The 144,179-nt window shown below is 29.9% G+C and overlaps 4 protein-coding genes, 5 long non-coding RNA genes and 1 pseudogene across 13 annotated transcripts in view; 7 read left to right on the top strand and 3 right to left on the bottom strand.

Moving 5' to 3' along the window:
• The first annotated feature begins 2,905 nt into the window (after window positions 1-2,905).
• On the top strand, window positions 2,906-8,035 carry LOC147810919 (uncharacterized). The gene is made up of 3 exons (XR_015433024.1): window positions 2,906-3,019; window positions 6,974-7,123; window positions 7,915-8,035. It is a non-coding gene; the product is annotated as an uncharacterized LOC147810919 (long non-coding RNA).
• A 27,119-nt stretch (window positions 8,036-35,154) lies between these two features.
• LOC107438022 (splicing factor 3B subunit 2 pseudogene) lies at window positions 35,155-38,532 on the bottom strand (annotated as a pseudogene). The gene has a single exon (XR_015433025.1). The product of XR_015433025.1 is annotated as a splicing factor 3B subunit 2 pseudogene (transcript).
• A 271-nt stretch (window positions 38,533-38,803) lies between these two features.
• Window positions 38,804-45,376, top strand: LOC147810920 (uncharacterized). The gene is made up of 3 exons (XR_015433026.1): window positions 38,804-40,671; window positions 43,569-43,691; window positions 45,191-45,376. It is a non-coding gene; the product is annotated as an uncharacterized LOC147810920 (long non-coding RNA).
• A 7,578-nt stretch (window positions 45,377-52,954) lies between these two features.
• LOC147810921 (uncharacterized) lies at window positions 52,955-56,999 on the bottom strand. Of its 2 annotated transcripts, XR_015433028.1 has the most exons (4): window positions 56,873-56,999; window positions 56,286-56,538; window positions 54,149-54,306; window positions 52,955-53,108 (listed from the first exon to the last, which is right to left on the bottom strand). It is a non-coding gene; the product is annotated as an uncharacterized LOC147810921 (long non-coding RNA). The 2 variants fall into 2 exon arrangements; XR_015433027.1 differs by lacking the exon at window positions 56,873-56,999 and having other exon boundaries at window positions 56,286-56,559.
• A 36-nt stretch (window positions 57,000-57,035) lies between these two features.
• Window positions 57,036-61,005, top strand: LOC107444197 (uncharacterized). Its single transcript, XR_015433407.1, has 4 exons — window positions 57,036-57,074; window positions 57,424-57,617; window positions 58,231-58,272; window positions 60,019-61,005. It is a non-coding gene; the product is annotated as an uncharacterized LOC107444197 (long non-coding RNA).
• Window positions 61,006-67,361: 6,356 nt separating this feature from the next.
• LOC139426510 (uncharacterized) lies at window positions 67,362-76,706 on the bottom strand. Of its 2 annotated transcripts, none has more exons than XR_011637821.2 (3): window positions 76,426-76,706; window positions 72,848-73,010; window positions 67,362-69,423 (listed from the first exon to the last, which is right to left on the bottom strand). It is a non-coding gene; the product is annotated as an uncharacterized LOC139426510 (long non-coding RNA). The 2 variants fall into 2 exon arrangements; XR_015433029.1 differs by lacking the exon at window positions 76,426-76,706 and adding an exon at window positions 75,803-76,214.
• Window positions 76,707-90,374: 13,668 nt separating this feature from the next.
• LOC110282339 (uncharacterized) lies at window positions 90,375-103,704 on the top strand. Of its 2 annotated transcripts, none has more exons than XM_087160992.1 (6): window positions 90,375-90,531; window positions 94,008-94,158; window positions 97,748-98,537; window positions 99,884-100,004; window positions 100,091-100,237; window positions 100,829-103,704. In XM_087160992.1, exons 4-6 carry the CDS (start codon window positions 99,892-99,894, stop codon window positions 101,928-101,930), a joined length of 1,362 nt encoding a protein of 453 aa, XP_087017118.1. In that variant the 5' UTR covers window positions 90,375-90,531; window positions 94,008-94,158; window positions 97,748-98,537; window positions 99,884-99,891; the 3' UTR covers window positions 101,931-103,704. The 2 variants fall into 2 exon arrangements, with proteins under 2 accessions (XP_087017118.1, XP_087017119.1); XM_087160993.1 differs by lacking the exon at window positions 90,375-90,531 and adding an exon at window positions 90,637-92,215.
• Window positions 103,705-119,096: 15,392 nt separating this feature from the next.
• LOC147810922 (uncharacterized) lies at window positions 119,097-120,287 on the top strand. Its single transcript, XM_087162156.1, has one exon. It carries the CDS (start codon window positions 119,097-119,099, stop codon window positions 120,285-120,287), a length of 1,191 nt encoding a protein of 396 aa, XP_087018282.1.
• A 14,951-nt stretch (window positions 120,288-135,238) lies between these two features.
• LOC139425493 (zinc finger BED domain-containing protein 5-like) lies at window positions 135,239-138,135 on the top strand. The gene is made up of 2 exons (XM_087160994.1): window positions 135,239-135,429; window positions 136,178-138,135. The coding sequence occupies exon 2, from the start codon at window positions 136,193-136,195 to the stop codon at window positions 137,975-137,977; it is 1,785 nt and encodes a 594-aa protein (XP_087017120.1). The 5' UTR covers window positions 135,239-135,429; window positions 136,178-136,192; the 3' UTR covers window positions 137,978-138,135.
• A 4,212-nt stretch (window positions 138,136-142,347) lies between these two features.
• Window positions 142,348-144,179, top strand: part of LOC147810923 (uncharacterized) — a 5,190-nt gene continuing 3,358 nt past the window's right edge. Inside the window, exons 1-2 of the mRNA XM_087162157.1 lie at window positions 142,348-143,194; window positions 144,131-144,179. The exon at window positions 144,131-144,179 is cut by the window's right edge and continues 722 nt beyond it. Of these exons, the coding sequence (XP_087018283.1) occupies window positions 142,348-143,194; window positions 144,131-144,179 (896 nt within the window). The remainder of the gene's footprint in view (window positions 143,195-144,130) is intronic.

A 144,179-nucleotide genomic window follows, 5' to 3' on the forward strand; every position in this document is an offset into this window, starting at 1 on the left:
TAATGTCACTTATTTTGAAGGATATACTTATACAAAAATCTTCTATATTACATTTAAAAATGTAAATATTTTCAAATATTTTTTTATAATCATAAACATGGTTAATTTGAAAAACCAAGGGCTGAAGGCACAAAAATCACACAGTGTGTACTCTACTCAATGCCATTATTTCAAAGGAAGTGTGTATACCTTACTTATGTAGAAAATTTCTTTTAATAGGGTGCAGTAGGAATGTATACAGGAGCATGGCATACTGTCGTTTGATTGTTTTTGTTATGATAATCATAAATTAAGCATTTTTTATTAATGCAAAATTGCTTAAATTTTTTCCAATATTCATCTATATAATATAATTTAAATATAATAAAATTTAAATGGGCAAAAAATTAATAAATGTATGTGTATGCATAAGGTAACAACTCTTTATTATTCTAATAAACTTTAAATTATGTTATAAAATAAACAAATATATAAAAAGAGTGAAACCACTGTAACCAGGTTCTAGTTAAAATTAGTTGCAGTTAAAATAAATTGCAAAAGTTCAACATGCTATTTTCAGAAGAAAAAAAAAGAAAGATCATATTTATAAAATTTGTAAATTTTAGTTCTCTCAAATTGCAAAATTTGCCATCACAATACTGCTTTTTGAATAAATAAAATACTCAAAAGTAAAGCTATATTTTTTAATTAAATTATCCGTACTCAAAACTCTAGTAGATGCTTTTGAAGACAAAATGCTTGCAAATTTTAAAATTCTTTTGAGAAATTCCAGTTAGCCCAATTCCAGTGCCATCAACACTTAATACACAAAAAGTGAATTTAACACTTTAATCGCTATATATATATTTTTAAAAAATTATTAATAATAGGTCATTAATTAACAGGATCATCTATTTTATTTGATAATAATAATTTCCAAATAATGCAAGATTGAAATTGATTTTTTGTGTACGTACTAACATTAAATACAATTTTTTAAACTTCCGATTCTTGAGAAAACAAAAAAATATTGAGCTCTTATTCGTTTAGAAAATATAACGATTTTGATAGAAATATTTTAGTAGCGTATAAATATTAGTAAAACTAACTAACAGATAATTTTATTTTGAGACATTTGCCAGAAATTTCAACAGAGTATGTAGATTAAATTATTCTTATGTCTCTAAGTTTTAACAAAAGAAACACGATGTTTTAACACCTTTGCATCTAGATTTCCAACGATTTTTCTTTGGTTAAACTATCAAGTTTATTTCGAATTTAAATGTGAAGAAACAACATAAATGAAAGCTACGTGATATCAATGCAAACATTAAAATTGCTGATGCTAGTCGCTAAATCCTGAATAACTCTCTTTCAAGCGCTTTCGTAAACAACTGAAAAAACAAAATATTCTGATTTTCGATGCTGGAAAAATTATTAATTAGTGACTTTTCTCCCGAACAGTTAAACAAATTAAATACCCAATAAAATGTTTTAAAACTGCTATTGGAATAAAGCTAACAATCTGTATTAATACCTAAAATAAAAAGAATTTGCAATTAATGAGAATATAAATAAGTATTTTATGCTTTTTTTCGCAAATTGTCCTCACTAGCGGTAAATTCACATTTCTCGTAGCCTTGTAGCGCCATCTAATTTCCAGAACCAGAACTACAAAATCAAATGTAACAAAACTTTTATATGCTTCTAAAAATAATTCACAACCTAATTTTCCAAAAATAAACATTTTAGGTTCTGGCTAACAAGATTTTTAAATGTCGTGAAAAATTTTGAGACCCTTAGTACGCTATTTAATCTGTGCAACTGTTCGGCGGTTTTTAACATTACAGGTATACGGCTTTAGGACCACCTTAATAGAGTGATAAATCACGTTTTGAAAGAGTTACTGTCAGAAGACTTCATAAAAATAAAAAAATAACTCATTTTGAAATTATACAAAGTAATTCAAAACTAGAAGAAATAATAACCTGGTTGGTTAACTCTAATTGGAAATACAATCCTAACTAGATACTTCTTAGAGTCTGACGCAGGTACTGCGTCAACAGTCACGCGCAAGGGCTGTTCGAAATGAAATTAAACTATGATTCTATCATTGGAAGAGAAAATATGGACTCATTTTGGATGAAGTTTGGAAATGCTAAGCTTAAATTAAATTATCATTTTCCTGTTTAAGATTTTATCCGAAGTTTCATATTTAAGGCCCTTATGAAAATTTAAGGTATATTTAAGGTTGATTTGAGGTATTTTTGAGGTATTAAGGTTGTTTTGAGGTATATTTGAGGTATATTTAAGGTTGCAGAGAAAACAGAAATAAAAATTATACCTCGTAAAGGTTGTAATTAAGGTGTACGAGGTTGATTTATATATACTTCAGCTTGTTTTGAGGTTGTTTAAAATTCACTTCAAATCATCCAGACTGATAAGGTGATTTTTAAGGTATACCAGGTTTATTTTCTTACATTTGTAACAAAAGAGGTATTTTTGAGGTGTAAAATTTTTTACCTTATTTCAACTAAAAAGAGTGAGATATTTATTGAGGTATATGAAGTCATTTTATTTATACCTAAGCTTATTTTGAGGTTGTTTTAAATTCACTTCAAATCAACCAGACTGATAAGGTGATTTTTAAGGTATATCAAGTTGATTTTCTGATACTTGTAATAAAAGAGGTATTTTTGAGGTATAAAAAAATTGACCTTATTTCAACTAACGAGAGTGAGATATTTATTGAGGTATATGAAGTCCTTTTATTTATACCTAAGCTTATTTTGAGGTTGTTTAAAATTCACTTCATATCAACCAGAATCATGAGGCAGTTTTTAAGGTTCACCAGGTTGTTTTTTTTACACTTGTAACAAAAGAGGTATTTACGAGGTATAAAAAATATAATTTATTTATACCTAAGGTTGTTTTAAGGTTGTTTAAAGTACACTTCATATCAACTAGCTCACTTCCCAGAGTTCCGTGCTAGCCGGCAAATGGCGTGTGTGTTTACAATCGAAAGTTTCTTTAAAATTCGGTAAGTGTGCTTGACATTTATTAATTTAGCTTTGTCACTTTTAATCAAATATGCTTCAATTTTCAAACTTAAATTTCATTATTTTTGTTTTAAAGACGCGTCCTGATCTTACATTATTTAAGTCGGAGGATATTCTTTGAGGCTATTGTTGTAGGCTTAGCAATAAGACAGATCAATCTAAATATTTCTCGTCGCTGTTTAGGGTAACGTTACTGGTGAATCGTTACAGCAGGTTACGCACAGTATATTTTATTGTTTGTAATTTATTCAAATATAACTATTCTTTTTGTTTTGCTTAAATGTATATGTTTTAACGTAGCAGTATGCAAGCTGATTGAGTAAAAGGTTCATAATTTCTCTTATAAATAAATCACTGAAAATTGAAAGTTAACAGTTTTTATGTATTGCAGGTAATAAAACAAATAAATAATACTATTGTAAGGAACGAAATGCATATTTGTTGCCTTCAACAAAAATCTAACATACATATTTAACTAATAAAATAAACATATACAATAAAAATTGCAATCAGGGTAAATACATCACACAAAAATTTTAATATTTCTTCAAAAGTTGCATTTTCATAAAAATATATATTTACAAACATGAAGAAAAAAAACAATCCTGTTTTTCGAAGTAAATATTCATTTTTTTAAATTAATGTTTACTATTAACAGGTGATTCTAAGGTAGGAAACAAGTTTACCATATCAAATCAACAAATTTCATAAAAGAATATATGAGAATTCCTAATAAAATCTGAAATTTTTTTTAATAAAAATATATGTAATATGAGATAAGATTCAAGCTACTTTTAGTGAACTAATTTTTTAACCCCCCTCACAAATTAATAAAGCAAACTTCATAAATTTTCATAATCTGAAAAATATTTTGTTTTTAAACTCCAGAAATGATGAGAAATTGGAAATTCTAACATTATCGCAGAGAAAGAAAAGAATTTTTTTTATTTTTAAATGTGCAGAGTAAATAAAAATATAACGCTAATAAATAAAGAATTTTGAAAATTAAATTCTAATAACATTAAATTATGTAAGGATCACAGAAAACTATAATATCAATGGAAAAAAAATCAGAACCGAATAATTTCGGTAATTATAAGTGATTGATATTAACAGCGATTACATTATACACTGGTTATCATAAATTAAGGAAAATTCACAAAAATCGCGATAACTCAAGAAATTACACATGGAATTTTATGAAACTTACCCACAATATACAACACATAGTAAGGTATTAAACAACATAAAAAGAAATTATCAGACATTAATAGTAGTATAGAAATTAGCACATGTATAAAATAAACAAATTGGAAGTATCGGTTTGCAATAGAAAAAGTACCTTTAATATGAAATATGATTGCCTCTAGAAGCAATACAGCACAAACAGCGATGTGTGATGCTTTCAATTATGCGGTCTATCAGTTCAATAGGAAGTGAGAGCCATTGCTCTTGTAAAGCAGTTGCAAGCGTGGCAAGGGTCTGAGGGGGCGGATTGATGGCAGATACACGCCTCCCTAGAGCATCCCAAACGTGCTCGATAGGATTCAAGTCCGGGGATCGAGCTGGCCACTCCATGCGAGTAATTGTTTCCTGTTGAAGATAATCATCAACAATGCGAGCTCTGTGTGGTCTTGCATTATCGTCCTGTAACAGGAAGCAATCACCAATTGCCCCGGCATATGGGCGCACATAAGCATCAAGGATGTTGTCTCGATAAACCTGAGCATTCACGGTTCCCCTTGGAAAGACATGGAGGTATGTGCGCCCTCCTAAGGATATGCCTCCCCAAACACAGACACTGCCTCTTCCGTATGCATCTCTTTCACGGATGTTTGATGGATGATAACGGGTCCCAGGTTCTCTCCATATCAAATAACGTCTACTGTCACTTTCTAGACTAAACCTGGACTCATCCGTAAAGAGAACAGGCCTCCATTGATCTGACGTCCAGTGGACATGTTGTCGGGCCCACTGCAAACGGTCTCTCCTATGGCGTGATGTGAGCGGCACGCAAATGGCTGGTCGTCTCGCATACAGACCACCTTCGTGGAGCCTTCTGCGCACAGTTGACGTTGACACCAACCTTCCGGTGGCTGCAGCAAGAGAGGATCTAAGATGTGTCGGAGTAGCGGTTCTATTCCTGCGTGCACTTAATGTCAAATATCGGTCATCGGCACTGGTCGTAACAGTTGGCCGTCCTTGACTGAACCTCCTAGATGCCGAATCTGTGGTTTGAAATTGCCTCCAAAGTCTATGAACCACAGATGGACTCACATTTAGCCATCTGGCCACTTCTGATTGACTCTGCCCTGCCTCTAGTCTCCCGATGGCTCTCCATCGTAGTTCTTCAGGCAAATGATGCCTAGAGGTCATTATTACGAATTGGCTATCTCAGATTTTCAATGTCGCAATCACAGTAAAATTTGTGTGCTTTCTCTCAAACTTGGACTTTTATGCTCCAGGCAGATGACGTAAGCCGAGTGCAGCGCCACTAATTTGCATATTGCAATTTTACTCAGCTACTCTTAGTGGACAACATATGCAAATTTTGCACGGTTTGGCTTACTTTTGAAAGAGTTATCGCTATTTTTGTGATTTTTCCTTAATTTATGATAACCAGTGTATATAAGCGGGGATTACTGAACTTACATATACATTGCCTCTAGAGAGAAAAAAGTTATTCTAATTCTAGATTGTTCACCACATTAGCAAAATAAATTTTTCCAGTGTCATCGCACTGGATGGAAATACAAACAGATATATTTGTCACAGGAATTAAGTTAAAGTTGCCAGAATTAGTTACTTGTGTAATATGGCTTAGTTCAACATTAAAATTAAGATTAAGAGAACGCATCTTTTCACCAGAAATCATTTCTTCAATAACACCATAATAATTCCAGCAACAGCATATTGAATTCTGACAAGTACAAGTTACTAAAATTTTTACGAAGAAATTAATGCAGCCTAGTTTAAGTTTACTTGCCCTTTTATACATAAGCTTGGTTTAGTTGAGTATCTTAAAAGTATTTGTATGTGTATCACCTATTAAATAATATTTGAAGTTAGTTAGCAAAAAGGCAACTATAGGTGAAAGAAAACTGGCATCCACTTAAAAAATTCTCATGCAAAATTCAAACTTTTTGTCCGTTTAGTCCACTAAGGCAACGCCCCGCTCTTCCGTGCCACAGGTCCTGGGTTCGATCCTTGGGCCGGGCAAGGTTGACTCAGCCTTTCATCCCTTCAGTGGGTCGATAAATGAGTACCAAGCATGCTTGGGAACTAAACACTGGGGGTTCCGCTTTCGGCTGACCACCTAACCGGAACATCTGCTCCTGCATCCCAGAGCCCAAGGTCAAGAACACTGAAATGGGCACAGTAGACCTTGACCCTCTATGGGCTGTCGCGCCACTGTGTTTAGTTTTATTTTAGTTTTTAGTCCGCTAAGGCAAAATCTTGAATATTATTCTAGATCAACATGATGCAGTTTAATATTTTGGAATGATTTTCAATTTATTTTTAATAAGACTCGTGAAGACTCGTAAAGAGACTAAAAGAACATGAAAACTTTTCGTATAAATAGTGTGCTCTAATAAAATAGTTTTTATCTTTAATCCACAAAGAATATTGTATAAAACAAATTTACTGAGACAGCTATTCCAAAAAAATAATTTTATTATTTCAATTAAATATTAAAATCATTTTGGTGAACCTATACTTAATCTGCCTATATTGTAGTTAAAAAAGTTTAAAAGTATTATTGACTCTGGATTTTTGTTGTCAACATTAGTAACTTATCAAAGTTATATAAATATATATTTCAATTTCCTTCAATTTCTTAAAAAAAAATCTCATCTGAAAATTTCCAAATGAAACTTGCTATGCAACTTTTATATAACTTGATTTTACTCAACTTGAACATGCAACTTTTACAGAGCTGCTCCGTAAATGGCATCCAGAATTTCAAGGTTTGAATAAGGCTGTCAATAATACGTGCTCTGCAGCTAGGAGGAAGTGGAGACTAGTAACTGGAGAGCCTTCCCCTGGGAGTAACTCTAAATATACACCAAAAAGAAAAAAGACAAGTAAATTATTCTCCTTTGATTCAATGAAATCTTTTCACCTAAAAAATTACTGATAAAGTTTGCATGATCTTTGATTTTTGAAAACATTATTTTATAGCATTATCTTAAATTATTCTCTCAGGCAAGTAAACATATAAACTTAATGTTGCTTTTATTTCGATGGGGCATGAAAAACACAAAACATTGATGTTCTACATTCTTTTATTAAAAGATGATTGATTCTTGATCACATTAAATAAAAGGTTGAAAATGACCTTTTGTTTTTAAAAACCTTACGTGATAGACAATTATTTTCGGAATCAGCAGCATTGAGAATTGGTTTTAGTACAATTTCTTTTGCGAAATTGGACTAAAAATTTAAACAAGCAGGCCAGTGTAATTGAATTTATTCAAAATTTGCTGAGAAAAAAATTTAAATATCAGCATAACAATCCATAATTAAAAATGGTCGGTTGAATTATTGGAAAATTAAGAATTTCAATAAGCGTGTTATTTCTACAGCAGTTTTTATATGCATCTTATAGAAAAATTAGCTTTTTTAAGTGATATGTTTAAACAGTCAAAATAAAGAATTGAAATATACTGGGAGGAGAGTTTTGCAGGTCATTATTATTATTCTTATTCATCTGCTGTTACTAAAGAAACCATTTATTTATTCAAAATTGAATAGAAATAATAATAAAAGGTGATTTATGCAACGAAATAAGCTTTAAAATATTATTCTAATCTTTTAAAATTTGTCATTATCAATGTAAATATGACTCTCGCTAATTCAAATTTTTTATTTATAGGTTCCAATGCTCCAAATAACGTAAGCACAGCAAACTTGCAGAAGAAGCAGAGTAATTGTCAAGAATTTTGATTTCTTGAACGAAAAATTAATTTTTTTTTGTTAATAAAAGTTTTTATTTGCAAGCTGGCTAAATTATTTAAATTTGCTGTTATTTCGCTTTTACAAAAAATTAGCGCCTTTAACATCTGTTCTATATAAATGAGTTCCCACATTTTTCTGAAACAAATGTATCCTCTTTTCACGATAGTTTAATTGAAATTATTAAAATTACAGAAACATTTGAAATGTTCTTTTAAGGTTTATGAGTCAGCATACTTAACATTATTCAACTCTACATGTTAATTCAAGATTAATAAATTTTATGAACTATTTAATTGCAAATTAGCACAAGGTTCACAAACTATAAATTAAAGGCGTTAAGTGAAAATTCCTATTCTGAATTGTGTGAGGAAGAATACATTCCAATGGGTTGTATTTCAAAATTAAAGGAAGATATATTCTTTGCATTGCATTTTACTTTTCTTCACACAATACATGGAAATCAGTCGAAAATTCTTTCGAAAGAAAGATTCATCCGTATTCCGCCTATGTGTTTAGAAAATAGTTTCTTAGCATCAGGATTAGCAGTGAAAATTAAGACAGACCGTAAAAAGTTAATAAGTAATTACCACCTAATGTGTAACATTAAAAACTCCATCAGAGTGATAAATACCTCTACAAGTGAAAAGATATATATTTTAGGTTAAAAATTAGCAGTCTAAGGAGAAACATTTTAATTATATTTAATTACCAGCATTAGCATAAAAAAATATAACCTGAAGGGAAAAATGGCATATTTTAGTTTGATTAAAAAAATTTCCTTTACAAGCATAAAAACCTATATTTGAGGTGAAAAATAATACACCTTACGTTAGTAAAAAATCACCTTTCCAACTATCAAAAATTACACCTGAGGTAGATTTGAAATAACCTGAAGAGTAAAATGATATGCCTCAGGTTGAAAAATATATACCTCTACAAGCATAAAATTAGATACCTGAGGTTGAAAAATAATTACCTGAAGTGGAACAAAATACACCTGAGGTTGATTTATAATAACCTGAAGTGTAAAATGACACACTTTAGGTTGTTGAATAAATACTTCCACAAGTGTAAATAAATATACTTCAAGCTGATAAGTAATAACCTAAGGTTGAAAATGAAACACTTTAAAGTAGTAAATATCTACCTCTCCCCAGATGTAAAATTAAGCACCTCAAGTTGAAACATATATACCTCTGGAGGTATATATTAAGGTATATTTGAGGTTGGTTTTGAGGTATTCATTTGCACCCTTTTCAACCTCAACGACGTCTTTAAATAACAACCTCCTTTATACCTTTAAAATATACCTTGTTTATACCTCATTTATACCTCGATTTTTTCATAAGGGGGGGTCATTCTTACTGCATGCGAATATCCTATTGTAACAAGCAAGAAGTTTTTCTTGAAGCAGTTTCTAATAATTGGCGATCGAAATGGGCTGCAGGTGGCGTAGAGCAGAACGCTCTACCTATGGCAACACTTCACATGCTTTCCCCATTAGCCTGTGGAAAGTCATAGAGGAAGGAAGTACGTTAGTTTCTCTCTTGATTTTCATACAGATTAAAATCTTTTAAGTTGGAAAACTATATAGAACTGAAAACTACATTAAACATATTTCTAAAGAAAAGTATCACAGGAATTTTAAAAAATATTTTTATTTAGTAAAAAGGTAAAATATTAAGAACAGAGAAAATATCGTAGAACATTCCTATGCAACTGAAAAGAGGAGGCGTGGGGAGGGAGAAGGGCTAAAAGCATGAAACCGGTCTCTCCCCAGATGGCGTATTCGAGTGTTGCGATCGCCAATTTTCACATGCACGATGAGAAACCAAATGCTAAGGAAATGGGCATTAAGTCGTGCTCAGAATCTGATGATGAGACAAGCAATGGTGTGGCGACCGCCACCTATCGTTAAATACTTTCACTGCGCTGAAACCGTTTACCAGTTGTCGCGTGCAATCATTATCTAGCCATGTCTTTCTGCATATGCGTTGGCATGTCTTCTAGGTTCTAAGCAGTGCTCACGTTACGAAACTTACGGTAATTCCATCACTACTCAGAAAAATCATTGCTTGTTTAAAGCAAGATCTTTGGTTTGAATTTCTGTTGGATTCCTACTTTATTATCAATATTATTATACCTCTGACAATCGTTGCCGCTTGGGTCGCGATGTAGCATCTGCGTCAGCCCCTAGAAACCTTCTAGCAATGGATTTGTGTTTTCGACACCGCGTATTTGATTTCAAACTGTTAAATGTACAGTGTCACGTACTATTATGCATTCACAATATTTCATGAGGCTAAAAACCAGTATGATAATTAGATTACGTATGGTCACATTAGTTTATGTAGAGAGCGAACGAAAATTTAAGTCCTATGATGTTAATTTCCTTTTCTGCATAGTATGCCATATCTCATGAACTATTTAATATCTTTGCACACTATTACTGACGGTCAAATATTGTTTAAATCATGAGGTATACAAATTTGTACATCATTTTTAAAGTACGTTGTTGTTATTCGTAAAATACGAAATTTTGAGTGAAATCGGCTGAATCGTTTTTGAGTGATAAAAAATTGCTTTCCTAAATTTCCTTTCTCTGCTAAAACTAAAAGATGCCAAAATTTCTATCATACAAGTAAGACTCAGGAGGATTTTCACAAAAAACGCAAATTTCGAAAAATTTCTTCAAAAAATTTTAATAAGATAAATGGGGTGAACAAATTTAATGTTTAGTACACGAATTCTTCGCATAGTTTTATATAAAAAAAAAGTGCAGTTAGTTATGATTTTTGCAAATTGAATCAATGAATTCAATAATTTGAGTTCAAAAGTTTATAAAAATTATATTTTAAATACTATTTCCCCGACTGTAAATCTTGTTATGTACAGTTAGAAATGATTTTATTTAATATAGCTAAATTAACACAGTTAAATTATTCCGATTTATTTACTAATGTAGCAAGACTTATTTTAAGAGACATATTTAAAGAATAAAAAAAACTCAATTAGTTAAAAAAAATTTTAAAAAATTCTTAAAAACCTAACAAATACCTGAAGTTACCCCACAAAATCTTAGTAAATGGGTTTTTTCTGGAATACAAATCCATTTTTTTTTCAAACTATGTTTGAAAGCCAAGTGACTTTTTAAATAACATTTTTTTTAATTTTTTTTTTACTTTTCTTATTTCCGTTTTAGACAGTATAACTTTGCATATCAGCCATAGTCCATAGTAGCCCAGTAAAAGCTGTTTTTTCTCTTTTCTTCTTCTTCTTTTTTTTTTTTTTTTAATTTTTTTTTTTTACAAAAAAGTGTTACATTGTTGTTGCTCTGCTACACACATTTGTAGCAATAAAACATGTACAAGCCATATTTTTGCTAATTTTTAAAAACGTAGAATAGCTATAAGCATCAAAGCTACTTGATAGCTATAAGCATCAAAGAAGTTTAATTTTAAAGTAAGACTTCTACTAATATTTTAATATGCGTGAAGTATAGTATTTGTTAACAATTAAGGAATGCAAGAATTATTTTCTGAAATATTGAATTTAAGAAACACCGCAAAAATATTATGAGAATGTTGCTCTAATATTATTATTATTTTTTGATTTAACGTTCTAACTTGCCTTTTTTTAATCTAAAAATTATTTTCAACTTATGAATAACGAAACAATAAACTATGCGTACTTCTTATAAGAAAAAAAATAAAAAATAAAAAATAAAGTGTTTTTCTATCAACTTAATGTCAAAGTATTTACGCATATTTACAATTCTTAATAATTTATCGCATAATTGGTTTTTCTGTTATTTCCAACCTGTGTTAATACAATATAATAATAGTTTCTAATTTTATCGTAATCATTTTCCCCCAATCTTTTTAACATACAAAAAATTTTAGTCTGGAGATTTCCTAAAATATATGTTGAAGCATTACAACTTATACTAAATACTGTAAAATAATTTTTTAATCGTAATATTTATTCTTGAAACTACTATTTTTATTCATTCCAGTTAAACTGTTAAGAATTAAAACTTCCTAAATCATGAACATGATTATATAAAAACGACTAGTTTTTAAACAAGGAAACTTTCATGTGAAACGCGAAAATTTTGTAGAAACAACGTGTAAACTTCCACAATAGTTTGAAACTTATTTGAATTGTAACTCACTGAAATTTTAATCGCTCCCACGAAGATAGCATTTGTACCCTGAAGGACTTCCGTAAATAAAGTTCAAAATATTTCTATGGTCTTTCCTTTTATTTTACTTAATATGATTTTTTATTAGACGTTCGGTGCAGCGTAACCCCTTTCAGCTTTTTCTCATCAAGCTTTAAATTCAGCCAGCTAAAATGTGATCCACAATACTTAAAGTTATGTTTCTTTAATTCTTAAAAAGAATTTATTTATTCTGCTACAATGCAGTTCAAGAATGGCAAGTCTATTGGGGAAAAGTGTCACAATCAGTAGGGGAAAAGATTATGCGTGACACAATTTTCAGAATTATAAAAATGTGAAAAATAATTATATACTCTGATCAGTCGCGTCTAAATACTTTCAAATCAAATAATTTACATTTAATTAGACTAAACATTTCAATTCGAAGAAAAGTATGCAAATCTAAATGAGCTTCGTTATTTATACTCCGTACTTTTAAAATTATATCTTGTAGAATTATCTATGATTTCTTTTTCAAAGCTTAAGAATCTGCTAAAATTATTATTGTTATTTTTTTAAAAATTATTACTTCAATTTTCAAATTAATTATAAGTTCAAAGATCCAATTTTTTTTTTAATAAAATCTACTGTTGCTGATATTTTCAGAGGCATTGGTCAATATATAACCACTCAAATATATTTCTTGAAAAATACAAATTTATGCCCCCTGAAAATGCACATGCTGCCCCTGCATTAATTTTTCTTTTTGCAGTTCCTTCAACTTCAATGCGAGCATATGTAAAATAAATACATAAGTAAATCAATAAAAAAATTAATTATAAATAAAAAAAATTTAAATAAATAAATAATAAAAAGAATTGCAAGGAGCATGTTAGCACCTATTATTTCTTGCGTTGTGAAAAACTTGTGCTTAACCAATTCAATGAGAGCAGTATTCTGCCTTACATTAATATCCTATCTAGATTGATTTAATAAGTTTACAAATTTTTAGTATAGAATGAAGTAAAAATGACAACTTTATGCTTAATTATGTTGACTGAGTTTGAGCGTTCCTAATTGTAGTTTCAACAATTCAATTTTAAGTCATTTCAATAATTCAATTTATTTTTGAAGAAGTTAAATTGGCATTTTATTAATGTATTTTTGAAGTTGGAATTTAAATGTCTACTTGTTACATGAGCTGGAATTTGTTGTTTCTTTTCTTATTTTTGTTCTCATTGCTGTGTTAAAGTAATGCATTCGAGTAAACAAATATAAGTGTAAAGAGTGATTTTCCTAATTTTCCATCAAATAAGAAAATATATGTTTATTCACACGGTTTTAAGTAATATGAAAGTCTCTCGAAAAGGAATTTCCAAAGGGTACAATACATGTGTTCTATTTCTACAAAAAGAGCTGGAATGCAGAAAGCGCGGGAATTTCTCCGAATCATCTTTTCAGGAATTAGGTAGGGTCCATCCATGTCCATCCGGCACCAACCTTTCTTTGCCCCAAAGCATGGGGGAGGGGAGACTTCCCTCTCTTTTCAAAATGAACCGTCAAAGAGAAGGGTCAAGCTGATAAATAATATAAGGACAGTGACCTTTCTGTCATAAATGCAAACAGTAAACACTTTCCCTTACACTGAATATTCTAATTGTTAATGAATAATGCTTCGACACCTTTAAAATTATAAATAAAAATGCCAGTATTTATCAATGTTTCGATTTTTTATTATAATTTATTTTATTATTATTAAAATTCTAGAAGCGCCAAACTTCCCAACTATTTCTACAATTTTTTAAATATCCGAGACCCTTTCAAAGATAATTTTTAAGCGAAACTATTATGTTTTTCTAGTTATCATTATTAGTTATTTTTTATCTAGTTACTTTTTCTATACTGCGCACTAGAATAATTTTAAAAAATACTAGTTAAAAATGAAAAACGTCCTCATCTATATTTTGTAGACTTATATAAGACAGTGAGAGAAATGGCTAATTATAAAGCATAAGAAATAAAAAAAAAACAATTAAAAATTGCAATTATAGGGAGACAACAGGAGGCAAGGCAAGGAAAGGAAAAGGAAACGTTGCTTTAGTTATCTTATTTCCTAAAATATCTTTTTTTTCTTTTACTTATATCTTATCTTATCTTATATATAGTGTTTTATTTATAAGGATATCAAATTTTTTTCACAGTGAAATAAAATATAGACCCTTACGAAGTAATTGAAAAAAAATTTCCACTATATGCAAGGCAATGCACAAAATGAAATTTAGTATTTTTTTCTCTAAATTTGAATTCTCGAATGAAAAGTCTTAAAACTTTCATTTTATTTTGAATAAAAATCATTTTTAATTAAAATAATTCAACATTTCTAAAAAAAAAAGTTGCAAATAATCCCACAGAAATTTATCCCTACAACCAAACTTTAGAGCATGTATAAAGGCATGAATTTCGTGTTCTTAGGAAGCAAAACTTCAAATAATAATGTTTTTACATTCCAATAATCAGGAACTATTTAGTTACTTATTTATTTCATACTTTTTTCATTATTTTGTATTAATTTAGGACAAAATAAATGATTATAATATCGTGCCTTTTAATAGTTTTTGGAAATAAAAAACAACATGAAACACCAGTTGTATTGAATTAAAGTCATTAGATCTAAGCTAAACAGTTAGCCATCGTAGAACTTTTTTTTACTTTACAGAATTAATAATCCATACATTTTTGAACATGAATAAAAAAAAAATGTCAGGCCACATTTTTTGGATTTTATATTTTTAACCAAATATAAATCCGATAAACTGACTTTTTTTTAGTAACTATTAAACTGTTTTTTACACTTAAAAAATACCAAAATATATTTTTGATCGTAATTAAAGCGTTAAAAATATATATACATAAGAGACACCGATGATCCATCTGGATCAAAGGGTTAAGAAACAATTATTTCTTAACCCTTTGATGCAGTTGGAAACAATTATATTAAGGAACAATTATATTGAAAAACAATTATTTCAAAGGGTTAAAACATCTTCCTTACATCGGAAAGGTTCTGGGTTCGAATACCGGACAAGGCAAGGATGTTTTTTTCATTTTCTGTGCTATCTGTCCTTACTGTGGGAGCAACATTGGCTCACCTAATATGGTGCATTGGAGGAAAAAAATAATAAATATCTCAATCAACGCTTCTGTTTTGGATGTTCAACATTTTGTTACTCTACGTTTTGCTCTCAAAAACTATACGACTTAGAAGCGTGAAAGTTTAGCGATTTTTGTAGTGAACGGTAAGGTGTTTTTAGAATGACGCTTAGAATTTAGATCTATGGGTATTTAGAATGACGTAAATTTTGTGTTTCATAATTTTTTACTTATAATTGTGTATAAGAAAGGGGTAGGTTGTCTTGCTAACTGCAACAATATTATTCCAAGAAAAAAAAATTAGATAACAAAAGAAGCTAATAAACAAATCAACTCCATTATACCAAATGATGCAGAATAGTCCAGCACAACAATCAGTTTTTGCGGCTAGTAAATATATTCCCACTTTGATTTTTGGACATTATTAAACTCCTTTTTTATATTAGTCAGACTCAGATTTTAATATCTCAGAATGCTCTCAGCAGAAGAAAAGAAAATGTAATGTTTTTTATTAGTCTTTAACATTGTTAAGATTTTATTCTTTAGCATGCTTTTGTTTCACGAGTATGAGTATGAGTATCTTCCTTTTAATATTCTTTTGTTATGCTGGCATTCCTAAATGAAATTCTTGAATGAATTTAGTATTAAAAAAATTTATTGTTTTATTTCATATTTTTATTTTAATTTATTTAATATTAATCCTTCAATCTTTTTCATTTAATATTTGTTCGCATACTATTGCTAAAAAAACCTGGAAACCTGGAGTGGTAAGATCTTGCTGCAAAGTAATAAATAGCTAAAATTTTAAATTTTCGTGTTCGTCGGGGGTTTTTTGCTATCTATATATTACACTGACTAATAAGATGAAAATAATTATAGTTACATGATGATTATTAAAATAATTTTTAAATTTCGGATAATTTAATAAGACAATTTTAGAAATGTTTACAAAAAATTGGTATGTGATTCTCTAAAGTTGAAAAACAACAAACTATTGAACTATCAAATTAGTTATATCTTCTATTATATTGTTTTTAATCCCTTAAGGATGTAAATCGCGTGATTCTTTCTTCACTACCCACGGTATCAAAATTTTCTCTCTCTAGTAGCCCAAAATCACAAAGGATGGGTTTTTCATACGTTAGACTCTTATTACATATTGTATTCATATGTATACATACTCTTTAGTGCGTATACTCTTGGAGTATTTCGGGCTGCAAAAGTTCTTTCTCATTTTGAATTCGGTTAATAATCAATATTTAGATTAAAAATTAGATTGTCTCATGTGAAAAAATCTCAAAAGTTCCTAGGTATGTGTACGATGTATATTAACAATATTGATTTCTAATGATCCTTGATTCCCTAATATAACACCATTTAATATCTTTCAGTCGAAAGTTATTTAACAAGAGGAATTTTGTATTAGTAAGTGAGTGATCAATAAGAACAAATAAACTAATTACTATAATTTAGGAATATAGGAAATGAATTAATGAATGATTAGAAGGACCGGTAAATTTGCAATACGGCTATAAATCTGTGACGAAATCAATGTATTTCTGAATTGGAGAGGGGTCAGTGGCTCGTACTGGGCAAGGGAGTGAATCTGCGATTGAACTAATCAAAGAATATGCGATCAGTTTAAATTTGAATCAATTTGAAAATAAATAAATAGAAAGACTTAATGCAAATCTTCGAACGAATTTGGGAGGCCGCAAATTTTCTCGAACCTATTTTTATAACTAATTCCGCTAAATGAATTCACTAAGTTTAGTCGCAATGAACTTAGATAATAGTTAAAAACTAACTAGAATGTTCTAATCACATTGCTAGAAAGTTGTAATTTAATCGCTGAGTCAACCGTTAATGAATGTAGTTTTTAAAATAAATTGAAATAACTGGATCATCTATGAAAAATTTCAATTTTAGGTTTAAATTCATTATGGATGAATACATCATAAATATTAATTAAATGCTGATTTCGACTTAAATTTCTAAATCAGAATCTAAATTGTTCTAACTCAAGCATGATAAAAAGAAGTAAATTTAGTGTTTCCCGTAAAGTATATTTAGCTAATTATGAGATCTACTGAAATTTTCTTAATAGTGTCCCTCCGAAATACCTTGTTAGCCAACTCAATGCACGTTGCTGAAATATCTGATTTTGGAATTGTTATATATTAGTCTGAATTTACTTCAAATTTTTTTAAACAATTCTTAGAAAATTCGAAAATATGCCTGAAAATATCATTTATTTATATTTAGTTTTTTAACTTCTGGTTCATTCGTTCAACATTGATTTTCATTGCTTTTAAAACGTACATTTACTTTTTAAAAGGGATCTATACAATAGGTTTTCGAAGCGGATTCTGTGCGAGAGTATTTAAAAGAAACCCCTCTTGACTAGCCAGATGGTATAATCTATTTGTCCACCTGTTGTTGGAAATATGTTGTATTCGTTTCGGAATTCAGAGCAGAAAAATAACACAATTAATGACTAATCACAGAGAAAGGAATTTTTTAAAAAAATCATTTTTTTATTTAATCTGAGAATTTTTGGCTCTCATACAGCATTTGTTCGGTTAGAATAGCACTGTGATTGATCGCATTAAATTTGTTCCTGTATTTTTAAAAAATGTATTTCTAAAGTCCTCAGTTGCCGGCGTGTATTGCAGGAGTCCGCGGTTGCCGGGGTGTATAGTAGAAGTCCGCGGTTGCCGGGGTGTATAGTAGAAATACACAGTTGAATGAATGTATAAGTAGTTTTTGTTCATTGCTCTTCTTATTAGAAATAATTTCGCTGTTCTATATGTTTGCAGTAACACCTTGGTTGCTGATTTACAAAAATCTTAGATTTTAAGAGGTTTACATTCACATATTTAGCTTTCGGAAAAGAAACTAATAGAATATTTAAGAGTTTCCTTGATTTTGATACTTTAAGCATTCCCCTTTCTTCATTCGCTACTTTGCAGTTGAAAACAACTTTAGTTATGGACATGTTATAAGTTTCATCAATAAAAAATTTAACACACTTCTTAACTAAATATTTAAAAAAATGACAAGCATAAACAAATTTTAAAAAAATTAACAAATTAAATAAACAAATTTTAAAAAAAACTATAAATCATGAGAACAAAATATCCGTGATGCGCAAGGAACTCCAGCTTTATAGGAATGGTACTGTCATTGTAGTCTGCATTGCGCACACCGACCGCCTTTACTTCCCAAATAAGTTTATTTTTATTGATCTGAATCTGGATGAGCTTTAATGTGCGACCGAGTTTAGTGCCCTAACATAAGCAAAATAATGAAAAAGTATGGTATTTGAGAATTGAAGGGATGTATCTTAAATTTTAAGAAAATTTAATTTTTAAAAGCTATAAAATAGAGTCTATTTTGCCATATAGTTATTAATTTTCATTCGAGTTGTCATATTTCTAGGACCAAAAAGGTTTTAAAAAAATTCAGCATCTAAACACGAAATATATATTTTTTTTTGCAATAACATTCAAATAAAATGTAAAACACAAAGTATAAGCATCTCCTAACAAAATGATTTAAAATTTAAATGACTTGGAACAGAGTAATTCTGTGAAAATGCATGCTATGCGACTTTTTCTACTGAAGGTCCTCGATTAGCTGTGTAAAGTGTGTATGTTGTGTATGGAAGTCCTCGCTTACCTTGCAAAATTGCCTACTTCGAAAAAATAAAAATATTTCAAATTTGAGCATAAAACTATTATCAACCATGTATTAGAATATATATACCCAAATTTTATCAAAATACACCCATTATACAACGTTTAACGTTATAAATACAACGTTTCTCGTTTGTGATCACACGTTACAACCTTCGCTTGTTCAACCAACTCTGAATAGTAATATAGTAATAATAGTATAATAGTCCAATACCAGAACGGCACTGGTATTGGACTATTATAGTATATAACAGTCCAATACCAGAACTTATGTTTTTCAATAAAGTTTATTGCTGAAAGCTCTTTTAATTATCATGGAAGCAATAATTAACGATGTACTTAAAATAGGCGTAGAGCTGATAGCTGAGGTTCTGAAAGAAGAACTAGAACAGAAAAAAGGTGATTTAAAAGCAAAATAATTTCTTTCGTTTGCTTTCAAAATTTCATTAGTACTCGGAAATATCTGTCAAAGAAATATCTATCAAAATGAGTGTAAAAAGCTTAGCGTTCAAGCTATATAATTTTGAATTTTCATATATTTAAACATTTGTAATTAGTAATATGCTAGTTTTTTTTCGTTCACTTTTAAAATTCAATAATAATTTGCAACTTTTAATATCTCCACAGAGGAAATTAGTTTATAGGGAATAAGTTCATTCGCATAATCTTTGTTATTTATGTCCCAAAGACAAGGATACGTTTGAAAAATTTCAAGATAAAAAATACATATATCACTAGAATTCCATTTAAACCTAGTCATAGTTAGAAGATTAAACCAAGTTCAAATTCAAAAGATAAAAGTTCAGGATGCGTCAGAATCAGCACGTGTATTTTGTTTACTAAATGGTTGCTAGTTAAGGTTGAAAGTATTTGGAAACTACTATATGACACGTTTCAACTAATCTGGTTGCTCCACTAAAGTTAAAAGGTTTTAACTTCAGTTGCTAGTTGAAAGCAACCGGGCAACCTTCATATGACACGTTTCAACTTCACCGAAACCGCTAGTTGCTTTCAACTAGGTTGCCTCGTGTCATATAGCCTTAAGATGAAATTGGCGATCGAAATGGGCTGCAGGTGGCGTAGAGCAGAACTCTTTTCCTATGGCAACACTTCACATGCTTTCCCCATTAGCGTGTGGAAAGTCATAGAGGAAGGAAGTGCGTTAGTTTCTCTCTGAATTTTCATATAGATTAAAATCTTTTAACTTGAAAAACTATATGGAACTGAAAACTACATTAAACATAGTTCTAAAGAAAGGTATCATGGAAATTTTAAGAAATATTTTTATTATATAAAAAGGAAAAATATTAAGAAAAGGGAAAATATCGTAGTACATTCCTATACAACTGAAAAAAGGAGGAGAGGGAAGGGCTAAAGGCATGAAACCGGTCTCTCCCCAGATGGCGTATTCGAGTGTTGCGATCGCGAATAACGACGATGATTTAACAATCAAACTTCACATTTAATAGAAATAAAAGGAAATAACAGCGACATGATTGGTGAGAGCTGCCTTCTCGGACTCTAACCCATGATCAGTCTACCACTGAGGATATTTCACTTCAGCTCAGCATTGTGGTTCGTGCAAGCCATGGAGTCTAGAGTATCTTATGGAGACCCAGCTTAATGTAAAATTTTCCCCACAATGTGATTCGTCAGACTTTAATGTTGTTGTTACTTTAAGTCGCACTAGAGCTGCACAATGGGCTATTTGCGACGGTCTGGGAAACATCCCGGAGGATGATCCGAAGACATGCCATCACAATTTTGATCCTCTGCGGAAGGGATGGCACCCCCGCTTCGGTAGCCCGACGACCTGCGCGCGAAGTCGAGCACTTTATGGTAGCAAAGTTTAACGAGGACCAATACCGCACACCCTCGGTCCCTACGCAGACTGATCCAAGTGGTCACCCACCCGCACACTGACCGTAGCCAGTGATGCTTGACTTCGGTGATCTGCTGGGAACCGTGTCTTAACGATCAGTCCACTGCGAGACCAGACTTTAATGGATAATGGATACAAAACTGCCGCTAGGTGGCATCTCAATTACTTATTTTATGCTTTCAATAGACAGGGACAGTGATGACGTATTTCATGACGTCAAACGACGCGTCCTTCCAATCTCCGTTCCAAACATTCTGTTGAACGATCCATTTAAATGGCATTTCCTATGTTAATTTAAGACGGCAAGATTTTTAGTTGTTTATTGACATAAATAAAATTATTTAGCGCTTTTAAGAGACTTATTCCTAATTTATGTAGTTTTCTTTATACGGGGTATCAGTAGGTTTTACGAGTTAAGTGCATTAAATGCTATAAAAAAAGTTTCAAAATGGTCAAGTTATCTTTAATTTTGATGTATAAAAATTTAAGCGTCAATATTTTTAACTCTTGTTTCATGTTTATAATAATGTCTTATTTTATTTAGAATTTGTTACATATTCTTTATCTACATCTAATTTTTTTTCTTTAGTTATGGATAGGCATGCATTGTTTTTAAAAACGTTTTGTAATTTTTAATCTATAATTAGATTGTATTTATCAATACTAATGTCTGTTTATTTAATTAAGTCTGATGATTACATTTGTAGTAATTGTAAACTTTGTTTGCTTAAGATTTTCTGATTATTGCTGCTAATTCTCATTAGCTTTAGTTTTTAACTACTAAATAGGAATAAATTATGTTACTAACTTATTGTTAAATGTGCACAGAGTTTTAGTTTAAACTGAGATTTATTTTGACTTGAGATTTTTTCTTGTTATATTTGTCAACATCATCATTAAATAGTTTTTAACAATAATTTTATGCATTAATTTTTTGAGAAAATTAAGATACCTTATTATTAGATAATTAATATTAGATTATTCTTAACGTTACTAGTGTAGTGCTATGTTAATGTGTAGTGTTATGATAGTGCAGTGTAGTGTTATGTTAAAAGGGTCAATACTATGCTTAGTTTCCAGAATTTTAATACATAGAATAGCTAAATTATTTTAAAATTTTTTTTAATTTTCATTTTAAAATGCGAGAGGAACAATTTTTGTAGGTGTTATATATGAATTTATCTTAAAATCTCAGATTCCTATTTTATTCGATAAGAAAGTGCAACATGAATTTTTTAGAATTCTTTAAAACATACTTATCCCATACAGAAACTTTTATTTAACATTCATATTTATTAATCTATGTATTCACATAGGTGTTTAAATTTTACTTATATAATAATATTAATTTCGCATGCATTTCAAATAAATATAATTCAAATTTTTAAGAAATTTTTTAATTTAGAAACTTAACTCTTTAATGCATGTATACATATTTAGTTATACAGCTTTTATATTTGGTAAATGTTACTGTTATCACTTTTTAGAGAATAAAATTTGCATTTAACAGTCTAAATCAAAATTTTTTAAATTACCTTCATAGTAATATTTTATTTGTTACAGTGAACGTAATATTCAAGTCATCCAAATTTATTTCATAATTTGGTTGTAAATATGTTTTAAGATCTGTCAACATCTGTGTTAAGATCTTGTTTACATAATATTTTTTTTTTTTACTTCCTATCATTTTAGCTCAAATTTATTGGTAAATTTACTATTTTAAAAACGTGTATCTTAAATGCTTTATAATTTTCACTAACTTATCTGACTTTATTCATGCTCCTCTCCTTACATAACTTTTTAATTTGTTTTTAAATTTTCATTATTATTTACAATTAATAAGTTGTCTCAATATTATAAAAAAAAATTTATTTAATATAATATACATATTTTAAGAAAAATTAAACATAAATTAGAAATAACATTTTTCAAATAATAAGATTCACAAATTTCCGATTTCCAGATTATAACTACAATTTATATGGTAAATATTAAATACTAATTCTCCCAATCATACATACAAAAAGTTTTCATAATCATTTACAATTAATAAGCTACTCCAATTAATATCATAAAAAGAGATTAACGTAATATTAATATATGCAACACTTTTTCTTGCCCTTTCAGTGGTTAAATTCGACTCTATATTAATAAATTCAAAGATTTAGTTGACCCACTTTTAACTACATGAGAAACGCCATATTGTTTGCTCCGTTCGAAACTTTGTTTGGAACGGGGAGAGCTAGTGACGTCGTTGATGACGTAGGACTAACCCTGTCTTAAGGATATTCTCTTCTAGAATTGTTTTTTAAACATCAATGTAAATAAATTTTGTTTTAAATCTTCCAGTTTGATCCACAAGTGCATTCTTTCCTTCTTGTCTATTTAATTTGTTTATCAATTGTTTTAATAAACTTATTACTTAATCGTTAAAGTGATTGGTAATTTCCAAACAATTAGAGATTATAAAAAGTAATTCTAAATGCTTGCAGATTTTTATTAGAACATCTAGTTAACAGATTGAAATTTATGAAACACATTGTTAAAAATAGAATAATTTTACACATTAATTTGAATTGTAAGGAACATTCATTTATTTGGATTTGTATGGCTTTCACTTAATAATAAATGAACTGATCAGACAAACATACTGGGATAGTATTAATTATGGTAATAGGTTTTGGATTCTTCTTATGTTATGGTAAAATTTATTGTTATAGTTTCTAATTGTACTATAGAATCTAATTGTACTATCTCTTAACATTTCATCTATTTTATTAAAAAATATTTGTAAATATCAATATTATGTAATACGATGTAAATATCAATGTATATTGTTTATACACCAAAAAGTTAGGTACATGAGATTATCTGGAAAGAATTTATTGTGCTGAATGTTTAATAATTTATATTTTATTGAGTGAGGTCACTATATTTAATCAACTCAATTGTGATAGAATTCATTGCCCTTTTGAATGTTTGATTGTTTTTATTTTCTAAGCAGAAAAAATCAGTCAGTTCAAATCAGATTATTTTTTATCAAAATCAAAATTAATCAAAAATCAGATTGTTTTTGATAATTTCTATTTTGAAATTTATGTTTTTATCTGCTTTATAATTACATGCAATAATTCAGATGACTCTGATTAATATTTTAAGAAAGTGTTGACATAAGTTTTGATACAAAATTAAAGTGTGATATCACTATTTAGAATAATTTGATCATAATTTTTTTTTAAACAAGTTTTTTTTGTATTACTGAAGTAAATGACATTGATTTTAATTAATTCTGTTTTATTTAAGAAATGAAGATTCTAATTTACGATGATGAATCAGATATAGTGTGTGTTAAAAGAATAATTGTTCAATAATATGTGATAATGTTATTCATTAAAGAATACTACATTGTATGTTTGTTATAAGAACTATATCTTTTTCATCTATTGTGTATTACTTTTAAAGTTTCTGTTGTTCTAGCAGAGATTATTACTGATTATTAAGATTTTTAGTAATTAAAGATAGAGTTGATGTTCTATATAATTTAATGAAATATCTGTGTAACAATATTTACTTTACATTAGCATTCTTTCTTCAAAGTAATATTATTATTAACTCATATCAGATATAATTTTATTTGCTTGAATGACAAAGTATTTGTTTGCCATTGTATGACTTCTTTGCCAGTATTTAGAAATTAAATAATTTTTTAATCACAAATTAATGTTAATTTTTTTTAATGTACCTATCGAAAGAGATTTCATAATGCATATTTTCTGAGTTGTGTAGATATAAATACCTCACTTTATTTCTATTATTTTTTTTAAGGATATTTATTTTCTTAAAACAAAAAAGTGGCAAAAAGCAATTCCTCGTACCAATAGGATGCTTAAGTTCACTGATCGTGTTTGTGCTTTGCATTTTGGTGAAGATTAAATTGAGGCCCATTATCAAGTTTCATTACCTGGTGGGGTAAGTTTCATGTTAGTTTTATTTGGGGTTATGTAATGATATGTCAATCGTTAGGATATAATATGAATGTTTCATGTATTCTGCTTCTGTGATAATAGAAACAATGCGTTATTTCATATTTTTGGGTGTTTATTAATTGAAGTGTTTATTAATTTTAATTTATAGCTAATGGTTTCTAAACATAAAAAAGAAATTGTAATGTAATCTGTTAAAAAAAATTTCTGGCATTTGCCTGGACATTTTACATTTCATGATTATTTTGAACTTCATAAATTTCTTGTTTAACATATTTACTGGTTTTAATTTATATCTACTCTTAAGATGAAGTACAGATTGTAATATGGTGTATAAATTTTTTTCTGGCATAAGTAATTTATTTGTTATTATTATTTTTTGCCTTTTATGTTTCAAGTATTAATCAATTTTTGTTTCCAGCTGGGGGTCTTTACAGGTGATTTCTTTTTCGGCTTTTATCAGGATCTTTTTTTTTCTTATTTTCTTACATGTCATGTTTGACTTATTAATTAATTCTCTAAAGATATATTTTAGAGATTAACTTATATTTCTTAAATTAAATAAATATAATTGTTTATTTTTATAGCCAGTGCTTCCTAAAGGTAAAGAATAAATTGTAATAGGATATATTAACCTGCAGTTTTCTTTGCTTCTTTAGATTTTTCTGACATTGCCCTGGAACTTTAATATTTTCTATTTTTTGCCATTCATAGATTTCATGTTTGAAGTATTAATTATTTTTATAGCTAGTGATCTCTAAAAATGAAGAAATTATAGTGTGGTGAATCAATTTATTCTTTCTTGTGCTAGAATTTATAAATTGTACTTATATAACTGTGAGGTATATATAACCCAAAGCTTGCTCTTTGACTTAGTTTAAAATACCTAATTAAGTTTATTTGAAATTACTTTAAATGTTTTGGATCCTAGAGCGTTTTTTCCTTATGAATAGTGTGTTAAGTATCATCCTTTGAGTCGTCAAAAAATGTATTGCTAAATAATTGACTCCATTGAAGCTGATGTTAGTAAAACTATGCAGCTCTTTGGGGTCAGTCATATTTGGCCAAAAGTTAATGAAGCAGAAGCAAGAGTGTTCTTCCGATGATAATTGCCATGGTATGACTTTTTTTTTCTATTAATTTGTAGTTATCCAGCATATTAGTCCAAATTTAAAGATTGATATTTCTTTTTCTTTTTTTAATGTTAAAAGTATTTAATTGTTTCAGTCATGTTTTCCTAAACTTTTTATGCTTGCCTTTTTTTATACAGAAATTTATTATTATTTTTTTGACAATGTAGTTTATTAACAGTTGTTATAGTTTCTAAAATTAACTATTTGAACAGAGGCAGAGTTTGCTAAAAATTGCATCAAAAAGGACAATAAAAGCATAATTTTTATTTAAAAAGTATTAAGAGAAAAACAGTTTTAATACAGTTCTTTCAAAGTTTAACATTCAATTAAAATCAATAGCTATCCAATTGAATTTGAAAATTAATTTTTATTTTACGTTTGATTAATTTTTGAACTACTAAAATAGCATTTAACTTTGTGAATTTGTTTTAGAAAAATGTAAAAAAAGGCAATAATGTCTGAAAGATAACTTCTCTTTTACCAAAAAACTAAATTAATAAATGTTTGCTTTTGCATGATGTATGTTTAGCCCTGAGAAAATACTACAACATCACTATAAAACAAAGTTTCAAAAATAAAAACCAAGCAATATTTAATAATAATTTTGACTTGTCTGAAATAATAAAAATGAAATTGGCAGATAATTTTATAGGTTCATTTCAAAAAATTTCAATAAACTAATCATCAAAAAATGTATCTTAAAAAATATATTGGCCTGCTTTATCTTACGTAAATTTTTTGAAATCACTGAAAAATCAATTACGTTAAAAAAGAAAAACAACAGATTATCTATTATTTAAATGAAACGGACTATTTCTTTAAAAGTTTTTACAGTACTTAAAATTATTTATCATCTCGTGATGAGGAGAGAGACGGAGACTCTTCTTCCCCACCCCCACCCAGAACTTGTTTTTGACAGAGCTTTTACTCTGGCCGTTAGGCGGAGTTCTGTAGCTAGGTACAAAGTTGTTTGGGAGGGTGAAAAAGAGCTGCTTCCGTTTTTTAAGCGCGAGCTGGATATCCTACCGCTTTAGGATCCATGGTGCAAGCTGGATGCGGAATTCGTATCGACCAGCCATCGCCAGGATTCGAACCCGCTTCACCTCATTGGCTTCCTATTTTAATCATATCTAGGGAACTAATTAATAATCAGTTTTTTTATTATTGCAGTATAATTTAATTAGGTTTTAAAAATGTCTCTTCGAGTGGCACAGTTAGATGCGTAAATTTAAATTAATTATTTTTCATAATAAATATTTAAAAAAAAGGGAGTTTGAAGAGCGAAGACTTGAGAATAAAACAATCTGAGGATATCTACAAACTATTTTTTTATTATTTTTTTTTAAAAATTATTTAGTTGCAATAGTTAATTATCCACCTTTCTTAAAGTTCTTTTTGTTCCAATATTATTATGAGTTTACTTTTAATATTATTCTAAATTAACTTAAAACTAAAAGTGTATTTCTTTTCTTATATAAAAAAAAATCCCTCATCATTACACTAATATGTAACTTTTATGAAAAACATATTGAAAACGGTAGTAACTAAATAATTATGCAATTATTAATCAGCAAATAAGTTATATTAAATATAAATCATTCAAAATATACAATCATTTTGTTAACATGTTAATCATACCGATTAACTTGATTTGAAATGCAATCATACGAACCTGATGAAAAAACTCAACCTAATGAACAGAAAATGTGTGATTCAACAAGAATTAAAAGATAGGTATTTTTATTTGTTGACGAAACTTATAACAATTTAAATAGGAAACTGTTCTTATCACTATATATTAAGTTTTTTCCCCAACATATCTTGAAACTTGAAGTTTCTAAGTTTTACTGAATTTGGGCAGCAAAACAAAATGTAATGCAAACTTAAAAGTAATAAAAACAATATCTAAAAAAGCTAAATAATAAGCTAAGTCTTATAATTTCTGTTTTCTTATATTTATTTTCCTCTTTATCTTATAATTTTTAAACAAGATGTAAGTTTAAATTGTACACCCAAAACAGCGTTACGAATTTTTAAATAGAAAGATTGTTTATTAATTTTGTTTAAATAATTTTCATTTTCCATAACACATCAAAAATGGGACGAGATTCTAAATAAATTAGTAATCCTATTCCCTCATTAATTGTGTAATAATTTTTTCCAAGTTATCTTCAAGTTAATTTGAATTTGCATTGAAGCCTAGCTAGTTATTTAATTGTTTTGTAATTAGTTGCATCTGTCCTATATAAATATTTTCGAATTATTAAGAAAATTATTTTTTAAACCGAAGTTATAAATGTAAGATCTTTGATTATTATTTTTTTTTCTTTTAATACTTTAAGTTATTCCATTCTACTACTTTATTAATACAATGATTTTGATTTTCAAACAGAAAAATTTTGAAAGCAATTCTACTTCAAATTATAATTAATAGAACTGCAGCATTTTTTTAAATTTAAGCAAACAGGTTTATTTATATTTGCTTAAGTTTCGCAAAAATTAATTTATGATACGATTAAATCAGTACAATACTATCTGCAGCTAATGAAACTAGCACACATTAAAAATTTAAATTACTCATTATTTTATTAACATTTGTAAAAAAAAAAGTCTATACCACAGTTAGCCCAGACGAAATGTGAAATGTAATTATAATAATTTTAAAAAAGGTTTTGTAAAGTCAATTTTCTTAAAATAAATGCTCGAAATCCTCTTAATTACTTTGATTTTACAGTATTTAAGAAATCAATGTCTAAAGCATGAAATAATTATTGCTGATTCGCATAATTTTAATATTAGATCATATTAAATTTTCAAATTCTATTATTAAAATTTTTGCAATTTTAAGAAAAAATTTATTGTTATAAAAAATCATCACTTTCAAAAAAAAAATTAAACATTTTTTTTTTATTTAGTATACAATACACTATTTCAACTACTATTGTATGCGTTAAAATATAAATTGTTAGAATATAATTTGTACAGAAAAATAATGTATTAAAGTATGCAGAAAAATGAAAAATAAACTATTTTTGAAATAGTAAATGATGTTCGAGCTCATTTGTTTTATTTATTTATTTTTTTGTATTTATTTTAATGCACAAAAATTAAAATTCTACATATTTTCATACTAAATATCAATGCATTTATTTATTTTTTAACTATAATTAATTCAGACAAAAACATTTTTATGTTATTATTGTAAAATATATTATTGTTATCAAAGCAATATAAACTTCTAGTATTATGTTTCCACTTGAGAATCTCGCAATGTTTATAAGTGAAAGAAAAAAGTTCATTAAAAAGAAAAGAAACATCAGAAATAAAAATTGTGAATGAATTTCCGTAAAATAATATTGCTAATTATTTCGCTTTTGATATGTTGAATATGTTATCAAGCATGTGAAACGGAAAATAAATAAATAAACAGTTCCTTAATTGATACTCCTTTACATCACACTTATTAGTGTTCCAAAGCAGTTAAAAATCCCTAACATCATTTTCAATACACTCTTTTCCCTATTGCTGAAGAACAAAATTATTTTCTTATCTTTAACTACCACACCTGCTCGACCCCACCCTTTTTTCCATTTTGACAGTTTGGATGAAATGACGTTGGGTGAAATGACGGTGGAACCTCTAAAGATGCTTTTCTTATTCATCAGAAAGGAAAGAAATACTCTGGATTTTTCTGCTCTCATTTTGGAACAAAAAAATTCACCAATGACTCGTTTGCTTCAACTAGAATTTTAAAAGATAATTCGCTCTAGAAATGATGTTTTTTCTTTCATTTTTTGAAAGAACACCATAATTTTTAGAGAACATGATAAAATCATTTTATATTCTAATAAAATATGAGGGAGTGGTGATTTTGTTAGGAATTCAGATATTTGGAACTGGATGAAACTAGAGGGGGGGGGGGGGAATGATTCCATTTTAAAAATTAGATTTTTCGGAGACTTAAATCCATGACTTTTTTTAAAAAAATGGTAAAAATCATGACATTTAATGAAAAATTTCGTTTAATACTGAAATTCATGACTTTCAAGGTGCGCGGATACTCTGAATGTGGCAGCATTCTAAAGTCATCACATGGCTGACAAGTGAATTGTTAACATTTGTGCTGAAATTTTTTTCTTGAAAAACACTTATAAAATAAAAGAAGTGTATCTTTCTTTTGTAATATTTTGATAAAATTATGCGTTGAGTACAAAATTTATACATTTAAAACATAGTCTAAGTTTAATAAATAAAATAAAAGTAACTTTTTTTCGTGTCATTTCGTCACATGTTTTAGTATTAATTTTAAATAACAACTGCATTTCAAAATGAAAAAAAATATGTATATTTTGGAATATAAAGCAGATATGGCATAAGAATCAATGAGAGATTATAAAAATTTTTTGCATTTGATTATTAACTTCCAATAATTAGTGCGACGGAATGACAAATCGTCAGCGATAAAATGAGTACTGGAAAAGTTTATTAAAAAATTAAAGAGATTTATTTATTTTTCAATTAACCTAATGGCTAAAACAGCAGTTGAAAGCCAGATACAGGGTTGCCACTCAACAGGAAGAACATGGAAAAATCAGGGAATTTAAAAATCGCCCAAAATAACAGGGAAAATGCAGGGAATTTTGTCTTTTAAAAATGGTGACCAATCAAAGTGTAATCTATGGGATATTTAACCATGATATTTCAGCTATACTAAACTATTTCATTTACTATAGCATTATACAAGTATGTTCAGCTGTTTTTCCAGCAATTATATCGTTAGCCCAACGGTACTTATATAGTTAGCAAACTTATATAGTTAGCCCAACGGTAATTGTTCTCTCTTAATATATTGTGTATAATATGTACAGGGAATAATTTAAATTCCCATACAAATCAATGCTGGCAGTCTTGGTAAAGCCGTAAAAATGTTGTCCACTCACTTCCAAATCACCAATAAAGGTAAAAAAATTAATTCAGTCTTTATGTGAGGAGTATTTAACATCAAACGAAACTAATTTAAGTGAGAAAAGATGAGCTGTTTATTTTGGTTAAAAATTTTCACTGTCAAGATGTTAGTTACAAGCCCCCAGACATAAAAGATTCAGTGATAATACAAACTCTGACAGAGTAACGAAGAGTGCAGATGCAATATATGTTTATGGCACTAAAAGAGGCTTTTCATTCGTTTAAAGAAGCATATAATGATGTAAAGTGTGTCTTATCCTCATTTTTGTTAAATGTATTTTATTAGTATCTCACAACACATGCATCTGGAAATACCACGTAAATGTGAGGTTGTTCTAAAAAGCCAAATAAGTTAAGGACTACACTTTGGTATAAAGATGGTGCTAACATAAAAAAAATTATTTTAGATATTTTCACCTAAGTCAAAATTCCAGAAAATTTCGAGTAAAAAGTTTAAATCAAAAAATTAGAAAAAAATTTAAACAAGGTTTTTTCCTTTTTCTCAATACTTCTTAGTTTACTTAAAATACATTTAAAATTTTACACATCCCTATGATGACCTGGAGAAGTAATTGGAATTTACAAATATGTCTTTCTTTCTTGAGTTTATGATTATAACTATTCACTGATAAAAAATTAATATTAATCTTGACTATAAGCTTATCTGGCTCTCCCTTACAAACAAATAAAATAAACTGTGTTTTTAAGTTCCACCTTTGAAAATTTGATTTCCGGAAACTTTTGCAATCAATGAATTTTTGAAACGTCTGAACCTTCAATCTCCGGATTATAGTTAGCGAAAAATGCATAATTTTTCCGGAGCACAATCAGCCCTGTATTTTTTATGTGTCTTAGAATGGTAGGGGAAGAGAAATGGAATCTGCTTTACCATTAAAACCAATTTGTGTTAAATCATGCTGTTGAGATAGAAAAGACTATCTCCAAACAAAACTAGAGACCTTGAAATTTTCAAAGCAAAATTAGAAAACAATTTTTCATGACTTCAACACAATTTTAATCATAGTTTAAAAAGGTAAATATATACAGGTTCGGATTAAGCGTACGAGGGACACCAGGCCATTCAAATTTTTGGGGCAGTTAGATAAAATTTTTTTCCTCATATATTTTATATTTATTCAATTATAAAAGTATTTATATATCTTTTCACTTAAGAAAGCATATTTAAAATTAAAATAAACAATGAATTAAATTTTACTTTATATTGTTAAATTAAAACTAAAAAAATGACCATATTTTATTAATACGTATTTAAAATTGATTTTTTTTTAAAATCATTGTTCTTCTTAATTTTTTTAAAATTTATTTTTAAGGGGCCCCTAATCATTGGGGGCCCACAGCCATGGCCTAATGAGTAATCCAGCCCTGCATTTATATTTGTCTGTATTGAGAATTTATATCTAAAGGCAGAAAGGGATTGAAAACTAAAATTTTAAATTTTTTAAACTAATAGTTCCTCATTTCATGCATAAAATATTCATGATATTAAAAACCTTTTTTAAAATTTATATTAATTTTATGACAAGCTGTTAAATATGGATTTGTTTTTCAAAATGTTTAAGTAATAAGGCATTAAGAATTACAAAACTATTAATTCTTTAATAAAAAATTGAATTATTTATTAAGATTACACTGATTACAAGAAAATAAATGTGGCTCTAAATAAGAATTGACTGCATAAAATACCAAAATAATGTGAGAGCAGTAATGTCACATTTACTGGAATAAAAATGACAAACAATATTGCTAAAAAAAAAAACTGATATATCAACAAAAAAAACTTCCAAACCAAACTTTCAGTGGAATTTTGAAATTCTATGGAGATTCAGGCCTTCCTTATACAGTGGTTATCATAAGCATGCAACATAAAATTTAGAACACCATAATTTAAACCATATTTAAATAAATTAGAATCAAATCAGTACAGTATAAAGATCTTAAAACATAAATATTTCAACAAAAGGTACAATTATAGAAAGCAGTATATATTTATTTATACACACATACCTTAATTTAATTCAACACTTTATAAAAATGACTGACTTGGGAAATTCATTTTGGGATTAAGTACAAATCCAGCAGATCTTATGAAATATAAATTTCATGATTGTTGCATAATGTACTAAATATTTTACACATAGGGAATTTTTTTAGTCACCAATATAGAAAAACTGCAATATTTTCCAGTTATGATTAACATTAAACATACATGAAATGCTATGTGTTATGTTTACTCATAATTTTGAATATTAATAGGCCTTTAATTCATCAAAGAAAGGTAATATTGTAGGGAAAAGCGAATTAGGAAAAAAAATTATTTTAGAAAAAGAAAAATCTCAAACAAACCATTCCTTATTTAAAGTAAACTGATTTTTAAGACACAAAATTATATGCAAACTTAAACAAAAACTATATGATCTTAATTAATGCCTAATTTTATTCATCAATCAGGTTTTCATGATGCCAACAGAAGAAAATGACAAAGAATAAAATTAAAATTGCTCGCGAAAAATCTTGTACCTTCGATAACATCTTTAAGTTAAGAACCACCAAACTCCATTAAGGACCATTTCGCTGTGGAACAGAGCTTTCACTGCGTAATCAGGGTTGGAGTTTTGGATGTCCTAAACTGGTTTTGGACAGGACACGTGGGTTTTACTGTCTTAAACTGGGTTTTACTGTCCTAAAGTGGGTAAAACTGTCCTAAACTGGGTAATACTCTCCTAAACTGTCTTAAAGTGTCCAAAACCTTGAACTTTGGTAAAAGGTAAAAATTCTATAGGTGTAACCATTGTACACATAATAATTACATGTATCAATAAATATTTAATATTTTTTATACAATTTACAGTAACTTATTAAAAGAAAATAATATAATATAATAGGAAAAGGTTTAAAATTTTTGAAGCTTCACAATTCAGTGAACAACAAAAGTGAATGCCTAATCCTTTAAATATAAATATGCTTTTAGTACTGATAAATAATATTTTTGCATAAGGCAATATTAAAAATGGCAATATTAAAAAATAATAACTTTTCTTAAAAAAAAAACACTAAATTTGCTCAAAAATTAACCTTTTACTTTTCACAATATTTTTTTTAAAAAATTTTATAATTTCTGCATCACAGGATGATAAAAAAGACATCTATTTTTAAAAAAATTGTCTTTAAATATAAATATATTAGTGTAAATTGAAAATACAAAATAACTGAAAAATGTATTAACAGTTTTGAAGGGCATAACATCAGTTTCAGTTACTGACACTGGTGATGTATCACCCCTATGCTGAAAGAATTGAACATGAATGAAATAAAAGTATTCTTGAATAGTACTATAGATAAATAAACCTGTTTATGACGAATCAAGCACTTAGACCCTAATATTTTAACCTGTATGGCAAGGCCAAACTTCAGTTATGTACTATTGAATGAGAGGACCAATTGAACTTGATTACTGATTAATCTTCCTTTGTTTAAATTGAAGAGTCAAACAATATTAATAAAACATTATACTTTTAAAAACAAATATTCTCTAGTATATTTAATTATCAATATGTTATTAGTACTATGTTTATTTTTCCTCTTAAATATTGTTCAGATAAAATTATGACATAATTTGAGTAAAAGGGTTTTGGACAGTTTAAGACAGTTTTGGACAGGACGGTTTAAACCGTGGATTAATCCATTCTGTCCTAAACCTTGCCAACCCTGTGCGTAATACTTAAAATATTAACTAAATACTTACTTAGCTAACAGCACAATGGCCTACTGATAGCATACAGAACACTTGAGGTGCAAAGGATAATTTTAATTTTTATATTTAATTTTTTTAAAAAAAATTTTTTTTTACTAATAGAATCAATTTAAATATAATTATATTATACTTTTTATTTATTTATTACTTCCCACTTTTCAGTATTTTATTCTTTATTCATTTTAATGATCTTTTCTGTTAATATGTTATATTTTTATTTAGAGTAATTTTTTAAAATTTGATGTTAGTTTGTGTTTAAATTACAGCTTTAACTGTTCAATAAAATAATGATGAAAATTCAATAAATATTTGACAGATTACTGTTCATAAAAATAATAAATCAATTAATAAAACTGAAACATTTTAACTATGCTAAGAACTTTATAATCTTTTTTCTATTTTTATTAATTCATTGTAATTTGAATGTCAAATAAGACTAAAATTGTACTTTAAGACTCTCATAGTCACGCAGGTATCTAACCACTAGCATATAAAGTGTGCTTACATTTTTAAGTGAGTTTTTCTCAGAATAAGCTAACTAAGCACTTTATTATTTTAAGGAGTAAACATCTTAAAGGTTTACTAATCATAACAAAGTCAATTTCCCAAGTCCTGTACTCTCTTTGTTAGAATTATGACATGATAATGACATAGCTGCCAACATATGGATAGGAAAAAGTCCAACAAACTTTATAATTGTAATTCAATGCACTAAATGTTTTACAGAGAGAATTTTAGGGATTTTTGCTATAAATAACATAAAACATATTTCTATAAATGAGGTTTGCCTTATTATGTATACTTAGTTAAATATTTTAGCATCTAATAATCTGTACAAAAATGCTATTTTAATAAGGATTTTTTTTAGGAAACTTATGAGAATTTATGGAATTTTCAAAAATTTACAAATATGAGTAAAATTTTAAATGAAACAGCAGACTAGGAGAAACTGACAAAATACATTAGCCTGCTGGAAAATCCATAATAGTTGGAAGCGATGCAGTAATATAACTCATCTTTGAAAATATAACTAATTCTGGGCTAGAGCCTGTAACCCGCTAATGCACGTTGTACAGCTTTAAGCTAAATAAGAAGAAATACAGGGGCCTATCCAGACCGAATTTACTACCGTTTGGCGGTACCTTCACAAATTCAACTATAGGAAAAACATAGAACTTAAAGTTCCAAATCACATGAAAATTCAAAATTTGAATTCTTTGTACTTTTTTGGTGGTTTAGCACTATCAAGTTGTTTCTTGCGCTTACTTTTCTGACGAGCAGCATGTTCAGCCACCATATCGCTCAAACCTTCTTTTTGCAACTGCAACTGGTGTTCTCTCATTGTCTGCGCATACCTTGCAGCCATAGCAGCAGTATCTATTTCCAATTCACTTGGATCTAAAGCTACTTCAATACCTTGAGGCAGAACAGGCGCAATACCAGATGCTTTTAGCTTACTATCCGGAATCGCGGCAGCTATGTCATAAATATGGGTCGATCCCATCATAGTCGCACTAACATACTCTGTCTTTTTCTCTGATAATATGGTATAAAGAGTAGGCATTTCACCACCTGCCAATTCCACTTCTACTTTCCTCTTACGAAGTTCAATTGTATCAGGTCTTTCCATTCCAGCTAGAATCGAGCTAAATCCGCTAGGGGTGATAAGACCCTCAGCTGGAGTGACTAATCCAGTCCCGTCTTCAGCCTTATCATTAGCATCCTCCTTTTCTTCTTCCTCTTCTTCTGAAGACTCTGATTCGAGTTCACCCCACAGAGTGTGATCAATCTTTTCCTCTTGATTGAGAGGCTGGTTGTCTAATATGAGCATACCAAACACATCACCGTAGAGAGGTCGGCCAGTCTCGTCGACAGGAGGCTTACCCCAACCACCTGCATGGTAACCAAAGGAGCAACTGTCTGGGATAGGTGCGTTCAGTCCGGATATTTTCAGGTTAGGGTAAGAAGGAGGGGGTCCATAACGCTGCATAGCAATTAACCAGGGAGGCGGGCATTTGTTTGCATTGGGCCCCGTGGGCATTCCTAAGGCAATCCTTAGATGCACACTTAAATCGCCAGGTTTTTTCTCTTTCAATCTAGTCTCAAATTCTTTTCCCTCGTAGTACAAGTCACCATGAACAGTCATTTTCAGTTTTGTCTGCCATTTATAAAAAGCATCATGAAGTTTTTGATAATCAATGTCAATTTTGCCTAATTTCGGTCGCACACTTTCCCTCACTTTAGCCTTCATAGTTTTTTGTTCTTCTTTTTCCAGCAGGACTTGTCTCATTTCCATTATGCCAGTTCGCTTAATAAAGTCAGGTAATTCAAACGCAGGTTTTTCAAAACCTCGCTTTCCCTGTAAATATTTACGTTTGAAGCACCAATGGCGAGGAACTGGCACAGTATTACGAGATGCTTTCAAATGTAGTAAAAGAACAGGGTCTTTAGCTGTGACGTCGTGCAGTTCAACCAATTCTGGACGATTCACTTTTAGCTTAAGCTCCGCGACAGACATCCGGCTTAACTTTTTAAGTTTTTTTTTAGAAAGCTTTGGCTTTTCTTCTTCAAGTATGCCATCATCAAAGTAAGCTGGTTTCTTTCTTAGATCTATAGAATTAAACATTTCATTAAGTGCATTTTTCCCAGCGTCTGCGACCATTTCTTCGTTTTCTTTTAGTTTGAACTTCTCAAATGTTGTAATAAACTGCTTATATAATGGGTCAGAAGTATCAATTACCTCTTGAACATATTCTATATCGACATCAACACCAGAGTCTCTCCGCGAATGCTTATCTCGAAATTCTAACAATGGATATTCCTGCCTTTTAATTTGGCTCTTCTTTTTTTTTTTCTTGCGTCGTTTGTTCTTAGAATCCTTTTGCTTTTGAAAAGCATCCCTCTCTTCCACATTATCCTCATCGTCCACAGATATCAAATTTAACACAGATGTTTTAGAAACTTGACTTCTCTCTACATTTAGGGATAGAACAATATCAGGATCGATTCCATATTCTTGTGCTCTAACAGTTTTGAGAGCAAGCACTTTTTCTACGGCTGGAGGCAATTTAATTTCAGCTGCATTTTCACTCGTGTCTATTAATTCTGAAATTTCAATGGCTTCAGTTTCAGATTGATTACTAACTGAATTGTCTACGTTACTATGAATTTGATTTTCCAATGAAGCCATCACGTTAATGGTGGGTAAAGGAGATGGCGAAGACGAAACAGAACCATTTGGATGATGAGAATTAGGTGGCATGGCTGTTCCAGGGGGTAAAAGAGGAGGGATATTTGACATTAAAACTGTAGGAGGAGGTGGCAAAACATTCATAGATGGCAGAGAAAATGGCGGTAGAGGTGGCATTTGAAAAATGTGTTGTAAGAATAACAGTCGCTGTTTAACGTATTGTTAACAATGTCGCTAACACTTACTGTTGTTCAAATTAAGCAACGAGATAGGGATTTGAACAAAATAATAAGAGTTGAGTTGTCAATTTACTACTTGCCATTTTGTAATACTCGATTTTTGTAGATATTCGCATAAGAGTAGAAAGAAGTGAAAATCTGTTTTATATGGTGGCAATTATTAAAGGGTTACTATTTTATTTGTCGTGGCGACATTATTTGCTGTTTTAGTCGCCAGTCGGTGCTTTAAGGCGGGTTGACACGATCAAAGTACTTTGATCAAAGTAGGCGCGCGCAATCAAAGTAAGTCATAAAAGTAAATAAAACAAAAATGGGAACCGCGAAATTTTAGGGAAAAGGGAAAATGCGAAGGGGAAAAAAGTCACGCACTGTTGTTGAGAGTATGATATATCAAATGAATAATCTCGGCCTCTGTGTTTTTAAAATTCATTCGAATTTTAAAATTATTTAATGAGGTTTAAAAAATTAAATCATATTTTATTAGACATTGATATAAGTAGTTTAACCAACCCTGTGATTATATTAATGAAAAGAGGAAAATTATTGTTTTTGAAATTAAATCAATATATGAAAAGTTCCCTGTATTTGTAATTGTCTCTCACTTTGATGTGACGTAATTTACTTTGAAGGGTGTTCAACTTTAATTTCTACTTTGATTCAAACAGCGATAATGGGGCACGGGCATTGATTGTAAACAAACAATCAATTGCGGGTGCCTGGGTGGCGAGGTTGTCTTAACTTAACATAGCGAAGTTTAAAAATAAAGTGTTTTTAACTTATATTCTGAATTTATTTAAAATATTACATATATTTTTCAAAGGATAGTGTACTAAACTTTAAATTGTGATGCCGTTTTAATTGAAAATTTCCTTTTAAATGCTGCAATTTGAGGATTTATAGTTGATCACTCTGTTTACATATTTCGTGTGATTTGTAATGTTATGACACAACTTGATGAGAAATAAATGTATAAAATATCTGCATTAAAATGAATAATATTATTTAATATTTAGTGTTTTATTTATGTGTGTATGTATTTATTTATTTTAAAGCTGATATATATATTAAACACAGTTTTGAGTACTTCCTAGTCAATCAATCTTATTAATTCATGTAACTTTTCTTAATAGTATTTTTATTCTGAATGGAACTTCTGACTTTTATTTTTTTTAGAAAACTTGTCTTCTGAACTTTGAATTGGGATGGATAGATTTATGATTCATTTATTCCATTTTTATTTAGTAAATTGTAGGTTCCAGTAGAATCACCATATTTTTAATGTTGTTTACTTCTTACATGTTATTTATATTGTTGTTGCTACTCTAACATACTTACTATGCATGCATCAAAATGATGTACATATATTAAAATTAATATCAATACTTGTATTTTGTTTATGTTTTTTAAATCATTAAAGCAGAGTTTATACAAAAATATTTTTTGTGCATGAGTGTCTCACAAAAGAAAATTTTAAATTAAAAAAAATCTTATTCTGATCCTATTTAAGAGTATTTACATTAGTGTTTAAAGCTTTTCTTAGTTAAATAATGGCTAATTGTATGAGAATAAGTTTTTATTCACATTAAAATGTAAATCAAATACATAAATTATAGAAAGTATATGCAATGTTCTGTCACACATTTAATACTAAAAGTTATTGAATCACATGTATTTATTTAGAAAATTTTATCACAAATATAATACTGAGGAGTGATCTACCTCCTCGACATTTAATAATGAAAGTTATTGAATCACATGTATTTATTTAGCAAATTTTATCGCAAATATAATACTGAGGAGTGACATTTAATACTAAAAGTTATTGAATCACATGTATTTATTTAGCAAATTTTATCGCAAATATAATACTGAGGAGTGATCTACCTTCTCGCCGTGTACACTTCTAACATATTTCTATGGCTAAAAGATCTATTACTTCTGGCATGTGTTCTAACTCTAGGTCAGTTTGACATGGATGATCATCACATTATCCATTGTAATACCATTTGTAAGATTATTGTTTCCAAGTGATACTAAAAAGCAAAGGGAGAAATCTTTTATTTTATTTATTTATTTTTTTGTGTGATCAATCATTTGCATTATAAGTTATTTAAAATTTGTTATTCTTTCTCCTTCTCATTAAGCAAAATAAAAAATTTTGATTAAACTTTTCTTGAAACACGAAGGATATTTCTTAGTAAGTAAAACTAAACAGCATTTGAATTATTTAAGAAGAATATAACTAAGTAGAAGAATATAACTTACCGATAGTCGGTGCAATAGACACTGCCTTATCATTTACCGCTACACCTGCGATCTATTTATCTTTTGTCTACTTATATTTAAATCTAATTTCGTCTCATAAGATTTATACCTTCGCTCATAATGTAAATGGAATGAAAATTATTTTGATTTAGCGAGCCCGAAAACTCAAACCAGCTGAAGATGAAGGGGAATTAATGCACCTTGTTGAACTGAACGAATTCTCTGATCTTGGCAGGTATGTGCTGTTTTTAATATATATATAATAATATATTGCAAGAATTACATTGACTTCCTCATTTTTCTTGTCCAGGCTGCTTAACTATTTAATTATATCACGTTATTCAATTCTCATATTCACAAACAGTGGCGTAATTTTATAGTATGTTTGGAGATGTTAAGCCTTCTGACATGCTTATGTTTATATTTTTCACACCTGCCAAATTGTACGTTTGATGAAAAATATTTTTTAATACTTGAACTAATTAAAAATTTAAGAGCTAAGTGAGCTAACAAATGGATCATATTTGCATATTTTTTAATTATTAATTTGTCATGGTAGATTGAAATGTTTTTTTTTTCGAAATTTTAAATTGAAGATTTAGTATGTCTACTAGATTGATTTAATATGTATACTGAAGATTTAATAAGATATCTAATGTTGCTGCTAGTAAGAAGTTTTTTTCTTAACCGTACAAGTTTGCAGTATATATATATATATTTATAGATATATATGTGTGTGTGTTTATGTGTTTAATTATTATTTAATATTATGCTTACTGTATCTAATTAATATCTAATGTTTAAATTACAAAAAAATAAGAATTGAATCATGAAAATTTTATGTGTCTACATCTTACTTACCGAACCGAGTAGCTCATTAATCAAGTAATTCATAATTTCAGAAGGGGTTTTAACTTACATAAACTGAAGTTTGTTGACTATTAAATTATATCACATTATTCAATTCTGATATTCCCAAAGATCATGTTTACTTTTATTAGTTCTGTGCACTATAACAATTTGTCTGCTTTTCTCGAACTAAAAAAATGTCTGAAAGATGACGAACTTGTTCAACGTTCCTCCCATATGCTCGTGCCAAAGAATAGGATATCTCTCCTGATACTATTCTTTGGGTACATATATGTATTTATTAGGGTACATATAGGGTATCAGCACACCTAGAAAGTCATGGATTTCTATATTGAACAAAATTTGTCATGATCTTTACTATTATTTTTTTAAAAATTGCGGATTTAGGTTACTGAAAAATCTTAACTTTAAAAATGGAATCCCCCTAATTTCATAGCGTTCTGAATATCTGAATTTGTAACAAAATATCCAATCTTAATCGTATTTTATTAAAATATAAAATGTTTCAATTGTGTTCTTTAAAATTATTAAGGAAAGAACATCCTTTCTAGAGCGAATAATCTTTTAAACTTCAGTGATTTCAGAATCTCATTAATTATTTTATTTGTTTAATTTTTTTTTATTTTAATCAATTTAAAATTCTTGTTTAGGCTTTTTATGTTACACTTACTTTTAAGAAGAAAAATAGCCTTAAAAAGCTATATAAAAGTTATTTACTTTTGTATTTTTATTCTGCTGTTTAAATGCTTCAACTCTTTCTTTACTCAATTTTTAAGTTTAATATCAATAAATGAGAAGATTTAGAGCCCCGTGGCAGATTTGCAGAGACACAGCAACATTTTCGCTGAACATTACAAAGTTCTTGCAGAAAGATTTTTCTTTTGAAAAAAAAAATTACCTTTATTTTTTGACAGAAATTTACCAGTTATATTTGAATCATGCATTTGAATAATAACTTTTTGGCATGTTCAATATACGCCAATAGTAACGTAAATTGATGGGGTTTTTTTTTTTCTGTTGTATTTTCGTCAGTTATTGATGTTGATTTGCAAGTGGATTTTAAATATCCCGATAAGCAACCTGAAAAATTCGAATCTTGTATTTGGGTATTTACTTTTTAGGTCAATAATTCTGTCGAATTTTATCAGTTATTGCTATTGATTTCTCCATAGTTTTTAAATCTGATATTTATTATACGATATTTTTATACAACAGCCTAATCAAGAAACGAAACACTCATTTGAGGTGACCAATTCGTGTGAATTTGTTGTCAATCTTTTTTTTTGCCAAGTACTACTGCGGATTTAATAATTTGCAATTTTTTTTACTGTGATGACAAAAGGCGAAGGAAATAATTTCTATATCCCCCTGCCTCCCAACAAAATACGAAAATGTTGCATGTAATGTTATAATAAAAATTATACGCTCAATTTAAAAAAAAGTTATACATAGTTTTTTGTTTTAAACACAGTGCTTTTGTTATTTTAAATTAGTAACATAACTGTTTATTTTTGTGAAAAGTATCTTGCAGAAAGATATTAGTGCTAGAGAGTTTTGTCGCAAATAGCTGGAAAAAATTCTGCTTCAAGGATTCAGAGTATAACAGCTTTGGTTATACCTATCATTTCAATTAATGTTATTATAATGCTTTTTTGAATTTATTGTAGTGTTTTTGTCGGATAAAATAGTAACTTCGGTAAATCGTGACAACTTCTTGGAATTATTGATGGAAAGTCAGGGATTTGAAAATCTAAAGTGTCGCAGATACCATGTACATATCAAAATGAAAAGCAATCCATAGCTGAATATATCCCAACTTTGCAACATATTTTAACTTATGCGATTCTTAAGTCAAATATGACTGCACAGTCAATAAAACACTTATCACATGATAAGTGTTTTAATGGTATGGGTATTTCTCCGCACACTATTTATACATAGAATTCTTGATAATTGGATTCGTTAACATACAATCTGATATTGCAATGTTTAATATATTTATGCACAGGCCATTGCTTTGGAAGCTTCTCATACAAAGTAAAGAACTAATGCAAGAACTCTTTTAGAGAATAAAGTGACTGAAATAAGAAATAATATATTATAAAAATAAAAAATGTAGATAATTCCTTTCTTCAGCAATCCTATGCCCGTTTTACTTGTGTGGTCTTAATTGATGATAAAATATGAGGTACATTTTGTAATGGTTATTAAGACATTATATATATATATATATATATATATATATCTTTTTTTTTCTTTCAGATATGTTATTTTGAAACCATCTGTAAAGGCTATTTATGTTCTTTTACTTCAACACCATCTTGGAATTGGCGATGAGGAAACAGTGTTTTGAAAGCCTCTCAGCTGTTACAAACGCCATCTTAGGTAATTTTATAGACTTAGAATTTTAAAATTTGTAATAAGACTTTACTTTTTCGTGAGTCATTATCTTGCACTAAAATGGATCAGTTATTCCTTAAATTAACTACCCTGGTCCTTCCTGTTTTATTTTGCTTAGTTTGTATTCTGAACTCTAATACTTTTACAGCATTGTATGTTTCAAAGTTCAAAAGTTAGCCGCTCTTAAGGTTTTGTAATGTTTTTCATGGCATCTTTTCTCAACCATGGCATCTTCTTCTAGTTATCAGGGTTTGTTGATTTAAATCAGCTTGATTTATTACATGATTTAAATCAAATGATTTTTTTTTTTAAAAAAAAATCATTGATTTTGAAAGTTAAAAAACAGTGTTTTTAAATTATTGATGCTTTTATTATTTTTTTTTTCTAGTTTTAAAACTTATTTTAAATAAATTTCTACATTAATTAATTTTAGTTATTGAAATTGCTTTCTTTCTTGGTGTATGTTAAATTCCAACACATTTGAAATTGCATTTTTAAAAAAATTTTTGATTCTTGAGATTGATTGATGGCATTAAAGTACACATTTAATGCTGTCTTAATATAGACTTGCATAGCTGTAGAGAGTAATTAATAAACATGAATTTTTTTTTAAAAAAAAATGCAATTAATGTTAATTAAATTCTACCTTTTGATTAAAAGAGCATGGAATTAAAATCTGCATTATATTTTATTAGTGGAAAATGTTTATTTCTAAAGCTATAGTAGAAAGATGGGTTATATTAGAAAGAAATTACCCTAATATGTCAAAAATAGAAGGAAAGAAAAGGGGGCTGATGAATTCAGATGTTTTTTTCCTGATATAGTGTCATTCTTCCCTTTCAAAGTCTATTTGAAGCAGCAGAGTTATTAACTGGTAATTTTTTCTCATAATATGTTTATAGTATCTTTGACATAATCAGATTTTCTATAAAGAGATTTTGTGAAAAAAAATTTCAATGAGTACATAGATTTTTTAAACTTTTTAGCTTAACTTATCTATTTTGATATAAGATTAAAAACTTATTACCACTTAGCAGTACCTTTACAAAATACTTCACTATATCTAAATCAGCACTGTGGTAACCTCATGTTAGATGTGGAATTTGTATTGACTGGCAGGGTTCCAATCCCAGCCGATACTGGGATTGGAACCCAGATCACCTCATTGAAAGGTGACCAAATAATTTTAAAAAAATTATTTGAAGAAAAACTTTTTTCTGTCTATTATATTATAAAACATAATATTTTCCATTTGTTATTAACTTACTCGTAAAGGGCCCCCATATAAAAATAGGCACGGTGCTCCTGGAAACATAAAAACTGCTCTGATTCTCTACAGAAGAATTGTCAACCTAGGGCTGTTAGTAGTACTTGCGTTGTGCTCATGTCTGCTTTAGTTCATGTAATTTTTCAATATAACTATTTGTCTTTTAATTTAAAAGTATTAAAATTAACCACAGTTCATGTCTTATTTTTTTTTTCAGCTGCTACCTTCAGACTGTTTAAAGAAACTAGCTGACTAGAAAAAGCTGAAAAATTTGGTGAAGTTCTTGCCACCGCCAATGACCGGAAAGGCAGGAAGACTAAGTTTGCCTCAACTGACACAGTTTTGTTTTAGAAACAATTGATTGTATTAAAAAATACAATAAATTATAGAAATTAGTATATTATTCTTTACTATTTAATAAAGATTATATTTCATTTACACATTTGACAACTGTTCAAGCCCTATTAGATATTTTGGCAACACTTTAATGGATAAAGGCTATAAGTAAATTAGATCGCAGCTTATTGTACCATGCTTACCCTTTTTTAAGTCAGAAATCTGAGGAAGTGAATCCTGTTATTTTATTATAACTATCAGCGTAAATATTGCTCTTTTTTCTTTTTAATCAGTTTTCTTAAAATCGAACCTGATGCTGTGAAGATAAGGAATTTTGTTTTCCCATACATACTATTTTAATAAAATACAGATTATATAACACTGAAACGTCACAGCAAAAAAGTTTATCGTTTTAAATTAAACATATTGTGATTTTAATCTACATAGCAAAATATAGATGCTGTAAAAATTATTGCACAAATCTCTTAAAATATTAAAATTATTTCACAGTATAAATGGCTGCTTGTACCCTGAAAAAGCGAAGAAATATCTTAACAAAACTATTTACTTTCTAGCTTATTTTCTGGAATAATAGTAAAATATACCTGCCTACCCAAACTTATTAAATATTTATAATTAAAAAATTCTACAAGTTTTGGGAATAACAAATAATTTAATTTTAAACAAGCTAGAACGGTTTTGTTAGGTTTTTCCAGCTTACAAGCAGGCACGAATATTTTTAAAAACTAATTTTTATTTTCTCAAATAACATAATTTTGGCGATTGTCTGCATTCCACAGCATTCATTTTTTAAATATCGTGTTGACGATGTCGGTTGACATAGTACAACGTTTGTAAATGCAGAGAGATGTCGATCGACGTTACCCAACGTTCCTACGATATCGAACAATATTGTTTTGCAATATTGAATATACGTTATAAAAGGGGTCCATTTTTATATAGTACAATATTTCGCTACGATATTGTACAATGTTCAAAGCTAAGTTTTTACGATATCGTTTTTGTGAATTGTGCTACTTGGGTAATAAATAAAGATGTATTGGATTTGTATTATTGATTTGTATTATTGATTTGTATTATTTGACGTATTATTTTTTATTTTAAGAATATTTCTTTTTTTTGGCAAACTGTTAGTAAATATATTTTTAAGTAAATCGATTCTCTAATAATAAATACAATAATGCAAACAAGTTTAAAACGAATACTACATATTAAATTCTTGAAGAAAGATCAAAGATTAAAATATGTAGATATTTATTTTAGACTATGTATGTAACTGTCAAAATGAAAGAAGAATACATTCTCTTTCTGAAAGAACACTGTAAACTCTGGGATAGAGGTCACGACCCCTAAGCGAAGGGAGAACGATTAAAGGATAAACAAAAGCCATTGGTCACTTTCTTATAACTATCGATACAATACGTCACTTCTTAGGGGGAGGGTCCGAGCCTTTGTTCGAGGGCTGGGATTCCCTTCACCGCTCTCTTCGGGAGTTGCGAGCATAGAGTTGAAATAGTAGGTAGAGGAACCAAGTTCGCTTTATTCCTTCTGAAAAGACACGCCACAGATAGCAAGCAAAGAGTTACAGTCACGTGATGGAAAGAGTGCAATACTTGGCGCAGTATCACAAATGTTGGCGCACGAAGTTTTTAAACAGCTTTATTTCGATATTACCGATGCGCAAATAATCGGGGCATTTGAAAGAGAGAAAAAAAATATTTTCGTTAATCACATTTCTTTAATATTATTAAATGGGTTTTTAAAACATGAGGAGTTTTTTTTCTTCTTAACAAAGAATTTTTAATTAAAGTACTGCCTTTATTTAAAAAAATTCAGCAGTTCTCGTCTGTACCCTTAACACTATTCCTTAAAATTTATTCATTATATAAAAATAAAAAACGATATTCTGCATCACTTATATTTATTACTATATTCAGAAAATTTTTTTTTAAGTGTTTTTATTGCAAAGACCTATTTTAAAAAAAAATTAACAATATATATTGTAATAACTATTATTACATTTAACTATTGTTATTTTTAAAAAAATAATAATAACTTCGATACAAAAGTCAGGATTTTTTTTAAATCTACCAGGGCTTAAAATGTGAATTTGAAGATGTTGCCTTTCTTTTTTAATGAAACATAAATTCGTTTAAAAAATAAATTTAATCTTTACGTTTTAGAAGTTTTATCACTGTTAGATAAAACAAATTGTAAAATTAAACAGATTGTCTGAAAAAAGTTCGATGCTTAGAAATAACGTTAATGTTGCAACACTTTTATCATTTTTATTTATGCTCACCAAAAGACTGCTCGAGAGGTAATATCAAATTTCGGGAAAAATAGCTTCGGGGAAAATACAACCCGTTTTTGGTAGAATAGATTAGTTAGAAAACATATTTTTGATTAAATTTAATTACGTTTAGAATTTTATTTATATATTGAATACATTAAATTATTTATACAATAAAGATTATTTACATTATTAATTTAGAATTTTGACTTCTTTTTTTCCTGACACTTAAAATAGATATTTTCAAAAATAAACTGCTGTTGCATTTTAACTTAATACTCAACAATTTGTCTAAATATGAAATAAAATATTTATTCTAATATAAAAGTTTTCAGCTCCGAATAGAGAAAAATATAAGATTAAAAGCATTAAAATAATAAAAGAGTTTAATTAGAAATTTTACTTTGTATTTCATGTACAATCTAATTCCATAAATTACTGGGAAGTTTGAATTGTACACACAAAGAAACTAGTAGAAAAGCTTTCGAAATTTAAACAAAAAATACTTAAATAAAAGAGAAAGCAATTAGAATTTTTACTTTGTACTAAATGTACATTGAAACTAATGACGAACTTATAATTAAAATATCTTACTTTTATTTGTGATAGAAATTGCAATTTATGCAACTTCTTATGAGGTAAATTTATGCAACTATTATAGGTCAATGTATATTTTAATAATTTTTATACAGAAAACCAATAACTTAAAAAGTAACAGTTAAAAATATTTTATTTTACAAATAAAAGAACCATAATCATTTTATGGACATTAAGAAAATTACAATGCCCATCCATAGAAAATGTAAGTGCATTTAAAACTATATCTTTTAGCCAGCTGCAAATTAAATATATACAATCTATATAAAGGTAAAAACAGTTGAAATTTTACAAGAAAGGTTCACGATGTTAAATCTTTGCACCACAGCCAACTGTTAGCCTTGACCGTCTGAGCAGTTTATTACATACCAATGCATAACATGCGCTAATTTACTGCACTAATTTACTCCTTTACAACTTAGCCACTTCTATGTTATGTTTTCTAAATTTGTTGCACTAAATCAAACTAATTCTACGCTTTAATATACTAGTAAAATAAAGTATTTCCAATACAGCAACTATTTTTAAATAAAAAGAAGATAAACAAGTACTTAATGATTATATTAAATATACCTTAATTTATTTTCTAAATAGTACATAATTTGTATTCATTTTATGTATAGTAACAGAATTATATAATTTTATTAAAAATTGACACTAAAACTACTTTACACTATTTTATATTTAAATACTAAAAATATTTCATAGAATTTAATTATTCATCAAACATATAAGAATATACAAATAATTTGGTTTTCAAGCATTCCTATGTAATTTAAAAAACACAACTTCTTATGTACCATATTTTTTATTTAAATATATATATTTAAAGGAAACATTTTAGAACAAGATAAATATTGGGTTTTAGTAATCAAGAGGTAAAGATATACAAAATCTTCAGAATATGCAGAAATGATATCGACATTTAAAGAGAACTAAAACAAAACCGAAAGTTTACTCTACTGTTCCTTGGCGCTTAAGTATCTCGCCAAGGAAGCCAACAAAGCTTTGCAACTATTTCAGCTAAAAATAGAGTATATATTGAAATATACTTAAACATTATAAGTTTAAAGTTTAAGAAACAATAAAAACTTATGTTAAATGCAAAAAAAGTGAGCAAAAACGAGCGAAATTGATTATTAAAGCAAATAAAACATGATTATCAGAGCATGACTGAGTATCGGAAAAATTTTAAAATCAATTTTAAAATAGAAAAAGTGAAAAAAAATGTCGCCCTTTCTTGTAAAAAGTTATCAGACAGTCCCTAGAAATCTTCTCCGTGCAGCAAAATGCTGAGGACTTTTGTATCATTCTTATTTCTGAATTAAAAAGACAGACAGTTAATTGCATCAGACGATCGCAATGCTAAACGAATGGACGGGAATCGAAGCGGTCTCAGTGAACGGCAAGTTTGGGCTACAGTCACGTGACTTTATCTTGTCCACGGGTCGGGGGTTATTCTACTCTCTCTACCCAGTATTTCAACTCTATGGTTGCGAGGTTTGGATTTCGTTTTACTATCGGACGGTGGTATAGAATAGACCATAGCCACCGAGAAATAAGGCCTGCGAGATCATCAAGGTCTTTCAGTGACGTCACATTCTGTGGGGATATGTGATTAGCCGCCAATTTCAAATATTTGTCCTTCATTGAATAGCAGTGTTGTTTGTCCGTCGGATGTGTCCTTTTAAACGATTTAAAATAATCGTGTGTAGTTCCAAGATGTAAAGGGAACTACAAAAATGTGCCTAAAGTATCAGTATTTAAGTTTCCAAAAAATGAGGAAATTTAAAAAAAAAAAAATGGATTAATTCTACCAAACGAGACAGTTATCAAATAACCGTTAATAGTCGAGTAAGTGTTATTTATCTTTCATGTTTTAATATTCGTTTTTGCAGACTTAATAATAAGCTTTTTAATTAAATATTGAAATAAATTGTATTTAAGAATTACATTGCTTTAGGTATTGCTTATTGTTGGCAAACATTAGAATATGAAACTAGCAAAACATTCGTGCTTTTGCAAAACTCTTAGACGTGGAATAAAACAAATTTAAACATCATTTGTCGTGTCTAAATATATATATAAACAAATATAAGATGTCATTAAGAGTTAACATTTATATTATTTAAAAAAACTAGTAAAGAATCTTTAGTTTTATACTTTTAAAAGAAAGAAAAATTAATAACAATGTTGATTGGCATTTGAAGCTTATTTATTCTTAACGATAGCTTACGATCATATGAGTAAAACTTCATAAATATTCATACTTGAAAAAAAAAACTCCGGTAGTACATTAGATTATATTAATAAAAAAAGAATTTGATTCATTATTAGTAGCCATTTTAAGTTTTGTATGTTATTATTTTAATGAATATTAATGAAACTGTTGTTCTTGATTCATATGGTATGAATCTTTCGAATACAGATGAATCGTATTTGTGTTATCTTTTGTTGTCTTTGTGCTGATACCTTAAAAATTTTTTTTTACTATTTTAACAATTAACATTTTATACCAATTAAGGACAGTTCTGTAAACTAATTTTTATTTACTATGTTGAATTCGTTTTAAAACTCGCACATGAAACTGTTTCGTTCTGTATCATTTTCTCCCTCATTTTGTGAAAGGCATGTATATATATATATTTAAAATATGTATAGATATATATAGCCCGAACATTGTAATTTTCCCCACGAAGCTAACCAATCTAAAATTCTGCCGTTACTTGCTAGTGTATATATATTAGAATATAATAGACAACTTTTTAATTAATATTCAAAGTAGTTTGTTCATATTAAAAAATCTTCTCTATTTTCTTAGAATATGTTTTTTTCCCTATAATTATCCAATCAATATTTCCTCCTTGTAATATATTTTTGTACAAATCTGGCAACAAAAAAATATTATTAAATTGTTATGTTATTATTTTCTTTATTATTTTTTGAACTACCATATAATGTAAAACTAAAAAAGAAACACTATTTTTTTTTAAAAAATAAATAAAATTTAAATTTAGATTTTTGCAATTTTAAGGATAAATAAATTTTGAGTTTGCTTCAACTTATATGTACTATTCTCATTTTATTCCCATTTTTATGTTTATTTTATAAGTCTGGAAGAGTATATGTCCTTTTCTTTAAGAAAAAATAAATAAAATATGAATTTAGATTTTTGCAATCTTAAGGATAAATGAATTTTGAGTTTGCTCCAGAGATCTAAGTTATATATATATATATTTATATACTATTCTCATTTTATCCCAAATTTAATGCTTATTTTATAAGTCTGGAAGAGTATATGTAAAATAAAAACTTCATAAATGTGCCAATAAAACTATTATTTCTTTATTTGTCTCTTATTTGTTTTGCCATGATATAACATATTTTTATTTGTCTCGTAACCGTTTCATTATTAAAATGTATTATTTCTTATTTTCAAACCCATACAGCACATTGACTTCGTTATGACATCCTAAAGTTGTCATCTTTAGGATTCTGTGACTTCCAGAGGAAGTCCTATATTTACCGCTAAATGTCCTACGGATGTCATCTGCGTGTTAGAATGTCCCACCTGCAGATATCTTAATGATGTCATAACTAGGACAGTTTCAGGATACCTTTAGAACGCTTTAGGATGGCATTAGGACATAATAAGACCTGTTTAGTAAGGATTGAGGTAACTTGTGGGATGCATGTTGGAAATGGTATGATAGTAATATGAGGGTGTCTTATTTTGGAAATAAATTTCATCTTTGAAATTTTTATTAATTTTAGCAACTTAAATAAGGTTTTTCTTTTAAATTTACTGAATTAGAGGTCAGAAAAATGTTTTCTAAATGAAAAAAAAGGTGATAGTTTTTAATTTGTATACCACTCTATTTTTCCAGAAAAATGGGCTATTCCTCTACTATTTTTTTTAGGAAAATTAGTAAAGGAAAAGGGAGTAAAACAGTTAATAAACAAACGTATCTAAAGAAAAGAATAATGTATCATTTTAATACAAAAATATGCAAGATAATTGGATTTCACATTTCTATTGCTTGGAATAAAAACTTGGCCATTATTAAAAAGTCTAATTGAATGTACCCTTTGAACACCAAGGAAGGTTACCATTCTCCTAATTAGCGTTAGTTTTCTGTAAAGAATATTTCTTATTAAATTAAATTATGAGACTTATTGAATCTTTTATGTACATTGTAATTTATGATTGCTTCATTATTGCTCATATTGTTTAATGTAGTAGATATATTAAATATCTTATAATAAAATAATGAATAATTTTTATTTTAATGTTGCTCTAATACTGAGAACTTCGCATTAATATTTAAATTTCTCGTATGATCAGTTGAAACTAGTTAATTGGCAAAATAATTCTCATTACATTCTTCTGCAAAATTTACTAAAAAACATTTTATATTATAAATAGTTTAAATGAAGTTGTGACTATTTTATCAAAAACTCAAAATAGATGTTTATGGATCACATACTTTATTGTTTAGTTATTGTGTCAATGATGCAATTTAAAAAAACAAATAAAATTAGAAAATTATCTGTTTTTATATACAAACTAAAACAGCTGTTGCCATGTTTTGCTGTAGAATTGTTAGCTGAAGGCATACTTAAATCAGTATCTTGAAAATATTAAAAATAACTTGTTTTAAGGATTTATCTATTTTTTGCAGCATAAATTTAGTGTATGCAAATAAATATGAGAATAGAAAAAAATAAACAATATTAGAATCACATAAGTGAAACTTTTATTTACACTATTATTTCCTTAATTTTTTTACAGAATAAACTCTTCTTTCTTTAGCATGGCACAACCAGCCTCTAATAATGCTTCCAACTTCATTTACTTAAGTGTTTGTGAAAACACTGCAAACAGCTTCTAAAACATAACAAAAAGAAAATATAAACAAACCAGTAGGTATTTTTATGAATAAACATAAAATTATTTCTGAACCTATTTAAAAGGTATCTCAAACTAAATTAGTAGAAGCCCAGATTTCAATTACTCTCAGGGAAAATATTATGGGGTAACCTTGTTAAGCTGCTTTTTCAATTGCCCATCATACGTAACTTAATACTAGTTCACAAAAAATAAAATGATTTGATACATGTTTGATTCATTGTTATAAGAATAATCTAGTAGCAACAACTGTAATAATGATAAAGCTGTTAGTACAATCACATGTAACTATGATCAGAATATTTTAAAGTGCAAGTCAAAAGAAGTGTTGGATAACTGAAATATCGTATGATTTACCATTCTACTATGACTGGAAAAGAAGATGGTGATACTAATAACAATATTATTTCAAACAATGACACACTCATAAATTATTCCAATGTTAGAAATTTATAAACTCATTGAAAATTCATGGAATGCTAAAATTATTGTACTATATTAAAAAGTTTTTAAAAAAAAAGCTGGTTATAGATGCTTAATAAAGCTGGCTATAGATGTTTATTAGACAACTAAATTTAATAATAATAATACCATTTTATTCATAAAAACAAATCGAATGAACTGGGCAACTCACATTTTCAGAAGGAATGATGACCCAAATTTAAAGAAAATCCTATTACACAAACCCCTAACGAACAGGAAAAGAGGGAGACCCAGACTGAGATGGCTGGATTTAGTTGAGACTGATTTCCTTACTCTAAAGGAGAAAAACTGGTGAACAAGTGTCAAAAGTAGAGAGAAGTGGATTCGAATTCAAAGGAAGGCACTGGCCCACCCTGGGCTGTCTAGCCAGATATGATGATGATGAATACCATTTTAATGGGAATAAATACTTTTAAAAATAAGATTCATTTTCTAGAATGGCAACTTTAGCTACACTAATTTTAACTATATACTGTCAAACTACAAATGGAATAATATATATACACATATATATAAAAACAGAGATTAAATATTACCAATAATTGCGCCTGACACTCTGTAACCAAAAAATCTTTTTTTTTTCATTATTGTCCACCCAGCTTTAGAGTTCAACAACATCAGGCATGATGTGACGAATAGCTCGTCTTGTATGTTCTTTAAAATCAATTCCATCAAGACTTTGCAATCTAGCAGACTATGAGAAAGAAAAAAAATTATACAAATAACAATATTTTAAAAAAGCAAATTGACATGTAAATGATGCAATTATTAAAAATTTATTTTAAAGAAAACAGAATTTCATTCTGAAAATAGTTTATCGTAAATCTGCCCTTGTAAAAGAGCGAGCTCTTGGAGAATCAAGAAAAGAAAAAAACTAAAATTTAGCATACAATTTTCTTTTTGTAAAAATACAAATATGTAAATACTAATTAAATGTTTCAACCACAATTATCAGTTAAAAATGTTAACAAAGATTTATTAATTGAGAAAATATGCAGATCAACTACAAGTAAGTTTTATATGCCTTTTAAAGCACTAAATATTTTATCTTAAGAGATCACTGAATATTTTTAACCCCGTCAAAAAAAATATAATATGAAACACAAGATACCTAAAATATATTTATAAAAATAAACTAAGAATTAAAATATAAACACATTTATAAATATAAACACATTTAAAATATAAACACATACATATAAACACATATTTAAACCAGCTTGTATAAAATTAGTTACACGTATAGACATTTTGATAGCGTCCATATGATTCTTTTTTAAATAATAAATATAACTAATATCAATATAATAATTTAATCAATAATTAATTTAATCAATAATTAATTTAATCAATAATAACAATTAATCAATAATTTAAGAACTATTTTTGAAACGATATGAATTACTGAGATAGTGAAAATAATGTAATTATCTTCAGTAGTAAAAATTGATAGCCTGATTAAATTTAATATAATAGTTAGATAACTTTGCAACTTTTTATTAATTTTAAGACAGATTGATTATAAACAATCATATAAGGAGAAAAACTGAATTCATTGCAGCAAATGCTGCAATTTACTCAAACTAGGACGGGAAAAAAAACCTGCAGCCCTTTTGCCTGGTTATTTACTTGGCTAAGTATCTCTAATTTTAAAAATCCCTATGGACGGCGTTTTTTTACACAAGGGAACGCTGCAAGCTCCATACCGCCTATACTTCCAGGTTACTGTTTCCAGTGTATTTTAAAGCCATTTGGCTCACAACGCGATCATTGTGTTTTGAGAACTTGCAAGAGAACATTGTGATTCTTGCAAACGTGGTATTTGATTACTTATTACTTGTGTTTACAATGCTAAAGGTGCTGACACTAACGTAAGATGATGCACAGCTTGCAACAAGAGCAACAAATGGAAAGAGGACAAATCAGGACTGCCAAAAAAGGGAGATATTCAAAATCTAGCAAACATGTCACCTTTATCGCAATACATCTCTAAAGAAATAAAACAAATTTTTACTTCTTACTCACCAGAATTACTTATCGTTATTATCTTATGAAATACAACAGATTTGAGCTAAAAAATTATATAATTTGTTTCTTTTGTTAAAAACAAAATTATCCGTTTGAAAATATAGCCTAGCAGAATAAGCAGTAGCAAGTATTGAGTTTGAGATTGTTATTGTTTACATTTATATTGAAAACACCATTCATAAACAATTTATAGAAAAAATTATGTAGAAATGGTAAAATACAAAGTATGCTAAATAATGAAGATGAATAGCAACATTGAAATAATTTAAATATCATTTCATCTGTAATTAGAAGAAATGATTAATTTAGGGTTACCAAAAAAACATGCCAAATAACAAGTTAAACTTAAAGGAAGAAAACAAAAATAATAGAAAGAATGAGTTATCCGAACAGATAAAAATTTGCCTCACGAAATAATAAAAATAAAGCTTCCTCAATAATTATGAAAAAATTAAATAAACCAAGCATTTAAAAATTTAGTAATGAATGTAAACATTTCAAACATGCATGTAAACATTGCAATTGAGATATTAAAGATAATGACGGAGTTCAAGTACACTTATAAATTAATTATATAAATAGATTATAAAAAAAAGAAAGATAAACAAAAAAGTAACTAATAAAGATATTAGAGCTTATAAATACCTTATTATTTAGATTTCACTAGCAGAATTGCTCTTGTCACTGGATAAAAGAAATAACATTAACGGTAAAGTTGAAGTTAACACGCATGCGCAGAACGATGATCCTACAAGACTCCTAAAACACTCCTTTGAAAAGCCTGTCATATTGCTGTCTATTTGTGACATCCTACGAAATTCTTTCTTCTGACAATCTACGGATATGACTGTTCCAGGAGTGTTCGGAATGTTTTGGGATGTCTTTAGGACGAAATTTGCTGTATGGGAATATATGATTAAATCTAATGTTTAATTACATATTAGAAAATAATAAATTATACACTTAAATAAGGTTTATTCTTTTGATATTAAAAATAGTTATAGGAATCAAGATTTAAAAATTAAAAGTGAAAAATTTCTTATTAAATTATCTATTAAATTATCTAGTCCTACAGGTTCATTTTATTGAGTTATAACTTTAAAAATAACTGAAAAAGCTAAAAATTCACCACTTGAAAAAAAATTTAAGTGCTATTAAATTAGCTGAGGCAAAAATATATTACGTGGCTCAAAAGTTTGAATTATTTATTATAGTTTTCTCTTAATACAAACCTGAATACCGCGTTATCTTATGCTTCGCTAACCCGTCAGAGGATGACGTCACAAATCTACTGAGAGGCCTTCACTCTCGGTGGCTATGAATAGACTCCGGGGAATAGTGACGTCACCGTCCGTGTTCGAAAGCTGCAAGGTTTGGGGTCCAGGAGTGTTCGGAATGTTTTGGGATGTCTTTAGGACGAAATTTGCTGTATGGGTACATACATATGTTTGAAAAATTCTTTTAAATAAAGAATTATCATGAGTTTGCATACTTTTAAAGATATGGGTATAGCCAAAGATACTATAATATAAGATTAATTATATAATACTATATTACAAGTTAATTACTTCACACAGTTATTTTTTCTTGTCATGAATATTATAAGACAATTTTAAAAACTCATGTATTTTCTAAAAATTCATTAATAACTTAATATCATTATTAAATGAAAATTTACTCCTCTTATCACCATTTGTTCGTTGAAATTCAGCGCCATCTGGCAATGATTCAATAAACTTTCTATCCAAAGCCAAAAATCTCGCAGCCAGTTGTAAAGAGATAGGTTTGCAACATTTGGCAACTTTTCGCTGTTTACAACTGGCTGAGGCGTCGAAAAATTTCGCCCTGCGCATGCGCAGTTGCTCAGCCGGTTGTACCCACAGACACAAGTTGCCGTGTACTGTCATGTGGCGCTGTGACAAAGCTTTTCAACCATTTTTGTTTACATTTGAAACTGTGGATCAATAATGCAGTGAAGTAAGTAATTTATCATTTTCTTTAAACTTTTGTCTGTGGTTGCAACTGATAAAATTTTTAAACAGTATTGATTTTTATTACTTATTATAAATGTTACTCGTGTCTTGCAATAATGCAGTATTTAAAGGTTTGAATAATGCTGTAACGTTTTTCTGTTATGTCCCCAAAACGTGAAGTTTTAAATTGCAATATGTAAATTGTTTTTTTAGACAACCTAATTTTGTTGTGCACATCCATGTGCAAATTGTTAAGTTTAAGTTCATATGCTTCAGAAAAGAGAGAAAACTACTAACAGAACGAGAAGTTACTGTAGATATGGCATAGTGTAGGCTACATGAATAATTATATAAAAGTTTAAATTGCTTTTATAAATTTTATTCACGTCATTAATTCTGATATGTATAAGAGTTTCGTATATAAAACACATTATTTCAGCAGGAACTAATCAAAACCAATTATTTTGATTCAGAACTATGTTATTTAAACGGAAGACTGTCTTATTATTTATCTATCAGAATAGAATGTTTATTATAATAAAATATATATATTTAAAAGAGCATTATTAATTAGTATACAATAATAAACATTAAATCCTTTTTTTTTTACCTTTCAGATGCACCCAAGGAGAATTAATGGTTGGATTTAGTCAAAAGAGGTAAATTAAATAAGTTTTTTTCCCCTTTATAATTAAAATAATTATTGCATCACAAAGCTTTCAAGTTATAAAATAAAAGAATTTATTATCAAAAATTTGTCATTAAGATATTTTTTTACTAAGAGTTTTTCATTTAGTTTAAATTAACATGCCTAATAAATTCTTTAAAGTAAAATTTTTGATATATAATACAATATTTGATAATATATTTCTACATTTTCCAACCTTACTAATTTTTGTTATTTTAACATTATCAATATCTTTGGTACCAAATAATATTTATCTCTCAATAATATTGTACTTAATAGTTATCATTGTGTATAATCATAATGTTATCTTTTTGATATATAGTATTATTGATAATGATTTCAATATTGTGGGATGTATGGTTATAATTATAGCCAGGATATTTTATTTAATACACCTAGGTGTGTTATTGTAGCTTATATTGACCCTTGAATGAAAATATGGCATTGTTTTTGTTTCTAGTGAATTTGTTAGTGAACTTGGTTGCATGGCCTTGGCAACGAATAAGTATCTTCAAATATCTGACATTAAAGTATTCAGACCTGATTTTTCCACCCGGCATTACTTGGACAGTTTAATATCTGTTGAATTAAGAAATTTTATCAGTTAAAGTTAAATTTCTAATATTTCTTTAAGTTATGTTACGTTTATAATCTCTAATAAATATAAATCAGTAACTATACATATTGACATAAAAATATATTACGTAGAGATTATTTCAGTAGTTTGACTTTTGTAAAAAAGTTATAATATAAATTAACTAATGATGAAAATGATTCTGCAGTGACGGTGGAAAATAATTTTGTGGTTAATATTATATTTTATAAAAATATTGTTAGTTGCAAAAAGCACTTTAAATTAAATAATAAGCATCATGAAAGCATATGAATGGATAAAATGAATTGATGAAAATATATTAATGAAATGTGCATGCATATTGTAAATATTGTTTGTTCATCATTGAAATAATTTCATTGTCTACTTTCAATTTATTGATTATATTGAATAGACATTTAAGTATACCCCATGAAAAATCCTAAAATTATGAACTTACAATGTCAGGAAACAAGCGATAAAATTTTATAATCCCTTTTCATGCAATCAAATGCAAAAACTATAAAGATAAAAGTATAAGCTATGAATTGATAATTGTTTTTTTAATAAAAGATATTGCAACGAATTAATTTATTCTAAAATACAGATGAACTATCTTGTGCTGTGAATGTTTACTATGTGCTTTTACATTTCAAGAATATATGATTTGACAATGCTTTTAGGAATTTCCTTTATTTATGTGTTTATTTATAATTTAAAACTGGCTTTACATTTTCCAAAGAATCATTTCAGTTATTTTATAATGAACTTTTGTCTTCCATGTAAGACTAAAGTCTAAAATATTCATTTTAGGAATAATTTATTTTATTAATTTCTTTGTATATACATTTAGAATATTTCTGAAAACTCTATTTATCCCTGGGGAAGTTTTTTTCTCCATACTTTTGATTTTATTTATTTTTTATTATAGAAAAAAACTTAGGTTTTAGCAAACCCTGTTTCCCCCTGACAAAAGTTTGCCGTAACTCCAACTTTTTGACTGTAGGTTTATCTAATACATACATAAAAAACTCTTATTTGAAATTCAGTTGCTTTTGTGTTTTCATAATGATAGTATTTTTAAAATGTACTGTAATTTAAGTTTGTGTTTTATTTTTATTTCAGGTTCTTGGAAAAGGTTTTGTAGGATGTGAGATTTCTCAACCCGTAGCGCATGCGTATGCTGAGCAGCACCCTCTGAATGGCGGATGGAACCGAATAAATAGACGGCAGTCGCGAGGCGTGTATGGTTATCTGCTAGTGTTAAACGTTAGCTCAGTTGTTGCTTATGTCTCGGCGAAAGAGCGAGATTTCAACAACTTACGGAGTCGAACGCAACAGTCAACGAACACCCGGAGTTATGGTCTTTGGTGCCATAGCATATCATAGACGATCTCAATTGCTACGAATTATGGGTCTTCTGAACAGCATCTAATACATTAGTGAAGTTCTATAGACCCAAGTTGTTCCCTTCCTTCAAGCCTTGCCAGGCTCTGTATTTCAACAGGGCAATGCCCACCCTCATATTACTAGGACTGTTAAATCCTTTCTTGCATCGCGGCATGTTCAGCTTCCTCCTTGGCCTGCGTATTCCCCGAATATGTCGCCGGTTGAACATGTGTGGGATTTCGTTGGTCGGCGTCTCGCTCGTGATCCTTGACCTGTTGCTTCTACGGGCGAACTTTGGGCATGCATACAAACAATATGAAATGCTCTTCCTCAGACAGACATTCAAATTATCAAGAACTTTTGGACATTTTAAAGTTTTAGTCTTAGATTTAGACATTTAAAAGTATTAGTCTAAGACTTGAATATTTAGTTCAAAATATTTTCAGATTTTAATAAAATAAAAATTTATTACTTAGTTTTTAATAATTTTATATATACTATAATTTTTTTTTTGAGAATCACTTTGCATAATTTTAAATCTGCAACAAGTATTTGAAACAACCTCTCCGCGCATGCGCGAACTGTCACGAGTGCTTTTGCAGAGCAGGTGATGTTTTCATGTTGAAGAGAACGGCAGCTTTCTCTTTTGCGGGAATTTTCTCCAATATCTACCTTTACCTTTTCTATGTTATCTTTGTGTCTAAATAAACTAATGAAAAGACACATGGTCCGTCATTTATTTACCTTTAATTTACGAATAACTTTCATCATTTCGATATCTCTAATATCTTAAACACAACCTGTAATATACTTGATTAAAAAATATATACCTTGGAAATAACAATTGACATTTTTAATGCAAAAGTGATTTAAAATATAAATTTTCACATTTTATACTTGAAATCACTTCTGTTTCTTCTCATTCATGCCTTGAAAATGGGCGACTATTTTTCAGCACTTGAAATGTGTAGACTATTTTTTCCTATTTGTATGTTTTGAAAAGAATGAAGTTTTTAATCCAGTAATACTTTATTGCTTGTTTCTAATGATTATTTAACCCGAATGATATGTATTCGTTTTGGAAAATTATCCGAAAGAGCTCCATTAATTAATGAAAATGTAAAGAATGTGTTTTGATTAATTTAAATAGCCTTAATAAAATTTGTGAAAAGGGGAAAAAATATCAAAATTCTGGAATGTCTATGATTGTAAAAAAAAAAAAAAAGCTATCAGAAACGGAAGTTACTATTCAGTAAGGCAGAATAAAAAAGTTTGTTCATAAACTTAAACAATCATCTTACATTTTATCAGTTTTTTCATCAAGCCCTACTCAGATGGGATACGCCAATTTATTTTTCTTCGTAAAAAATTACTTCAGGACCACTTACGATTGTTACAAATCTCCTCAATGTCCATAAACAGAATTAAGTATTATTATAAAATTAAATATAGTGAAATGTTTGGTGTATAATTGTTAAACTTGTGAACATTTAATATCTAGACTAGATTTCAATATAGTTAAAGCGTGACAATTTGGATAGTTCGGCTAGGAAAATTTAAATACTGCAAAATGGAAGAAAAAAAAAAGGATTATATAAAAAAAATAGCCGAACTGGATAGTTCGGCTAGGAAAATTTAAATATTGCAAAATGGAAGAAAAAAAAAAGATTATATAAAAAAAATAACATACAACCTCTTTTTGTTTATTATTTAATGCCAAAATTTTCTGTGTTCCATGTTATAAATTTTACTTAGAAAAAAATATCACACCATTATGAATTTGTCAATAATAATTAAAATTACAACTAATAAGCAAAGAGTCACTGCTTCAATACATAAAATCAGTAATTTTTTATTTTTCATAATTTTCGAAATTCTGATGACAAGCTATTGGGTTGGCACAATTCGGGATAATTTAGTTTTTGCAATATTTAAATAGAAAGTGATACAACTTTTTTCATATTTGAAGTTCTATTTCATTTGACAAAAAATTTTGGATTAAAATGGCAGATAATCAGGGACCATAAAAAAGGATATGGGGTCACGGAAAAAATCTTATTTGCACAAATAAAACATGTGGCAAGTTATGGATTAAGAAAAATAAAATTCTTGAAAGATAATTTAAAATTGAAACATTCCAGTTCACTATATATTTATTATCACTCAAGAAAAAGCCTGTTTAAAATTATTTAATTGTATTCTTATAATAAAGAGCAGAATGCTAGAAAGTTTTCTTTTCGAAAAACAGGTATTAATTTTGTTATTCATAATAAAAAATCTAAAAAACATCACCTAATTTTTTTACTAAATTTTTATTTCAAAAGCACTAATACAATATTCAATACCCACTGTGGATAATGAAACTATTATTTTATAAAAGAAACCTAATTGCTAAGCAATGTGAATAAACTTTTTCAGAAAATATTCTAAATAATAAAATGCAGTTTAAATAATGATGAAAACTAGAAGATGAAAGCAGAATTTGGAAATACAATTTTAATAAAATTACATAACAAAAAATATATCTTCATAAATAACAGAAAATAAAACCAAAATTATTTAATACTTGAAACAGTATACATTTGGATTTTTAAATGAGGTTTAAATAATGCTAGTGTCGACTACATGCAAATAATAATATAAGAAATAATTATATATTTTGATAACTGCAATTATTATCAATGGGAACTCAGTTCAAAGAACTTCTAGGATCTCAATTTTATGAACAATATATAACTAACTTAAACATTTTGTAATATGCCCAGGTGAAATAACTTAACTATTTTAAGTAAAATTCCATTAACTTAATGAATTGAGAGTAACCTGCATTCCTTTTTCCTTGCCTGGTCTCTCAATCATAGAACTAAACACTTAAATAATGCATATAGACAAAAAAGCTTATCTACATGTAGGGAGATAAAAAAGTAGCAGTAATTAACTTAATCTGCCAAATATAATTTTAAAAAATTCATTATCACTGAAACATTCTTCCCCTTGACTAATAATTTATATATTATATGCCTTTTAGTAAGCAGACTTATAGCCACAGTAGAAATAATATTTAATGGAAATTTTTGAAAAAGTATACAAGATAAAGCAACGAGGCAAACATTTTGCAATATACAGTTAAAATCAATTTAAGTGAATTTGGATGCATCGAAGAAGTATGTCAAAACAAAATCCACCATATTTGTTTTTAAGAAACTTTTGTACCAGATAAAACAATGAGGAAAAAAATTATGGGAATTCCAAGGCAATAATTCAAATTAAAATCATAGAGTGTCAAACGAATAAAATCTGTGGGGAGTGGAGTTACAGACCATGTCAACCGTCATCTATGAAAAGGTACCCCGACATAGAGTCGAGTTAACATGTCTTATATACTAGTGAATTGTAGTTGTAATTTTGTAGTGGTAGATACGCTACAGTACTCCCCCACCAGAATTATAGCTATGATAGAATTCGATGAATGGATGCCACCAGTTGATTCATTGCTGTTTTGTGCAAAGCCGGGAGAGCTGTATTAAGATCACCGTATTTTTTTTTTTTTTTTTGACTGCTGAATGTGAGAGGCGTATTAACTTCACGGTTGTAGTCGCTCCTGTGTTGCCGTTAGCAGTCGAGTGTATGCAAGCCAACGTTGTGTGTGATCGAGATGAGACTGAGTAGCAACTGCGTGAGGAGGTGGATAATGATGCAGTCACAAGTAGCAAGTCAACTGTTCAATGTGGACCATCCAACGAAGTAGGCGTTACTGCCGATGTAGGCGTATCCAGATCAAAGTGGGCGTTTTTGCCAAGGTAGGCGTGTTCACATCACGTCCGAAGGTCACCAATGTGGGGAGAATAGTTACAGACCATGTCAACCTTCATCTATGAAAAGGTACCCCGACATAGAGTCGAGTTAACATGTCTTATATACTAGTGAATTGTAGTGGTAGATACGCTACAAATCTATGATTTGTTTTTAAAATAAAATAAAACTGAATACAATCAAGCACAGGCATTCAAAACAGATAGACAGGTAAAACAAATTCACTTGAACCTGCAATGTATTAGGCGAAAGTCTCATTGGGGGTCAGAATGAAAACCCCACACAAAAAGCTCGTTGCTGGCATCCAGCAATGAGACATCAACTAAATTCAACAGGTGTTAAGTCAGAATTAAATATGTTTTTACTGTTCTTCTAGTTTTTAAATGCTTTCAAAAAATTTGTAGCAATTTCAAATGATCATAACAGAAATAGAGTAGTTTTAAGAACAGTGTTTTCAATGACTTTGACAGTCAAAGAAATTAGTTTAAGTTGACTCTACTATGTGTGGCAATTATTTTAACACTAAATTGTCTAAGACTTCAAAGAATATTATTTATAAAATATAATATTGCACAAAATTTTAATGCATATTGTATGAAAATTATTTTAGACAAAAATGAAAATTATCAAGGGCATTTTCATGAATACAAACTTCTTTTATATACATATATATATATTTTAATTAATTGTTTCAAAAATATATAGGTAACAGAAATTTCAAAATATAAAAAATGAAAATTTCAGTCAAAAGTCCTAAAGTTCAATAAATTACAGTCTATTATTGCTGCTCTTTTATTTAACAAAGAAAAACACGAAAAAGACTTTGATGTCTTAATAATAAGCCGTTGGTCGCAAGAGGTTACTTGGAAAATCAGTTAAAACTCTGCTTGATGATCTGTCACTAGCCTTAGTCAATGTCCTAGTTGCACTGGTGATTTCACTCTATATGACCTGTGATTGTTAGTTTAACAAGTCAGTGACCTCAATTAAGACAACAAAATTCGTGGCTGGATAAAAATCTTTAAAAAAATAATCAGACCCATCAAATAGAAAGCTGTCTGCGAAAATGTAGCTGAAAATTAAAAAAAGAAAGAAAGTGAATATTCATTGAAGGCACAAAAGAAAAATATAAACCAATAAACAATTTTTTTTAAATTTAATAATTTGAATGAATCAGTTATGACATGGCGATAATGATTCTATCACAGAGGTATCTGATTCATGTATAAATATATTCAAACTTAAATTTATTTACAAGAATACCAATATTGCTTTAATTAAGAAATTTTATGTTTCAGAAGATAGGTACTAGTTGTAAGAAAATAATTTAAGATGAATTATGATTTTTAAACAAATTAAATAACAACATTTGATAACATAAAGACTATAACATTTTGGCTGGATAAAAATCTTTAAAAAAATAATCCGACCCATCAAATAGAAAGCTGTCTGCGAAAATGTAGCTGAAAATTAAAAAAAGAAAGAAAGTGAATACTCATTGAAGGCACAAAAGAAAAATATAAACCAATAAACAATTTTTTTTAAATTTAATAATTTGAATGAATCAGTTATGACATGGCGATAATGATTCTATCACAGAGGTATCTGATTCATGTATAAATATATTCAAACTTAAATTTATTTACAAGAATACCAATATTGCTTTAATTAAGAAATTTTATGTTTCAGAAGATAGGTACTAGTTGTAAGAAAATAATTTAAGATGAATTATGATTTTTAAACAAATTAAATAACAACATTTGATAACATAAAGACTATAACATTTTTGACACTAATGAAAATGAAGAATATTTTGTTAGAAATATTTATTTTCAAGAAAAGAATAATATTGTTACTTATCAATCTTTGGAGTCAGAAAAACACTTACCACAATATCTCTATAATGTATCTATTATCTATAATTAAGCACCACAAATAATTTGGTTACTCATTTACTGCACTTGTAATATAAAAGTACCATAATTCATTCAGGCATTAGCATTAAAATGAGATCATGAAATTTGTCCCTGGTATCCCCACACCTCTGTATGCATTTGAAATGGATATATTTAAACCAAGTGTTAGTCTTTTCTTTTTTTCAACAATTATGCTTTGAAACAAATTTAAAATTATCAATTTAATTACATTGTAAAAATGAAAGGTGTTTTAAGATTAAGTTGTACATGTTGTAAGATGCTACATCATTATAAATGTTTCGTTTATTTACTAACTCTCCCTATTTTTTTTTTCTTCAATTAGGATATTAACTAAAAGTTATTAAATAGATTTATTTATTTAAATTATTAAAAGAATCAAAAAAACACTGCCGAAAACTTAAGTCAGTTTAAAAGATTAAGTTTTTGATTTATTTTAAAAGTAATTCTATTAATAAAAAATCAGCTTAAGTAATGAAGGATATATTTAAAAGATAGAAAATAAATATGTGTATGCCAATTGTGGCATCACAATCATAACATTTTGCATTTAATATTATCAAAACTTACATTATATACAATCCAAATATACTCATCATACAAGATAAATTCAATTTAATAAGAAATGCTCAATTAAAAATTTGTATAGTTTATTAATAAATACAAATTTAGTCTGGCATTTTTTAAATACTTTAGTAAACAAAAATTAAATACGTCTGTCAGACATTCAGGGTTGTCTCTGAGACATCTAAAAGAATATCCAGAAACTAAATATAACACATCTAAACGATGTGAGAGAGATATCAATGTTAAACTTAGGATATCCCTTGGATAACTGCGGTAGGTCAAAGATATCTGTCAGATGTCTCTTGGATATGCAGCAGACATCAATATCCAAATATCTGCTAGACATCACACAGATACCACCCCTGTATTTCCGTTGGATATTTCATGGATATTCAGACGTCTTGGGGATCTCTGGTGGATATGGCAATATCCAGTTTGTTTTTTTATCCAAGAGCTATCTCAAAGATTTGTTGTGGATATTTGTGGCTGTGTGGGAACGTACGGAAGCTGAAACAATCTATAGAACGTTTTGTACTCTGACTTATTAGTAAACCAAATAATTTAAAGTGCCTTAAGACTTGTTCTCTACAATGCAGAGTAAAACAATTTTGAATGAAGAAAGTTTCTGTAATTTTTTGGGTACATGTTAGATTTCTTATGGAAATGAGAGTTCGTGCTCAAGTATGCATACAAGATCATTGGTTAGCGCGATTCTTATAACCTAACCCACCACAAATATACCGTTATATAATAAAAGACCAAAAATAAAATAAACATAAGTTTTATTTCTGCTTAAAACAAAAGGACAAATTACAAAGTTACAATTTTTAAAAGACACAAATAATTGCACATTCAACACAAAATACTGAATAGTCTCTCTAAAATAGTCCTCTTTGATGCGCGTCAAGGAATAGAAGATGGAGCTCAGCGAGGAGCAGAAGATGGAGCTCAGCAAGGAGCAGAAGATGGAGCTCAGCGAGGAGCAGAAGATGGAGCTCAGCGAGGAGCAGAAGATGGAGCTCAGCGAGGAGCAGAAGATGGAGCTCAGCGAGGAGCAAAGGAAGAAGCTAGCAAAGATCAGAGGAGCAAGCTCAGCAAGGAGCAAGCTCAGAGAGGAGCAGAAGATGGAGCTCAGCACAGAGCAGAGGAGGAAGCTCAGCTAAGAGCAGAGGAGGAAGAAGGTCAGCTAAGAGCTGAGGAGGAAGCTCAGCTAAGAGCTGAAGAAGAAGCTAAGCAGAGCTGAGCAGAAGAAGAAGCTAAGCAGAAGAAGAAGCTAAGCAGAGCTGAGCAGAAGAAGAAGCTAAGCAGAAGAAGAAGCTAAGCAGAGCTGAGCAGAGCAGAAGGAGACGATCGTCAAAGAGTAAAAAAAAAAGGACGATCGCCAAAGAGCAAGCTCAAAGAGCAGGAGGACAATTTTCAACGAGTAGAAAGACGCACGTCAAAGAGGACGCTCTTAAACCAAAGAAACTGGACGAGCTACTTTTGGCATAGCTAAAATAGAATGAAAATTTGAATTCCCTGACGTGGAATAAAAATTTGAAATGTTGTTACTTAAGCAACATTAATGGCAATAGAATAAATCTTGTAAATGGATATGAAAAAAGAATACAATATAACATAGAATCCATCAAGATTTATATAAAATTTTACTTATGTACACAAACAAAATATGAAAAACTAAAACTACAAAATAGAAATAAAAACATTTTTATTAAAATTTTCAGGAATGTTAACATACTTGAGATCAATAAAAGTTTAAGCATTGAAACAATCTCACACTCTGCAGCTCATAAAAGAATTAAATACATACTAATAAAAGCTACTTATAAGCCAGGGGCAAAAAAAAGCATTTTAAATCTTCCAGCCATAAAGCATTTAGCCATTAAGTCAACTATCAACATTTAGAAGTATGCAAAGTCTAATAACTACTGCCTCAATACGACAAATTCTTTTTTTTTAAGAATCAGACATGCAAAAGCTATTGTGAAACAAAAATCTGAAGTTAGTGCAATAACATAATTTGCAGAAACATGTTTGCCAAATTTTCAATCAAACTACTATACTAACTACAAAATGAACTATAGTTAAAAATTAAAACTAAAAGGAATCATACTCAGTAATTTTACTTTAAGTTTAGACTCTTTTGTTAGATCTTTGTTACTACTTATTGAACTTTTAATTGAAACCATTTCTCACTAAGAGCCAATCTGATGAATTATAATTTTGCCCAAAACTGTAATTTGGTTTCATATTTATTTACTTAAGATTTTAAATAAAAGTGTTTTACTAATTTCAAAAGCACTTAAACATTAAAAATAAGGTAACAATCCTTTAATTTTTTAAAAAAATCCATCTCCATTAAGGATTGAGGCAGCAAAATAAACCAAAGCAGATAGTAAACACTTCTTAATTGTACTGATTGGCAACTTTTCTGCACTATTTAAAAAAGATTTAAGGTATTTTTGAACCACCCTACTGCTTGTAACTATTAATAAAATCTATAACTACTAATAAACAAAAGCTTAACTATCAAATAAATTACTATCATAGAGCAACTTTGAATAACATAAATATTATCAACATTCACCACAACAGTGACTATACATATTTTCATGAAGCATAGAAGACCTAATTCTTGTGTTAAACATCACACTTTGAGAACATCAGAGTTGAAGATGGACGCATTCAAACACCAATTATGAATTTTAAAAAACACAACACTCAAGTTCAGTGGATAGTGAGAGATTCAATGTAAGCTTTGTAGACAACACTGTACATGCTACGACTTTCAGTTTCACATCCTGGAAATATTCTCTCAAAATCGAATCTAAAAAATATCAAGAAAAAGTTCATTTATAAAGAATACAAGAAAAAATTCAAAATTTTTTTAAATTTAATAACTTTAAATATATACAATAAAAAGATAAATAAATGCTTTGGTAGTTGAAGATGCATAATTTCTAAAAACTGCTAAATTAGGTTGCAAACAGCTAAATATTAGAATTAAAACATTGATAGAAGAAACAGTAACTAAGATAGGGGTTTCCAACTTACAAGAGGCCGGGGGCCACAATTAAAAACACCAATCAAATGGCGGGCCGCAACTTTATCAAAATTTTATATAGGATTCTGTCATGTTTGAAGGAACATTAAATATCACTGTCAGATTTTTATCAAGTTGTACAAAACAAAAGTATTGAATTACAAATTAAAATAAGAAGTAGATTTTTAAAAAAGAATTTAATTGCATATTAAAAAATTCTGGCTACAATAACTTTAATTGTGCACCTATTTATTAAACAATTAATGTGCAACAGATATCAAATTGTTAAGATATAAAACAAAAGTATTTAAAACCCATATAGATTTTTTACGAAAATTGTCCTAAAAAAATTACAATATATTTTATTTCGCGGGCCACAAAAAAAAGGGTTCCCGGGCTGCCAGTTGGTAACAACTGAACTAAATTATCCGATTCTACACTTGAACATTATTTTCAGTGTACAATCATCAATAGGACCACGGCCCAAGGTGGGAACATTTCTTCATGCAGTTTTCTTTGCCGTAAGATTTATTTTTCTAAAATATCATGAATTCTCACACTATTAGATTTGCAATCTCACTGATAAATTGTTTGTCGTAATTTCTAAAATAAAACAAGTAACACTTATCTAATCAATGGCAATTTTTCTAGTTATTCGAAGAACAAAAATCAACACATCTCAAACTCAGGACTGACAAGTTGTTATAATTTTCACAAGCATCCAACGGAGATTTTTACAATTACAGTGAAACCTCCTGTTATGGACACTCCTACAAAACGGACGCCTCTCAATACGGACATACTTTTAATTCCCCGGGAATCTTCTATGAATAAACCATTACACACATTCTCCGCAAAGCGGACACTCCCGTAACCGGACGCGGACAGTCATTTTGGTCCTGAAACGTTGTTTTTTATCTCCACAAACCGGACACTACTTTTTCTAAATAAATTACAAGCTAAAAAAATTCAACTTTTCACCATTTTTAAAGCATGTAAATAAAACTTTTTGCCTTATCCATAACTAAAAATATTGTTAAGCTATTTCACCACCGAAAAATCAATCTTTCTCCTGTCACCTTGCCTTATCTTTGTAATGAAAGGAGAGAAAATGGTACTGCACTCCTGAAATAATTCTGACATCGGCATCTTTTGATCTTTTCATCTGGACCACACAGGTTATGAGTCCCCTCAAGTTGAAATGACTTCTCTCAATGCTTCTTCCCCATTGAAAATTTCTTTAATTTTCTTATCAATTTGACATTTATCATTTGTATTGACACAACTGGGGTGAAAGAAAGAGAACAGAAGTATAATCTTTGAGGTGTTTATGTAAATGAAACATTTATTCAGAAACTTGACAGCTCATCAATTGTGAATAATCATCTCCATAGGTCCTCATGACTTACAGGTATGCATTACTTTTTTTTCTGTGAATCATGGGAGGTTTATTTTCCAAGAAGGTATTAACCATGTTCCCTATCAATTGATAAGTAGGTGTAAGGGGATGTGAACCTAATAATTGAAACAGACTGAGGACAGTACGCTCTTATTTGGTATCATATGTCTAACTTGAGTATCTATGCTAATAGGAAAATTATATTTATTTATCTGTAGCTACATCCAGAATTATGTATTTATATCAAACTTCTTTATATATTCTTTTTTTATCTTTCTTATTGTTTAAATAAATATTCTTGTAGATATTTACAGTATCGTTGTAGATATTATTTAATTATTTCTACATCTTTGAGATTATTCTAAAAACAATTTACGGTGTTAAATTTCGTTATTAGGGTACCCTTCCCGTAAACGGACAACTCTCATAAACGGACAAAGTTTTTGGTCCCATGAATGTCCGCTTAACGGAGGTTTCACTGTATTTAGATTAGCAAAAAGAAAACTGACACGTTATAACTTTAATTTTTTTAAAATTTCAAACCAATAAATAGAAAGGAGTCATTGAAAAATTTAAATGCCTAAAAAATTAACTTGGTGTTTTGGAATCAACAGTGGTCAAGGTATGTTTATGGTCTCAAATGGTCATATGGGGTGGTTTTGAAATAAGTGGAACAGAACTAAAGGGCCTGCATTTAAATTTGTAAAACTTGAAAAATACGAAAATTTATCATATTATATATTATATACAGTGAAACATAATACCACTTCTATGAATATTTTTCCGCATTCAATTGAGCAAACAAAATAGGATAATTTTCATTTACCTCTATTAATAATTCAAAAGAGAGAAAATAAACATTATGTCACTTTATTTCCTTCTAACCTTTAATGTCACATTCATTATGCTTATAACAAGCAAACCTGTGAGTGGCGACAAGCCTTACACAAAAAACAATTTTCTGCTATTTTTTAAGAAACCTGCTTGCCACTTCAAAAGAAGGCTCTTTTAAATGATCACATATATTATAACCTTTTTGACAGCTCACAATTGAAATTAACATTCAATTCTATCAATGACCTTAAAAACTGCTACTGCACTTCATTTTACTTTTTAATGCTATTTTATGTGTGGTCTTCCTTATGAAAACAAGCTCAACGTAACAGTGATTCCATCTGTTATTGGGAATTATCCTTAAAATGAATTCAAATTTTATTAATTTATTGTTTACAAATTGGCTTTATCTTTGGCCTCAATTTACCTGTAACTCTAAACAATTCAAAAAATGGCCAGCTTATCACCAAAGATACCTAGTAACTTATTAAACTACTTAGTTTATTATTTTTGTCTGATTTAATATTATTGTTGCATTAAATAACAATGCTGTATATAATGAAAAACTTGGAAAACTGAAAAATGTTAAATCCAGTTGCTTACTAAATCCAAATTAAAATTTCATTAAAACAAAATTAAAATGCAAAAAACAATTGTTTCATTTTATTTTTCAATTACAAAGTGAAACACGTCTGTTTTTGTTCTTTAAGAGTCTTTCGATTTAAACTTTTTTTAACAGATAAAACTTTTATCTTGAACATTTTAAACAGCTGAATAAAAAGCGCACTTTAAAAAATAAAAAAAAATAGATAATTAGATATGCAACTTTGAAATTAATACTTCATCAAACTAGGAAATTATTCCCAGAAATTATTAATCAACTAAAGGTCGGAACATATTCATTCTGGGACAACTTTTCCTGTGAAAAAACTTCCCATCTTTGATTAGAAAGAAAAAAAAGTACTACTTGCATACCTACACCAATATCGATATCTTGCTCATCAATTTCATCACACATCTTATCTCTGTCACTTGAAATAGGTTTCTCAGGGAGGGGCAACTGGGTGACATTTATTTTTCTTCGCCCTAATGAATTAAATGACTCTTGACCAACCTCTTCATACTGTTCATTATTAACCTGAAAATCATGACACTTTGTAAATAAAACATAATTTATTATAAATTCTAAATGATTCATAACAATAATATTTATAATATGGGCAATTCCACCAAAAGAAAACCAAACAGTCGCCATTTCGAACTTCACCAATATTTATACATGACAAATATTTTTCAAAGCTTAAAACAGAATACCTGGAGTGGAAATTTTGATCGCAAATTAACACCAAGAGGTAAAAAATTTAAAAAAGACCATCTTGAATAATGTTTGATTTAATGATTGGATCTTCACCTTCTATGACTCATTCTTGATGGTTCAAGGGGGTGACCTCAAATATGCTAATTAGTTAGTGCAGACAATATTTTAAGTTACGAAATCAGTCGCAAAAACATACTTTCACTGCATAAACATCTTTCTTTTGATGGTTTCTAATTTCTGACCCCCAATATATAGGAGGTAGCGGCAATCTGGGGAATATAGTCCCAAATATTTTGTCAAGAGAGCCCTCCAAAGTAATTTCAATTTCTGCGTATTTCAAGATATCTCGAGAACTTTCAAAGTGAATTTAAAAATCTTTATAGACGTAATTATAAAATTCGTTTAGCAAAAGATAATTCTATGCACACAAAAAACATTTAGTAAATATTTATTATTTTATTCAAGAATTGTCGAAAAGTTTTTGTAAGGTATAAAACTTTTTGCACCATTTTAAAGAATGTAATTTTATATAGCAAAGAGCAAAATTTGAGTAAAATCTGTCAAATAGTTCCAGAGAAATCTAATTTCAAATATCTGACATTTTTGAAATTCAATTCCTCAGGAACTATACAGCAGATTTCGCTCATATTTTGTATTTTGCTAGATAAAATTATTTTCTTCAAAAATATGCTAAATGGTATACTTACAATTCAAAATTTTTTTGACTATTTCTTTACAAAATAATGAAAAGACATTTACTAACATTTAATTTTTGCATGGAATATTGTCTGGATAAACAAATTTTAGAATTGTGTGCAAAAATTTTCCAATTTGCTTTAAAATTTCTCGAAATATGACGAAAAATGCAAAAAATTAAATTAACATTAAGGTGTCCAAACTTCGGATCACTCTTCTGACCTAAGATTTCCCCACATGGCAGCTACCCTTAAAATATTGCATACACAAATTAATATATTTAAAGTCACCCCATCAATTCATTAAGAATGAAAACCAGAACGTGAAGATTGGAGTTGTGGTGGTCCTTTTTTGGGGAAGGGTGACGAACTGTACTAATTCCTAAAATAATTATACCAGCTTACTTAACATTAAGAAATTTTCCTAAATTTTGAAAGTTAGAAAATTTTATATGGCTGCATGATAGGCATCTGGCACTTATAGAGGTTTGTTCAAGTTATTCTTATTAGGCCTACAAAGAGTGAATTAAAACAGAAGATTATTTCATAACATTTATAAAATAGAACAAAAATAAGTTGTTTTTTTAAAAAATGAATTATAACTTTGCCACTGAGTCATGATAACTCAAGAAGGGTATAAAGCTAGAGCACAATATCCTCAAAGGCAGAATGCTCATGAATTAGATTCCCTTTCCAAGGGAGGTTTTTCTTACCAAGTAACACAAATGTTGGTCAGTTACATGAAAAAGTACACGGCAAAGGCCACTTTGTTTTAATTTTTGAACCAAGAATTCCCTAGTCATCTGGGCTGAACTCAAAATTTTATGGCAACATAGTAGTTATAAAGTCAAAATTAGGTCAGCTGTTAAATGTCGCTTAAGAAATAAAATAAATTGGTTTTATTATCTAAATAATAGTGGATAGTTACACACTGTTGGTTTTGAAACTTTTTCCTTTTGTACAATTACAGGTATGAGTTGGCCACTAGTTTTTGGAGCTATAGCCAAAACAAACATCAATATTATCCTTTTTCTTTAAATATGGAAAATAAAGTATATTAACAATTGAATATTAAATTATAAAACTTCATTTTCATAACAAAACTTAAACTATTTCATTAATAATATAAAATGTACAGAATTCTACTCTCAATTTTTTTTTTCTTTTTAAATAAAAAAAAGGTAAAAGGGCAAATTGTTTCTATTAAAATTCAAATTACAACAAAAATTTAATGTAATTTTGATCAGGGGGAAACTTCTGCATTTATACTTGAGGCAAATCAATTACAAAAGGTTTAGCTACAATTGGGCAGTGACCAAGGAGGAACTTTAAAAAAACTTAAAGGGACTCAGCCTTGGGCAAACCATTGCATATTTTTTAAAAATTTTGCAAACACAAGAACTTTTGTTGTCTTAATGAATATAGTTTACACAAACAGTTAGGATATAAAAATATCCATGTGGAAGTGGTAATAAGATAACTGAATTTTGAATCCCAAAACACTACATTTTTGCCCTGGTTCATGCTAAAAGAAATCACCAAGGCAACAAGCTAGTCTGACAAGTTATGCCTTGAATAAATTTTAAAAAAGTATTAACCTTTTATGTTTACTAGGTCCTACTAATATCTACTATTATCTTTGTACCTTCTGTCTTTACTAGCTTTACCTTCGTACCTTTCATTTTTACTTTTACTGCTAACGTTTTAGATTCTATTATTTTAGTGCCCCTGCCCAGTTTTAGTAAGAACTGAGCCATTATTTTAGCATAAGTACATAAACAGAAATCTATTCACCACAAATATGAGCTAATTTCAGTTGACTTAATTACATTTAAAATTCTTACAATTTTAATTCAATGATAATGTTAAACAAGATTCAACAAATTTAAATTAATTCACTAGATGACCAAAACTTACTATGTTTATTTAAAAACTTAACAGCTGCACACGACAATTCAATGCTAAACACAAAAGAATAAAGCTTAAAATGAATGCTAAGCAACATTCACAGTCATTAAATTAAGTCGGATGATAAACGAATAAATAAAATAAGAAGTGAAGAAATGGCTATTTTATATCAAGATTTTGGAACCAGCACATACATAAAATAAAATTTTCTTAAAAGCAATTCTAATTAAAATCCCCCCCGCTATTTTCTGTGAAAGAACACAAAAAAATCGCGAAAATGAAATGGATACCAGGTTGCTAACTTTTACCGAAATATACGCTCACATCAATTCAAAAAATATTGTAGTCAAGGCTTAACATTTCATTAATGAGAAAGACTTTCAATAAGTAATGTTTACTCATGTAAATTGTAACTTGCACTAAAGGATAAACAAAACTCATAAGAGACTGCGCGATGAAAAAATAAATAAAGTCACATATCCTCCTAACTTCGAAATGGAAAAAAAAATAATAATGCAAGAAAAAGTTAATATCTATTGTACACACATGAATTTCGAGAAACATTCTAAAAATAAAGCTTATTAATTTTTTAGAAACAAGTTTAAAAAAAAAAATTATAAGAATTTACTTACTGCAAATCGACGAAGGTTTTAGCGTTTCTAGTAATAAATGTAAATATTATAAATAAGCATAATCTTTCAAATTCTAACACGGTAGCTAAAATGGATTTGATAACGCCCACATCACGTTTGATAAGGCGGATATTGAGGATGTCACGGTGGCTACTTTAGCCTGGGGTTAATGAGGCGTCTAGACACTGCTAGATGATGATGTGGGGGGGGGGGACTGTTGACTGTTGATGATGATGTGGGGGGATCTCTGCTACTCGCTTTTATCCCCCTTGCTGTAAGGTGTATTTTTGTGAGTTGAGTTGTTGATGCTGAAGATGATGACGATGAGGTGATGAGAGTGCACGCTGTTCTTGAAGAAGCGAAACAGGTTTACAGTAGAGATCAAAATTAAATATTTTCCAAAACACTTTTGGAGAGAAGATTAGAAAAAATTAAAATCTAGCATTTGGTGGTTCCAATACTTTTGGAGAAACACGTTCATCAAAACAAAAAAATAAGAAAAACATACTCTTTTTCCCAGGCGCTCAGAGAGGCTTAAACTAAAACTTAAAAATTAGTAACTGCATTTAATTATGGATTTGAAAACTGGAGGCTAGAAACGCTTAGTTGAAATTAAAAAATCCACTAAATTTTTGAGAAGATTATCGTATTGGTCGTAACTAAGAAGACGGTGAAGGGAGAGTGGGAAAATTCTGATTGAGGCGCGCAGTGTTTGTCTCTGATGTTCAAACTTTTTGCATTCAAAGAGGAGGTGGATAGCAGATTCTGGAAGTTGACAATGATCGCACAAAGGGGAGTCTACGAGCCCTATTTTTGCATAAATTTCGTTAAGTTGGATTGTGTTGCTTCGGAGACGCGAGATTAAGATATCGTATTTTCGGTTTGGGAGTTGATTGAGGGAAGTTTTATTAACAGGGTGATCAAAGGGGAAACGCTTGTGGTATTTTGAATTAGTCCGGAGGTTACTGAGTTCGCGGTTTGAGTCTAAAACTGCTGAATATGACAAGTCTTCAGGTGAGATAAAAGAGATGGCTCGAGGGGCATTGGTGGCGTGTTTGGCCAGCTTATCAGCGGTTTCATTGGGGGGGGATGCCAACGTGTGCTGGTGTCCAGGCGATCGTGATTGATTTCACTTTTGCACTTGCTGAAACTATCTTATTTTGTAAGAGGAGGATGCTGTGAGGGGATTTATGGGTGGCTGAGATGAGGGCAGTGATTGCGGACTTACTGTCCGATAAAATAACGTAATCTAGATACTCGGTAGTGAATTTTGTGACTGCTAACCAAATCGCTAAAACTTCTCCGGTGAAAACTGAGTTAATAGGATGGATTTGAGAGATATAAGACATGTTGTTCCTTGAGTTAATAGCCGCAATACCTGTGTTCGTACAGGATTTTGAGGCATCGGTAGCCAGGATGACAAAGTCTTTCCAAAGGGTGTGGAGGGTTTCCTGATAGAGAGGGAGGATTTCATTGGGATTTTTCGTAGTTTGAAAAGGAAGATCGTGTACAAAAAGACAGAGGTTCGGGAGATCTGTGAGGAAAACTGGAATGTGGAAGGGGATGATATTGAATTTACTTATGCCTTTTTGGCTGAAGATGTCCTGAAATTTGAGGAAAAGGTGGGGTTTCTTTTTAAGTCTAGTGAAATGGAATTTATGCAAAAGGCGATTTATTGGGGAGTGAGAGCCAAGGGAACAGTGACGGAGGTAGAATTTTTTAGCTGCTAAAACAAGTCTGTGTGAGATTGAGGTAGTGCCGGCTTCTCTGTGGAGGATATGAATTGGAGTCCATCGTGGGAGGCCCGTTGCTGCGCGGAGGCTAGAGTTGTAGATTGTTTCAATTACTCGGAGATGTGATTTTGGCGCAGAGAAGAGGATTGGGCTGCCATACTCTAAGATACTTCTGATTGCGGCATTTACAATCTGAATGAGGTGGTAGGTTCGAGACCCCCACTGAGTGCTAGAGATGCAGCGGAGTGCATTAATTTTTTTTAAACATTTCTTTTTTAGGTATTGAAAATGACCGAGGAAAGAAATGTTTGCAGTGTAATGGATGCCGAGAATTTTGATGGAATTAACTTGGGGAATTCGTTCGTTAAAAATTGTTAACTGAATCGTAGGTAACAGACGTTTGTTAGAGAAATTAATAGTTGCACTTTTTGAGGGTGAAATAGCCATTTTCCACTCTGTGCACCAAGTTTGAATGGTGATGAGGGCATCTTGAAGTTTAGCAATAACCCTGTCAAAAGTATTTGCAGCATAGTAAATGTAGATGTCATCAGCGAAAACAAGAATTTGAACTCCAGTGGGAAGGTGTTTGTGAATGTCTTTAAGGTAAAACATAAAAAGAAGGGGGGAGAGGACACTGCCCTGTGGAAGGCCCTGGGGTTGCTGGAAATCTTTAGACCGGGTGTTGCGCCAAGAGATGTAGAAGGTTCTATCGGAGAGAAAGTTTTGTAAGAAAAGTGCTGTTTTTCCAGATATGCCGACCGAGAGGAGTTTGGTGAGGAGACCATCAATCCATACGTTGTCGTATGCCGAGACTAGATCGAGTGCAACACAAACGATAAATTTTCTCCGTTCACGTGCTTCTCGTATGTCATGGTAGAGTATTGAGTGAGTTGTATTACAGTCACGAAAGGGGAGGAAGCCAGTGTGGGAGGGGGGGAAGATATTTTGCTGAAGGCAAAAATTAAGGAGTCTTTGTAAAATCAAACGTTCGTAGACCTTGGCGAAAGTCGAAGTGAGAGCAATAGGTCTGTAGCTGAGAATTTCTGATGGGTTTTTTCCTGGTTTTAAGATCGGAACGATTTTTGCTTGGGTCCATGAACATGGAGGTAGGGCTGTATCTTGAACGACATTAAAAAAGTTAAGGAGCTTAGTTGGGTAACGGGAGTGAATAAATTTAATGAGAATAGCCGGAATGCGGTCTGGCCCGGGTGCCGTGTTCTTTGTTCGACGAATAGCTGCTTCCAGTTCGGTAGACGAGAAAGGGGTATCCAAGTGGCTGTAGCCTGTACCCCAGAATGAGAAAGGGATTGGACAGGGGCTTTGAGCATGAAAAAGGTGCTCCCCAAAAAGGTTCGCTTGGGCGAGTGGGCAGGTGATAGCTGTCGCTTGGTGGGTTAAAATCAGGTTTTCGGAGGAAGCAGAGGAATTTCGAGTTGAGATACTTTTTAAGATTTTAAAAATGTTTTTTGAGGAACCTAAATTGGAACAAATTTTGTCCCAATAGATTCTTTTTCTGATTTTAATGTATTGGCGGAGTTGAGCGGAGTAGTGTTTGTATTTAAGCCAAAATGAGGATGAGACTTGTTTTTTAGCCTTATGCAAAAATTTGCGTTTTTGACCTAGCAGAAACGCGCATTTTTTATCCCACCACGGAGTCGTGGGATGCGGGGAAAATTTTGTAAATCGGGTATTATCTTTGACTACGGAATTGCAAGTATCTTCTATGTTCTTTGCGTTGAAGTTGTTATTTGACAGAGCTTGAGTGATTTCATTTTGTGCGTTTTGCAAATGGAGGTACGGGCGTGGTATGTTAGGGTTGTTTAAGGAGAATTTAACTTTGGTAATAATTGGAAAATGGTCACTATCAAAAGGGTCTGGGAAGACAGAGTAAGAAGATTTCTGGTAAAGTTCAGGGGAAACTAGGGTAAGATCTAATAATGACTGTTGATGATGTAGGCCGCCAAAGTGGGTGGGAGTATTTGTATTCAAAATAGTAATATTATTTGTTAGGATCCAGTCGAGAAAGATATCAGCAGTTTGGGAGCAAGAGGCAGAGCCGAGGGCTCGGTGTCTTACGTTAAAATCTCCGACGATGATGAAGGGTTTCTCAATATTGGGAAGGAAATTTTCCAACCATTGTGAGGAGTAATTACCGTCTGGTGAATAGATATTAACTACCGTGATTTGTCTATTATTAACTTGAATTTTTACACCGAGGGTCTCAATTCGGGAAGGGGGGAGATTATGGAAATAAATTCTTTGAAATGGGATATGTTTTGAAATAGCTAAGAGGGTGCCACCACCTCTATGGTTAGGGGGGTCACGATCTTGTCGGAGAGTAATTTTATTTTTAAAGTTAATTTGATCATCGCTTTGAAGGAAGGTTTCCTGAATTGCGATAATATCGGCTTCTGAAAAGATGTTTTGACTCAGCCAGTAGCGTTTATTTCTAAGACTGCGAGCATTCCATTGCACTATATTAAATATCGGAATTGACATAGTTTATAAGAAATAAAAATAAAAGTTGTTGTTTTTTTTAAAGTTTTTCTAAACGCCTGGGAAAGAGTATGTATGTAGTAAGGTAAGAGTTTTTTTTTTTTAAATTAAAGCCTTTTCTTAAGGCACAAGAGATAATTCATCCTCATCGTTGTTCAACGGTATTAGAGGCATTGATAAGGAGTTGTCCATAGGCATAGGCAGATCTTGGACTATAGGGTGATCAGCTGTTAGGAGAGGATTTGTAGTGAATTGCACATAAGTTGGGGGTGAGTTCGATTTCTTCTTCTTTTTTGCCCGTTCTGGAGAGAAGTCGGACGAGTAGGTTGAGATTTTTGTTTCTGTGATTGCACCCTGGGCAGTGGTGCTTCGTTGGATGTTAGTTATCGCGGGGATAAGAATATTATTTATGGAAGCAGTCAAATTCTCAATTTGGGCTGCCAGTATAGAAACTTGTTTTGCGCAGGTATTCTCGACTAGCTGTTGCATGGAACCCGCGAACTTGTTAAGTTCCGATTTTAGCTCTGCTCGGGTAATGTATTCTCCTGGCACAGACTGAGTTATTTCTGCGTATGAGGGCTTTTTCAAATAAGCTATTCTTCTAGCTTCACTCATCGGAACATGATGGGTAGACTTAATTCTCATTAGTTTCTCAAAATTTAAAAATGCAGGACAATCACGCTGAATTGGATTATGGTTGCCGTTACAATTTCTGCAGCACTGGACCCTAGTACACGGGCCCTGATGTTCGGAAGAAAGGCCTCCACAGTTGTGGCATCTGGTTGGGGATTTACAGTATTTATCGGGGTGGCCGAAACTCCAGCAGTTTTTGCATAGGGTAACGCTATCTTGGAAGAGTTTAGTCTCATAGTATTGGTACCAGAGACGTATTTTCTCAGGGACAACAGTACCTAAGATATTGAAAAGGATTGTGGTTGTCGGTTTCCCTTGTTTTAAGAACCGACGAATTTCTAGAGCTTGTGTCTTGTTTTCAAAATTGAACTCCCGACTAATGTCCGAAACCGAAGTTTCAACAGGAAAGTTCCTGAGAATGAATTTGGAGGAAATGCATTCTAGAAGGCATTTAGCTGCTACAGGAATCTCTAGGATTGTTTTTATCTTTAAGATGTATTTTGCAGTTTCTAAGTCGTCACATTGAATAAGGAGCGACCCGCTTTTTTGGAATCTAATACTTTTAATTTTTTTGGTCGGTACAGAAGCATTTAGGTCTGCTTTAAGGCGTACTGGTGAGGTCTGAGGTATAGCACTAGATTTTTCTTTTGCTTCAATATTAAACCAAAAGTCTGCTGAGCCGTTGTTTTTAGCATGAGCCAAAATATCTTCTATGGGCTCCTTGGAGCACCACTGGTAGTCTAGGAGATTGGTCATTTTGACCAGATGGCCCCCAAAAGGTAAAGAGTAAAAGTGGCTTACCTGTTTTTTGGTAATCCTGAAATAAGGAGGGAGATTTTTAACATCTAACTATAAATTCATGGATGTTCGCTTATTATCCAACAAAAAAATGAAATTCAGAAAATAATAAAAATTCGAAATAGAAACTTAAACGTGGCTTTTCTTTAGTCACATTACTCTCGCTAAAACCTAGTTATTAACCAACTGACTTCATGAAAAAGCTTCGGAAAACATCAATCTCCAATTGAAAACTCCAACTCTAACACTACTACGATCAACACAGTCTCAACTGCCGATCGTGTGGGGGGGGATCTCTGCTACTCGCTTTTATCCCCCTTGCTGTAAGGTGTATCTTTTGTGAGTTGAGTTGTTGGTGGTGAAGTTTATGACGATGAGATGGTGAGAGTGCGATATTTGGTCAATTTAAGAATTGGTAACTGGGCGGAGTGAGCTTGACGCTAGCTTTTATCCATCAATCTTCTTATAACCCTATATTGATTGTATAAAGGCGGGTTGACACGATCAAAGTACTTTGATCAAGGGGCCTCCCTGGCCGAGCGGTATCGCCGGTCCAAACGCTCTGTTAAACGTGGAGGTAGCGGGTTCGAATCCCGCCGTAACCCTGGATGTATTCTTTGTGATGTCTTTCTCTGAATTGTTCTATCTGTATTTTCTATTTGACAATGACTTATAAGCCTATATATTGAGCACACAAGTCAGCAAATGTATGTAATTTCAATAAATCAAATCATACTTTGATCAAAGTAGGCGCGCAATCAAAGTAAGTCATAAAAGTAAATAAAACAAAAATGGGAACCGCGAAATTTTAGGGAAAAGGGAAAATGCGAAGGGGAGAAAAGTCACGCACTGTTGTTGAGAGTATGATATATCAAATGAATAATCTCGGCCTCTGTGCTTTTAAAATTCATTCGAATTTTAAAATTATTTAATGAAGTTTAAAAAAATAAAATCATATTTTATTAGACATTTATATAGGTAGTTTAACCAACTCTGTGATTATATTAATGAAAAGAGGAAAATTATTGTTTTGAAATTAAATCAATATATAAAAAGTTCTCTGTATTTGTAATTGTCTCTCACTTTGATGTGACGTAATTTACTTTGATGGGTGTTCAACTTTAATTTCTACTTTGATTCAAACAGCGATAATTGTGCCAATTGTTGGTATCGGTAATTGATTGTTATCTGTGACGTATTTGCTTAAGAGGATTCTAAAAATGATAAGGGTCAATTTCAAAGATGCGTTAAATAGAATTTTTCCAGTTTCGTGGGGTGAGGAAGCTTGATCCTAACTTCACGTTCGCGGTTACAATCAAGTTAATCACAGAAAAAATTCAAAATAATTATTTCTCAAGCCCATTCTCACTGTATGAAAAATAGCAGGTGAATTTGGAGGGTCACATAAAGCGAAATTTTGAATATTGTGCTAGCGATCTCTGAGGAACCATTTCCATTACATTCTGTACAATACTTGTGCTAGTAGTCCCGCTGTGAACTGATCGTAAAGACACAGTTTCCAGTAGAATACCTCAATCAAGCATCACTGGCTGCGGTCATCAAACGAGTGGAGTGACCACTTTGAGCAACCTGCGTAGGGACCCAGGGCGGGCGGTATTGGTTCTCGTTAAACTGTTCTACTGTAAAGTGCTCGACTTCTCGAGCAGATCGTCGGGCTACTAAACAGGGGAGCCATCCCCTCTGCGGAGGATCAAAATTTCGATGGTATGTCTACGGAGCATTCTCAGGAATGTTTCCCAGACCGTCGCCAGTAGCCCATTGTGTGATGTAAATAAAGCACCCAAGTGATGGTAGCTTTCCATATTTCTTTCTTAATTAGTTTCTGATGCGGGCTTCACACTTTGAATGCAAAGGGCACAGGAGTCGAATTATCTTTTGTTGGTATTAGCATGTGTATTTTTCCATCTGTATGTCCTTTCTTTCTCCAATAAATGGTCTACCTAGGTGGCTATTATAGTTCTTTCGCTTTACTTTGAAATATGTCTTAAATAAAATGACAAATACACATTTTTAAATCACTATGTATGCAAAAATTTGAATGTTAAAACCAGTTTGATTGCTTTTGAAGCACTAAAGGAGTTTCCATTAATCTTCTTATACCTTTACTGGATTAATTATTCAAATTAATTGGGTTAAAATAGTTTTAAATATTTAAAAAATCGTTTTTATTTAAAAAAAATTTTTAAAAGTTGGAAAACAAAAATATATATTACATTTTTTCATTGTTTTTGTTTTCCGGCTTTTTAATTTATTCTTTTTAATAAAAATGTTTTTTTTTTTTTTTTTTTTTTACGTAATCAATTTTTTTTTTCATTTAATAGTTTCTTTTTTCATGAATTTTTATTATATTTTTCTCTCTGTATTTTTGATGCAATTTATTAATTCTATGTACTATCAACTTTTGTGTAAAGCTATTATTTTTTCTTAATTTTCTTTATTATTCTTGTAATCTTTTTTGTTTTTTATTGTGTTATATATATATACCACTTGTTACCATCATTAAAGAATGTTAATTTACTGAAACAAATTTTTCAATTTGTATTCCTTATGCAAGCTATTATTTTGTAATAATTATTATCAAACTCCTTATAAAAAAACTTATGCTATATCATGTTCTTTTAAAGCCAAATTTTTTAACAACTGATATTGTAAATAGATATAGGGGTTAAATTTTTTTTTTTTTTTAGAAAAATAAACTATACATAAATAAACCTTAATTTTTCAACCTTAATATATCAAAAGTAAAACCTGGTCCTACTGGTAATCCATTGGACTTGTTGATTTTAAATTATGAATTGAAATAGTTAAAACGAAAAAACTGTTTCAATAAATGTAAATAAATTTGGATTCAGTGATATTTGATGATAAACTTTAGCAACTTGAGAAAAAGCTTCCAGAAAGTTCTAGAAACATTATTTGATATTCAATAACTTTAGGCATTTGCTATTTGATTCCTACATCGTTTATTATTGTTATTTATAGAGTACTAACTTTTACATCAAGAAAAGTATTGATTTCTATAAATTTTGCATGCTGAAGCCTTTTACATCTAATATAGAAAAATATACTATTTATAAAATTTATTATACAACTCCACTGAAATCAAATTTTATTTTTTGCAACATACAAGCAATAGTTCTTAGTTTAAAAAATTTTATTGGTAAAAACATCATTGGATTACAAATCATTTGAAATGGAAAAGAACAATATATTGAATGGAATAATTTTTATAGTAAATTAAACATATTAGTTTAAGGAAATAATGTTAATGGAATACACTGAAACTATGAATGAAGAAATTTATAAGCTCTCACCCATAAACTATTTTGACTAATTTCTAGTACTTAAAAAGAAGAGAATAAGAACAAAAAGATTGAAGAAAACTGTCACAAAGATTTATAAATATTTTATGTAACATGCATATGCATTATGCAGTATCAACATTAAAATTTTACAATATAAAACAAATTAGATGAAGTTTAAATTTAAAGAAAGAATCTTGAACTGTTTAATAATAAAAATATAATTTGAATTTTAATCTACAAAGAATATATAATAGCAAATTTCCTCAGATTTAATGCTTAGAAAATATATTTAAAAACTTTTGTATAACAGTTTTGAATAGGCCATAGTAAAATGTTATTAAAGGAATATCATCAGTTCCAGCCAAATCTATGCAATTGAGCGGGTTATTCGATTAAAAGGATAATGCAATATTCTATCCTAAATTTCTGCGAAATTTTATTTTTAATGGTATTTTATGCAAAGTATAGTGTTTTGATTAAATAAACTTAGTTTTATGATAAATAAACAATTTTGATTAATAGTATCTGTGTTAGTATCATAAAATATAAATGTCATTTAAAGTTATATAAAAATAAATTAATATTAGTGAATAGTATAATATATAGGTACTAAAATATTATTTGATCCCTTCCGAAAAAATCTATAATTGAAGACTATTTTTATACCCTGTGCCGAATTAATTTGCACAAGGAGCTTTGGCGCACATTTCAATGAAAAAGAGCGAAGTAAGCAGCTACCGGCTGCCTCCCCTAAGTTTGTTGTAATACAGTTGTAGTCGTGATAGTCACGTAAAAGGATTGCCTGCGGTCTTCCGCAGCTTGTGTGAACTTACCTCCGTTATGTAAAAAAAAATGTTATTATTATTATAGTTCATCGTAGTTCAATTCGTCGTAATCGTGCACATTTTGGTGCATCGTGCGGGAAGCACGATTCCAAAACCCAACGGTAATCAGCCTTAAGCCAGGGAATATTTGATTTTTCCCCTCTCTCGGGGAAATAAGATTCTGTGCAATGACGTCAGAGTTGATTTGTGCGCGCGCACACTTATGTCTGTGGGTACAACCGGCTGAGCAACTGCGCATGCGCTTGAAATGCTTGGCTAGAATTTAATTTTCACCAAATAATTTCAAAAAGTAACCCTGTTGAAAAAATTGCGCGGAGGTATGCATAGTTTGTTGCTTACAGGTGTAATCAAGTGTAGCTTCTATTGCTATTTTATGCTCTTCATTTTTGATTCAGTAAATAAAGTAAGTTAATTGTTTAAAATAATTTTTTTCTGTTTACAATATAGCATTAATGTATTTTTAAACGTTTACGACATTTTATAATTCTAATTATCTGTGATAAAGTAGTTAAAGATTTCCACGTTACTGAGTTAGGCTTAGTAACATTTGTTTTCCTATTTTATCTTTAATATAATACAGTGTTTTCACTACAACGCGAGAATCTCGCATATTTTTTTCTTTTCTCGCATTAAAAAATGATTACCGCGAGAAATTCGCGTATTCTATAAATCAATTTCAAAATTCGCGAATTTCTCGCATTTTGGAAAAGGTTTCGAACTATGCCATTTAGAATAAAATCCCTTTCACTTTTCTTCCTGGATCTTTCATTATTTTCAACATCTCTCCCGTTATCTAGCTTCCCTATTTACCAGTATTGTTCAGAACCTTTTCGAACAACAGAACTCAACCACGGAACCCCTTTCAGAACACATTCCTCTGCAACCATGTGTTTACCGTAGGTAAGGTTTCTTCATGTAAGACGTTCAAATTTTTTATGTGCTAATGTAAGATAGACAAATACCTTTTAAAGACAAAATCTTCTATGATGATGCACCAAAAATATGCAATGCTTTAAAAAATAGAAGACGTTACAAATTAAAGAAATGATTTTTTTTCAAGAGTTTTTGTGTTTTTTTAGTTTTTAGAAATCTCACTTAACTTTTTGAAATCTCACCCTGTTTTTGAGAAAGGGTGAGAAATTCTCACCCATTTTTTTTCTATGATGAAAACACTGTAATAAGAAATGTCTGTTAATAAAAGAGTATTGTTTTAAAGATTCGATAGTTTATTCTTTTGCATATATAAACAATAATCATTAAAAAATTTCAGAACTGTTCTTCTAATTCTTTTATGTATGTAGAAACTATAATAAAAGGAAATTATATGGTATTTAAAGGTGTCAATTAAAATGTTATTAATTGTAAATGGTGTTACATTGACATTATAATTACTTTTCTTTAAGATTATATAACCGTATATAGATTCTTAAATTATGATGCTTATTAAGATGAATTTATTGAAGTTTTTAGACGTATTGTGTTTATAATCCCTATTGTTTTTCTATGATTAAAAAAATTGACTACTATGATTGAGCTTACGTAGTAATGTGGTAACTGTAGACTTGTATATCACATCGAATTAAATTTAATTAAGTTAATATAATAGAGCACCGTATTAAATCTTTCAAATGTTATCTGATTCATTCATTGTTTTATAATTGGTGTAGTTTTTACTAATTGATTTATTTAGCAACATATTTTCAACTGAATTTACTTGTGCAAAATTCCAGTAAAGTTAAGATTATTTTATAATTATGTATATTTCCCATCAATAATTGATGAAATACCAGAATGTATGTTAGTACTGTAAAATTTCTTAAGCAGAGGTTGTGCAAGCATTACCTTAAACTTTATGCAGTTAAACGATAATCTATGATGCACGATGGCTCAGTGGGGCTTTAGTGAGGGAACTTGTTTATTATTTTGATATCAAGTCTTTCTTTCTATTGCCCCTTCTAAGCCGCATCTTTTGATTTCCACAAGCAACTTTCTTGATGTGGAGTTTTTTGGGAATCTGATAATATGGGTGTATTAGTAAGTATAATGGTGAGTATTTTACCTTATATGTATATGGGTTTTTGTATACATCCTCATAAAAGAGATATATATTGTATTATTAAGTTGTATGTGGATTAACATATACTGCATTATATATGTCTTTTTAGCAGCTAATAGAAATAGTTCATTTAACCTATGGATTTTGGACACCTAGATGTTAAACAATTTTGTATGGTGCGTATTAAGTGTTGCATTATCTTACTAAATCTAAGAGCCAAAGTAGGACAGTTAGTGAGGTATTCTTTGGTGCCCATTGTGTTTTAATTACCATGTCCTATCATGAGCAAAACATTTATGAATGCTAAAGGGGAGAGGTCAGCTTATCCGGTTCACTAGCTTTGAAAATTTACACTAGGGCATTATCAAAAGTGCCTCTCCTTTTGTGGTGGAATAATGACAGTTGGTAAAAATTGTGAAACTTGCATACAAAACGTAAAATAGATGAAATTTGAATGCCTGTATATGAAGATTTAAAAGAAAAATAATGACAATTTCAATGGAATACTTTTATTATTTAATCTTCTAATCACCAATCATTATGTTCGTGCTTATACGTACTGTGTAACTGTTATTGCAAGAGGGTGCATTTTTATCATGCCTAATTTTTTTATTATTTACAGCTTGTACAAGGTTTTCACATGAATTCCCAAATGATAAGTATACTGTGCAGTTTTTACTAGTACACAGGCTTATATACAGTTTTAGTTGGGTAATTTTGTTAATTGATGTTTGTTTTGTGATTTTAATATTTTGTAGTGTGTTAAATGGTTTTTTAAGATAAAATATGCTTCTCTTGGCGTTACTTATTTGATAAATATTTATTACTTCAGTAAGTATAAGGCATAATAGCAGTATAGACTAAAGTACAATATGGCAAGATATCTTATATTTTAAGAAAGGATATACCTATTATTTTTGAAATTTTCTAATCATTCTGAAGTAACATCAAAAGTAACCATTTAAATTTTTATTTTATTTTTAATTACATTATTTTATAATTGTTAGTTATTAAAAATTGGTAATCCATTGTATATTTTAGATAAACTTGTAAGAAAAATAAATCATTTTATTGTACTCAGAATGCAAAGGGTTATTAAGTGGCTGAATTTCCATGAAACATTATTTATTGGCAATAGTTTTTAAATTGTACTTAACTGTTCAAAACCACATAATTAACAACTAAAATGTATAATTTCAGTTAAGTGTCATTATATGCTTGTCTATATTTGTTTCTTCAATTCTAAGAATCTTTTTAAATCTTCTGTGTTACAAATACATATTTTAAGGCAAATTATACTGCGCCTAATCACGTGAGAAATAATAATTAAAGCAGTAAGATTGTCATAATCATATTGAAATTATATTATTTAATCACATTAATTGCAATATTTAATCATGTAAAATTAATTTACATATAATGACACACAACTATAATTTTACCTATTTGTATGAAGTTGGCTTTAAATGTATACAATGTCTTAATGAGAAAAATATGTACTATCACTTAAATAATAGATTTTGTTAATATATAGCTATTTATCTAACTATTCACATGAATTTGGAATGCATATATATGCATACACATGTTAGAAAAATTCGTGGAAATAAAAAATTATCATGTGTTTGCATACTTTTAAAGATATAGCCAAGGATACTATTATATAAGATGTATAGCCAAAGATACTATTATATAAGATTAATTATATGATAGTATATTAGTAGTATAAGTTAATTACTGTAGCTATCAGCACACTTATTTTTTCTTTTCACGAATATAAGACAATTTTAAAAAATCATGTATATTCTAAAAATTCATTGAAAACTTAATATCATTATTAAATGAAAATTTATTCCTCTTATCACCATCTGTTCGTTGAAATTTAGCGCCATCTGGCAATGATTTGATAAACTTTCCATCCAAAGCCGAAAATCTCGCAGCCAGTTATAAAGGGATAGGTTTGCAATATTTGGCACTTTTTCGCTGTTTACAACTGCCAATGTTCGTTCAACTGCCAATGTTCTTTAATGTTCGCCCTGCGCATGCGCAGTTGCTCAGCCGGTTGTACCCGCAGACACAAGTGCGCGCGCACCATGCCTTGTACTGTTCTGAGGCGCTGTGATGTGGCAGAAATCAGCAAAGCGCGCTATTCAACCATGTTTATTTTTTTTTCTGTTGAAACTATAGAGCGCAAAACTGTGAATTAATAATGCTGTGAAGTAAGTAATTTATCATTTTCATTAAACTTTTGTTTGTATTTACAACTGACAAATTTTAATATATTTTTTGTTTTCAATTAGTTGCTTTACGTTGACTGTTTATTTAACACCCCATATATAGAGGATACTTCATCATCGTTCCATATTCACTCTTAGAATTAGATAAATTATAATTATGTAATCTTGCAATTATGACATAAACATTTAAATAGTAGTGATTTTTATTGTGTTTCACGTGTCTTGCAATAATACAGTAGTAAAAGATTTGAATAATGCTGTGCTGTAACGTTTTTCTGTGCTGTCTCGAAAACGTATAGTTATATATTGAAATATTAAAAAAATTTTTTGACAACTTAAGGCGACACGGGACCTTGAAATCATAAAATTTCCAAAAAAATTTTTTTTACTAAAAATGTAAAGATAGTCAGCCTGAATCACGTGTTGTTCAAACTTTTTCGATACGATGATTTTTTATGATTTTATAGCTATTTTTCTGAAAAGTGGGCGTGGCACTTTTGACGTTCCATAAGCTGTCTGTTAGTTTACATTGTAGTTATCATGCTTATTTTGATTTTTTTTTTATGTTCAAATCAATATTTCTATAAAATATTTTTTAATTAGTGTAATGTGACACTGTTTGGTAACGCCAAATTGGAGTTTCGAGTTTTAGTTAATTTACACAAACTGTGAGTTTTAGTTAATTTACACAAAAAAAGTAGTTTTTCTCCGTTAACTTTTTTTGCATAATTTACTTCTATAATTTGTCCCTTGTGTCTGAATATTTGAAAATTTTGCCTGAAAATTTTTCATATGCTTCATATGACTGTTATAAAGACAATGTAGCATTGTTTTCACGAAATATTAATTATAAAGTTTTTTATACAACTTTAACTGTAGGAGGAAATGAAAATTTTCGAAAAAAAAAAGCGTCGGAACTAAAAAATTTTTTTTTTCTCAAAACCTGTTGAAGTGAAACAATAACTGATGCTAGAGAGTCTTTATATCATCATTATCTATCTATAGAAAAAATTTTAAATTATTTGGATGAAATTTCAGACACAAGGGACAATTTTTGTATTTTTTAAAATTTTCATATTTTATTAAATTTTTAAAAAACTTTTGACCAAAATTGTTTTTTCTTCGCCTATTTCCTAAAATATGCTAAAAAATAAATAAATTATGTTCATAATAGTAAAATTAAATTAAAAAACAAGTTTTCATAAATTTTCATTTGAAAGGTCCCGTGTCCCCTTAATTTTGTTGTGCACATCCATGTACAAATTGTTAAGTTAAAGTTTATATGCTCCAGAAAAGAAATTAAACTATTACCAGGAAGATAAGTGCGTTACTGTAGATATGGCACTAGCGAAGACTAGACGAATAATTATATATATTAAAATTTAAATTGCATTTTTAAATTTTATTAATTCTGATATGTATGGGAGTTTCCTATAAAAAACATATTAGTTCAGCAGCAACTGATGAAACCAGTTGTTTTGGTTCAGAAACAGAAGAGTTTTATTATTGATATATATTTAGGATCGAATGTTTATTACACTACATATATATATTTAAAAGAGCATTATTATTAATTAGTATTCAACAATAAACATTTAATGTTTTTTTTTTTTTTACCTTTCAAATGCACCCAAGGTGAAGCAATGGTTGGTTTTAGTAAAAAAAGGTAATTAAATTTTAAGTTTTTTCCCATTTATAATTAAAATAATTATTGCTAATCCCAGAGCTTTCAAGTTATAAAATAAAGGAATTTATTATTAAGAATTTGTCACTAAGATATTTTTTTACTAAGATAGTTTTAATTTAGTTTAAATTAACACTCCTAATAAATTCTTTAAAGTACACATTTTTTATGATATATGATATAATAATTAAAAATATATTTCTATGCTTTTCATCTTTACTAATTTGTTATTTTAACATTGGCCAATATCTTTGGTACTAAATAATATTTATCACCTCTTTCTAATATTGTATGTAACAGTCATTGTTTATAATCACAATGTTATCTTTTGATTCATTGTGTTATTGATAATGATTTCAGTATAATACTAAATGTATTGTTATCATTATGACTAAGATATTTATTTTATTCACTTAGGTGTATTATTGTAGTTTATATCTTGGTTGTTATATTGTAGCTTATGACTTGGTTGCATGGTCTTGGCGACCAATGAGTATTTTCAGATATCTGATATTTCAGTATTCAGACCTCTGATTTTTCCATAAGACATTCTTCGGACAGTTCAATATCTATTTATTTTAATACTATCCAGAGTTTATCAAGGAAAAAAAGCTTAAACCTACCAAGAGAAATTTTCAAATTTTATCAGTTAAAGCTAAATTTCTAATGTTTTTTGTTTTTTGAATTAGGAAATTAAATTGTGCTTTAAAATTAACTATTTCTCTAATAAATATAATTCAAAAACTATACATATAGCATAAAAATGTATAAGTAAAACAAAAATTATTTCAGTGGTCTTAATTTTGTTAACAAATTAGGATATAAATAAACTGATGATAAAGGTTTTGTAGTAAAAATGGAAGATAATCCTGAGGTTAATATTATATTTTATAAAAAAACTGTTAGCTGCAAACAGTAGTTTAATAATAAACATCAATTCATGAAAGCATAAGATGAATGAAATCTATTAATAAGCTTACATTAATGAAATGTGCATGCACATTGTAATTGTTTATTTTTTATTGGAATAATTTATTTGTCTAATTTATTTATTTTGATTTATTTATTAATTCTAATAAACATTTATGTATAGCCAATAAAATCATAAAATTTAGGAAGCAACTGTTAAAGTTTTATGATCCCTTTTCATGCAATACAATTAGATACAATATAAATTAGATACAAACTGATGATTTTTTTTAAATTAAAATATATTACAAGTTTGCAACAAATTAATTTATTGTAAAATACAGTAGAATTATCTTGTGCGGTGAATGTTTAATATGTGCTTTTATATTCCAACGCGTGATTTGGCGATGCTTTTAGGAATTCCCTTTATTTATGTGTTCATTTATAATTTAAAACTGGCTTAGCATTTTCTGATGCATCATTTCCGTAATTTTATAATGCACATAAATGGAAGCCCAAAAGTCTTAAATATCTCTAATTCGTTTCTTTATTAATTCCTTTGTATATACATAGATATATATAGAATATTTCTGAAAAACTCTTTTTATTCCTGGGCAAAAGTCGTCTTTTCCCCAAGGTTTCTGTTGATTTTTACCTTTTATTATAGAAAAAGGCCAGATATTAAACAAACGTTACCCTCTGACTTAAGATTTTTTTGTAACCCGAACTTTTTGACTGTAGTGTTATCTAATACACAATTAGTAAAAAAAAATTTCATCCGAAATTCAGTTGCTATGATGTTTTCAAAATAATTTTATTTTTAAAATGTACTGCAATTTAAGTTTGTGTCTGATTTTTGTTTCAGTTTCTTGGAAAAAGTGTAAAAGTCTGGATCTTTTAAAAAAATCTATCTGCTGTATGATAGAAGAAATTATTTGGTGATGGCTTTCATTGAACTCAGTATCTATCAGATTTTATGTACCGATTCTTGAAGTTCCAAGACTATTTTGTTCCAGGTATATATTATAAATGGTTTTTATATCTGTTTTAATTTCTTTGATACCATTTTGTGCTAAAAATGTTTTGCAATTGCTTTTTAAACTAAGCAATAAAAATTTATCTAATTGATTTCTCATTTTTGTTTAATTTTTAAATAAATCCTACATTTATTTATTCTATGGTATTTTACCAATTGCTGTAACTAACAATTATATTTGTATAATATAATATATGTGAATATGTAAATGTTATTTGTATATGTGAATGTTATTTGTATAATATAATATATGTATAATATATGTGAAAAAAGTCAGATTTTTATCTTACAAACTTTTTTTTTTCTTAATTGTTTTTAAATTAGAACTGAATTTAGTAAACATTAAAATAAACATACAAAAAATTAAATAGAATCTTGAGACATTTCTCAAATATTTAATTAATGAATTGAGTATACATTCAAATAAACATATAATAATTAATGAAATACAAAAAAATAAAGTGAAGTAATTTCTTAAATATTTCAACGCAACGACCGCAGGAATGGGAACTTTAATGTTTTCCACATTTAATAAGCACATGAACAAGAAAACAAATTGTTTGGGTTTAATTTTTGTTTATATGATATCATTACACATATATTAATAAAGGCATATGGATATTACAGCTTAACCTAGTCTGGAGTAATTTGGTTAAAACTTTTTGTAATAATTTGATATAAGCATTCTTTTTCCTTCTAATTATGCAATAATATAATACAGAAATATTACAATAAATAAAAATGATTGTTTCAATTGTGCAAAATAAATAAATCCTACACTATTAACACTGAAGATTTGTGACTGAAATAAATGTATCAAAAATTAAGAAGTTGAATGAGTAAATCTCAATACCAATAGGCTATATTCAAATAGTGACAACATCGATAAAGAATTATGTCAGACATTTCTTATTTTATATAATAAGTTATGGGAGAGGACATTTGCCAAGAAAACAGATTAGTTGTGCTAAATATTAAAAATTTTTAAAGTATTTTATTAAAGTGAAAATTATTGTTTTAGTAAATAATTAGTAGTTTAATTAGATTTAGTAATTGTTTAAAATAAAATTGTCTATGAATATATTGAAATCCATGTCATTTCTCAACTGCTTTAAAAAAATAGTGAAATCAAAATATATATTTTAACTTGAAATTGATTCTTATGTTTTTAAAGGCATCTTAAGAATGCATTCAGTTAAAGAATGTGAAAATAAACATTATTTGGTTTTGAAGTTTATTGTCGTGAATAAAATAAAATATGTTCTTAAATCACCATAATAGGAAATAAAGACAGTTATTGGTGCATTTTTCAAAAAATAAATTATCTGTATAATATAAGCCATCACAATTATGTAACTTTGTATTATTTGCCTGAATAGCATTAACTGCTTCTGAAGTTAATTTTCATTAATAAACTTAAATAATAATATGTATTCAAATATCTCACTATAGGAAATCAATGTTTTAATTTGTCCAATTTATTTATTCAGTTTCATTTTTACACACCAAAAACTTGTCCCAATTTAATGATATTTGGTTTTGAGTTTCTTTTGCAGAACATGTGCAACGCTTTTATACAAATAATAATTTCTTAGACCTGAAATATTTTGAATCATTACGAGTGAAGGATTATAAATTATGAGTTTCAAATTTTTTGCTCAATATGATACCTATTTCAAGACCAAAAACTTTACCTACTTCATTCATAGTAACAGCATTACAGGTATTAATATTAAAAAGTAAAGGTTGAACAACAAAAACATTAAAATTTTTTGCATTTGTAACTGGTAAGAGTTACAAGCGAGGAAATTAAATTACATAATGTTAAATTGTTAATAAAAAATTTATTTCAAATAATACTTTAAACTTATAATAAACTGAAATGTAATCTTCAAAATATACTTTGAGCAAATAACTCATTCATATATCTGGGGGAGGGGACTAATAGTCTGACATTTAAGCTTTATAGCAGAGAACTACCCAAATATCAGCAGAAAATAACCAAAAGAATAAGTTTAAAAAAATTTATATTTAGTTGTAATTAAAAGAATTTGTAGTATTTATTACAATTTTTATAGCCGTTCAGTTAGCATTGAATTTAATATATGTATTTAATTATCTAATCAAAAAGGAAATGGCCATAGAACATTAGGGTTTTTTAAATTAAAATTTGAGCAGAAAAAATACAAAAATTAATGAATTCATAATATGGTAAGTATTAGCACAAGTTATTAAGTGAACAAATTTCATGTTTAAAAAAAATTGTAGCAAAAAAATAAAAGTTAATTTTAAAATCAATTGGGTAAAAAATATTAATTTGACTAGTGTGACTTAGCGTTTGGTCTATTTTTGCTAATATTTAATTTTAGAGATCGTTTCCTTTTTACAGATTTGATTATTTTGCCAGGAGGCCGCCCGCCTGGAACTCTTGTTTTAGTGCGTGTCAAGCCTACTCTCCGTCTGGAAATGGAAGTCGGTTGGACTTTAATTTTTCTTTCACGAAAAGTAGACTTAAAAAACATTAGTTTGTCAAAATCATCGGCTGATTTGATTTGTTTTAATTTATTAACTATATCATTAACTTTTCTATTTTTTAATGTACTTTGACAAAGAACATTTTTTATTCTATCGAGTTCTACAGCCATTTCATTTTTTTTTTCATCATTAGCATCTTGATTGAGAGGTTCTATTTCCATGCCAAAGGTTTCATTTGATTGGTTATTTTCTGCTGACATTTCCTCCTCTAGTAAAGGGGGATTTGAAGTATCTTTTTCTATAAACTCAGAGAAAAAGGAAGGAGGGGGACACTTATCACCTAAAGCTAATTTGGCCAATGCATATTTTTCCTCTACTGAAATGGGGGGTGCATTGGGTAAAGAAAGTTTTTTTTCCATAAGGAAAAAGCACTGGTGTTTGCAAAATGCCCCATGCATTCCAGTTGGGCAAGTGCAAACCCCCAATTCAGTGTTAATAGTGTATGATTTATTTACATCATTTTCACTCTGCACCTCAAACAAATTTGGTGCACACTCTCGCACATTTTCATCTTTAATGTATTTGCTTTTTTCATACACTGATTTAAATATTAAATCTATATTTCTCCTGCGAGAGTGTGCATATTCCAAAAGTTTTCTGGTTAAAAATTTCTCCCAAACCTCCATACAAAATTCGACCAAAGCTACTACGTTAAAGGCTTTGGTTCTATTTAAGACAATATCTTTAACTATGCGAATCGTTGACTCGGCATAGTTGTTGGTATTATTGTCTCTGGTTATTGATCTGTCCAGCAAGACCCATTCTTTTCTTCGTAGGAAAAAAGAGTTAAATCTTGCTACGAATTGTGGATGCTGTTTTTCCTTTAGCAATTCACTTACTGCTTCAGAAAGGTTTGTTTCTGTAGTAGCATACATAACCTAAAAAACAATTCATAATAACAATTTATTTAAACTACTCTTTTATTGTAATATAAGTAAAGTTATAACTAAGAATTTTAATTGCATATATTTCCTAATTTCATACGGTAAGTCTAAGACAGTGGTATTTATATAAGATTATTTTCTATTCCACAGAAGTGTATCTGAAACTCTATTATCAGAAGATGGAGTTCAGCGAGGAGCAGAAGATAGAGCTCAGAGAGGAGCTCAGCACAGAGCAAAGGAGGAAGCTAGCAAAGAGCAGAGGAGCAAGCTCAGCGAGGAGCAAGCTCAGAGAGGAGCAGAAGATGGAGCTCAGCACAGAGCAGAGGAGGAAGCTAGCAAAGAGCAGAGGAGGAAGCTCAGCTAAGAGCAGAGGAGGAAGCTCAGCTAAGAGCAGAGGAGGAAGCTCAGCTAAGAGCAGAGGAGGAAGCTCAGCTAAGAGCACAGGAGGAAGCTCAGCTAAGAGCTGAAGAAGAAGCTCAGCTAAGAGCAGAAGAAGAAGCTAAGCAGAGCAGAGCAGAGGAAGCTAAGCAGAGCAGAAGGAGACGATCGTCAAAGAGTAAAAAAAAAGGACGATCGCCAAAGAGCAAGCTCAAAGAGCAGGAGGACAATTTTCAACGAGTAGAAAGACGCACGTCAAAGAGGACGCTCTTAAACCAAAGAAACTGGACGAGCTACTTTTGGCATAGCTAAAATAGAATGAAAATTTGAATTCCCTGACGTGGAATAAAAATTTGAAATGTTGTTACTTAAGCAGCATTAATGGCAGGGTTGGGTTTTTGACATCAAAAAGTGGTTTTTGACATGACAAGGGTATAATACTGGTTTAAACTGTCAAAAACCCGTCAAAAATGTCAAAAACTAAAGTTTGCCAAAAAAATATATACACTTCAAAACTACCAACAGTTGCCATGCATTATATTGAAATTTAATTATACTATAGGTAATCAGCAAGTTTTAAAATATTTTTTAATTAAAATTAATGTAAAATAACAGATTTAAAATCTCAGAAATTTATATTCAAATGCATGTGCAGAAAAATTTTGCACAAAATTTTTTTAAATATTTATATTTTGAAAAAAAATAATTTTTTTTGATACTTAAGAAAATTAAAAGTTTATTACTATGCATTTTTGACATATAAGGAACATATAACTAATATTTATAAGGAACTTACAAGTTATGTTGTATAAATACAAACTTGATACAAGTGTATGAAAAAAAATTTTAATGTTATACCGAATATCTTTATTATCCAGTATGTTAATTTGAATTTAAAAGTAGTTATATTTGTGAATAATGATAAATATAATTCATATTGTTTATTATATTTATTTATAATTATTACACTTATCATTTTAAAACAATTTTTACCTCTTAATTTTTTCCCCCCACTTGTATTAAGAATACAAATAATGCGTATCTTGAAAGCAAGAAGTAATAGACGAGAATAGTGGTGGCGCCCCCCTCTTCTGACCGTATCTAAACAAACCTCGCCTGTGCGCAGCTTAATGCTATTTAAATAGGCTTTTTCGTGATTCGTTGTTTTTTCAATTTTTTTTATAAAAAAATATATTTCTTTCAGTAGAAAACTGATTTTTCTGGTAAGAAACAGTTCATATTATTAGATTAAGAAGGTGTGAGTTTGAAAAAATTTGTTAATATTAATAGAAACGCTTTTATTTCATACTGATTGCTAAGCCTTGTGATTTCAGTTTTGTTTACATTTCGACAGGTTGATATTTATATATAAATATATTATATTTGTTTGTCATTTTTGTTAAACATGGCGTGGAAAACTGTTACAACTTTTAACATTAATTTTTCTTTAAGGTTAATTATGTGTTTCTTTCTGTTTTTTTAAATTTTTTGTAATGTAAATAAATTATATTGAGGTCGTTTTGTTGACTGTGTTAAGGTGCCTTTATAAATTTAATCAAGCATTATTGATTAAAATAAATGGAAAAATAAAGCAAAATTTTTTTTTCTACACTTTGCCTGCAGTATATTTACATAGGTTATTTTTAACTATATGAAATTTCCTATCCATTCCGTTAAATGTGTCTAACAATTTAAATGTTTATGATGTAATAGAACATAGACTTTCTGATTAGAAAACAAAATTGCAATCTTCTTCGTATATGTAGAATGTTTAATAAAGCCTAATAAATCTAATTTATATGATATTATGTATCTGTGTAAATTTGTTAAACATTACTCATGATTATGGATTTTAAATTTTTGTTGAATGTAACATATGTTTGTAATTTATTGATGATTTATTTAAAGGTTTGAAAATGGTTATGTGTATTGCCCCTGGTTGCAAACATTACAACCAGAGAGACACCTGTCGCTTTTTTCGGATTCCTGCTAATCCGAAGGTGCAAAAAATATGGATTAGGAATATAAGGTAAATTAATTACAACTTAATATAACTTCATAATTTTTTTGTCTCTTTAATTGCATATTAGTAAAGAATTTTAATTTGCTTTATAGGAGAGATGATATTCAAATTTCAAAAAATCACGTAATATGCCAATGCCATTTTAAAGATGGCTTAAAAGAAAATGGGCCAACGCTTTTTGAACACAACAAGAATAAGATTTTTAATTTTCAATCTCCTGAAAAAGCTTCAAAAAAAAGGTATTTCAATATTGGATTCTAACAGTTTTGTCGAAATGGTATATATATATTATGTTTCTCCTCCTCAGTATATCTGATATGTCTTCCGTGTTTAAAAGTATTATCTACATAAATGTCTTGTATTATTTCTGACAATGATGAAAAAAAAAATTAAATATTTTCTTATTCTGACTTTCGTTCAAGGTATATCTGTTCAAAGTATGTGTAAAAACTACATTAATTTACTATTACACCATTACTAAAGTAGTTTATGTAGTGACTACAAATTGCTTTGAAGTTGTAGTAACTACTCAGGTACTCGATGGAGAACTCAATTGACACCTATGTTCAAAGTAGTTTTGAATAAGAAATTGGCTTACATTAAGTATAAGGGAATAACATTAGGCCAGTTTGTTATTCCAAAATATTTTTTTTTTTCTTTGTTCATATAACCTTCAACTTTCTTGACAATTGATTTGATCTTTACATGAATTAAATTTTAATGCCTTGCAGTATATATTTATTTTATTATTATATATTACTGAATTTATGACATGCTTTTTTTTTTTAAATGAAATATGATTACAATACATTTATGTGTTTTTATTTTAGAAACATATCAGCAAATCCTTCAGTTTCTGCTGTTCCACTTCCCTCCACTGTGCCCCAGTCTTTTGCTGCTGCTGCTGATATTCAGACACTCCTTCAAGAAATCGCCAATTTGAAGGAGGAGAACCTCAAACTGAAGGAGGAGAATTTAAGTTTGAAAAACGCTTTGGCAGAGCAGGAATTGTTAAAGAAGAAGCCATTCGGGTTTTATAGTATAGAAAGTAATAATGATCATATCATGCATTATACAGGTTTACCTAATAAGGAAATTTTCAATATTATATTTTCTAATTGTGATAAGGTGTTAGACAAGTATTATGAAGAATGGAATGTCACTTGCTTGGATCGAAAAGATCAGTTGTTGGTGACTTTAATGAAATTAAAGTTGAATCCCACTCACACTGATCTTGGTGTTCGATTCCAAGTAAGTGAAGGTACTATAACAAATGTTTTTTTAACTTGGCTTTACTGTCTACATGAGGTGCTGTACAATTGTCTAATGGCAATTGTACCAACACAAGTTAAAAATGAGTTGTGTTTGCCCTCATGTTTTATGAATTTTAGGAATTGCAGGATGGTTATTGACTGCACTGATTTTTGTGTTCAAAGACCCAAAAAAATGTCTCATCAGCGGCTGTTTTACAGCTCCTATAAACATCGACATACAATGAAAGCTCTAATTGGAGTAGCTCCAAATGGTGTTATTACTTACACTAGTGAAATGTATCCCGGATCTACTTCCGATAAAGAGCTTTTTAAAAATTGTAATGTTAATAATGTTTTTCAGCCTGGGGATCTTGTTGTGGCAGATAAAGGCTTCCTGATTTCTGATGTTGTGCCTGATGGGGTTGCTGTGAACATTCCACCCTTTTTATCTGCCTCACAATTCACCCCCATCCAAATTAATAGCACTAAAAAAATCGCTCGGGCAAGAATTCATGTTGAAAGAGCTATAAAGCGCATTAAAGTTTTTAAAATCACAAAAATGTTACCAAAATCTCTTTTTCCTCATAGTTCCAAAATTTTACAAGTATGTGTTGCCTTAACTAATTTTCAACCTCCACTCCTCAAAGAGGTACAACATCTTTATAATATAAAACCTTAAAATTATAATATTTCTAAATTATTTTAAATTCGTTTATTGCTTTTAACATTTTATTTCCTTAAATATAATAATTTAAAATATTTTTCATAAATTGATACTGCTTTCTTTCTTCATGAATTCTTGCTTGTAGATTAAGAAGTTTTTTTTAAATATTTTTGTACATAAATTTTTTGTTTGTATATTTTTCTATATCTTTAATATTAATATTTATTCTTCTAAAACTACTATTTAAAACCAGTGCAGTTAATAACCATTAGTGTTTAATTTTATTTAATTACATTTATCTACAATTTATTTGGTTCTAAATTATATTTTACATTATTTATTTTAAAGTTTTAAAAAGTTTAATTTTCATTTAAAAAAATTATATCTAAAGTGAAACAAAATGGAAGTTTTTTTTTATTTCGTTATTATTTTTTATTGATTTTTATTTCATCCTTATATTAATTTTTTCATTAATAAAGAATAAAGTAACCTTTTTTTTCCATTGTTCATAATACTTTTCTGAAACTTTCTTACAATTTAGAAGTATAAAAGTGAAGATTTCTTTATTAGGTGATCCCTGTATAATGCATGATATGATCATGATTTTATAACATACTGTATCAGGATTTATGATATTTTTTTTTCTCTTAAAGAAACTGATTTGATTTGGACATTTTTAATTTCATAGGATTATTTTATCTTTTTTAAAAAATATAAGAAATAAAGTTATTATTAATTATTTGAATAAATATATTTTTAATTGAAATTATGAGATTTCATTAATATGATTTTTTTTGCATAATAAATTTTCACTTTGTTCTTAGTTTAAACTTTAAAAAAAAGTTATAAACATGTGTTTCTCTAATACTGCTCAAGCTTTGACTGCGAACATTCTCAACACTTGTAAATTAAGAAAATATTTATTTATAAAAGAATTGTATTTTTTTTTTTTTTTTTTTGCCTAAGTTTATGATTTTTTAACTCATTAGATTTCATTAATATGATTTTTTTTGCATAATAAATTTTCACTTTGTTCTTAGTTTAAACTTTAAAAAAAAGTTATAAACATGTGTTTCTCTAATACTGCTCAAGCTTTGACTGCGAACATTCTCAACACTTGCAAATTAAGAAAATATTTATTTATAAAAGAATTGTATTTTTTTTTTGCATAAGTTTGATTTTTTAACTCTTTCGGTTAAATCTATGAACCTTGCTTCATATCCAGCATAGTTACACACTTGAGTGCTTACACTTAGCTATTTATAGCAATGTTTCACTATTTAATGTTTTTGTTGCGAGAAGTGATAATAATAGTTTAATATGCCATTTTAAAATTGAATCTTTATGTTTGTCATGAAAATTCTTTGTAACTACTGCAAATCACTTATAACATTGTTGACGCTCTGAAGTGTCACTGTTTAGTTTTGTATTAATATTTAACTTAGTTAATGTTAAGTTCTGTTTAACACTAGATTAAATGTTAACAACAACAAAATTTATACGTTGTACAAAAAGTCACAAAATTCTTAGAAATTTTGTCATTATATACATTATTGTAATTCGAATTGAAATTGAAAAGCAGTTAAAATGACTTCCTTGGGCCATCTATCGTTAAATATACATAGTTACATATTTCTTAGTATTTATTCCATACTTAAATTTTTTTTTCAATGTGCAACATCTTGATCCAGTATTGTAAATTTATCTTGATTTTAGATATGCATTAGCTTATTTGTCATTGTTTCATTCCTACAATTTATGTGTAAATAAAATTTGAATTTTATGGATATTTCTGACTGAACGAAGTTTTTTTCAAAAATTCTACACTTTTAACTCACTCCAAATGGAAAATCTAATATAATTATTTATAGTTATATGACACGTTATTATTAAATATTAACAATGAAAAAATCACAAAACTATAAGAAATTTTGTCATTATATACATCATTGTAATTCGAATTAAAAAGTAAAAAGCAGTCAAAAAATTTTTCCTTGGGCAATTTAGTGTTATATAAATAGTTAAATATTTCTCAATATTTATTACACAATTAAAAATTTTATAATGTGCAACATCTTGATCTAGCATTGTAGCTTACTTGCCATTATTTCATTCCTTCAATTTCAGTTTATGTGTAAATAAAATTTGAATATCATAGATATTCTGAATGTATAAAGTTTTTGCCAAAAATATTCTACTATAAACTCACTTCAAATAGATAGTCTACAACACTTAAAGTATACTAAAAGCTTTTATATATATATATATATATTTCTATTATCAGGGATGAGATTAGCCAAAACGCAAAAAAGCTGAATTTCCACGATAGTAAATTTTACGCAAGCGCAACCCTTTAATAATAAATTCCAGACAGTTTAAGGTAATAAATAATGTGTTGACATACAATTGTGTACTAATCTATTATTACAAAAACGATTACATTGATACTTAACATTTAGTGGAAGAAAATAAATTACCAATTGAAAAAATAAAGCTGGAGATTATATTTTTCCTCAGTTCACATAAGAGACAATTACTACTTAAAAAACTACCTGGTTTAGCAAATTAAAACTACTGAGAATATGCATTAATATTTCATTTCTTTTAATAAATACTGTTATGTGATTTATAGCAAATATATCAGTAATATTACTTTTTAAATTATATTGGGAAAAAAACTTTAACAATGGACCGAATCATTATGTTCATATTATAGTCTAATCCAGTGGTTCCCAACCTGGGGGCGATCGCCCCAAAGGGGGCGATAGAGCTTCTCAAGGGGGCGACGAGTACTCAAAAGATAAAAATGTCTAATAATATTAATAATAAAAGCTATTTGAGATTGAAAATATATATGAAACCTATGGTTCTGGTGTAGACAAAGAATTATGATAGTTAAAAATTTAAAAAAATTCAAGAGCAGGATCGTCTTCGTCATACGTTTTGGTATCGCAGGCGGAAATCTAATAAGTCACTCTGTTCCTCTGAGCAATAATATTGTTTCCAGGCGTATTGATGAGATGGTCGCCGACGTTGATTCAAAACTCATCAAATTTCTGAAAGAAGGTAAATTTGCGCTGCAGATTGATGAATCAACTGTGATAGATAACAAAGCTGTTTTAGCTTACGTGAGATTCATAAATGAGAGAAAGGAGATTAACGAGGAAATGTTGTTTACAAGAACCTTGAACACAGATATAAAAGGATCGTCGATTTTTAAATTGGTCAAAGATTATTTTGAGGTAAAAGAAATTCCCCTCACAAATGGTGCTTGTGCAACAAATGGTGCTCCAACCATGTCTGGTTGTCCTTAACCCTTTTGAAGGCCGTGGTAAGTATACTTACCACCACGTTTTACCACATTTAATTTAGGTTTCCATTTTTTAATAACTTCAGCTTTCTTGAAGTGAGTTTGAATAAAATTGGTAACCATTTGTCACTTTTAAAAAACGTATAAAGGTTATAAAATACATAATTCCTTTTGAAGTTTGTAGCATTTAAGGAATTTATTTTATAAATAAAGAAAAATAAAAGTCAGTACGTTCCTAATAGGTCATGTTAAATATATTTACCACCAAAAAAATGGCATTTTTATAAACTAAATGAGTTTTTTTAATATCAATTACTGTTCTTAAAACAATTTCAATTCCAAAAATACTTTAATTTACCTTTACTAGAAATAAAGGGCCCGTTAAAGGGTTAAAAAAAGAAGTACCGGAAGTTATCTTTCCATTCATTATGTCATTCATCGTCAACTTTTGGCTGCGAAAAATTGGTTATTTCTGGCATCAATAAAATAAAAGCTAATTCTCCTAATAACCGTTTGTTCCGAGAACTTTGCCATGAAAATGATGAAGATTTCGAATACCTGCTCCTACATACAGCTGTGAGATGGCTTACACAAGGAAACTGAGCAGTTTCTTCGAATTGCTGGATTCGGTTACTGAGTTTCTCGACACCACTGATCCTGTTTTAAGTGAGAGTTTGCAACGCAAGTTGGAAACTGCGTACCTCACTCATAGTCTTGAAAAAATGAAGGAAATCAACGTAAAACTTCAAGGAAATAAAATGAACATTATCAAGGCTAAGGGAATCATATCTTCATTCATCGCCAAGTTTGATACCTACAAGTCAAACATTGGTCGCAAAGAGCTAATGCAACTTCCAACTCTTAAAAAGTGTTCAATGGCAGATATCGAGATTCTCGAAAATAAAATCTTAATTTTTACTCATGACCTTGATCAGTTATGAAATCAAGATTTAAAGATTTGATGAAATTAGAAATTCCGGATTGGATTTTCGATCCTTTCTCATTTGAAGTTGTGGATAAGCTCACTTCCTCTTTGTAGACTGAGATTTTAGATTTGAAGTATGACTGTGAGGCTAAAGTCGTATTTAAAAAATACGGTTACGAGTTAGCTTGGGTAAAGCTTATGGACACTTATCCACAATTGTGGAAACAAACTGAGCTGCTTCTCATCTCGTTCCTGTCAACATATTTAGTAGAGACAGGATTTAGTTCTGTCTTCCAGCTGCTCACAATGCAAAGAGAAAGGTTGGGCATTTGCTTCAAAGGAGACCCGCGTTTAAATCTGAGGAGCATAAAACCTGACATTCAAGCTTTAACTTGAAATACACCAAGCACAGGGCAGTCATTGAAGTGTAAAAATGTACTTTCTCAATCTTCATTTTTTTTCCTCAAATTTTAGTTGCTAACGTTTTAACTTTTTCTTGATTACATTAAAATATGAATTTAAAAAAATATACTTTTGTTTCGATTATTTCGTTTTAAATATCATTTCTTTTCGAAAAAAAAAGATGCACAATTTTTTTTTAATTAATAAAAATGACAGGATAAATGTGACTCCTTATTTGCATTATAATTTATATTAAAATCAAATAATATTGCATATTTTCAGTGTTTGGTTGCTCACAAGCAACAATGAATGGTTTTTTTTTAGCAAAAAGAGAAAGGGGCGATATGATTCAACCAACCCCAAGAGGGGGGGGCGATGGTCCACAAAAGGTTGGGAACCACTGGTCTAATCTAACTACAGCCCTCTGAAACATATCAATAACAGTGAAGTAGAAATATATAGTAACTCCTTAACATACAAAAATTGCTATTTTAGTTTGAAAAATTACATGACAATCAGCAACTGTTTAGATAATTGTTTTTTATTTGATAAGAATTTTGCATTTTATAGCATAAATAACAGCAATTATAAATAAAATTTTGATGATGAGTTAATTAACTCTTTTTGCCCCAAATTTTTTTTTTAATTAAATCCCTTTTTAAGTGATTGCTTTTGTTTGCTATATCTTTTATGTTTGCTATATTTAGTCGTTAGTCCATCTTCAAACATCTTGTGACAAATCCTATTTTTTCTTCTTTGCAAGCACAGAATGTAAGTTTTGAATATATTCCCTTCCAGTTTCTCTGATGTTGTAACACTTACATAGACTAATAATCGTTGTTAGAAAAACAGTCACCTTTATAGTAACTAATTTTTTAAAAAATTTACCTCTTACAAGAATTGCGATAGTTGATCTTAAAATTGCGTGAATATGAATAACAATTATGGAATTTGAAATCACACGAATATGAAACTAGATATACGATTTTGAAAATGAGAAAATACAAACTGGGATATAGAATTTTCAAAACGCGTAAATACAAATCACGATTCATAATTTTTAGATAGCGTAAATACGAATCATGATGCGTAATTTTTAAATTGCATAAATAAGAATTATGATGCATAACTTTTAGAATGCGTGAATGCGAATCCCAATGCCTTATTTTAAAATCGCGTATAAATACGAAAAACAATGTTTGATATTATAAACCGAATGAGCAAATCAACGCATTGAATTTTAAACTTGCGTGAATACGAATCGCTACATAGGTTTTTAAAAAGACGTAAATACGAATCACAATATCGGATTTTTAAATCTCGTAAATAAGAATCGCAACGTACAATATTCAAATCAAGTGAATAAGAATCGCAACACGCAAATATGAAAAGCTATGTTTGATATTAAAATCGTGTGAATAAGAATCGAGATATTAGCAGATTCCAGGCTTGGGACCTCTAAAAGGCTTGTCAGAAGCAGCGTCGTTTGAACTATGAAAATCGGATCTATCTGGAGGGCGGGTAAAAAATTCGGAAAATCTTATATGCTGCGTGTAAAAGGGGAGAAAATAGGTAAAATAAGTAAAAATGAGAAAGGATTGGTAGCTATGTAGTTTGAATTTTCTGTTTCTCTTCGAAAATCGTTGAATTTTCTGAAAAAGCGGAATACTTACAAAAAAAAGAAGAAATTTTTAGAAAATCTGAATTTTTGATAAAAATACTGAAATTTAAGAGATAAAAGTGAAAAAAGCGGAAATCCGCTAAAAAGCGGAAAAATCTCATCCCTGTATTATATTAAAAGAAAAAAAATTAAGCTATACAATTGTCTTCAAACAGTAAACATACTTACTATTGTTGATCTCACCCAAATGGAGACTTCTTTCATGCTCAAAGAAACAACTTTCATGTTCTTCAGACAACATCGGCCAAATGAGTAAGACTATACCAGATCGTATTTTTTTTATGTTTGAAAAAAAATATACGAGCTAAGTACAGGCAAACATCTAGCACTACAATTGTCACGGCCAATCACAGTAATTGAAGTTGATTCATCAGAGGCTGCCTGCAGTCTATTTTCCTAAAAATATTTAAAAGTAAAAAAAAAAACAAGCAATGAATAAAAAAAATAAGTACATACAAGCAAGGGAATTAAATGCAATATTCAAGCATTTCAAAGCTTATGCCAGACAAAATAAGATAAAAGAGGCAGCAGTTACACAGGAATATGCAAGTTGAACATTCTTCCCATCTAATATATTTCACACTTTCAGCATACTTTTGTGTTTTCAAAAACAAACAGCAATTCTAAATGCTGGTTCAGAAATACTGTTAGATCATTTAATATAACACCTAAAACATGCAAGGGTAAAAATATTAGTACAAGGATATGAATTACAGTAATAAAAATTTTCCAGGCCTATGCCAGACAAAATAAGATAAATGAGGCAGCAGTTGAACATTCTTCCCATCTAATATATTTCACACTTTCAGCATACTTTTGTGTTTTCAAAAACAAACAGCAATTCTAAATGCTGGTTCAGAAATACCGTTAGATCATTTAATATAACACCTAAAACATGCAAGGGTAAAAATATTAGTACAAGGATATGAATTACAGTAATAAAAATTTTCCAGGCCTATGCCAGACAAAATAAGATAAATGAGGCAGCAGTTGAACATTCTTCCCATCTAATATATTTCACACTTTCAGCATACTTTTGTGTTTTCAAAAACAAACAGCAATTCTAAATGCTGGTTCAGAAATACCGTTAGATCATTTAATATAACACCTAAAACATGCAAGGGTAAAAACATTAGTATAAGGATATGAATTACAGTAATAAAAATTTTCCAGGCATATGCCAGACAAAATAAGATAAACGAGGCAGCAGTTACACAGGAAATATGCGAGTTGAACATTCTTCTCTACTAGTATATTTCAAACTACTAGTATATTCAAAGTTCCCCTTTAAATGCTGCCTCGCAAATACCAAAAATTCATTTAAGATAAAACTTAAAACATGCAAGGGAATTAAAAGATTTGTGCATGCACATAAGATTAAAAATTGTTAATAATAAATTTACAACATGCAAGAATTAAATATTTCCAGGCTTACGCCAGATAAATTAAAAAAAAAAAAAACGTTAACAAGGTAGACATTATCGAAAAATAAACAGACATTATATGGTAAAATATTTACGAGTTATACAGATTATTAATCAACCTGATCTATTTTTATTAAAATCTTTGTTACCTTGTTAACGAGAGCATAAAATAATGACCCATGACATTTTGCCATGTTAATTATTTTATACTCTTTCTGTTTATATAATCTAAAAAATGATTGTATAAACAATAAATTATACAATACAAGGTCTAATATTATACATGAAATTTTAAATTGTTAACATTATAAAATTTAGAAAAGAAATTACTATTTATAAATTAAAAATTTTGACAGTTAGGTAGAACTATATGCACCAAATTTTGCAACTTAATTTATAAAAATAGTGGATGAAATATAAAATCTCAATATTTTGGTATAAAAATGCAAATTCTCAGAATTAATTTTATAATTTTGATGTAGATATTAAATTAAGGAATTAAAGAGGTTTAAAGTAAATAAAATTTATGAACTGTAATTATGTAATGAATTTTAAAAAAAAAATTAAATTCACAAAAACATTTTAAAGATTTAATTAAAGAAATAGTTAAAATTACTTTTAATAATGAGATTAATTAAATTAGATTAGTTAAAGCAATAATTTAGATGAAAATTTTGAAATGAAATTGATTTAAATATTAGATGAAGCATGATTTTTTAGGAGCCATGGCATCCACTTGTTCAAATAAAATTCTTTAAGTAAAGGCAGGTATCTCCAATTCTCGTCTTTCATAACTTCAAAGATAATACATGATTTTAGAGTCCAAATTACAAGGTAACAAGACTTGGCATTGGAAATGGCTAGTTGCCCTTGCATCTGGTGGTAGTAGTCATGCGTATTGTTGATCACATACACATCATTGTTGATGTGGAGGATATAATCCTTTACCAATTTTAATTTTTCATTGAGATTATCCTCTCGATATTTGAAAGGGCATTTGACTTCCAATATACTTGTGGAGCCATCCTGATTACGGAAAAATCCATCAGGACTAGCACCAAGCAATCCAGATGATTCGAGCCACAACCCACTTTCACTAACATTAACATTTAACGTTTTCTCCAATACACAGACACCAGCTTTTTCATTGTGAAGGCCCCATTGGATTTGCTTGATTTTGGACAAATCTTTGGAGCCCTCAAGTCGCGTAAATAGAGACTTCGGATAACTGTTCCGCTTCATGGCCTTAATAACAAAGCCAAAATTGCTGGCTGTGAGGCGAAATTTTCTGTATCTTGCCCATTTCCAGTTGGAACTTTGTCCTCTCGTCTCCATTTCTATGGAAGATATGTCTTCCGGAGACAATTTCGCCTTCTCAAGAAAAGAAGCAGAATCAAAGGGTGCACTTTCCTTTGAAAATAAAATGTCCTCCATTGAAACGTGGTTCAGGCTCATCATCCAGCAGCCAAGAAAACCCCACAATAGCATCTTGCTTGCAAATATCAGCGTGAAATTCCTTTCTCATGCTGTCTTGAGAGAACGGCTTCGTGACTTTAAATTTTTTGGAAGGGAAAAGCTGATCAACAGTCTGAATGTTGGAAGTTTTCTTCGTTTGCTTCTTAAAATTCCACCTGCACAGTTGATCCGTTACTGATACGTTATGGTGAGCATATATAAGTGCTGCTGCCATATGATGACATAAAACTGTTCCCCTGGGACATTGACAGTGTCCACTGTCCACAGAGCCATCTTTCTTAAAAATAATCTACAAGAAGCAAAAAGACAAAGTAATTAATAGCAATTAAAAATTTATAATAATTATCAAATCAATATTATGTAAACATTTTTAAAATAAAGCTAGAGAGAGAAAGATAAAAATAAAATACAACGTAAGATTAAAGAATATATGGAATAATAGTAAATAAAAAATAAAAATTAGAGAAATACCACAAACCTGAACAGCATAGGATTTATCTTTCATACTAGCATCAATTGTTGCTTTAACAATGAACTTCTCCCCGTCATAATCCATTGATTTCACATGGCCAGATTCAACTGCATTTTCGGCCTTTTCCAGAAGTTTAGGCTCGCTAGCAAAAAAAGCAGCGATGTGATGGAATTTTATAACGCTCTTTCTAGCCATGAATAACTAAAACATAATAATTACTTATAGATATAATATCTCAGTTAAATTTATTAGGCTTTGTAAAAACATTTCACATATCATTGATATAATCATTGTAACAATGTTGTTGGTTGTTAATTTACGTCACACTAGAGCTGCACAATGGGCTATTGGCGACGGACTGGGAAACTTCCCTGAGGATGATCCGAAGACAAGCCATCGCAATTTTGATCCTCTGCAGGGGGGATGGAACCCCTGCTTCGGTAGCCCAACGAAAGGCACGCGAAGTCGAGCACTTTACGGTAGAACAGTTTAACGAGGACCTGTACCACACACCCTCGGTCCCTTTGTAGACTGATCCAAGTAGTCACCCACCGGCACACTGACCGCAGGCAGTGATGCTTGACTTCGGTTATCTGCTGGGAACCGTGTCTTAACGATCAGTCCACTGCGGGACTATTGAAACAATGAAGATTACAATTTTAATACTTATTCAAAAAGCCAATGTTTTATTACTTATAAGAATTTTAATTTTTAAGTGTACAACTCATGAAATAGATTGGAATAAGTATTTAGTTAAGAATAGGCTATTATTTAAATGGATAATGCTTAACACAGTAAAGGGATCTTAACACAGTCAACAAAATCTAAATAAATATCTTTATTAGGCTTTATTAAAAATTCTACATATACGAAGAAGATTGCAATTTTGTTTTTTAATCAAAAAGTCTATGTTCTATCACATCATAAACATTTAAATTGTTAGACACATAATGGAATGGATAGGAAAATTCATATAATTAAAAATAACCTACTTAAATATACTGCAGGCAAAGAGAGAGAGAAAGAAAAAAATGCGCTTTTTTTTTCCTTTATTTTAATCAATAATGCTTGATTAAATTAATAAAGGCACCTTAACACAGTCAACAAAACGACCTCAATATAATTTATTTACATTACAAAAAATTTAAAAAAACAGAAAGAAACACACAATTAGCCTTAAAGAAAAATTAATGTTAAAAGTTGTAACAGCTTTTCACGCCATGTTTAACAAAAATGACAAATAAATATAATATATTTATATATACATATCAACGTGTCGAAATGTAAACAAAACTTAAATCACAAGGCTTAGCAATCAGTATTAAATAAAAACGTTTCTATTAATATTAACAAATTTTTTCAAACTCACACCTTCTTAATTTAATAATATGAACTGTTTCTTACCAGAAAAATCAGTTTTCTACTGAATGAAATCTATTTTTTTATAAAAAAAATTGAAATAACAAAGTATCAGTATAAAGCCTATTCAAATAGCATTAAGCTGCGCACAAGCGAGGTTTGTTTAGATACGGTCAGAAGAGGGGGGCGCCACCACTATTCTCGTCTATTATTCAACAGCTGAATATTTAGATATTCAACAAAACTATGTATATAGTATTCAGCAAAATGAAATTCACAAGTATTTGGATAAACTAAATTTTCAGTATAGTAAATGAATAGGCTGAATATACTGTAAATCGACACTAACTACTCTGTGTATTTAACAGAAAGCACTTAAATTTGTATTGTTTTATGTTAAAAAGATTATTAAGAAGATTTAAAAGAATATTAAAAAGATTTTTCTTTAAAAGATGTCTAATGTACAAAACTGCTAATGTTTATCTTTAAAAATGTCTAATTTTTAGTATAATCTATACTATACACTAAATTTGGTTATAAATAAATTTCTTAATAATATCACTGCAGATTTTCAATAACACATGAAAATGAATACATAATATTACAAAAGATGTGAGCTTTCAAAAGTACAAGATTTTGGTTACTATTCAAAATATAAGTGTTTCTTCAAAATTTTAAATTAATTTTTTCTAGAACATATTTAGAAACACTATCCTTTATAAAAAATATATAAATTTTATGTATTAATTAAATTTCACATATGAATATAGGTTTTTGACATTTTCGACAGTGAGGTTTTTGAGGTGACGGTTTAAACCATGGTTTAAACTGTCAAAAACTGTCACATGTCAAAAACCTGCCAACCCTGATTAATGGCAATAGAATAAATCTTGTAAATGGATATGAAAAAAGAATACAATATAACATAGAATCCATCAAGATTTATATAAAATTTTACTTATGTACACAAACAAAATATGAAAAACTAAAACTACAAAATAGAAATAAAAACATTTTTATTAAAATTTTCAGGAATGTTAACATACTTGAGATCAATAAAAGTTTAAGCATTGAAACAATCTCACACTCTGCAGCTCATAAAAGAATTAAATACATACTAATAAAAGCTACTTATAAGCCAGGGGCAAAAAAAAGCATTTTAAATCTTCCAGCCATAAAGCATTTAGCCATTAAGTCAACTATCAACATTAAGAAGTATGCAAAGTCTAATAACTACTGCCTCAATACGACAAATTCTTTTTTTTTAAGAATCAGACATGCAAAAGCTATTGTGAAACAAAAATCTGAAGTTAGTGCAATAACATAATTTGCAGAAACATGTTTGCCAAATTTTCAATCAAACTACTATACTAACTACAAAATGAACTAAAAGGAATCATACTCAGTAATTTTACTTTAAGTTTAGACTCTTTTGTTAGATCTTTGTTACTACTTATTGAACTTTTAATTGAAACCATTTCTCACTAAGAGCCAATCTGATGAATTATAATTTTGCCCAAAACTGTAATTTGGTTTCATATTTATTTACTTAAGATTTTAAATAAAAGTGTTTTACTAATTTCAAAAGCACTTAAACATTAAAAATATGGTAACAATCCTTTAATTTTTTAAAAAAATCCATCTCCATTAAGGATTGAGGCAGCAAAATAAACCAAAGCAGATAACTTATGTCTGTGGGTACAACCGGCTGAGCAACTGCGCATGCGCTTGAAATGCTTGGCTAGAATTTGTTTTTCACCAACATCTAAAGACAGCGAAAACCCCTAATGTTAAACTGTAGAAATCGCACAGTTTTGCCTGAGGGCTTCTTGCAGTGGAAGATGACTAAGATGATAAACCAAGGCAACACTCTGCCACTGATTCATGGACCAGTCGCGATGTTCCCGGGCCCAGCGCAGGCGTAGTTGGCGATGACGCTTGGTTAGCAAAGGCACACGAGTGGGACGTTTGCTGCGTAGCCCCATATCCAACAGTGTCCGCTGAACAGTGTGCTCTGATACTATTCTACTTGACCCTGCATTGTATTGGGCTGTCAGCTGAGCCACTGTCTGGCTCCGGTTTTGCTTCACCAAGCGAAACAATCCCCGACGACCTCTTTCTTTGATAGCGTGTGAAAGTCCAACACCATGTCGTCTACTGCTGGTATCACCGTCATTCATCCACTTTGCATAAGCACTAACAACTGTAGATCGCATAATAGTGCTAGTAAAAATAGCAAAATCTAATAAATCAAACTTGAGGACAGCACGCTGTGTATATACAAAGTTAATTTAAGCTCTGTGATTTTAACCAGTTTATAACATCTCAAATTTACAATCCGCTATTAATATTTAATAGGATAAATGTATCCTAAATTTAAACATTATACTATAACTTAATAGTAAAGTAGAAAATTTCTTAATTCAAAATTTTTTTCTTTCTCCCTTTAAGTAGCACTAAAACTTAATTAACTTTATTTCAGATTCATTGCGTATAAAAAAGTAATATTCATGCCGTGATAGATTGCCAAAGAAGTCATTTTGACCGTTTTTTCATTTTCAAAAATTGTACGAATAATAATGCATAAATTTTTTTCCCAAGTGAAGTAATTTTTATTCCCTTAATATTTATTATTAGCTTGTTATATAACTGTAGATAATATAAAAAATTATAAAAATTACATAAATTAATTTTTTTACACATTAGCCATTCTTTCAGAATGCAATCATTTTGACTGCTTTTGGGCAATATAGGTATATAGGTAAAAGGGCAGTATGGGTGAAAATTAAATAAATTAATTTTTTTACGCATTAGTTACTCCTTCAGAATGCATACTAATACTTTTTCAGAGTGCAATATAGGTAATACTAAGTTTCAGTCTTTCTAGTATTAATTAAAAATGTAGTAAAATTTTTGTGATATAACTTTACAAAAAGGTTTTCATGTCTCCTTTTCAGCCGTGTTACTGAAGACCGTAAACTCTTAAATTACCGGTAGAGGAATATTTAGAGTAAGTATTTTTTTATTGTTCTTTGTACTGCGCTGAAAATTTAAGGAGTTACTCGTTTTTTTTTTTTCTTTAAATCCTGAAATGTGCCTCAAGAACGATTGCAAAATTCACTTTTTATTTATAGCATGTGAGCAGAATACCTGTTCTTCGAATGGACTGAAAAAAGCAAACAATGAATTAATCAGTGCTTAACCACATTGTGGAATATGCACAAGACAGAAAGACATAACAATTGAAAAAAAAAAGCGAAAATTATTTAAATATTTTTATATAGTATTTAATTTAGCCTTAACGCTTGACTTTACATAATTATAATAAGCGAAACACATTTTCAGTTGTTCGTTATGATTAAACAGGGTCATGTTATGCACGAAAAAGATTTGCTAGATTTTTAAGAAACATATTATTTTACATAAAATGGTTTGATTAAAAAATATAACTAAATGTGTTAATTTATATCAATTTATTTTAGAAGTTAAAACCCAATTTTTAAGCTGAAATAGTTTATCTACGTAAGTATCTAATTTCAGAAAAAAAATTTCTATCCTTATAAGTTTTTTTTTTTAATATCTAAATTTAATTTGTTAAAATCAATTATATATTGTTTATCTAATCTCTTCTGCCTTGATCTTATTTTCTTAAAAAAAATAGTAATAAACAAATATAATACTATTTGCTCGAATTTTATTCAGATGTTGACAAAAGACAACCTGATGAACCGTCAAATTTTCTAACAGTAATGTAGAAGAATCATTTTTCACTTAAAAAAAAAAATAATAATGGTAAGAAGGGAAGCAGAAAATAAATCAGTTTATTGAATCAAAATATACAGGCAAGTTCATCATAATTCCAAATTCTGGACGTATCAGTTTTATAATAAAGCATTTACTCTGGTTTTTGGAGTGGTTAATAATGGTATAAATATTTTTCTTCCTTGCTTGAATAAAAATTTGAGAAAACAATCATATTTTGCATTATACGTGAAGGGAAACCACGAAAATATCTTTCAGATGGCTTGATTCCATTTAGAAGTTCAGTAATCGCAATGAATTTTTTTTTATAATGAATCATTTTTCAGCATCTTTGAGAGACTTCTTTGTGACTATAACGAGATGTTATTCAAATTTTTGTAGTTTTTAACCGAAAATCAAAGTAACTCGCTATTTTAGTATCGGAATAAAACCATATCTACGTTATAAAAATAATTATGTTTATAAAAATAATTAAGTTATAAATAAATTAAAGTTGAGTTAAAATAATTAAGTTAATTAATTATTTTAATTAATTAATTATAAATTAAGTTAAAATAATTAAGTTAATAAATAATTAAGTTAATAAATAATTAAGTTGTAAAAATAATTAATTATAATCAAGATTAAATTGAAATTAAAATTATCAAATTTCGCGTTACACGCTTGTTCCCGCGCCAAATTAATTAAAAAAAGATCAAGAGATGGCGCTGGGAAGAGTCATGTGTATTAAGTGAAAGAGAAATAAAAAAGATGGAGGAAGAGCAAGTCGTGTGTCCTTTATTGTGGTAAAAAACAAAAAAAAGAACCAGCTAAAAAGTTTTTCTGATCGAATATTGTTCAGATGGTCCGTTGTCAGCCTGAAGGGGAATCCCGGTGAGCTCTTTCCAATCTTTATTTGAAATAATTAGTTAGGTGAATTTGTTGTTATAAAGTTTAATTGCATATTTTAAAATGGACGCATTAAAAATAAGAAAAAAAGTTTTGAAATCCGCTTTAACGCGTCATAAAGATAAAGTTGCGTCCACGTTAAAAAGTGTTGATGGTATACAATTAAAACTTTTTGAAACTAAAACTAATGAAATTTCAAATGATTTAAAATTAGTGTTTAATGGAATTTTTGAAGCTTGTAGTTCGGACGAGTTAGATGGTTATATGGAAGAAAAAGATAATATTGATGATTCTATCGATGAATTAAAAATAATGATTAACCGTCAACTGTCCGAAATCAAGGGCGAATCTTTGAATTTAACTACTCCTGTAATAAGCGGTAGCATTAATGATATAAAATTACCAACACTTTCGATTCCAACCTTTAATGGTAAAATCGAAAATTGGATAATGTTCAAAGATATATTTAAAGCTAGTGTAATTGAAAACAAATCCATTTCTAACGCTATGAAATTGCAATATCTTAAAGGTAGCTGTAAAGATGAAGCAATAAGGGTAATAAATTCAATTTCCATTTCGGACGCAAATTTCGATATCGCATGGAAATTATTAGAAGAAAGATATTCGAATAAACGTGAGCTATTAAATGCTATTATTAAAAAACTTGTGAATCAACCGAATATCACTGAAACAGCTAGTTCGATTTTGAATTCAATAGACATAACAAACGAGTGCGTTAGATCGCTAGATGTGTTAGAAAATAAAGTGGAAAATTTATCAGAAACAATGATAGTTTTCATAATTGTTGAAAAATTTGATAAGTCGCTTCGTTACTGGTGGGAAAAAGAATTAAAGAATTCGGACGAATTCGGTACACTAAGTCAATTACTTTCCTTTCTACAAGGTCAAGCTAGAACGCTTCAAAATAGTAAAATGAAAGAAGGGAAATTAAACCGTAATTCGCAAAATAAAATTATGAGTATGGTATCAATAAACGAGAAAAATAATAATTTAAGATGCATTAAATGTAATCGAGAGGAATTACACGGATTATATAAATGTCCCGAATTTATTTCTCTTTCCGTGCATGAAAGATACGAATTTGTAAGAAAGAACAATCTTTGTTTTAATTGCTTAAAACGGCATTCAGTAAAAAATTGCTCATCTAATTATCGCTGTCAAAAATGCCATAAAAAACATTCCGTGATGCTTCATTTTGAAAATTATAAACAAAACGATAATGAAGTCAAAACAACTGGTGATTCATTTTCGATTCCGAACTCCCAGGAAATGTTGGCGCCGTCGAAACTTAATCCAAATGCAGATAGTTTCAATTCTTCGAATAATCAAAACACATTTTCTGCCACATCTGTGCAGAGAATGAATCATGAAAAAATTGTTTTTCTTTCGACCGCTAATTTATTCATAATAAATTGTTGTGGAGAATTAATAAAGGTTCGAGCTTTATTAGATCAAGGGAGTATGTCATGTTTTATTAGAACTGAGTTGGCAGATTTATTGGGCATAAAAAAGGAAAAGGTTTCCTTTACGGTTTCGGGCTTAAGTAATGCTAGAATAAATGTAAAATCTAAAATAAACGCAGTAATTTCTAATGGATTTGGTTTCAATTTTTCATTAGAGTTTTTATGCGTATCTAGCATATCGGATGCTATCCCAACTAATCGTATTGCATTTCCAATTAACTGCATTCCCGAAAATGTAAATTTAGCGGATCCCAAATTCTATCAACCTGGAAAGATCGATGTTTTATTAGGAGCTGAGATTTTCTATGAAATATTAAAATTCGGACAAATTGAAATTCCCGATACGAATTTAAAATTACAAAATTCTGTCTTTGGCTATATAGCCACAGGTACAGTTTCAAGGTCTGCATGTGAGAATCCGCAAAAAACTCATTGTGGACTAATTTACGATTGTAATGATTTAGAAAGCGATATTAAAAAATTTTGGGAACTTGAATCAATAGGGATTAAGGACGATCCTGGGTTTAATGAGTTAGAGCAATCCTTAGAAACCTTTGAAAAAACTGTGCGGTATAAAAATAACCGGTATGAGGTAGAGTTACCTTGGAAAAGAGATTGGAGAGAGCTCAATGATAATTTTAAAGTTGCGGAAAAAAGATTAAATTCACTTATGAAAAGATTTCAAAGAGATTCTGATCTCCACTTAGAATATTCGAACACTTTGCTTGAATATAAAAATCAGAACATTATTGAAAAAGTTACTGAAGCAACTAAACCTAACGATAGAGCTGTCTATTATTTACCACATCAACCGGTTATCAGAGAGGAAAGTCAGACTACAAAATTGCGCATAGTTTTTGATGCGAGTTCGAGTAAGGATTTCAAAAGTTTAAGCCTGAATGACTGCCTGTGGGTTGGAGAAAATCTTAATTCCAAGATTTTCGATATATTAATAAGCTTCAGGTTGAACAAAATCGCCTTTATCGCCGATATTGAGAAAGCTTTCCTACAGGTATCACTTTCTGAAAAAGATAGAGACGCTGTAAGATTCTTGTGGAAGGAAGATGGAATTCTTCAAACTTATAGATTCAGCCGAGTGCTCTTCGGTGTAACAAGCAGCCCGTTTCTTCTTTCTGCGACAATAAGAAAACACCTGAAGTTATTTCAAGACATGTATCCAGGGCCGTAACTACGCCGGGGCAGCCGGGGCACCGCCCCGGGGCCCCGACGGTCAAGGGGGCCCCATATGAAGAGACTTTTTTTTTTTCAAAATAAGGCACTCTAATTATATATATGTAGGAAAGAAATTGTGTTAAGATAGAGTTGATGAAAATTTTCTTTTTTGTAATTGCGTACCCACTATAACAGAAAGGGAAGGGTAAAAAATGGTAAAACACCTTTTCACAAAATATTTCCCTTTCTTAAAAGAACAAACAGGCTTTGTAGAGAAGGGGAAAGGCCACAGCTGCATGTAGTTGATTGCGTCAGACCCAGTGGCGTGCCAACCAGGGGGAGTCAGAGGGCCCCTGTAAAATTTAGATGACGGGGCAAACGATGCGTTTCGCCCCTCCTGAAATTTAGACACTCACAAAAATAAAGTCAAGTAAAATCAGTAATTTAAAAAGAAAAAAAATTTTCAATTTTGAAGCTATTTTTGAAATAGAAAACTTTATATTCCTCTAACATTAATGTGCCTTGCCTCTTTTGATATTTAGTTATTCGCCAAGACGAAGTCTAGTAAAGTAGGTAATTTTAGAGGGAAAAAAAAGCTATTCTTTTTCAGCTTTGAAGATATACATCAAGTTATTCTGTTATGGGAGATTAATATGTTTTTTGACTTTTGGAAAAGTAAAGTAAAAGAAGAAAAAGTATTTTATTTCCAATTTTTACTCTATTTACTTCCGAAATAGTAATGAGGGGGCGAACATAGTGTTTCGCCCCTTTTGAAATTTCAAAGTGCTCAAAAATAATAAAAATTGGCAACTAAAAAAAAATGTCATCTTTGAATCTATTTTCCAAATAGAAAGCTTTATTTTCTTCTGAAATAAAAGTGAGGGGGTGAAAATTTGCTTCTCATCTTCTGAAATTTAGACATTAATAGAATAAAATCAAGTAAAGTTGAAAATTTTAGTGGAAAAAAATTGTTTTGTTTCATAACTTCGACGATATTTTCCAAATAGAAAACTTCCTTTTTCTCTTAAATTATAGTAAGGGGATAGAAAACTTTAATTTCTTCTGATATAAAGTAAGGGGGGCTAAAATGTTTTTAATATCTTCAGAAATTTAGACATTTGAAATAATAAAGTCCAGTAAAATTGTTTTTTAAAAAAAAAAAAAAAAAAAAAAAAAAAACTTGGAAGCTATTTTTAAAAAAGAAAATTTTATTTTCTTCTTAAAGTGAGGGGGTGAAGAATATACTTCACCCCTTCTGAATATCAGACATTCGCAAGAATAAAGTCGAGTAAAATTTATATTTAACTCTTATTTTCGACTTTAAAGCTATTTTCCAAATCGAAAACTTTAGCCTCCCCTTCTGAAAATTTGAAATTCGCTACAATAAAGTAAAGCAGAATTGAGAATTTCAGAAAAAGAAACTACTTTTTTCCCAATTTAATAGCTATTTTTCAAATTGAAATAGAAATCCCCCCCCAAGAGAAATGCTTCGTTTTTGTTTCAGTTTTTTACTACATATTACAACTTTTAATTTATTAAAAAAATTTAAAACAAAAACACGAAAAGAGAAGAAGAGCACATCATAAAAAAACATAACAAGTGTTTAGAAAACTAAAATAAGCACCACTGTTTTGCATCCTGAAAAATGCATTCTACACTGAGACTAATAGATATATTTGAAAGCATCTTTTGACTGTGGGTGGTATGAAGGTGTTAAAACCTTCATATCCCCCACAGAATTGATCCACAGTTATCTGACTCCTCAAAAAATAGCCATCTCCTTTTACACCATGGGAAAATGACCTTTTCCTTCTTTAAATTGCCTAAATCATTTTTATGACCCTGGGCTCTTTTGTGCTTTTATAAAATGTCATATATTTACAGTACCATCTATATGTCCCTTAAGTTGTCTGAAACTAGCAATTATCTAGATGTTCTAGGAAAACGGATGTAAGCTTTTAAGGGATCCAAGGGGATGACTCTTGTTAACATTTACTTAGGTCATTTTGTCAAGAGATTTTTTCTGAGACAAACGTAAAACGTTGCAGTTAAATTCCAGTTTTTAACTCATTTAATTGCGTCATTTAAATTAACCATTTTTAATTCAGATATAAATTCTGTTACCTTTTGTTTTGTTCAATCTTTGAAATTGAAATTTAACTTTAATTAAGAGTTTTTAAAATTATTTGCAACTTCATTTTTTCAAACATAAATCGTGATATCAATAATTCCCATTTTTAAAAAAAAATTTCTTTGGAAAACAAGAAAACCAAATGTAAATTTATTTATAAGGAGGTAATTAAATGTTTGCATTAACTCATTTAATACATTTAAATTTTATATTTATATACTGTTAGAATTCTTTTATAAGAATGGTAACATAAAAATTGCTTTTCTTTATGTTCGTATATAAAATTTAATTTGCATTGATAATTTTACTGTTTAGTGTGTACATGAATTTTGTTCTTATTTTAAATTTTTTAAATTATTAAGACCTTTAAATTTTTTAAATTAGAACTTCGAATTTTTAGGGTTTTCAACAACTTTGTTTTCATTAAAAAATGAAATGCAATCTTTATTTTATCTAAAAAAAATCATATTTAATTTAATAAAAAAAACGCATTTAATTTAATAAAAAAGCTATGAACATCAGCTTAGAAATCCGTAGCAATTAAAATTCATTGCCATGAGAAACCATTAAAAAGAATTTTTTTTTTTAATTAGCAAATATGCTTTGACTTTTTCTCATTTTTCTTTCATTAAAAAAAATATATATATTGTTCTTCGTCACAATTTTGCCACATATCGTTGGTTCAAAATTAAAACGACACTTCCGCACTATCTTCTCATGTTATTTGAATGAGAAGTGAGTGCAGAAGTGTCGTTTTAGTTTTGAACCATCGATATGATTACAAGGCGTCATGAATACATAGGCCAAATATTCAAGAACGAATTCTTTTCAAAATATAGCTATATTTTCTAGGGACCTGTCCATATTGGAGTAAAGCAACTTTGTTTTTTGTTAATCGATGTATATAGAGAAAGAATTTCTGTATATTTTTTCAATTAGGACTTTTTAAAATGTGGATATATATGCCGATAGAAAAAAAAGTCTATAATTCCTTCAGTTTCCATAACGCGATCAAAAACTTTTAGATTTGAAACTAAGAAATAATTTTTATTATTATAATGGTTTTGTCTTGAAAAGACCTTTCTAACGGTATAGTAACCGGATTCAACAGGTTTATAAAATTGGTATTTTATGATTAGCATTATATTTAGAAGAAAAGAAAGCTACTGTGGACATGCGAGACAAGAGGAGACAACATGCATAGCCTCCCCCCCCCCCTAGTCATATTTCCTCGGTGAGATGCCGTAAATTGGTAACATTTATGTGCAGTGAACAAAAAACGTACCACCCTGAATAACTTTTGATTTAATGATCGGATCTTCACGTTCTAGGCCTCCATCTTAATAATTCGAGGGTGTGACTTCAAATATGCAAATTAATTAGTGCACGATATTTTATTTTAAGTTACGCAATCAGACACAAAAATATACTTTCCCTGAATAAATATAACTTTTGTTCAACAGATTCGATTTTCTAACCCCCGTAATAAAGGAGGTAGCTGTAATCTGGGAAATATGGTCCCAATAGTTGGGTCGGGTGGGCTATCCAAAGTTTGGACCCCCAAATGTTAAGGGAATCGAAAAATTTTTGCACACTATTATAAAATTCTTTTATCTAAAGATAATTCCATGCAAAAAATAACTTTTAGTAAATATTTATTATTTTTTATTTAATAATAGTCTGATGTTGATCATTTACGTCGCACTAGTGCTACACAATAGGCTATTGGCGACGGTCTGGGAAACATCCCTTGAGGTTTGATCCTCTGCAGAGAGGATGGCACCCCCGGTTCGGTAGCCCGGCGACCTGCACGCGAAGTCGAGCACTTTATGGTAGAACAGTTTAACGAGGACCAGTACCGCACACCCTCGGTCCCTACGCAGACTGATCCAAGTGGTCACACACCCGCACACTGACAGCAGCCAGTGATGCTTGACTTCGGTGATCTGCTGGGAGCCGAGTCTTAACGATCAGTCCACTACGGGACAATAATAGTCTGAAAACTTTTGAATCGTAAGGCATTTTTTTTTGTATCATTTTAAAGTATCTAATTCCACATGGAAAATACAAAATTTGAGCGAAATTGGTTGATTAGTTCTTGAGAAATTGAGTTTTATAAGTACGACTTTTTTAAAATTTAATTTCTCTGGATTAATCGATTTCGCTGAAATTTTGTATTTTGCCATGTGGAAAACTTACAATGTTTTGTTATCCAATTTATATGCGAACAAATAACTTGTTTTCATAAACATATTCGCTAAAATAATACATAAATAGCGAAAATGACGATTAGAGATGGAGTACTGAAAGTTTTTGAAAGGGCCTCCGCCAAAAACTTTTGTCCCAGGGCCCCGAGGGGTGAAGTTATGGCACTGCATGTATCCCTGTCATGCCTCCATGTTGTGATGGCGCTGTCATCAAGGTAGATGTTGTAAAAAGACAGAGGAGGGAACGCTCTGATGGAGAGCGGAAGCGAATTGTTTAGGTGGATTGGTTATATTAATTTTCTTCAAACTTCATTTTTTTTTCTTTGTTAATAAATATTTGTGTTGCTAACTGGTTACCATTTATTTGGCCAATTGTGATTTTGGGAAGTATCTGAGTGAAGAAGGGAAAAGGAGGAAAAATTATACGTTATATCACAGCACGCTCTCATACGAGAAACAGAGCATAAATCAAGGTATGAGATTTATCATATTCTGTTTATAAGAAACATTTTAAGAATTGAATTATGAGAAGTATTGATTTTGAGTGATATCCTGAAAGAGGAGAATAATTGTATTAGATAGTAGAGAGTTGTAGGAGATTTAGAGAAATTATAATTATTTTGGGAATAGAAATAAATAGAACAATTATGTTTAACATAAGGGGGATGAAAAAAGAAGATTTGGTAGTAGCTGCCGAAGAATTAGGTTTAGAAGTAAAATCGGAGCATAAAGTTGTTGATTTAAAGGATTTGATAGAAAAAAGTGATCAATTTAAAAATGACTTTGACTTTGTTAAAGAATTTTTAATTACTACAGTTTCCGAACGTATTGAACGAGAGAAAAAAGAAGCAGAATTGTTAAATGCAGAAAAGAATCAAAACAAAACAACAACTGAAGCAGCATTAGAACTCGAGAAGACTAGGCTTGAGATTGTTAAAGCACAATTAGAATTAACTAGAATGCAGACAGAGAGTAATAGCTGTAACTCCAATGTAGGGAATGATTTTAGTTCGAATAATAATAACTTAGAAACATTAATCAAAAGCGTTAAAACTTTAACTATTTCCGTTCCTAGTAAACCCGAATCTTGGAATTTATTTTTTACATCTCTTGAAAAAGCATTTGTAATAAAAAATGTCCCGGAAGAATTTAAAGTCGAAATATTATTTAATCTGTTAGGTGAACGAGCGGCACATTTGGTAGTTTATGCAAACGCGGAAGAAATAAAAGATTATCCTAAAGTTAAAGCTTTAATTTTAAAAGAATTTCAACCTACCCCAGAAGCCTGCCTAGATAACTTTTTAAACGCCAAAAGATCAAAAAATGAAAACCATATGCAATTTGCTAGTAGACTAAGAGCCAATTGGGACTTTTATTGTGAACTTAAAAATGTAAAAGATTTTGAAACGCTGAATGAATTAATAGTTAGCGATAGATTACTAAGTGCGTTAGACAACGAAACACGAAGCTATGTCAGAATAAAACAATTAGATACTTGGCTTAAACCTAGGCAGATAGCTGAATTATGCGATAATTGGTTTACCTCTAAAGGTAGAAATTTTTCAGAATTGTATGATAATTCGGTTAACAATCGCAATCCGAATGGAAACACTAAGTATGTTCCACCACCTTTGAGAAAATCCCCATTTACTAGAGAAAACAAATATTTTCCCCACACACGCGAATGTTATATCTGTTCTAGTAACTCACATATGGCTAAGAGTTGCCCAAATAGAAGAAATAAATACTATGATCAATCAAATAAAGCCGGTAATGATATTCAAAACAAAACGCGAAGTAACACACAAACGTCTATGAATAAATCCAGTGATAATACTGCAGTTGTTACAAATGTAAATTCGAAACATTTGCAGAGTTCTAAAACTTTAAATGAAATTAATTTGTACCCGTTACAAAAAGTCACCATTTCTATAGCAAGTAGACAAATAGACGCGATCATTGATAGCGGAGCTGAGATCTCTATTTTGAATACGACCCTACTTCCGTCTTTAGAAATAGAAGCTAAGGGAAAAATAATTTTACAATCCGCATTTAAAGAACAAGTCGAGGCGAAATTAGCTATATTGCCAGTATATTATAAGAACCCTGACGATTGTCTATTTTATAGTTCAAATATTTTGTTTGCTTTAACAGATAAACTAAACATCCCTTGTTTAATTACACCGGACGCTTATAATTCTTTGATTTATCAAAATGATGATTCAGCTAAAATCGAAAACACTTTAGTTTTAGAATGCGACACGTCAGTAGACGAGGGGGAAGAAATGAATAAAAGTTCATCAAGGTCAGAGGATTCATTTTCACAATCAGAAGAAAGTGAAACAGGGTGCGGTATTTATTTAATGTCGAATACTAATAAATTATGCAGTTCTAGCGATGAATATTCGGAGACTAATAAATTTCGAAAAATGCAGAATGATTGTTTAACTTTAAAGAATTCTTTTAAAGATGCTAGTTTGAAAAAGAATAATTTCTTTTTGCGGGATGATTTATTATTTCATAAAGATAAAATTTGTGGCGATACAATATATCAATTAGTTTTACCTAAAATTTATAGGGATAAAGTTCTTCAATTAGCTCATAATGAGAATCATTTAGGAATACGAAAAACTAAGGAACGCATAAAATTATCTTTTTATTGGCCTAATGTTTCAAAAGATGTTGAAAATTATTGTAAAACCTGCAAAAATTGTCAATTAAAAAGTCCGGAGCGAAAATCTGATAAAATTCCTATAACCCCTGTCGTTAGAGCTCCATATCCTTTTCACACTGTAAATATAGATTTAATTGGAGAAATTGTTCCACCCTCGGGTAGAAAACATAAGTATTGTTTATGTTTAATTGATCAAAATTCTAGATGGCCCGAAGTCGTCCCACTAAAAAATTTGTCTGCTAAGACAACATGCGATGCCCTTTTAGAGATATTCATGCGTACCGGAATTCCAGAAGTAATTTGCAGTGACCAGGGTACTAATTTTACTTCGCAATTGACAAAAGAATTTGAAAATAGGTTAGGAGCAAGTCCTAGATTTTCCACTCCATCTTACCCAGCTTCAAATGGTTTAGTAGAGAAATGGAATAGGGTATTTAAACAGATGTTACACCATGTTATCCGTTCAGATCCTACCGATTGGGATAAACATATTCCATATTTACTTTTTGCGTACCGCGAAGTACCAAATTGTACGACGGGAATATCTCCTTTTAAACTTATGTATGGACGCGAAGCTAGAGGCCCTTTGTCAGTTCTAAAATCTTCTTGGTCAGGTGAGATTCCATTACCCTTAAATCTTAGCAATTCGGCTGTAGATTATTTACAGGAATTAAAAATAAATTTGGAAAAGGCCGCAGATCTCGCTTCTTTGACTACGACTAAGAAACAAAATTCTTATGCTCATTATTTTAATCGAAGTACAAGAATGAAAGAGTTTAAGAAAGGTGAATTAGTCTATTTACTCATTCCGGATTCTTCGAATAAACTGTACGCAAGATGGACAGGACCAGGCGAAATAATAGAACGAGTTAATCCTAATTCATATAAGGTTAAATTACCAGATGGCAATGTGCGACATATTCATGCTAACAAAATAAGACATTTTCATGCTAGAACACAAACCGTGGGAGTTATTTTTGAGGATGATGTTGAATTTGGTGAAATTCATCCTACACCAATTATAATACCTTCGTTAAGAAAAGATGACATTGAGGTAGATCTTAGTCATTTAGAAGAAAGTAAACAAACAGAGTTGCTTGAACTTTTGCACAAGCATGCATCATTATTCTCCGGTAAAGTACAAGTAGCTAATGTAGGTGAACATAAAATTCGATTAATACCAGGTGCTGAGAGGAAGAAACCCTACATTTACAAAATCCCCGAATCTTTAAAGACTGAAGTCGACAAGCAAATTTCAGAATTAGAAAATCTAGGTCTTATTGAGCCCAGTGAAGCAGATATTGCTTACCCAGTAGTTTGCGTGGCAAAGAAGGATGGTAGTATGCGTTTATGCATCGATTTCAGACATTTAAATGCTGTAACAATACCCTTTGATTACCCAATGGAAAATTCATCAGATCTCATCAACCAAATTGGACATGCTAAAATTATATCCTGCCTAGATGTATTAAAAGGGTACTGGGAAATTCCTTTAGAAGAGGAAAGCCGTGATCTTACTTCATTTAAAACTCATCGAGCCCAATATAGATGGAAGGTAATGCCATTTGGTCTCCGCAACGCAGCAGCTTCTTTTCAGAAAGTGATGAACAGTGCTTTAAGTGAATATCGTGAATTCTGCAAAGCATATCTCGATGATATAGCAATATTTTCTTGTGACTGGGATACACATCTTAAACAATTAGATATGGTACTGTCTAAATTAACTGATCTAAAATTCACTGTTAATGTCAAGAAATGTGTTTTCGCAAAAACACAAATCAAGTATTTAGGTCATATTATAGGAGATGGTAGACATGAACCAGATCCTGAAAAGCTTCGTGCTATTGAAATCATCGAAACACCTAAAACCAAGTCAGCTTTAAAAAGTGCTTTAGGTCTCTTTAATTATTACAGAAATTATATACAAAATTATGCTGAGATAGCAAAACCACTGACGGATTTAACCAAAAAGAAAGTTCCAGAGCTTATTCCTTGGACTGACGTAGAGGAATTATCCTTCCAAAAACTAAAGAAGTTGAGTGAAGCTCCTTCTCTTTATAGTCCAAATCCTAAAAAACCGTATGTTATACAGTGTGATGCAAGTTCCTATGGTGTTGGTGCTTGTTTATCCCAAAGAGATGATAACGGTCAACTTTGCCCCATCAGTTTTGCTAGCCAAAAACTGAACAAAGTGCAGCAGAACTGGGCTACAATTGAACGTGAAGCGTATGCTGTAGTATGGTCGATTAAAAAGTTCGAAAATTACGTGTTTGGTGCGAATATTGACATTATAACTGATCATAATCCTTTAATATTTTTACAGAAGTCAGCACCCCAATCTGCTAAGTTGCAAAGGTGGGCTTTAGCCCTCCAAAGGTACAATATTCATATCACACACTGCCCAGGTGCTCAATTAAAAAATGCTGATGGTCTATCAAGACTAGTAAGTGATTAAATGTTTTGTGTACTTATTAAAACACAATTTAACATATGATAACCTGTTTTATAACAAGGCTTCTTTTCATCTGTAAATATATATATGAGAAATATTGAAATTTAATATCTATTGCAATATTGTATCAAGGATCCTTTTCATCTGTAATTGTTTATATATACCAGTTTTATAGAAATTTGATTTGTATATATTATGTGTTATAACCAGGCAACTATACATCTGTCATAGTTCTACTATTTTCATTTTGCATATTTTATGTGTAAGTAATTGTAACAAGTATTCTATTCATATGTTTTATTTACAATTAAGTGTTAAATATATTTATATATATATTATCCTACTGTGTAGATCAGATTTCGCTATACCAGGTGTAGCGCAATCTTGTCGGGGGGGGTGTCATGCCTCCATGTTGTGATGGCGCTGTCATCAAGGTAGATGTTGTAAAAAGACAGAGGAGGGAACGCTCTGATGGAGAGCGGAAGCGAATTGTTTAGGTGGATTGGTTATATTAATTTTCTTCAAACTTCATTTTTTTTTCTTTGTTAATAAATATTTGTGTTGCTAACTGGTTACCATTTATTTGGCCAATTGTGATTTTGGGAAGTATCTGAGTGAAGAAGGGAAAAGGAGGAAAAATTATACGTTATATCACAATCCCCTTACTACAGACTGTTTGCGTCGATCCTTTTACGTAGATGATTTCATTTCGGGAGCGGACAGTTTGGAAGAAGCTCTAACTGTTTCTAAAGAATCTCTAAGTATCATGGAAAAGGCTAGCATGGTATTGCGAAAATGGAAGACTAACAGCGAAATTTTGAGGCAACTGTGGAAAAATGAAGGTTTTCAAAGTGATCCAAACAACATAGAAACACATCCAACTAAAGTTTTAGGGATGACGTGGAACATAGAGGACGATAACTTCATTTTGGATATGCCTAACATATCAGATATACCCTTTCAAGAAAATACTAAGCGATCGCTCATGAGAATGATAGGGAAAATATACGATCCACTGGGGTTGTTAGTTCCATATACGTTAAGAATAAAGTGTTTAATGCAAGAATTGTGGTCAAAAGGTATATCGTGGGACGACGAACTTCCACTTAACATCAAAGAGCAGTGGGTTCAGTGGTGTTCTGAGATTCCTGTTTTAAAAAATGCGAAGGTTCCTCGATATGTGCCGAACTCTTGCTCTGATGAGGAAAACGCAATACTGGAGATACATGGATTTTGCGACGCGAGTGCAAAAGCTTATGGCGCGTCAATTTATATTAGATTTTTAAAAGAAAATACCATAGAAGTAAAATTGCTTACATCTAAATGCCGTGTTGCCCCCTTAAAAAAAATGACTTTACCGAGATTAGAGCTTCTAGGTGCCTTATTGTTAGCCCGATTGGCTAACAAAGTAAAACAAATAATGGATCAAAAACGAATATCGGATGTTTTTTTGTACACCGATTCAAAAATAGCTTTATACTGGATTAAAGGAACCTGTAAAAAATGGAAATCTTTCGTAGCTAATAGAGTTACGGAGATACAAAAACTGACTGACACCAATTCTTGGTCACATTGTGCTGGCAAGAACAATCCAGCAGACTTTGTGACTAGGGGTACTTCTGCTGAATTTCTTCTTGGCAACGATGTGTGGTGGAATGGCCCTCAGTTTTTGAGAGACAAAACTGATCTTTCAACAGATGGTGATCTGATGTCAGTTTCAATCGATGACATTTCAGACGAACTAACGAAAAATAATGACATTGACGATTTTCAATTTAATTTTACTTGTCTTAATCATGATTCCATTATTGATGATATTCTCAAACTTAGTAATAATTTTATAACTATTATTCGTATTATGTGTTACATTCTTAGATTCATTAATAATGTAAAAGGTAATAATAGGATTATCGGACACCTTACGCATGAGGAACTAAGGAAAGCAGAGGTAAAAGTTCTTCAAATTGTTCAACAGGATCATTTTATGCAGGAAATAAAAAATCTCAAAGAAGGTAAGAGTGTTCCAAATAATAGTAAGGTGAGATCCTTAAATTGTTTCTTGGATAATAACTTTATTTTGAAAGTGGGTGGAAGATTAAAAAATTCTAACTTAAGTATGAATAAAAAACATCCCATAGTATTGCAAGATAAACACCCACTTACTTCGATTATTGTAAGATATTATCATTTAATCTATTTACACGTAGGTTCTAATACATTGTTATATCTTTTAAGACAAAAATTTTGGATAATGAATGGGCGTAACATTTGCAGAAAAATTGTACATGAATGTCTTGTTTGTTATAAAAGTAGACCTGTATTGGAGAATCAAATTATGGCAGATTTGCCAAAAGAAAGAGTAACCCCTAGTTTTCCCTTTATGAATGTGGGGACCGATTTCTGTGGTCCGTTCTATGTAAAATTTAAAAACCAACGTAAGGGACAATTGAATAAAGTATACGTGTGTATATTTATATGCCTGAGCACTAAAGCCATTCATTTAGAATTCGTAACAGATCTTACATCTGAAGCATTTATTGCATGTTTAAAACGTTTTTTTGGTCGTCGTGGCAAATGCTCTAAATTGTTTAGTGACAATGCAAAAAATTTCGTTGGTGCTAGTGTAGAACTTAAAAAACTACATAGAATGGTTAAGTATCCTGATGAGATCTTAGCAAATTTTCTTTCCAGTCAAGAAATTGAGTTTAAATTTATACCTCCGAAATCACCAAATTTCGGAGGAATTTGGGAATCGGGTGTAAAATCCTTTAAGCATCATTTAAAACGTGTAGTCGGAAATTCTCATTTAACTCTTGAAGAGTTCGTTACAATAATTGTGGAAATAGAAAGTGTTCTTAATTCAAGACCACTTACTCCGTTGTCCTCCGAGTTTGATAATTTTGAAATTTTGTCCCCCGGACATTTTTTAATAGGCCGCCCCTTAACTTCCATTGTTGAGCCTCAGATTGTTGACATTCCTGAAAATAAACTTTCTAAATGGAAAAAAATTACTAAATACAGTCAACAAATTTGGAAGCTCTGGAAACGAGATTATCTATCCCATTTGCAACAACGGGGTAAGTGGATGTTTCCTAAAAACAATGTTAAAGTAGGTTCATTAGTTTTGATTAAAGACGAAAGTATGCCTAGTACCAAATGGTTGACTGGAAGAATATCGGAAATTATTTTTGGTAAAGATGAAAAGGTACGAGTTGTCAATATAAGGTTGGCTAATGGCAATTTGTTGAAAAGAAATGTTCGTGATATTTGTCTATTGCCTATCAATGATAATTAAAATTTTGTTATATATTTTACTAATTTACTTGATTGTGCGAATATTGTTGGATTTAAATGTTTTCCATATATTGCTTGTTTTGTATTTTATATATCTTTGATTCTATATGTTATCATTTATTTAGTTTGAAACCCTTAAGGTTTCAAGGTCGGGAGTATGTTCCCGCGCCAAATTAATTAAAAAAAGATCAAGAGATGGCGCTGGGAAGAGTCATGTGTATTAAGTGAAAGAGAAATAAAAAAGATGGAGGAAGAGCAAGTCGTGTGTCCTTTATTGTGGTAAAAAACAAAAAAAAGAACCAGCTAAAAAGTTTTTCTGATCGAATATTGTTCAACGCTATGAAAAACAGACAAAAATGTTTTTCAGACTGCTGTTATTGGTATATAAAATAAAATAATTTGCAATTTAAGTATCGGAGTAAAATTATAGATAAACATTTTTTCATTATTATTATCCTTAATAGATAGGGTACCATCTTTCTGAACAGAACGAAAAGCTCTTCTTATTAACTCAACCCAGAAATCAAAGTGTGAGCTTTTTTATTTTGTGAATGTAATGAAACACCCTTATTATGCTTAATTCAATTCAGTGATCAAAGTAATTAACAATTTAAGTATCAGAATACAATCATATTCATGAAAGTTATAAGAATAATTTATTTTAATGAAGATTAAATTAAAGTAATCAAATTTGTGTTACATGCGAAGGAAAACCACGAAAAAGTCTTTTAAATTGCTTAATAGTAATAGGTTTCCAGCTTAATGTTGATTATCGCAATAAAATTATTTTTTAATAATCAATAATTTTTTTTTTATCATCTTTGATAAATAGTAAATGCTGTGAAATGCTCTAAATTTTTTTTGTACTTTTTGAATTTTTGTAGGCCACCCAGATATCAAAGTTACTTGTAATTTAAATACAGGAATGAAATTATATTTTGAAAGGCTTTTTGAATGAAAATAATTAGAATTTAGATTACGCACAAATGAAAACCATGAAAAAGTTTTAATAACTAACTAACTGAACGCTAACAGACAATTATGAGACTCTATCTCAGCAATTATTAACATTTTCCAATTTATTGTTCTTCATGAAATTAAATGCTTTGGGCAGCTTAGATTGCTTATAAAACTGTTCTATTTTATTTTAATTATTTTATTTATTTTTTAGTTACTTTTATATTTTTTATATATTTTTAATAAGCACTTAAATTGTGTTTTTAATATTTATTTCAAGTATTTGAATTTCAGAACAATATAAAAATCAATTTTTTAAAATACATAAATTTTTTCATTTAAAATTTACAAATTATAAATCTTTAAAAAAAATGTGTTCAGATTTTTCTGGCACCGAGACAGAATGTTATTATTTATCATAACAATTTATGAAAATCTTTAAAAAAAATAGAGACCAGTGTCAAAGTTCACCCTGACATCTGTTTGGTACAGTGATTGATCTTTCCATCTTTATGTCTTTATTTGAGTATACAGGAGCAAAGGAGGGGATACAAGCCTCTATATTCATTGTCTACGACAGAGGTCGCCAAAGTGGGCTATATAGACCCCCAGGGGTCTATTTAACAAAGGCGGGGGTCGATCTGAACCAGGGGGTCGAATGGGGGTCGATACGAAACAGAAGGGTCGATTGGGGGTCGAAGAAAAAACAGTTCTAAATATGCATATTACATATACCTAATTGAGTATGTAAAATTTGTGAATTTTTTTATAATTGACTTAATATCAGTGTCTTTATAGAACATAAATTAATAAACGTATATTTATTCGAGTGAAACAAGTATTTACGTACCAGCGGGCAGTGGCACGAACTCTGCACTTCTGGTTTATAAGTCATATGCAAATGTGCGCTTGTCCAAATGTCATGTGTGACGAACATTGACGTTACAAACGCAAATATCATACGCAGTGTCAGCTATCTTTTGCAAACTGTGAACAGTGTTGAATATTTGCAGTGTTATTATTAAAACTTCTACAGTTTTGGATAATTTGTTATTGTTTCGATAAAACCATTTGTTTAGTTTTAAAAATGTATCATTTATTAATATTTAATTAATTTTCAATTTGTATTTATTGTTTTAAAGCTTAATTGTAACGTTTAAAAGATAGCAGCATTAATTCATTAAATATCATTTATTTTGTTTTAATTCTAATTCAGAGATGTCAGCACAATTTTTGTAGGAGTCTGCGCAGTAGTAAGTTTCTGTTCGAACCTTTACCTTTACTTTGTTTTTTCACCTCGGCGTGAATTAATTTATGATTTCGAAGTGTTGTAGATGTTTAAAGTATTTTCGTTTTCGGGACCAGCTCCCAAAAGATGTAACGATTAGGTTTAAAGATTAATTGTTGTTTCGATAGCTATTATATGATTATATTAATTTCGAGGTGAGTCATATTTTATGTTTTGTTGTCAATGCTGTGCTGAACTGTCTGAAATCGTTTTCATGTGTAATTGACTAAATAAATATTGCTGCTATCTTATTAATAACTTTATTTCTGTTAAAAAATTTAATTTAAGTTTATTTTTGTGAAATTAATTATTACCCAGCATTGTTTTTTGTTCAATATATTATTAAGCAGAATAAAATTTTCTTAAGATTCTTAATTTGTCAGGATTTAAATTTTACAATATTATTATTATTTTCTTCTCTTTTCAATTTTGATAATTAATTTTACCTGGTCATTCATTTTACAATGTACAATCATACACCATTCGTTTAGATTAGATATCAATTTTAATTAATAATCCATATGTAAAAGAAGGTAATCATTAATAATACGGATTAATACAGCCCGCGACAAAACTACAGCACACTTTGTATTTTTTTACGAAAATCACAGAATTTTTGAAAATATTATTATTTTAATCTGATGTGTGTCTTTAACTGTTCTTAAGAATAACAATTTCGTATGAAATAAGTTTAATTTAATTTCCAGTAAGTAGTAAACAGCAATACAACAACATCATTGCTGTTTACTACTTACTGGAAATTAAATTAAACTACACACAGCAAATCAAAATAATAATATCTTCAAAAATTTTGCAATTTTCGTAAAAAAATGCAAAGTGTGATATAGTTTTGTCGTTGTTTAGTCAGCATATTATACAAATTTATTTTTAATTTATTTATAGAACCATAATTGAAAAATGGCAGCTTCAGTTTCTAAAAAGAAATGTCGGTATTATTCATTGGAATATCTGAAATTTGGATTTATTTGTTCTCAGAGAAATGAAACAATCCCTATGTGTCTTCTATGCGAAAAAACTTTTGGAAATGACTACATGAAACCATCAAAAATGAAAGATCATCTTGATAGGGTACACTCAGATAAAAAAAATGAAGAACTTGAATTTTTCAAAAAACTTAAAGAAAAATTCACATGTCGACCAACTATAAAAAGTTTTATGAAGCAATCTACTGAAGTTGAAACTGAAGGAGGATTAATAGCTTCGTACAAGATTTCGCTTAATATAGCAAAGAAGGGGAAACCACACACAATCGCTGAAGAAATTGTTATGCCTGCAATCAAAGACGTCATTGAGGATGTAATGAAAAAAGACTCCGTAAATGTTTTAAAGTCATTGCCATTAAGTGCAAATTCTGTAAAACGGCGTATCGACGAAATGGCTGAAGAAATAGAAAATACGGTAGTTTCAGAGCTAAAAAATTGCAAGTTCTCTATTCAACTTGATGAATCTGTTTTTGGTGTTTCTGCTATTCTTATGATGTACGTTAGATATTTCAGTAAAATTAAAGGAGAAGTCATTGATGAATTTTTATTTGCTAAATATCTTGAAACTGATGGAAAGGGAGAGACAATTTTTAAATGTTTACAAGAATATTTAAATAAATATGGTATTCCGCTTGAAAATATAATAGCGGTAGCCACAGATGGGGCACCTGCTATGGTAGGCCGTTACCGCGGTTTTGCTACATTTCTCAAAGAAAAAGTGCCCGGTATACGTACTATTCATTGTGTGTTACATAGAAACAACTTAGTAGCGAAATATCTGAGTCCAGAGTTACATAAAGCTTTACAGTTTTGTATTAAGTGTATCAATCAAATTAAAGCCCAACCTCTTAAATCAAGATTATTTTCTAAACTTTGTGAGGAAAATGACGAGTTATTTAACCAATTACTTCTGCACACCGAAGTTAGATGGTTGTCTAGAGGTGTATGCTTGCAAAGGCTCGTTGAGTTATTTGACTCCACGACCGAATTTCTCAGCGAAATAAACCCTGTTCTGTGTGACGAACTGCAAAACAATAAGAACCATATTTTTTATTTAGCGGACTTATTTGGAAAATTTAATGATGTCCAAACAAAGCTGCAAGGAAAAGATGTAACAATTATCGAATCTCGAACAATACTGTTAGGCTTCCAAGTAAAATTAAATTTATTTAGATCTTCATTGCTACGTAAGGATTATCAGTATTTTTCAAATCTGCGACAATTAGAAATAAAAGAAGAAGATTTGGAAATATATACAGGTCATCTACAAAATTTGAGCGACGATTTTAAACTGCGCTTTGTTGATTTGGAAAACATTGACATCCCTGATTGGATTATTATGCCATTTTCTGCTCAAATTGAAAACGTGGACATCAACCTGCAAGATGAGCTTGTTGAATTATTATCGGATCTTGGAGCAAAGACACTTTTTAAAAATTTAACAATAAGCCAATTTTGGTCAAATATAAATATAATGAAAAAATATGTAAAGCTTTACGAAATAGCTCAGCCATTTATGCTAGCATTTCCAAGTTCCTATATGGTTGAAGCCGGTTTCAGCCATGTCAATTCAATCTTAACTAAGTACAGAAATAAATTAAATGTGGAGTTTCGAGGGGATTTAAGATTAAAATTAACCAATTTTGAACCCAATATAGCAAACCTTGCAAATAAACACCAGGCACACCCATCTCATTGATAAAGAAGAAATAAATCTGTAATTACTTTACTTATTATTTAATAAAAATTAAGGTATTTAAATTTCAACATTAATATGTTTTTCATAAAACTATGGTTACAGAATGTACTATTACTTTAATGAATGTCTAATATCATAAAATAAATGTGCAAACACAGTATCTAATGGAGTTTTATTTTAATTAACAGAAAATTACTTTTATGGGGGTCGATGGGGATTTCGAAAAATTATAAAGGGGTCGATGATCAAAAAAGTTTGGCGACCCCTGGTCTACGAAGTACTTCGATTGGTTTGAATAAATTATCAAACTGAGCATGCGCGTTATTAAAATTGCGCCAAACAAAAATGCTAAAAGCGCCATTCTAGCAAACCTGACAAAACGATTAAGCGATACCGATGAAAACGATGATGTAATCGACCAATCAAATGCCTCTATTTATTAAAAAGGCGGTCAGCCAAGCAACAGCCTAAATAAAAAACAATTTTTTATTGAGAGGTTTTGTTTCAATGAATGCAAAATTGGACTCCGTAAAATGATATACTAGATATTTTTTAATGCCATATATAACCTTCAACTCCCACATTCCCCTTGAGTTTTTAGGAGTTAAGTATTGCTGATCATTGCTCTACATATGCTGATCATTGTGTTACTAAAGAAGCCATCGATTTACAAATAGAGAAAAATAAGTCTGCCTGGCAACGACAAATAGCAAACGAAGTTAAACCACCTTACACCTGTGAATTTCAAATGAGAGCTCTCATCATCAGAAGAAAAGAACTATTCCCTGAGCCTGATACAGAAATCATGCCTACGGAAACAGTCACGCCGAACCAACCTGAAAAGCCGAAGGATTCCTCAGAGATAGAAACTACTCCTGAAACGAAATCTCCAGTATCGGACTACAGCATTGAAAACAACTCGGAGCATGGTGAAGAGGCTTCGGCCTCAGAAACTTAGCCCTAGACCCAGAACAACAAAGAACCGCCAGCCAAGAGGAGAAAAAGGAAGAAGAAGCAAACTCATGGAACTGCTACAAAGTCTACTAGCAGTACCCTACTCCTGAATCTCTCCCAGAGCCTAAGCCTACTACTGCCACAGCTTCGGAACCCAAGGAAGAACAGCCACTCAAGTCTGCAAAAATTCTCATCCGAGGGCTTCCAGTCGACTTCAAAACTGAAGATATTTCTATAGAAATAGAGAAATTAGGCATCAATTTCCATAGAGTTATCCAGTTCAAAAAGAGGGTGGAGCCTAAACGCTCCAGCCACTTTTCCTCATCATCACTCCACTGGCCAATCAGCAGAAGGTATACTCCATCTCGAGTGTCAAGCAGACTCTTATTAGCACCGAGAGATTCCCTGGCGGCCGGCGGCTGCTACAGAGTTTTCGATGCCAGGACTACGGCCATATTCAGCGTTCCTGTTCCAACCAGCCAAGATGCATGAAATGTGCAGATTTCCACTATCCATACCAATGTGAAAACGACAGAAATTCTCCCGCCAAATGCTGTAACTGCGAAGGGAACCACACTTCCAATTTCACTGGGTGCGAGGCCCGCCCCAGTGGAATAAGACAACAGTTCAAGGACACACCTGCATCCACAGCTCATCGCCTGGTTTCACTTGTGAAAGAACTGCAGGAGCTCCTCAAAAGTCAAGAAGTTACAAGCCTACTTCTATCTCTTCTGAATGGGGCTTCCCCATCACAATGATGATCTTCACACCCCAACTCATGCCCTTCTCCACTGACGTAGCCTTTCATTTTTTTTTTAAATTTCATTTTCATTCCAACCACAAGGAATTACCTCATAGACCCTCATCACACGATGAAGGGGAAAGGGGCCGTTCCGGCCTCAGGCACCCCAAACCACCTAATAGACTAAACTGGACGTATTTGTGACAGTCGGCGCGAAAGGGTTAATGACCCACTTTGCTGCACCAATGTAAGGCTATTCTTTAAAGAACTTCTGCTTTCAACATTTAGTCAATTGAAGCTGTCTGAAGATATTTCCATCAATTTAAATTAGGTAGAACAAAACTAGAGAAAGTAAAAAGGTCATCAGTACTTTATTTTTTTTTTTAAAAAAATAGCTTTAAACAAAGTAGACAAGTAAATGGATGTTTAATGTATATTGTTTATATTGCCCACCGATCTGAAAGTTGAAAATCAATCCGTGGACCGGAAAAAACCTTCCGGCGGGCCGTGGTTTGCCCATCCTTGAATTAGACCATCTTTTGCAATAATGGCGACTGCTCGCAACGTCTCCTAGAAGAAAGAAGGTCTCAACACGGATCAATTTAGTAGTCCGACGTAACGAACATAAACTGCGCAGTGGGTGTAAAATTACTTTCGGACTTCTAAAGGAACAAATTTCTTATTTATGGTAACCCGGACTGACCCATCTCTTTTCTGGATGGTATTGCTCCTCAGTCAATGATGAATCTGTCTCATCAGAACGTGACATAATTGTCAATTTTGAGATTTTTATTGCCATCCAGGTGAGTTTCAGTGAGGATAATAATAACTAGGTCATGGTTGATTACAATGTCCCTCTTTTTATTACTTTTGAAACAGATGCTATTTGCTCAGGGCCGTTTTATCCATTAGGCACTGTAGGCAACTGCCTAGGGGCCCCGCCACGCCCTGTGCTACAGAGAAAAAAATTGACAATGTTTCTTAAACAGTAAAAATTTAATTCGAAATTTCAATGACGATTGTCTTGCTCTGTACATTACATCGACGCTATTTTAGTACATTTCTGAACGCATTCCAAATTAGATATTAATATTATGGTAGTTAGTTCATATATAACGCAGTAATATAACCGCAAGCAATTTTATCGCGGTAATTTTAACGCCGACTAATCAGATGACTATACAGCAAGAGCAGCTTTTTTAACACAACACGCTTGAAAAACGCGCAAAATTCTACGTTGTGAATGCACACTTACTGTTCTGGTACCTACCATAGGTATGTATATTCTATGGTCAAGCTACCAAAGAGTATGTAAAATTAAGGTTGGCAGTACTGGTTCGTTCGTCGCATGACTGGGGAATTCCCCGATCCGCTAAATACATACGTTGTATTGTGTCATAGACAACATTTTTAATGTAATCGTTGAATTTTCACTTCGTCTGAACGTTTCCTTAAATTTCTTCTCATACAGAACCACAAAGGGGAAGAACTAGCCACCGAGAATTGAAATTAATTAAGAACTGTCTTCGTTCAACTATGTCTCAAAACCGTTTAAATTCATTGGCCTTAATGGCAATTGAAAATGATGTATTGGAAAAGATTAACTTTCAGGATGTCTTGAACGATTTTGTAACAAAAAAAGTTAGAAGAGTTAATATTTAAGCTTATTGTATGATTTTTTTTAAATGCACATATTAATTACTTATATTCTTTTCGTTTTATTTAATATTTTTATTGAATAATGTGATAATATACTATATATAATATACTGTGATATATAATAATTAGGAAGTTAGAAGACGGTAGGGGAGGGGGCCCGAGACGAGCATTGCCTAGGGGCCGCGACATGCATAAGTCGGCCCTGTATTTGCTTTCCAGTTCACAAGTTTAAACGAAACGTTTCGTAAAGTTTGATTATTTAGTATTGTTTGACTTCCATTTGTTGACTCTCTCAACGAAGTTATCTTTGATGCATCTGTTGATTTCTAAGGCGGAATTACTTTTTAAGTAATTTTTTTTATAATTATTATTTCTTGAGAAGGTTAGGAGCATCGGTGATGTGTTCAGCTGAGGGTTTATGGATCCTGTTGACTTCATTAAACTTTGGGTTGATGCTACGGGTTAGATGTGGGTTCGAAATGGTACGATTAATATCTATACACAAAAACTTACAAACTTACAGAAGTTTACAATATTTGCAAAAATATTTAGATAGTGTTGGAAATTCCAATTAAAATCATTAATCTATCACTTAATTTCATCTAGTGAGCGCGTGATAATCACGTGCTCAAGGCTAATCCGACTCCTCCCACACACACTGACACTCTGGTTCGAGGGAGAACTGTTTTAGAACTGAGATGCGAAGCATGTTTTTTTTTGTTGTGTGTGTCCGTAAATATTTTGTGTCCATATGTTTGTGATTGTGAATAAAATTTAATATTGAATGTTTCACTCTCAACTGCCATTATTTATATGATTTATAGAAGTCTATGGATTAATACGAAGTGTTCCCGGCCTTTTGGTGGAGGTAAGCTATCTCCTTTTTGATATCTTTTGGTAATACCCAAAATCTGGCATCCCTGCTGGGACCAGAATAGACATACATAGACTTAAGAAATTAGAAAGACTAGAATAGAACTTTATTAGACTTTATGAAACTTTATACGAATTAGATATGTCAGTTGAGAGTGTTAGAAAATTACGAACGCCAGCGAGAAGTAATTTCTCAAAGGCATTGAATAAGGCGTTAGATTTATTGAAAGAAAATGAAAATGATCCCGATATTTTGGCCACACAAATTGTTCTTTTAGAACAGAAATACAAAGAATTGAAAGAATTGGATTTTAAACTTTTATCCATTTTAAGTGATGATCAAACATGCTCGCAAGATAATTTTGATTTAGAATATGACGCAATAACTGTGTACGAAGATAGATTTCTAGAAACCAGTACTAAATTAAAGAGACGATTGAATATTATAGAAAAACCGAAAATAGAAGAACCCGTGTTAAAAAATTCTACTGAAAATATTAATTCGCCGCGCAAGTTCAAACTTCCTGAATTAGAATTGAAACAATTTAATGGAAACATTAAAGAATGGCTTCAGTGGTGGGGGCAATTCAAAAAAATACACGAAGATTCGGACATTGAGGATGACGATAAGCTACAGTATTTAATTCAATCAACTGTAAAAAATTCGGCAGCGAGACAATTAGTAGAATCATTTCCCCCCTCAGGAAAAAATTATGAAGAAATTATTAAATGTTTAAAACAGCGTTTTGGGAGGGATGATTTGTTGATTGAAGTTTATATTCGAGAACTTCTTGCTTTAGTAATAAATAATTCAAATCCTCAAGGTCAAAAGTATTCCTTAGTTAGATTATACGATACACTAGAAGGGCAATTGAGATCTCTTAAATCTTTGGGCGTAGCGAAAGATAATTTCTCCGCTATTTTGTTATATCCTTTGATTGAGTCATGTTTGCCAAGCGATTTATTGAAGATATATGAACGGGCTCAAAGTGAATTAAAAACAGAGATTTCTGGAAATGATAGATTAGCTAATCTCTTAAATTTTTTGAAAAAGGAAATAGAATCAGAACAAAAATTATTGATAGCTCGTTCCCCTTTCGGATTAGAAAATCATAACAGAAAACCGATGACTCACCACTTCCAGAGGAATAAGATATCTGCCGCTGATTTAATTAATAGCTCAAAACAAAACGTTTCACATCTGGCAAATTCGAAAGTGGATGAGTGCGTATTTTGTAATAAATCCCATTTAAGTCAAGATTGTAGATATGCTATGAGTTTACCATTTGAAAAAAAGAAAGAAATACTTATGGAGAAGGGTATCTGTTTTCGATGCTTAAGTTATAAGCCTAATAGACATATTGCGCGCTTTTGTAAAAATAAAGTTAATTGTTTGAAATGTAATGGGCAACATTTGTTAATTATGTGTAAAATGAATGAAGAATTTCATGGCAATAAAATTAATGAAAAGGGGTCGGAAGAAAAAGTCGTTACGGAAAGCTCTTTAACTAATACTACATGCATGCGTCAGGTTTATTTACAAACATTAGTAGTACAAATACGAGGGGATAATAAAACCAAATTTATTCGGATTCTCATTGATACGGGTTCGCAGCGATCGTACATATCGAAATACGCTGCAACGTGTATGGAATATGATATTATTGGTGAAGAATCTATTTTGCATTCTTTATTTGGGGGTGTTAAAAAGACAGAAAATCATAGAAGATATTTAGTTCATATAAGTAATGTAGATAATAGTTATCATTGTAATTTTGAGGTATTGGATCAGGAAGTAATTTGTTCTAATATTTCTAGAATAAATTTATTCCCTCATATAAAAGAACTTAAATCTCGTAGCATATTTTTAACTGATACTACACAGGGTTATAATGATCAGTTGTTGTATCAATCTTCTCCCTTAGAAATTCATTTGTTAATTGGGGCTGACATCGCTGGCAAACTGCTCAGTGG

This window comes from Parasteatoda tepidariorum, chromosome 4, assembly GCF_982258835.1.
Source record: "Parasteatoda tepidariorum strain Cologne lab strain chromosome 4, Ptep-v5.0, whole genome shotgun sequence".
Lineage (NCBI taxonomy): Eukaryota > Metazoa > Arthropoda > Arachnida > Araneae > Theridiidae > Parasteatoda > Parasteatoda tepidariorum.

Coding starts and splice junctions, on each gene's coding strand:
- LOC147810922 (XM_087162156.1), top strand. CDS start 119,097: ATGTCATGTTTTATTAGAACTGAGTTGGCAGATTTATTGGGCATAAAA.
- LOC139425493 (XM_087160994.1), top strand. CDS start 136,193: ATGGCAGCTTCAGTTTCTAAAAAGAAATGTCGGTATTATTCATTGGAA.
- LOC110282339 (XM_087160992.1), top strand. CDS start 99,892: ATGGTTATGTGTATTGCCCCTGGTTGCAAACATTACAACCAGAGAGAC. Junction 100,005..100,090: donor ATATGGATTAGGAATATAAG/GTAAATTAATTA, acceptor TTTGCTTTATAG/GAGAGATGATATTCAAATTT. Junction 100,238..100,828: donor GAAAAAGCTTCAAAAAAAAG/GTATTTCAATAT, acceptor TTTTTATTTTAG/AAACATATCAGCAAATCCTT.